Source organism: Haemaphysalis longicornis, unplaced genomic scaffold (genome assembly GCF_048455015.1).
Source record: "Haemaphysalis longicornis isolate Haplotype H1 unplaced genomic scaffold, Haemaphysalis longicornis Haplotype H1 scaffold_12, whole genome shotgun sequence".
In the NCBI taxonomy this organism is placed as follows: domain Eukaryota; kingdom Metazoa; phylum Arthropoda; class Arachnida; order Ixodida; family Ixodidae; genus Haemaphysalis; species Haemaphysalis longicornis.
In genome coordinates, this window is record NW_027526225.1 from 63,910,732 (window position 1) to 64,032,627 (window position 121,896).

Sequence of the window (121,896 nt, forward strand, 5' to 3'; positions counted from 1 at the left end):
AGAAATTTATGTAGTACAACAGACATATCTATCATGCGACCGACATTCTGCAGTCCCCACTAGAAAAACCTTTGTAATAGAACTACAAAATTTCTGTCGCATTAGACATTTCTCTTGTACTACAGTTATTGTGCAACACCCTGTAGGCACTACACAAACTTCTGTTGGCCTGCAGACTGTCCTTCAGCCACTACATTCAGCATTCCGTAATTACCATTATTATCTACCATGCGACAGATCATTTTGTAGTCCCTGCAGATTTTTTTATAGTGTGAAAGAGAAGTTTAGATCCATTGCGAAAGTGTCACATGACAGACCGTTCAGTATTGCTACAAAATCTCTTGCTTACCCTGTCGGAAAACCCCGCGTTTTCCGGCATTAGGAGAGCGATTGAATAGCCCGGAAAGAACGGAATACACAGGAAAACGCCGCGCTGAACGACAGCAACGCGGGGAGGTTACTGGAGAGCATCGAATAACATGGGGACATTGCCTTTGCGGACAGGGCTTCAGCCAACGCGAAGGGGATAGCACGAATGGGATAGTACGGGATGGTATGGTGCCGCTGCTTGGCTGGACACGGGAATGCCGCGCGCCGCGATCGACGCAGATGCTCCGAAACTTGGTGTTTGCGGCCCGTGCGGGGACGCAAAATCCCACTTTTTTAGCGTGCGCTGCACGGAAACAATGCTGCGTGCGAGTGACGGTCATCTCGTTCAATTGCATTGCAAGCGTCTGTTGTAATGAACGTTTGTTGCATTGCGGCCATTAGCATTCCGGCCGTGTTAGAAAAAACCTTCGCTACAAATTTGCAATTAACAACACAACTTAGCACAAATCACACTAATGTTGGAGCATCTAAGCATAGCCCCATAATAAAAAAATGGATACATAGAGAACTTCGGAAATTCCTTGGGTTCTTTGAGTGAATTGCAATTGCATATATTGTACTGTGGACAATGTTTGATAAAAGAATCAGGCAACAAGGGTAGCACGTCGGCAAAACGGACGCATAAAAAACAAGCAAGATGTGCTTTTTGAAGACGTGGTGTAATAATTGCAGTGCACATTCTGACATGTATTTATGGGTGTCTTTGAGAGCCCCATTGTTTCAATCTGCGTGCTGTTGTTTTATTTTTTTAGCGAGCAATTTGTTTATTTTAACGGGAAACATGTGTCCAATCAAGCCGAAATAGTTAAAATAAGATTTTAAAAACAGCGAACCAGTTGCTGCTACCTGTGTGAAAAAAAAAGAAAAAGAAACGGCGCCAGTGAACTCGCTGCATTACTGAGATGTGTTAAAAAAATAAATGTAGAAAGAAAGAAAACGCGCGCCTTCCCTCTAGCCCGGCCCTTCGGAAGAAGTTCGGGGAAGCATCGTCACCACTGAAGGCATGTCGCGGCGCGGCAGAACTCGCGGGACGGGGAGACCACAATACGAAGAATCGAGAGGGGTCAGGAGGGGTCGCGAAACAACTTCTCGTGATCGGCCGGTTCCCTCCTTACCCTTCCTTTGTTCCCTCCTGCTTTTCGTCTCCCGGTCAAAATTTGCGGTGGCTGCGTTGCCCAGTGGCTCGTTCACATTTCACATCCGCGCTTTGCTTAGTTGAAGTTAGGCTTAACTTTTTTGTAAAAACGTGCATCTTATGTCTGTCAGCAGCAACATTTCAAGCTTCGGAAGCTGTGGTAAAAGCAAGATCAGTGGTCCGGATTTCAAGCATCTCGATGTGAGGACTCCTCCAGCGACGACTAACCGGGGTGATTGGGATAATTGGCACTTTAATGTGAGTGAATGCGACGAATCTCGCAGGCAGCGTGATTTGGAATACGTGCGATGTGCTTCGACAGTCGACTGAACTTGCCACGATCCCTGCGTGACTCCGGCAGGTATCGTGCGTGCATACTCTTCAAGATAGTGTAGCACCACAGAGACGTGCGCTTTTCGCCACAGGATACCCTTCCACGCCTTGCTGTGCGAATGCAACGGAGCAAGGTTCACAAAGGCAAGCATTCCAGCTAAAGATTGACTTTCCATTTTAATTTTCTCACGTTCTCTCACGTTTTGCAGTGTAAAACAAATATTTGTTCACTTGTGTCTTAATGACCCCAACTAATATAAGGAACGAATTTTCGAACGGTTATTGTCGATGATCGTTTAATTTTTTTTTTCTATAGAATAAATTTGCTTTTATGAACAGGTTGAGCGTCATTGACGGAACGCGATGATGGGACGCGATTTGGCCCTGCTTCCGAAGCACGGCCAAATCAGCTGAAAAGTGCCCAAATGAGTCTGGCTAAATTTTGTAGCGCTACTGAGGTTTCCCTGAAGGAATGACTTCTGTATTTCTTGTTAACAGCTACGCGGGTTTGCAATTACACGGCTATTAAAGAAAAAAAGGCCGGGCGTGTTCCAGCGTTACGTTCCAGCGGCTGCTGGATCCACGAGTTTCCGCGACCGGCGTGTACCAGCGTCCAGGTTCCCGTGAATTTGCAGCAGGCGCAGTTTCGCATGACGTGCGGATGAAAGCTGTTCTGTACTAAAAGAAATTATAGTTCTGACCGTTTCCAAGTCAGCACGATTATGGAGCATACAAATAACGCGCCATATTTTGTTTTTATATTTGGCAATGAAATAAAAATTATTTGTTTGGTGTAACAGCAACATAAGAGGGCAGTAAAAGCCTCTCCATGACAAAAAGTGAAGCCACGGTAGTGCCCAGGAACAGTGTTGTAAAAAGAGGAAAATAAAATGGATAAGCACCACAAACTGCTTTTTTTTTTTCGGACTGTGATCAGGCATGTGCAGTCTGCGTAACATCAAACTTTTGTATTGCATGCATGAATGTACCACTAGTTGCATTGCTTAAATGCCTTTTGGTACAGCTTTCTGAAATCAGTTATTCACTGAAAACAATTTCAAGCTTGTACCAGAAAGGCAAGAATGACCCCAAATGCTTATGTTTGTTGGGCATATTTTTATTGAAACTGTTATTGAAATTTTGAAATTGAAATTGAAATGAAATTTTATTGAAATCCTGCATACTTCAGGTACTTAATAGAAAAAAACATCACGGGAAGTAAATTTCGTATGCCAAACAAGTTGAAATTGGAGACATGAGAGGACTTACTACGAAAACAGATGACAGGACTTACTACAGACTACAGAACAGGATTTACTACAGACTACAGGGCAGGATTTACTACAGACTACAGGACAGGATTTACGACAGACTACAGGACAGGATTAACTACAGACTACAGGACAGGATTTACTACAGAATACAGGACAGGATTTACTACAGACTACAGGACAGGATTTACTACAGACTACAGGATAGGGTTTACTACAGACTACAGGATGTCCCATTCCCTCACAGGATCATTCTGTCGTATTTTTCTGTTGTGTTTTTCGACTGGGCATTCCTGGCGGAGTCTGTTCATTGTGATTAACAGAAGTGGAGATAAACGGATGAGATGCTCTATATCAATAGCCGTAAGAGGGTCAATCCTGCGAAGTGGCGGAGCTCGTTACTTTACATGGGGTTACCCCCGCGGGATAAAAAAAAAGAGAAACAGAAAAACGCGCGCCAAAATAAGTTCTTTGATGAATAACGTAAAAAGAATGGCATTCGAACTTCGAAAAAGCTTCGAGTGCAGGAAGTGCAGAAATGAAGCGTTGTACCACTGCCAGACTAGTTTGACCGCAAAGACTGCTCGGGAGCGAATTGATTCAGTGCAATAATGTTGTGGTTCGATTACATCGTAACATGTGATATCTTAGCACCTTCTGGGAAGTATGTCTAATTCATGAACGTATAGATTTCTTAAAATATTCCAATGTAATTTTGCGCGTTACCTCTATAGGCCTTCACATTTCGCCAGAAAAGATAAAAAACCTATCACCATGCAGAAATTTGTTAAAGGGGTCATGAAGACAAAATGCCAGTTTGCTTCCCTAAAGAAACGCTGCAACATTTTTTGAACTTTCTTTGAAATATTAAGTGCTTGCAGAACGCAGTCCAGTATTTCGATTAGAAAATTACTGCTCTATGCCCATCAGATAACTTGAAAACTCGCTCGAAATAAATAAATAAATAAAATATTTTTCTCTCTTCCCCAGTGTGGCTTTCTTCGAATGGTGGAATAACGTCATTACAGCGGTCTAGTGGCTATGGGCGGGCTTTCCTTCAGTTGCAGCAACGAATGCTTTCGATATACACTCGAAAAAGAGCTCTACTAAAGCAAAGCAAAAACGAAAGGCGCGTCTGCTGCGACGAGCAAATCACGCAGTGCCGCTCCGTGCTGGCCGATAACTGTAGCTTGCACAGTGCTTCCAGACGCGGAGAAAAGAGTGAAAGCGTTTATCGAAGGTGTTGCAGGGTTCTTTTAAGAAGACTGCTCTGTCCCAGACATAGTTTCTTAGTAAGTATACCAGAGAGGAAACTGCGCCTGGGAATCTATGTCGGCGTGAGGGTGATGGCCTTATGGATGGAAAGACCACAGCTGAGGGCTTGGCATGTCTATTGGATTCTTACACGTCTTCTTGGGTTTGCTTTCTTCACCATGCATTGCTACGTTTACGAGGTAGCCGCTCCAGCCGAAATGGCCGAAACTCGCTTCGCTTAGAAGCCCAAAATTCGCTCCGTTAGCTCATGTTAGCACAGCTGTGCTTTATTATAAGTAAGTTGAAGGACTACTGCCGGCTTTACATACTCATCATCACCGTATCTTCTTTCTCTTCCAAGGATCATCATCAGGAACCGGGTCTGGTAGCCATCTTGCTGCCTACGGGCTCGGCCTTCGAATAAAGCGGTTTGATCGCAACCGTCTGCCGTCTCCTACCATCAGCCTTGCACAATTTATACGCACCAGGATAGGCCATCCAGATTCCGTATTCGGCCCCCATATCGGAAGAGACCTTGCGCTGCAGCTGACATAAAAAGGCTGCTGCTGCTGTTGCTGTTGCTACTGATGATGATGACGCGCAAGTATCTGATCGTATGATGTACTCAAAACGGTTTTTCATTGTCAAACTCTCTGAAAATTCTTTGCTTTTCATGCCATCAACTCATTCTTTGTACGTGGTCTCAGCAGCGTCCTAAATGCCGGCCATAGTGCACCCTAAGGATATGGCCGTGCACTTATTTCCCGCTAACGAATGCTGTGGTCATCGTCTCTGTGTCCAAGATCCGGGTTCGTCGTCTGCCTCCAGGACTTCCGCGAGCGTGAAAGCGACGTCATGGCCGTATCCCCAACGGCAGCGACAGCTCGCAGTGTGTTTGACGGCCAACGTAAGGAAGCGCTTCTACCCTGCTTTCTGCTACTTGTCCCCCGAACGGCCACGCGAATCTTTACGAGCAGTCTGAGGTGGCGTGTGGACGCGATTGCCACGAGCCGCATTTGTAGGTGTTTTATGCGCCAGATGTATGACCTCGGACCTCCTTCGCGCTCGTGTTCTGCCAAGTATCGCCTACGCACGCGCTCAGCCGTTACAAGCGTAACGACTGGCGCGGCGGCAAACAATGGTGTGCTTACGTGTGTGTTTCTCCATCCGAACGTATGTTTATACGGAAAATAAAAGATAGCTGTAATGCAGCGGATGACGGCCATGGACAACATTTGAGAGACATGCCACGAGCATGGGAGCGATCACCTAAACGCATCCATGCGCATCATTATCTTCAGCATTATCACCGTTTTCATTACCACTGTCACCATATTCTTCTGGCGTAGCAAGCTAGGTATTCTAGATAGGCTGAAATCTCCAGTCACATTAGAGGTCGTTTTTTTTCTCTCTCAGAGCGCACTGCAGTCTCGGTGGCCTTAATAACCTGGCGTCAGTAAGATTGTGTTGAATCCCCACTACTACAATTTCCGCCTCACCATTTCCATTAGCATTGACATCATCCTGCTAATTTCACCATTCTCATTACATCGTCATCATCCCGTTAATGTCCAGTCCAAAATGAAGGCATCTCCAACAGATTTTAAACTTCTGGAACTTTAAGTAAGCCTAATCTCTTTTTGGCCAGCAAGTTTTCTAATTTCTGTCATGCATGATGTTTTCCCTGTGCCCCTACGTGAGGCAGCGATTACCTCACCCCGGACGCCCACTTGGTGTCGGTCCACCGCAGGACATCTATGGCACAACACCACTTATCGTGGTGAGAGCCCTTGTACGCATCTAAACATGGTTTTCGAAATAAAGGTTAGTGCAGAAAAGACGCAACACAGGAGAGGCCAACGGGACTTGGTCTAAGCTGCAGTCCCGCCCTCCTCTCCTGTGTTTTGTCTGTAATTATGCGGTAACTTTTATTATTGTGAATACTATGAAACAACTAGCCCGGGAGCAAGTTGTCTAAACGTGGTTGCCCGGTTACCACAGAAAACGGCAGCTGCTGAGAGAGGCAGTACTGGTACAGGCGGTACAGGGTGTGGGCACAGGCTCAAAGGAGTTGTTGCTGAACACATTTGTTTCCCAATTTATGCCAATCGAAGACTATTGTGACAGAATAAAAAAGCGATTAAAATACAAAGAAGGTAAAGGTCTATAGTTAGATCAGTGGATTCGACCGCGACAGGCTGTAGCTCTGGTAGTGTGTCCGAGCTGAGGACCGGTGGCAGGAGCTTCCGCGTCACCCATAGACTAGTTTAATGTGGTACCCGGGTACACCATACCCACTGCTGTGGTATCCGGGTGTGGTATCACCCTGTTCCGAAGGGAATTCGGCCTTAACGCACTCGGGAATGAGTACAGGGCTTGAGCTCTGGGAGCCGAGTACAGCGTGCAGTGACTCTTGGCGCAGAGGCGGGGGGGGTGGGCGCAGAGGAGGAGTAAAATCATTATCGCGTGGTGCCAGGGCCCGTACGTGGTGGCGAAGTCATGTCATGAGGGCATGTGGGGTCAACTGTGGCAGAAGAACGGTGTCGCTGGGCTGGGTTGCCGAAACAGCTGCTCCACACGACTCTCGCTTTGGTAGCGTTCCCGCAACGAAGCTGCGTCGTTTGGAAAACCCTACAGAAGACGAACGCAAAACTGCCCTCAATGGCATGGGGAAGGCTTGGCGGAGTGGCACAGCATTTTCGCAAGAAATTTTTAGATACGTTTGACTGGATATTTTCAGTTAGTGAGTAGGTATTCTTTCCAGGGCCACATCTCCAAACATACACCTATACATGTTTGCTTTCAAGGCCGTAGGACCCAGGCTTTAAAGGGTAGGAAATTAATAACAGGCCGTAGGGCCCTTTATAAATACCACATATAGCCCATATATTTAGGTGATCGCCTCAAGCCTTACTGACACATAGAAGGACCGACAACCAAATTTTGGTGGGAGTCGCCTTGTAATACTTACGCATTAGTAACTAAAGGAGTGGTCACGGAAGTTTGCAATGAAAATGTGCATAATAGGCGCAGCATGGTGGGGGTCTCTACGGTTTGGCGATGAAATCTTTCTGAGGTGGGAAAATAAAGAGCTGCGATTTTTTAAATTTTAAATTGAACTGGACACCTTCTACATAAGTTTGTTCCATAATACATAAGAATAATTTCCTATCGCTGGGACTTACGTCTATCATAGTCTATTTCATGGTTCTTGAGCTGAACTACGTTACCTTTCTACGGCCTTAGCGCCCTTTAAAAGCATATAAATCGAGAAAAGCCAGCTTTAATAAAGCTGTGTTGATTGACTCAGCTATTTAATTTCTACACATTCTTTCCGTCGCTGCTACCATGATCGCTTCCCCTCTTTTTCAGTCACGTAATAGCGGGTGATCTGCCACATCGATTCCCTCTTGTACCCGGGTTCACTCGGTACCCTACTCTCGAGAAGCGTAGGCACTCCACCAAAGGTCAATGAATGCTGTCATATTTCAGTCGGAATTGAATTACCGGCGAGTTCAGCGAGTCCTTCCCTTCCGTACAGTTGATTCCCATTAATACGACGTTCCCAAGGGCTACAAAACACTTCGAGTTAACCGAAATTCCGATTCAGCAACGACCACAAGCAAATCGTGGTTATTAGTCCGCAACACGTCTCCCTTGATTTTGTTCAAAATCTCCGCTGCCGTCGCCACGTCGAGTAGACGACGCGAGTTGCCATGACAGTCGGGACTTGTTAAAAATCGAAGCGCCACGTGTCCACCACAAAAGCTGCTCACACGGCTCTGCACGTAACAAAGCAGGTTTATAGGACCTCAATAGAGAAAAGTGCATACGTTCGCTAGAGTCCTAACTGGTCTGCCGCTTTGTCAACTGTGCGCCGCCTCAGTTGCGATGACGCCGACAACAACACATAACGCGGTGGTGTTTTCGCGCTTGAAAATTTTCAATTTTATCGGGAAATGACCGCCAACTCTGTGCTTTTTGTTCGTAATAACTTTCAATTACCCGATATAACAGGTTTCCACTTCGAATTATACCTTCAAAATACCTTAAAGATCATTTGATTCGATCGATCATAATATTTAGCTAAACAAATGAGAGAGATAAGGTATGCGTGGCGTGGCGCGTAACCTTCTAAAAGCTATTTGACTCAGACAAAACAGTTTGTTCAACTAAATTCCATTGCATCAGACATTAGAGCTGAAACAAGGGGTCCCACAAGGCTCCAAGTTAGGTCCGTTACTGTTTATGATGTATGTAAACGACATCACGCACGCACGCACGCACGCATGCACGCACACACACACACGCACAGACACACACACACGCACGCACGCACGCACGCACACACGCACACGCGCGCGCGTGCGCGCAGTACGCAATAACTTGTAATTTAAGCGGATGACGCTAAGGCATTCTTCATATCTGGTAATATAATATAATAATGGTAAATGTTTACTTGGAAGAATTGTCAAATTGGATATTAGACAACAAATTGCAACTTAACGCTACAAAGACAACTTACATGATATTTAGGCGGTACAATTAAAGTGTCGAGAAAGAAATTCTAGTTGATTCAACGGAACCAAGTTAAACCGAGTGATAGAACAGAAGTTCTTAGGTGCTTGGTTTTAAGAACAACTTCCGTGGAATACGCATATTGCTCATCTGTCCTCCGAACTCTCTAAAAGTATAGGTCTCATATAGAATAGGCCCTATGGTACCACTATGGTTGAAACAAAATTTATACAATTCCCAAAAGAATTCAGAAATATGCTACGCGATTTCGGTGGGGGGACCACAATTAAGACAAATTATAACACGCTCATGTTAGAAAGAATTTTGCGCATATATTGAGATTATCTTATCTGTTACGCAAATATTAGGACAAGTCATTTATTTACTCAATATTCAATGCATCGATCTGACCAAAACTATTACATGAGCGTTCTACACAATTTATAAACAAAAGGCCCACAATCAAGTTACATTAAATCGGCTACCATCTCAGGCATACAATACGGCACACTCCACAAGTAAGAACGAACTAGGGTGAGCAATCCTTCTTGTACCAGTCAACCTAAATAATAAATAAATTTGATGAAAAATAAACTTCGACGCCAGTGAACCTAGGTTTAAAAAAAAAAACAGGTTAAAGAAATGTTACTTACGGAAAACGTCTGCGATTTTCATATATAATTGTTTGAAGTATATGTCGATGAAAAGGAAGAAGTTAATGACATTTACAAACTAAAATATATTGATACGTAATTGTGACGTAGTTGTGTAATTGTTCGAGGTTAATGCGTACGAATTACTGCATTTGCGTGCACACGCTGATCATTCTGTGTATTATAAACTTATCGTATAATGCATAGGAAATGTAATAATGACTGCGTTATTGTGCATTTTTCTTTTACGATTGTGCTATTATGTTTAAATTTTCGAACATTTTAGAACTTTCGAACTTTCATTGCCTACACTGGGAATCGGGCGGCTGAGGCCTCTGTCAGGTTACATCCACCGTTAGTCTCAGTCGTTCCTTGGTTCTGCCAAGAAATAACATTCAAAAGATCAAAATGATCGAGGAATCTCTTCCATTCGGTCGTATGTAAAATTTCTGGGACCAGCACGCCACTTCTAAGTAACCGAAAGTTCCAATTAAGCGACTTCGAATTATTGAGAATCGACTGAAGGACCATGACACGCCTTCTCGCAATAAACTCGGTCAAACGCCGTGGGCGTGATCGTCTGAGTTCTGGTCGAGATATCGCCGGTCGTGCTTATCGGTCAATTGAGCCAGTGCCTCCATGGAGGCATGTCCCCTCATTAGAGCTACGTCACTACAGAAGATTAGATTACCAATTTGAGCCCTCCCAACCTCCGTGGGGGCCGAGATAGAGAGGTCGCAAGTATAGGTGAGAGGGCACGAACCTCTTAAGTTAAGAATGCTCATCTATGAGATGCTATTATAGCATAGAGAGTCATGCGCTATGCTTGCCCTGAAATTGATTGCAATGTCTTTGTCACACTTGAAAATGCCTGTGCAGATAAGCTCCCAGTTGTAGTATGACCGCTTTAAGGGTGTATACCTCTTTCCGTATAGATACATGACGTTTCTCTTTGCCTTTGTTATCGGCGGCCTAACATGTTGCATTGCCTTGTGTTCCCATCTATTCCTCTTTTACAATTATCAGTTATGAAGATGCCGGTGATCGGTGTTTCCGATATTTTACTCCACAGTCACGAGAGAATCAAAAACAAGAGCCAAGTTTTAGTGAAGGAGCACCTCCCTTGCAGTAATGTTCCGTGCGCGGAATTTTCCCTTTTTCGGAGAATTTTCGGCTGTAATGCGGGCAGGCGAAGGGCCAGAGGGGAGTCCCTACTTAAACAAGTTCGCGACGACCGGCACTCCGCATGCTTCGTGGACGCCGCGCAGTGCGGCCGATCGGCAAACTTCTCGGCAGTCATGGTGGATCACAGTGGCACAGTTCTCAATTCTGCGTCTTTCAGGAATCCCACCCCGGCTAGAGCCGAGCAGGCCGCGGTGGCTCTTGCTTGACGACAACCGGCATCGAATCTACACCGATTCCCGCGCGGCCGTTAGGGCCGTTGCATTCGGTTCCATTTCGGCCGCGGTCGCTCGCATCCTAAGAAATAAGGTAATTTCCTCACACACCATCACCTGGTTTCCCGCTCACCTAGGGTCGCACTTGTCCTGTGTAACTAACCTCAACGAGGTCGCCCACACCCACGCGCGCTCGAGCTAACCCACCGCGCCGGGTCGGACGGAGGCGGTTCCTCGGGGATTGGTTGGGAGGTCTTCAGAGACACTTTATTCACGTTCGACGAGATTATTCAGACTATTAGCTGGGCAGGCGAACGTTTCCTCTTCCGCACGAAAAACTCTCCAGGCCGCAGGCATGCTGCCACGCTCCGAATGTTGCAGACCAGGTTTTATCCTAGTCTATCCACTCTCAACTCCTACACGGACACTTTTGAACCGGACTGCCCGGATTGTGGCGAACGTAGCAATTTAGGTCACATGCTCTGGCGGTGTCCCTCACTTCAGGGCCCTCAACGCACAACCGAGGAAGAATTAAGCCTTTCTGCTTCATTTCGAACGTGCCATTTCTTTCATGCGCGGCTGCTTTTTTCGCTTACTATCGTAAAAACCAACCCCACTAGCGTTCATAACTAAATGAACGCGGGGCTGCCTGTTATATACTTTGATTTTGCCTGAAATGTATACCTGCAGTTTTCTTTGCGCTAAATAACGGGGAGATGTATGACAAGCGCCTGCGGTTCACGAGGTTTGAACCTATTTAAACCGCGTGGTTTTCGAAGCCTCAGCGTGACTCCCTGGCGCCGGTACAGAAGGCTCTACTTGGGTTCGTTACCTCGCTGCGCCGCCTGAGTCCGGCAGTCACATGGACCGTTAGCGAGCTAAGACGACAAGACGAGCCCATAAAGTGCTCTGCACTTAAAAGGCAGTCGATATCACGCATTCATAACAATTAAAAAAGCGGGCTCACGTTGACATCCGCGTCCATCCTTAGGTGGAGTGATACCGTACATGAGCTATTGCTGTTCTTAACTTGTTCCTGAGTATAGTGGAGCGTGATATGGCGGCGGCTCAAGGGCTGAAGCCTGTTCGCATGTATGCCTGCGAAATATACAAAAAACGTATTTCGGGTGCGCCTTAGTCCGCGTGCTGTCAACAAGAGATGGCGCCAGCAGTCCCGGCGGTTAGGTAAAATTACCTCAGTTATGTCAATTACCCAACGATGTCTCGTTGTTTTTCTTTCGGGAAGCTTTAACTCGGAGATTTACATGCAAAGTAAGCGTGCTGTTTGGTACAAACCTTCATATGCACAGTGAAAGGCTGCTAGCGGCAGATGTAGTGGAATTGAGCTCACACTGAAACTCTGATTCTCTGAACGGCGTCGGAGTCCGGAAGGCTACGTAGAGCAGACATAAGTGACGCTGGTGAACGGCCGAATCTGGAAACTAGAAAAATAGAAACTAGAAACTACAAACTAGAAACCTACAAATTAGGAAATAAGGTTTCTATGGCAATACACGAAGCAGTGCATTGCTATGTGAAGCACGGGCGGGGTGTCTGAGAACACGGGCATACACGGGTATCTACAGGCGACAGGATGAAACCTGTATATGCTGCTGGAGGAACCGGGAAACCATAGAGCATATTGTTTTAGACTGCACAGGGATACGACCACCGCGTGGCGATGGGGAAACGACGTTGGAAAACGCTTTGGGATTTGGGGGGAGGGGGAGCCTCAACCTCAAGGCGATAGGGAGGACGACGAGGTGGCTAGAATGGTGGTGGAAGTATGGAAAAAATGAGTACGTAGGGGGAATAATCAAACGGATGGGAATTTAGAACAGCGGAGGGAGGGAAAAAACAAGTGTGCAAGCGCAGGAAGGGGGTGGGAGAGATGGAATTTAAAATAGGCACGGGTGAGGGGCTGAGGGGTAGATAGGGGTGTGGCGATTCCATTAGGTTAGTTAAGGGTAGGGTAAGTAAGTAGAACAAAACCGGCAAGTCCGATACGAAGGGAGGGTCTCTAATCATCATCATCATCATCATCATCATCAACAACAACAACAACAACCGAACAGGAATCCACGTAAAGATTTACCAGTTGAAAAAAGAGAATGCAGGGAAATTTTCAGGAAATTCGTGAGAAACCTTCGGAGGAAATGCTAAAAATAGGAAATTTCTGAGACCAGAAATGGGAATTTCTCTCCCCCGTACGGAACATCACTGCTCTGTTGCCGCAAATCGCTCCGTATGAGTATAAGATTGCGCCACACGAAAGGAGTGACGTTTTCTGACCGCGGCTAAAGACGTTGCGAATGTACCCAGGCAAATGAACTTTCGGTTAGCGGGAAAACTAAGGGAACCGGCAGGGAAATTGTTTTCTCGTTTCTGCGCGTATACGTAGGTGTATTTGCGAAAGTGGTGACAAACAAAAAAACAAATTGGTCTCGTATCTGCTCCTTTGGTTGCAAATGTCGTCAAATGACGATAGTCTTTGTGGACATTTGCCAAGGAAATACCCCCCTTTGCTTTCCCGCTCACCTCTCATGCTGTTCATGTACCGTCGCGCTCATCGCAAGGTAAACACACTAAAGGTTTGCTCAAGGCCATTTGAATTTACCGCGTTCCACTGCTACAGGCCGGGTTCCTCGATGCCAGCGCTGCAGTACGGCGGAGACGCGCGTGAATCGAGGCGGCCGACTACAATGTTTATACAACCGCGTGGCCGTGCTCCACGCGCGTTCCAAGCAGAACGTGGAACCTAGCTAGTGGAACCTGTCGTTGCTGTTGCCGCGTGAGTTCTCATATGCCGCCAGGAGGTGGCGCGGGCAACAGCAGGTGGCGGTTTTCTGCAGTAGATGTAGAAAATCATTTGCTATCGAAAAACCAAGCATCCATGAATTTTTAATAAAGGAACACTGTAAATATTCCTTGTTTGCTAATTTTCTGCCTTATATTTGAGTAATGTTTTGTTCTTGTTCTACAAAGTTGACAAGTAAGAACATATAAACCGGGCTTAGACATTTACCTTTGGCTGTGAGTATATAAGACTTGCGCAATACCTATTTTACTTTGGTCGGGTGGTTGAATCGAGTCACAGACAGACAGACCAAAATTTCTCGGTTTAAGTAGCCCAAGAAAGACTATCGTCTTTAAAACTATTCCTTCTTCAAACTTCCAATAAAACGGTTGTGCCAGTCGGCAGCCTAGTGAAGGTATGCGTATCTATAGCTGCAGCCTCTTCCTGGCGGAGCAGCCTGCCGCAGTTTGTTTAGGCGAACTAGTTGTGTGAGGACGAGAGTTGCCATAATATTCCTCAACGATGAAGCGCAGATGGAAACTTGTGTCCTGAATAAGGCCTCAAAAAAAGAGGGTAAAGGTGAGTCATTCGGGAAGCGATGCAGGAAAAAATTAAGCGAAGCAAATCCAGCCAAATTGCGGATGTTTTCCAAGCCAGGAATGCAAAATCACGGTAAAAAATGCAATAGAAAATGGTAGCCCTTTTGGACCAGTTACATGACATGCTCAGAGTTAAATCCAACCAGAGTCTCTAAGAGTATGTCATCATGATCTTCATCATCATCAGCAGCAGCATCATCCGTCTACTCAGGCCCACTGCAGGACGAAGGCCTCTCCCATTGACCTCCACAATGAAGAAATTTGGTTCGTTTGGGACCCACGGAGAAAATTCCCCGCATTTCCCCGAGGGGAAGAATGTGAAAGTGCGAATGCACGAGTTGAATTTGCGCGGTTCGGTAATGTTCGCGAAAGAGAGATCACACACACACACACACAACTACAAAGAAAGAAAGATGCATTTATTCACAGACACCTATTTGTGTTGTCGTTGTACTTGATTGCTAGAGCGGATCTCAGCTTTGAAATTTCGTGTTAAGCAGGTGCATTAGCCCTTCTCACGCCCGATTCTTGGCCAATCCCCCACGTGGGTATGTGCCATGTCAGCGGCCAGGCAGCGCGCGCCCATCTCCCCCCGTTGCCAAGGAAGACGAGGAGATTCCTGGCCAATCCCCCACGTGGGTATGTGCTATGTCAGCGGCCAGGCTGCGCGCGCCCATCTCCACGTGCGCGGACATCGCCGGTGGACGCAGGTTCAGGGTCGCTTAAGGAGTGCATTGCACTTAAAAGAACTATTTGAGGAGGGGAATCCACGTGGCTGGGACAGCGTGGGAGGGCGGCGCGTTAATGTCACTGTCTCGCGAGGAAGAAATGCAGCTTGCGGAGCAGCACAACAGATGACGCGTCAAGCGCGTTGCCTTAGTTTACATGTTCTCCTACTGACATGACGCACAAAAATCGTAATATCATCGAATTTATTGGGAAAATAGCCATATTTATTTCTGTAAAATAACTAAATAGAAGTGGTGGGCATTTTAGCATCAGATATTAATAATTACTGCCCTAGTTACAAGCCGTACCGCGCTTGAAACGGAGCACTAGAAGGAATCTCGGAGCAGACGACGTCTGCCGACGCCGCCTTCCCGTCAGGAGTGGTTCACTCTCGCCGCTCTCGTCTCTCGCGCGCATCTCAGACAGGCAGGGCGGCGAAGTTAGGACAGTCTAAATATGAACTAATGGAATACATGATAAGAACCATCATTCACTGGAACTAATTATACCTAGATTCTCAACTAGTTGTGTTTTTTTATTGTAGGTTTCGCGCTCTAAAAAAATCAAAGCCCGCTCGTCTTAAGACAACGATCTTTGAAACGCTTTCTTCCGCCGCAAACCGACTCCAATGAAAGTCCAGTCGCGCGAGGGACGTCTGCCCACGGCGGCAGCCGGCTATGCAGTGACTGACCTTGAACCGGCGAGCCTTTTCCCTTTGGCGCCTCGCGACAGAGGGCGCCGCCGGAGAAAGCCCTGTTGCGCCTCCTCAATAATTCTTGCTCCGTGGGCGGAACTATATTCTAGGCACTATAGCGGAACAGCGCCTACTGTGCTCTGCCACAGCTTTCGATTATCGTGTACAATTCTGCCATCCTGCCGCCTCCCTCCCCTTTCAATCGGGATATCGCTCGTACGCTATACTTCTATACGCTATACTATAGCGTACTACTACTATACTATACTATACTATACTATACTACTATACTATACTATACTATACTATACTATACTATACCATACGCTATACTATAGTCTTCGCTAGCGGCCTTCCGGGTTTTCCCGTAAACGTACGCCGGCGCCAGACAATCCCCCTCCATTTCTGCGGCTTTGTCTTTGACACTTATGGGAGCGTTTTGAGCCTATCCTAGAGACAGTCCGCTCTCATGCGCCTCCTTGACAGTGCTAATTTTCCCACTGGCTCCCATATCGGGCGCCCAGCCACAACGTGCGGCGGCGGCTACATATAGCTGCTTCAGCATCTTCATATAACACATTTTCACGATTCTAACGCGCCCCCGATTATAACGCGCAGTAGAATTCAACACCCGGAAACAGCAAAAAAAAAATCTTGGCGATGACTCCCCCACGCACACGAAATAATGCCCTTAACGTATGAGTCAAAATTGCACAAAACATTTATCGAACATAAATCGGCACACGCTGTAGGCAGCTAACGCCCTTCCGTGAAACTCCGCACTTTGAAATGTGGCCCTTCTGTTCTCGTAAATCGCAAATCGCGGGATAGCGGAGGGAGCATCCCGCCGCTGACATTTACCTGCCGATTCCTTTGCGCGAACCGTAGAATTTGCGCGTCGACGGCGCTGTCGTTCTCGGGCCAGCGCCCATTGACATTAGAGCCGGCACAAGAGAACCGCATCTTCGTTGTTTTAAACCGCATCTTCGTTGTATTAAAGAGAGACTCACGTGATCACATTCCTGCGGTACTCACTAATTCATGACCCACAAGCTACTAAAAAAGCCTCGTGCACCGATACAAAAAGTTGTAAAGATACACAAAAATGTTCTTAACGATTGATTAAGTACTGGTCAGCCTAAATTTAACTGGCGACGCAGACAATGATGAGAGACGAAGCACAAGCACTGACACTACCAACTGAATTTTTATTACGCCTCGCCTTGTACATTTATACCCTCTAGCCACGTCGTCCCGGAGCAACAGTGCGCAGTGGAGCAACTGCGCCGAACAGTTCTCTGTGCGCAGTGCCCAGACCGGCCGTGTATAAAAACAATGATTTGCTAGCGCGAAAACATCGAAGCTATGAAAATTGAAGAGGGCGCCGACGGTTGTGTCAGTACTGTGTCGGTTGCGCTAACCGATAAAGAAAAACTATTTCTGCGCACTGTTGCTCCGGGACCACGTGGCTAAAGGGTATAAATGTACAAGGCGAGGCGTAATAAAAATTCAGTTGGTAGTGTAAGTGCTTGTGCTTCGTCTGTCGTCATTGTCTGCGTCCGCAGTTATATTTAGGCTGACCAGTATTTAATGAGTTACGATCCAACTAGCTCAGATTCTGCCTATTCTAATGTTCTTTACGGCATAGTTTGTTTCATGTACAAATATATCGTTTCTTTGCCCGAATAAAAAGTAGAGAAGAAACAAATTTTGGTTTATCTTGTTTTCACTAGATGGTGCTAGCTGTCTAGCAAGCAACAGTTCTGTTACATTATTTCAGTACAGAAGTGTCATATTTCCAAAAGAAGCAAACTAGGCCAATTGTAGCATTTTCATAGACCTGCGAAATTTTGGTACGGGAGCACGGTGGTTTTGAAGCCCGCGGGTCATGAAGTAAGAAGTCGCATAGGAATGTTAACAGGCGACTCACCCTTAACCGAATTTGTAAAGCAGTTATTTATTAACGCGGTAGCGTTATTAGCTCATTTCTCGCTTTTGCCGTGCCCGCTAGCCGTCCGCTATCAGCCGTGCTCATCCATAGCCTCCTATAGAGGAGGCTATGGCTCATCAGGTGTCCACGAAAATACGTCACCACTGCCAACCGGAAACTACGATTGAGGCAGCCAAATGGCATGTTAACTGGAGGGTAGGGAGGAGGGCAATGATGTTACGGCGGATGCTATGACAGAAATGGCGCGTGATTCATGAAGCATCACGTCTGCGCAGTGAGTTCGTTCTTCCACCGTTGGTGCGTGCGCCGTTCAACCACTTTTGACGTCACACCATTTGGACTGATTCAGCCATAGAGTTTCATACTAATACATACTAGAGGGAAATCTGTCGCTGCAGTCGCGGGCCACCGTGGGCGGCGCCATTGCCGCTAGCGACGTTCCTCGCCTACTTGTCATAGCTAACCATATGGCTTCTTTTTGTCTCGAAACCAAAATCAACAAAAAAGGGTAACATTTTCTCTTGTTCATCGTGCATGAAGCTTCTGCATAATCACTGACAAATTAATAGCTTTAGAGGTTCAATTTAATAATAACAAAACAAATTTCATGAACCTTCTACAGTAATACTGTTGCTTTTTTGCAGCCAGAGCCAACTTTTCAGCATGTGCATGAGCCATGCCAAGGACACGTGGAACGTGCCTGCCCGGTGCATGACGGAACGCTCGCCGAAGCGCGGCTCCCCTGTAGTGTATAATAGTATGAAACGCTATGCATTCAGCGACATTTCGTAAAGGCTAACTGCCTGCTATCAGTCGTGCTCAGGAAACGACTACGGAAGACAACGTCCCCGTCAACCGGGAAGTACGCCTGCGCACATAAAGCGGATCTCGCGCCTGAAGCTGCAATCGGGCGTAGTTCCTTAAAAGCGAATCTAGAAAGGCAAAATGTGGGCCACTAGGCTTGCCGAAAATGATACTGCTATGCAGAAGACAAAGGATACGTGGTTTCGTCAACTTCCAATTCTGCCCGCTGAAGCTCCTTCTCTCACATAAAGCCGTTGTTCAGCGCTAAACTTCAGCGCTCGGAGAGCATGAATGGCGTATGCCGCAGCTCCGTTCGAAGCTCTTCCCTTGACGGCGAAGTAACGCTATCGCGTCTTACATCTTAAGACCAAAACGTACATGTCCCCTGGAACTTGTTTAATGGGAAATTACTGCTTTTTCGGCGCGAATAAAAGAGCCTAAGACAATCCTTAGAAATAGTGTATGACACGCACCAAACAAAATGGCCCTGGTCCACGGCCTGTGCTGTAGCGCAATAATTTTACCCCATGGATCGCCGCATAGGGAACATGTTGTAGGACGATTCCCCGCTCTTCGTGCTCTTGTACCATAATCACTAGGTCTAATTATTAAAGGAACCCTACAATACCGGCGATACACGCTTTCCCCCTTTTCTTTGTGCCTGCAAGCACTGCGTAAGTTATAGTTTTTGCCTGCTTTTAGCGGCACTTCGTGATTTGCTCATCGCAGCCGACACTTGTTCCAGGGTCTGCTTTGCTTTTGTTTCGATTGAGTATTAACTAAATGATGCACTTATTGCTGCAACTGAAAAGAAGTAGCAATAAATGGAAGGATGCCGACAAATAGGTACTACATAGATCGTCTATCAAGGACTCTAACAATAGACAAAACGCGAAAGAGAAAAATATTTTGACCGAGTTTCTACGGCATCTGGTGGGAGTGAAACAGAAATATTTCACTGCGGTACTTCGCGGCCTCCTAATCTCAAGTAGTGGACTCGCTTGTTGGCTACGCTCTGAAAGATTTCAGATTTTTAAGGTTGAGGAATTTATGGGCCTTCGTTCCACTCTGTTAAAGGGGATGAAAAGCGATGCTTGATTTGGCACAAGTCGCGGCGTCCCCAAAACGACGACAGAAGAGGAGGGAATTCAAAATGGAATTCTGAATTTTCCTCCTTGAATTTGAATTGAATTTGAATAGTTGAGTTTGAATTTGAATGAAAGGCAACCTGTATTGACGACGGCCCCGTCGCCCCCGTGAGCCGGAGGACACTCGACACGCAAGAGCTTGGAACGCCGACAAAGAGAGGGCGGTGTCAGCGTAGACAGGGACGACGAGAGTCGCGCAGCGGCAAACCTTGGGAAAGGATTATTGTCTACGTGCGACTCTACTGACCTTGGAAATGGGGCTTACGATTAACTAAGCTACTTAAAATGAACATCCAAGTAATGATATTTATTGGCTTGAGGTCCAAACCAATGTCTTGAACGGCGTGCTAATAGTGCATGCCCTGCGCAGCTCGTTTTCCAACACATCGTGCCACAAAAGTCCTCGTGCTTTAAAGACACATGCTTTTTTTGTTCGCGGGCATAAAATAAATACGTGAAACGCAGAGGATGTAAACTTCGCTCAAAAAATTCCCTCGCACTTCCCCGAGGGGGAGAGTGTGTAAGTGCGAATGCACGGTTGTTGATTGCGCGATTACGGTGGATATCATGATCTTGGAGTGGAGAGGAGGCGCCCAACACCCGCAGTCACTGAGCGGAGAGAGGAGGAGGAGAGTAGCGCCCGCCGTTACGGCGAGGGCTACACGAGCGCCCTCACGCGTCGGAATGCGGAGCGCCCGCTACGCGAGCGAGAGCTCTCCCGCCCGAAGTGGAGAGGAGGCGCCCAACACCCGCAGTCACTGAGCGGAGAGAGGAGGAGGAGAGTAGCGCGCGCCCATCTCCCCCCGTTGCTAGGGAAGACGAGGAGGAAGACGAGGAGCGCGCGCACCCGCAGCTGTTGCTATGCGGACAACGGCGGCGGACGATTCAGGCTCGCTTAAGAAGTGCATTCGCACTTAAAAATGGCCGCGTATCTCCTCCTTCCGTTGCGAATGTCGACGAAAGACGATAGTCGACTGGCGCCCCTCCCCTCTCTTTCCGCTCACCTCTCATGCTGTTCCTCCCCCATCTTGTTCCTCCCAAGATAACACGCTATAGGCTTGCTCAAGTCAATTTAAATTTACCGCGTTCTAGTGCTCCTAACCGGGTGCCTCGATGCCAGCAATGCCGTACGGCGGAGATGCGCGGGAATCGAGGCACCCAACTACAACGTTTACAGAACCACATTGCCCTACTCCACGAGCGTTCCAAGCGGAACGTGGAGTTTATGTAGTAAAACCTTTCATTACTGTTGCCTTTTGATTTCTTAAATGCCGCCAGGAGCGCGGACAAAAGCAGGCGACGGTTTTCTGTAGTTGATGTAGTATTTTATTTGCTACCGCAAAAAATACAAGCATGTATAAATTTTTAGTAAAGGGACGCAGCAAATATCACTGATGTATGTTTGCTGCCTTATATTAGCGTAATGTTTTGTTCTTATCCAACAATGTTGACAAGTATGAACACGGACACCGGACTTAGACGTTTAGAGTTGGCGGTGTGTATATAAGACTATTGCGCAGCTTTTGTTTAACTTTGGCCTTGTGGCTGAATTGAGTCACAGACAGACAGACAGACAGACAGACAGACAGACAGATGTACAGCCCAAAATTTCTGCGTTTAAGTAGCAAAAGAAAGACTCTCGTCTTTAATAATATTGAAGGGTCCTTTTAAAGCCACTGTCTATAGGGGGGGGGGGGGGGGGTGAGTGAAAGTTGGCTACTTTTCCAATTGGCATTAGCATTCATTTGCAAATCACGGGTGGATCTTCCGTGGGCCGAATTGTGAGCGCCTTTGCGTCGTCGCTGCTCACCGTGCTCGTATACGACGAGCCCGTGTTGCGGGGATGTTGAGCTACACACAACTCGTGCGTGGTTTTACGCGCTCGATCTTATCTTTACGCCCCTTGCAGGGCGACGTAAAGGCGTAAAAGTTCGCGACGCGCAACTTGACCCTCGCATGGTTCCGAACGCCCGAGGAGAGCCTCTCGAATTCGCGCCTCCACTTCCACATGTCTCAGCCATTTCGCTTAACGTTGTGCTCAAGGTGAATGGTTCCCGCGAATTTCTCCGGAAAGGTTGTCTTTACATCACCCCATTAAAATAACTGGATCTTCAATACCAAACTACGGTTTTAGGCCTTATTCAGACAGACAGCCGTCACCTTATCCGTCACGGCACCGTCACGTCAAACAACCGCGACGGAGACGTAACGGAGTCGTGTTCGTACTGGAGCTATCCGTCAGAGTACAGGGTCGTTTGCCTAGTGATCAGTTTAGCCTAGAATTGAGCGGGCTTAAACTGAAAAGTAAAAAAAAAAATGTCGTGATATATACGATACAAGACGACTAAAATTGCTGTGGCGCAAAATTAAGTAATGGCTTAGATTTTTTTACTTTGCAAACGCTGCGCTCACTTTCGCTTAATTTAGCCGTAAAAATTTAGGTTTTCTGATTCGCTGGTTTACCGTGGGCGTGGTACCATCCCGTTGACGGAAAGGAAACGCAGATCTCGGCTTCTCCGGGCTTCCCGTTGCCGTTGCACCGTCTTCGGCGGGAAATCGCCCGAGAAACCATCGTCCATGACGGAAGATGACGACGTGGCGGTGACATCACGGGGTAAAAAAAAAAAAAAAAAAAAAAACGGCTGCGTGAATGATGCCCTACACATGCGATTCGGAAGAGTACGAACTCATGATAAGGAAATATTTGAAGACGCTGGTCTTAAAGGTGCCCTGAAGACAAATTACAAGTGTGCTACATCGAAAACACTACTTTGTCCCGATAAACACGATAAACATTTTGTCGCAAACTCCAAACAAGGAGTGGAGATATTAAAGAAAACACGGGGAGCACTGGCGACTCCCTAACCACCTTCCGGCCATTTTTCTGTGGCGTCCCAAAACTTCGACTGCACGATTGGCGACCGCTGGTCTAAGCCGTGGAGTTTCTTAGCAAGTATACTAGACAGGAAACTGCATCTGAGATCCATGTCGTCGTGGGGGGTCATGGGAAAACTCCAGCTTCTGGCTTGAGCTGGCATGACAGTTGGATTCCTAAGCGCTTTTTGCGATTTGCTTTCTCCGCTATGCATTAAGGCGAGGTAGCCGAAATCCTGCCATTTCTGTGGTAGCCGTGAGCCATGGCAACGGCGTGTTCGGTGAAGAGCAGGCAAATCGTAATCGTGCCTAACTTTTGTTTGTCATGCCGGAGTCGAGGAACGTATGAAAGAACGGGTCATATGCCGCCGCGAAAGTTATAGCTGACGAAAAAAAAGAAACCAAGCGTACTTCGGCGAAAACATGATACGACATATACGAGCGCCCGTATCCGTCCTATCTTGTATTCGTCTACGACTGTTTAACGCAACGTTTTCTTTTTACTTCAAGTGTGAACCAACTCGCACCGGTTCTCCACAAAAGCGACGTTTTGATTGATTGATCGTGGGGTTTATCGCACCGACGCAACGCAGGCGATGAGGCACGCCGTAGTGGAGGGCTCCGGATTAATTTTGACCACCTGTGGATCTTTATCATGCGCCGAAATCTCGTACACACGGGCGTTTTTGCTTTTCGCCTACATCAGAAAAGCGGCCGAAAAGCGACGTTTTGATAGGCACGCTAAAAGACACTTCCAAGCTCTTCAAACAACCCATTGTTGGAAATAGTGATGAAATATTAAAATAAGAGTCTTTAATGAGTTTCCCGAAAATATGAACGTTTGTTCTTAACTACCTATTTGGACTGCAGAATAGTAGGCACAAGCGTTCCGGTAAAAATACACCTTACTTCCTTTTTCCTTAGCTTTATAACACCCTGTTTTATTTTCCGCTTATATATTAACACACCATTCTTTGCGTTTTTGTGGCACTGTGTTTGAATATACGGCCACTAAAGCGTTTCAATCCGAGCCAATGACGAAACTAAGGCGAGCGCATGATATAATGGCGACCCATGGAGACACAAGCGGCCTTAATATGAGCCGCATAGACATTGGCGCCAGATTTCTCTCTATAAGAAACACTATGGTCGAGGCCACCGCTACGACACATGCATACCGGGCGTTTGCAGTGCGGCCTCCAGTTACTTTGATAGTATAATTTGAATGCTAACGTGCTGTTTCCCCACTGATAAAAATGGTTTTAGTGCCCGCCGATATCACGTCCCTCCTGCTATCATTTTATTTATTTCATTTATTTTACCCTCAAGGCCAGATGCTTTACAGATGGGGGTCGGGTAAAGTTATACAGAGAATACATCAAAAGCAGCATGGTTAATGTTACCTATGATTACATGGCGCCTGCAAAAACAGTGTCAAGTGCGTCAGTGTAGAGGGAAATATGAAAGTGTTTACATTTTGCTTGGGGTTTTTTTCTTCTGTTAAACAACCATTTTTCGTGGCTGGAGCGGAAGTCAGGGAGTTTCCGAAGGCTATTTATTTTAAATAAATAAATAAATAAATAAATAAATAAATAAATAAATAAATAAATAAATAAATAAATAAATAAATAAATAAATAAATAAATAAATAAATAAATAAATAAATAAATAAATAAATAAATAAATAAATAAATAAATAAATAAATAAATAAATAAATAAATAAATAAATAAATAAATAAATAAATAAATAAATAAATAAATAAATAAATAAATAAATAAATAAATAAATAAATAAATAAATAAATAAATAAATAAATAAATAAATAAATAAATAAATAAATAAATAAATAAATAAATAAATAAATAAATAAATAAATAAATAAATAAATAAATAAATAAATAAATAAATAAATAAATAAATAAATAAATAAATAAATAAATAAATAAATAAATAAATAAATAAATAAATAAATAAATAAATAAATAAATAAATAAATAAATAAATAAATAAATAAATAAATAAATAAATAAATAAATAAATAAATAAATTGTGCCATCTTATGCGCTGAAAAGCAGGAACCGCTCAATTCGACAATGCAAGAACTGAGGTACAAGGAACGATTCAGAACCTCGCATGGCGTGTCTGGAGGATGGTCGACAAGCTGCCATTTTCCCTTGGCTTTGACGGCGTTAAGACGGGCTGCTAAATTGCTTCGGGGATCAACTCATTTCGGGCGACCCCTGCTCTGTCGAACGGCACGGACAGGTTGTCCGACGACTTCAATTTTAATCAGCGGAGCAGGCAACGTTTACTAAGTATTTGTTCAATCACTGGATCATTCAACAAGGAAAAAGGCCTGAACGAAGCAACGTTACTCACAGCTTCATGCCCAATCCTATTAACAAGATGACCGAACTACTGCATTGGAGGGCCCAGTAAAACGGGATGAATTAAAAAAAAACCCTCTATTTTATTGGTGTTAGAGGGCGTTGTGGCAACTACGCCCGCGGGCAACCATGAAGGGTATGCTTTACTTTTGTTATGCTTCTCTTTGTATTCACGGAGTTGAAAGGAATCCGGCCTTAGCAACGTTATTTGCCGTGATACCACAAGGTACCACACATCAGATGCCAGGAATTCAAGGAACGCAAAAAAAGGGGAAACAACACTTTGACCATAGACAAATATTTTTTTTTCATGTTTCGGCCAAATTTCTAAGCTATCTACAATGAGCAAGGTTCTTCGTAATTGGTCTCTCATCACATATTTAATGACTGAACACGTATATTCACCCTGTTCAGGAAGTGTTCTACATGTTTGAGAAAAATGTTCGGGCCTTCTAAAGCGAAGCCTTCTATGCCTGACTGATGCCGTGTACGTCCGAATGATACACATTGCAGGAAAGCCAACATTACACAACCTGTTTCACAGAGGGCACATGAATCATACACCACATAGCATAACACTGGGATGGCCTTGCACAGCTTACGGACCACTCGTAATACGCACAATATATTTCCGCGAACCATGCATTGGACTAGTTTATGTTTCTTGCTTTTACCGCCCGGCTGCGCCGGGCTGTGTTATCTGTGCACCAAGTGAAGCGCATGTTCCTTTCTTTCTTATGCCGCACCGCGCCAGACGCACAATTTTGGCAGTACGCACAATTAACTATGATGACGACGGCGACAATGATGTTGTCAATGATGTTGACAGTGATGTTGACAATGATGTTGATGTCTTAAAGGGAGCAGGGGCCCAGTCAAGTACTTATGTGTACCTTTTGTCTTCGTATACCCTTAGTCTTTCTTTGTGAAAATAAAGAGTTTTTTTTTGTGAAAAAAAAAAGAAATACAGTTTCTGAGTAGGATTGGACTTCAGCCTTGGACTTTGGGGGTTAGGGCGGGACGTTGGTTTTGGACTTTGGCTGAATTGAATTGAAATTTGGTTTTGGACTACGGAAGTTTGGATTTGGGACTTTTTCGTCCTTCCCCGTGCTCCTCGTTCGCTCGGTTGTGCGCAGAAGCGTGCGCAGAAGTACCGTCTGCCGCGTACTACTCTGGCGACGGCGAGAAACCCCACGGTAGGGCAGGGGCAGTCATGTTCTAGCACTGACCGTGACTGTCATTGAACGTGACACTGACCATGACGCGTTATTGCGTAGCACTGATGCCAGTGGACCGGTTTGGACCAAAGCTTGCCTTCCCCATTTTTTATCATGAAATTGCATCCTGGCGAATTGCATCCAGGGAAAAGCATGAAATTTCATCCGAAATTGCATCCTTTTTTTCGATATGACAACTCATTTTCAGCGCAGAAAGAAGCGCATAGCGATAATACATCGTACTCCGTTCTCGGTACGCGGATCGGCTAGCCGTCGAGTGGACGGTCGCGCGGAGATAGATATCGTGCACAAGCAGTGCGCAGATATTCGTGCAGACTTTGCCGCAGCACGCGCCTGCCAATGTATTTGTCGTGTTCAGGGGAGCGCCCATCTAAGCGCGCTAGGCCGAACTGGTACGTCGATGAACAATGTACGCCGATATTTCGAGTCCATCTGATTGGGCCTTAAAGCAGTGCTAGCACAAAAGTTTTGTGTGACGTTTTTCTCCCTGCTATAGAAGCCTGCCATCCAAGTAATCATGTAATTTTACATTAGATTGTCGACCTAAGAGTAAATAATCATTGTCAGCCACGTTTATTCGAATCAGTTTCGGTTTCGACGAAACGAACACCGAGGCGATCGCCATGAGAGGACGGCGTTCTTTACATAACTTTTCTCATCGCACCACGGCCGTTTCGGTACCGCTCGCTTAGATGGACACGCTCGCACATTCTAGCGTTCACATCCAGACCGGCTTCAGTCACACGCGCCCGGTACACATGGCGTTAGTGCGAAACCTGATAAATACGGTTGAGATGCGCGCACCAACAGCAGCCAGCGCTTTGGCTACGTCACGGGAACTCTGACGTCAATAGTTTGGGGCGAGATGCCGCACGCGCAGTGCTGATTCTGATGTTGAAAGGGTATCCGTTCGGATCTTTCCTGTGCGCGCGAACATTAAAATTTAAATGAAGACATGTTATACGGAACAGTTACCGTTGAAATTTCCTGGGTGAAGCATATACAAAGGAAGGTTTTTGCATAGTTATCGCAGCTTTCAAATTTTGTGTCAGTACTTATTCAAGAGCTACGCTACAAAAGGCGTACAGACCATGTACAGTCATGACACGGGGGTCACGGGAAGGCGCATTGCGTTTAGCATGGCGTCTATGTAAAGTGCACTCGACAACTACGTTGCGGATACACCTACGGATATGACGAAGATGCATGCCATTGGGGGGTCAAGACGACTGGAGAGCGCGAGTGGAGAGCACGAGTGGCGTGGTACCGAGGCCAGCGTCCGCCGTCCCTGGACGATATATGCACTGAAACTGCTTTAAATGTTGATTATTGAGGACATTGAACCGTTGAAATAATGGGAAGCGACACAGTGGGGTTTCAATCGGACTACCAAAGTCCGAAAATAATTGCTGCGCGGTTTCATACGCAATTTCCTTAAGAAACTTCGATTCTTTATATTTTTTTATGAATGGCTCGAAAGATCGCAGTCGGCATCTAACGGCGTCGGTGTGAGAAGAAGAGAAAAAAATTATTTTGCCGTTGCACTCTTTGAGGGTAGATGTGCAGTCAAGCTTGAGCCCAGGCTATACACGGCGTGTCCATTACAACGAGAGGGCTAAGGCGTTGTGCTGCCGAGCACGAAGACGCTGGTTCGATTCCCGGCCGCGGCGGCCGCTTTTCTGGTGGAGGGGAAAAGCAAAAACGCCTGTGTGTACGAGATTTCGGCGCACCTTAAAGATCCCCAGGTGGTCAAAATAATCTGGAGCCGTCCACTACGGTGCGCCTCATCGCCTGCATTGCGTCGGCGCGTTAAACCCTATGCAATGAATCAATCAATCAAGGGAAATTCATAACGGAGAACGGCAAATTCCCCCGACGACGAGACCGGCTTCCCGATGCGCCGGTGTCGACACTGCACACAAGAACTTCGAACGCGGCCAAGGAGAAGGCGGTGGGAACGTACACACGGCCCAGCGACAATGTGTGTGTGAGAAAAGGCTCGTTATTTGAAGAGAATGCCGAAATGTTTGCAGGAATTTGAACACCGACATGCTACTCGGCGGGGGAAGGGGGAAAAGGGGAAAGAAAAGGCCCGGTAGATTTTAGGGAAGAAGAAAGAGGAAGAAAGAGGAAGAAAGAGAAGAAATAAAAGAAGTGATCAAATGTAGCCCAGAAGAAATACACGTGACGGAAAGAATACACATGGCCGTAGCGCTCGTCCGTGTGTATTCTTTTTGTCCCGTGTGTTTCTTCTGCGCTACATTTGATCACTATTAATTACCAACTAGCCCAGTCGACAGCTTTACTTAAATAAAAGAAGTGATAAAAATAACAAAAAATTGACGTTCAGTTTGTGTCAGTAGTGTCATTAAAAAGGCTGTTTTCTGAACTCTAAATCACTGCAATGACGCCAATCTCGTCCGGATAGTCGAACAACGCCGCCAGTACTTTGCGTTGAGCTGGTGGAGATTTCCATGGACTAAGAAGTACTTTCAAGGTCCCTGGTGCTGGGCTGAGTCACTCGTGCACAAGACTGCACCTTGCGTGTATATATGCGATCACTCCAACAGCAAACGCTCAACGGTTTCCATCGATCCGCAGTTGTCGCAGCAAGGGTTTGTGATGGCACCAAGTCGAAAAGCGTATGGCTTCGTAAGGGCTGCGTTGAAAGAAAGTCGGGGGTATAACCTCTCTAATCGGCGCGGAAGTACATCTGGCAGCCTCATCCTGAGTTCAGGTTCTATGCAGCGTAGGAAGGCATGGTGGAGGACCAGAGACGGTTCCGTTTCGTTAAAACGAGCGCCATCGCCATAGTTGTGGGGTCACGCTTATTGAAAAATAATCTTCCTCATATTGCGCATTTCGAGGCCCCTGCGAGCAGCATCATCCGCCTTCTCATTTCCTAAAACACCACAGTGACCGGGAAGCCACTGAAACGTTATACAGTGTCCTGCGTCGATGGAAAGGTGGTACAGGTATGTGATGTCACGAGAGGCATGTTCATGAATGGTGAAGCAGTATGCGCTGCAAGCTTTGGAGATCCGCCTTTGAGTCCCTGAAAACACTCCATTGCTTCGGCCGCTGGCGTAAAATGTAGTGTATATCTTCCTTGAGGGTATGAAGCTCGGCGGACATAGGTGATGTCTCACGCTTGAGGCGATAGGGGGAGGTCGGGCCAGTACAGGGAAGAAATATTTCGGAGGAAATGCGCTTAGATGTGCATGAGCCATCTGTAAAGATGTGGTTTGCGTCAGAATACAGTCGGCTGATATGGGGAACTGGGTATTGTAGTAATCCACATTGAGGCATGCTCTTTTCGGAGTCAATTCCGGGGATGCTGCATCTAATTTGTAGGGGAGAAAGGGTACAGGGGGGAATTAGATGGAATTGCTTTTGGTGGATGGGAGAGAACAAATATTTGATGTGCTGAGTATTTGCCCGAAAGTGGAATTACCATTTTTACCCACGCGTGTTAGTATATGGCTTTTGGCGTGCCGCCAATGTAGCGAATGTATTCGCAGTTTCTTGGTGTCAAATCACGTCCGAAGGCAGACAGCCAGCTTCAGCGATCGTACCCAAGCACGACGACCCTTTTGGAGGCCGAGGCAGATGCGGAGGCTGTAGGTTTGGCCGCATCTAGCTGCTTCCTAGTTCTGGGCGGAAGCTTTTCGAAGACAGGGAAGCTGTAACGCAGTAAACCATCGACATAGGCTTTGCAGAGCAGTGCTATAGAGCGACAGTCATCACCCCAGAAACTGCCAGCGAGATACCCAACGATTTTTGACATTGCAGTTGTTTTTGTACGGAGTTTTTTCACTTCAGGGGCCCAGGAAAGATTGAGCTTTAATTAGATTGCGAAGAATCTTTGGGTTCGCACATAAAGTAGGGTGCGGCGTCCGAGTGCTAGTAGATGTCGTTTCAAGTGCTTGCGAGTAAAAGCAATGGCGATGGTTTTCTCGGAAAATGGGTGCAGTCCTCGGGGTGAAAGGTACGCAGATATTTTTGTGAGAGCTAATTCTGCAGCCTTTTCGGCGTAATACGACGCGATCATGACGCACTCCAAATGCAGATATCGTCCGCATACTGTGTGACGTGGGCGTCAGGTGGGAGTACTCACTTTAGGTGGATAAGAGTAAGGTTGAATAGCAGAGGGCTCAAAACTGCTCCCTGAGGTGCCCCTTTTTGCTTACTATAGCAGGAAGGTGGTCTTTCCTATGTGGACAGGAAACGTTGTCACCCTTGTCGGTAACTCGAAATACAAGTGTAAAGGTTTCCACCGAACCCAAGAGCAGCAAGGGATGACAGAATGTCATCATAAAAGACTGAATCAAATGCCGATTTAATGTATAAAAATATGGCTATAGGAGCATATGTATTGTGTAATTCTTCTTCCAGAGATGAAACTCATGCAATCACGTTGGCAATGGAGGATCGATTTTTGCGAAAGTGGTTCATCTGATGCCGATAGTTTTTTGCTCTTAAGGTACCAAGCCATTCTTTTGAGTGTCATTTTCTCCATAATTTTGCCAGCACAATTTAGCAAAGCTATCAATCAAAAAGAGTCATGCGTCGTTGGTGGTTTAGCAGGTTTTAGGATGGTCACTAGCTTAGCTTGTTTCCATTGGGAAGGTACTGGGCCACAGAGCCAGATTGAATTATAATATTCTAGGAGACGCAATCGAGAGTGCTGGGACAGGTGAGAAATGGCTTGCAAGGGTTAAGGCTTGGGCGAGTTGGTGCATGATTATAAAAGGGGAGGAGGTGTTTGTCACCTCCTTCTTCTTGTGTCTTGTCTGAGTTTGCGCTGTTTCCCCTTTTATGAGAAATGGCCTCGTAGGTTATTTCGTCTTGAACCGGTGAAGAATGTTTGTTGGCACGAGAAATTGCTTCGTTGAGTTCGTTTATGAAAAAAGGAAGGCCGATGGCGGGGCAAGCTGCAAGCGCGACTTCGGGTGGGACTCTTGTGGAGCGTGTCGGCTGTACTGATCTTGTAGACAGTAACCTACAATACTCTTCAGCCGCCTCTTTAAGTGAAATGCCGTCGTGCAATGATAGTGCTCGGAATGGGTACAGGCGCTGAACATAGCTGCGCATTTTCTTAACGAAGCGCCAAATCGGCACATTTCAGGAACCATCGCTATCTACCTGAGACTGCGCATCTTGCAGTCACCTCGCACACATGCTCGAGGCAAAGCAGTCCCTGCAACGGCGATGGAGGGCCCAGAAGCACAACCGTAAGCTACGCAAACGCATCGCCCTACTCAACATCGCCATCGACCGCCACAGCGCCGCTCTCTCACGCCAGCAGTGGAATGCAGTGTGCCAACAGGCGGACGGGCAGCTACACAAAGGCCGCACCTGGAACCTCTTACGCCACCTACTAGACGAGTCCAAGAGCAAGGGGACGCAGCGACACTCGCTCCACAGAACACTGCACAAAGCAATCAAAGATCAGGGTGAGGCCGAGTTGCGTAAAAGCCTTGACGCCAGATACCTGCCGTCCACGCCACGGACCCCACTCCCTGACTACACCGGTGCGGACAACCCCCAACTCGACGCCGACATCGAGGAATGGGAAATCAGATCCGTATTACAAACGCTCAACTGCAGCTCTGCAGCCGGCCCAGACCGCGTCACCAACAAGGAACTCCGCAACCTGCCGGACACGACAATCGCAGCCCTCGCCAAGCACTACAATGCCTGCTGGCGCGCAGGCACCTTACCTAAGGCCTGGAAGACAGCGAAAACAGTCCTCATACCTAAGCCCGGCAAGCCCCCACACACCGACAACCTCCGACCCATCTCGCTCACGTCATGCGTCGGCAAAGTACTCGAGCACGTGCTGATGAACCGATGGAAGAGATACCTAGAGGACAACGAGCTCTATCCCCACACCATGATCGGATTCCGGGAAAAGCTGAGTACACAAGACGCCATGCTCCTCCTGAAGCGAGACATTTTGGATCGCCCGCCGGGGTGCCGGGACACCTGCGCTGTGCTGGGCCTAGATCTCCAAAGCGCATTCGACAAGATACACCACAAGGCCATCCTGGAGCAAGTATCGGCACTCCACATGGGAACGCGAGCATTCGCCTACATAAAGGACTTCCTAACAGAACGCACCGTTACCATCCACGCCGGCGACATCGAGCTCGCCCCCAAGACCCTCGGCTCTGAAGGCACTCCCCAAGGCTCGGTTATCTCGCCGCTCTTGTTCAACTTGGTCATGATACGGGTAGCCACGGCCCTGCACACTGTTCCCGACATCCGACACACCATATATGCCGATGACATCACCATTTGGACAAGAGGCGGCAGCGACGGTCAGACCGAAAATGCACTTCAGCAAGCAATAGAGGCGGTCGAGTTCAGCCTCGAGGGCACAGGACTCAAGTGCTCTCCTGCGAAGTCTGAGCTGCTTATCCTACCACCAGGACCAAACCGGAAAGATGGCAACGCCGCAGCCAACATAGCACTACATACACGCGACGGCGGAAGCATACCCCAAGTCCCTAAAATCCGCGTCCTCGGCATGCACATCGAAGCGCACAGACGCAACGGATTCACAGTCAACAAGCTCCTCACCAAGATCACCGCGGCCACGCAGCTGATCCGCCGGGTCTCATCGAGACACGCCGGCATGAAAGAAGCACATGTACTGAGACTCCTGCAGTCTTTCGCTATCAGCCACGTCGCCTACATAGCCCCGTACCACAACTGGAGCAAGGCCGAGCGTGAGAAAATTGACGCGACAAAACGCAAAGCCTACCGAACAGCGTTCGGCCTCTACCAGCACTCACGCACAGACCGGCTTCTCGACCTCGGCGTCCACAACACTCTGGCAGAAATAGCAGAAGCCCAAAACACGTCCCAGATAGCCCGGCTGTCGACCACACGCTCTGGACGACACATCCTGCAACAAGTGAATATCAGGCCCCGCAACCAGCCCGCCGAGGGCACGACCACCCTATCCGAACCCATGCTCAGACTCCTCCGAGTCCGCCCACTTCCCAAGAATACGAACCCGGAACACCATCCAGAACGCCGGCTGGCTAGAGCCCGATCGCTAGCCTCCACGTACGCCGCGGATAACACCGCATACTACGTCGACGCGGCGGAAGACCGCGCCCGGCCCAACTACTACACGGCAGTCGCAATCGCAGCATCCGATGGAACAATCCGCACGGCCGGCAGCTTCAAGGCCACGGACTCGCATCACGCAGAAGAGCTCGCGATCGCCCTCGCCGCGACCGACCCTCGATGTACAACGATACTTAGCGACTCACGAACAGCGATCCTCCGCTTTGCGAACAACACAACAAGCACCAGTACGGCCCGCTTCCTCCACAGGACGGGCCAAATGCGCCAGCACCCGATCTTTATCACTTGGTATCCTGCACACGTGGGACCGCTCGACCCGGAGGGGCGGATCCGTAACCGGAACGAGGAGGCTGACCGCGCAGCGCGAGGACTTATACGTACCGTGCGACGCACACCAGCCAACACTCGGACCGCAATCGGAACAGCCAACTGCGAGCCGAAGAGAGCGAACCAGTACCACTGGAGACGTACGGAGACATCCTGAGATGGTACCGCCACAACAGGCAGCGACTCCCTGCCCCACACCCGCAACTAACGCGCCGCGAAGGCGTGCTATACCGCCAGCTACAGACGGACTCAATCCTGACACCCGTGCTCGCCAGATACATCTGCCCAACGCTATACAACACCGACCGTTGCATCATCTGCAAGACCGCCCCCGCTACGACAGCGCACATCCTCAACGATTGCACTCGCCTACAAACACACTCTGAAGCACAAGAATTGCCACCAAAAGTGCGTGAAGCCATCACCTCCTCAGACTACAACACACAACTCCAGGCCGTCCGGCAGGTGGAGGAAGCCCTGACCCGACAGCGGGAAGGACCTGCGGTGGCGCAAACCATTACGGGCTCGACCCGCCCGGGATCGGGGCCGACCCCCACGGCCTAATTCACTCTGCCGGACACGCAATAAAGTTTCTCTCTCTCTCTCTCTCTCTCTCTCTCTCTCTTGCAGCTGGTGCTTATTGTTGACTAATTTATTTAAAATGTATATCAAGGGGACTAGACTTATAGGTTTTGGCGTTTGAAGAGGTATAGCTTTGAATAAATGTTTCGAATGGCGTGCGACTTTGATGCTGACCGCGTTTTTAATAGCACACATGCCAAGGTGTTCGTTTTGCAAACACTTGCGCTACAGAACGTCTCTGGACTTAAATACACATAAGTTCTTCAAAGCCTGAAAAATACACAGAGCCGTAGCTGCGCGAGCTTCGCTTAAAAAAAGAAAGTTCACTCCCCAGAGTGATATATCTTCTCGAATTAGGTGCATCCATGCAACGGCTGCGTTATGCTGCGTATAAATCCCTGGCCGAAAATACTTTGATAGTGGGTGACGCATTAATTGATGAGGTGTTAATTGAATGACAACACTTGTGTTGATGAATTGAAATTCTTGCGAGTTCCCCAGGTCGAGTCCTGCATATATTGTCGTTATTACCGCAACAAGAAACCGCATTTCCTCCAGTTTAAAACGACGTGCACGCCTAATGCTGGGAAACGTTCGTCTTCGTAGTGTGGCAAAACTAACGTGGGGTAAACTTCATTTCCATCCCCCTATCCCCCTAAGAATACCCCAGTGATTCTGTTTCATTATTATGTGGTTCTACGCGTACGCACTGAGAACGTCACTGCAAGCTAGAACTGCCGTGGTTCAAGGGTAAGTGTATTGCTGAAACCAGGAGCACAAAAACAACTAGCAGAAGATGCAAATAATAAAACAGTTTGACATCCGTAAGACCAGTACTAACGGACAAATGCCCGAGAGGACAAAGGACGCAAGCACAGCACTGCATGTGTCATCTTTTCCGCTGTGCTTCGCTGTTTCAAGTGCAGAGCACTCTCGCCTTGTCATAGCCCGCTATAACGGTCGATGTGAAGCGACTGCCGGAAGCCGGCGGTGCCGCGAGATAATGGATCCAAGTAGAGCCCGGCGTTCCGTCGCAGGGCGTCCCGCAGAGCGGTTTAAAAATCCGCTCGAAACTCGCGAAGCGTTGGCACCTGTCATACATCTCCCCGTTGTTTAGCCCCCCCCCCCCCCCCCCCCCCCCCGCCCCCCCCTCCCCCCCCCCCCCCCAAAAAAAAAAAGTTACACTTGACGCAAAATATCCGTAATTAAATCAGCACCACCCGCGTTCATTTAGTTCGGAACGCTCGTTGGGTTGGTTTTTGCGATAGTAACAGAAACAAAAGGTGCTAGTGCAACGCCGGCACGCCGGCACGTGCGGGAGGAAAAGCGAGCACAAAAAAGAACAGAACTCTACGGAGCCTTAATGATTGGCTTTATCCAAGTCGTTCCAATCAGAGCAAAGAACGGCGCCGGCCTGCTCGCCGCCCTACGAAACTTCGTTGAGAACTCTGGCCCTCACCATTTCCTTTAGTTTCATACCCGATTGGATGTAACATACTTTTTCCCCAACCCCCATGACCTAATCCCTCTGCCCTAGACACCGACCTAGACACCGACAAAGACATGGCGTCTTTGTATCCGTTATACATAAAAGCGTGTCACCACCACCACCACCACCACCACCACCACCATTATTCACGGGCACTATTTCACGCACGGGGCGCGCGATCACTACGGAGGCGGGAAATTAGAATTGTTTTGGGTGGTAGCAGTGAGCGGATAACCGCGCTGCAGCCCATTATGGCGAATAACTTTCTCTGCACTTCCGTCAGCTTTCACGTTGAGTGGAACGGCTTTAATTTCTGATTGACATGGCGCTGTTTTCATGTTATGGCATACCAACTCGTCCAGGAATCCACCCCTACCTAATTCACAACGTAGCTTCGCGCATGCGCGCCGTGTGCTAGCGCAGCCTAGCAACACTGAGCTAGAAGCGATAGATTAATAGAAACATAACGAGCCACTCCGGGATCGACATTGTGACGGTTTGTTTACCAAGGTTCCATAGAGAACCCGTTGTTGCAACCACGTAAAAAAAAAAAACGAACTGTCAAACTGCGTATCTGCCAGTCCGGCTGGAACAGCAAAAAAAAAAAAAAGTGGGAAACAGGCTCCTTGCACACGTCCAGCAGCTGCTTATCTGGGTGGCCCGTATACGACTGCGGTAAATGACAGCAAAGGCCGCGCCTGCGGCGGTTAGGGCGCCGTGGTTTACGGGACGTGAGCGCCGGCTGCGTACGGCGCGAAATGTGCGCCTGACGTAAGACGATAGCGGGACCGGACACGACCGGTGCTTTACCGCCGTTCCAGGTTCCACGTGTGCGAGGCTGTCTCTCCCCGGGGTGCCGTCCCGCCAACGTCTGCTTGTTAAAGCGCGTTCGGGGCACATTTTGAGTGGCTATTGTTTACCTGCCAGCATTTATCGTGTCTGTTTGAGAAACTCCTCTAAAGAGGGCAGGCGTTTACACATAAAGCGTGTTTTCGTGTCTCTCTTTGGGCTGCAAAAACGGATCCTAACGGAAGGGGTTCCGTAAAAATTCAATTTGCTCCTTAGCCGAATCCGGCCTCTTGCCCGAAAAGAAAAACAGTTTCGGAAAGCACGGAACCTGTTCCCTAAAAACCAGGGTGTCGAACCGGAACCGAACCGAACCGAAAACCGGAAATGAACGGGTATTTTTTCGGAACTGAACCCGGGCCCGAACCGTTATTTTTTGAGCACGCTGAACCCGAACCGGAATTGAACCGAAAAAAGAAATAATCGCTACCGGTTCACGCCGGAACTGTTCGACCCTCCGATGTTGATATTGTACAGTCAATGTAATTCAGGCCTTTTTTTCTTTCACGTACGGTCAACTTTGTACCCGCTCGCGCACTTCCCCCTCCAGGCAATTGAACATTGTCACGCTCTATGTAACAACAGGGCAAATGAATGAGCACCAATGTAGCAATGGTCTGTTGCTGCTGGAAGCGCGAGCGTATTGCAAGCTGGCCATACGAAATGTCATTCTCGGCAGCTGGCAGGGGATATAAAATGACTTTGCCCTTCCCTAGCTGCGAGTTTATTGGACCAATCAGGCTGCAGGAGTGCTCCAGTGCGCAACAGTGAAAGCCCACACCCGATGTGTGCAAACTTTTTGCATTTCATAATTTGTTTAAAAGGTCCAACACCTACAAATTGTTAATACTTGACAAGTGTGACCGCAGGAGCTACTCAGTGGCTAAGCCATTTGCTGCGGACCACAAGTGTCCTCGATCTCCCTTCCCCGCGACCGTTTTTCTGCAGTAGATAGAAATCGAGAATGTCCGTGTATCGAGATTTCGATCCACGTCTAATATCACCAGCTGGTTAAAATAAGTCTACCGGGCTGCAACATGAGCTGCGCCTCGGAGCAGACATATAGCACGGGGCATCAAATGCCCCGTTTATTTAAATTTATTATTATTAAATTTAAAATCAAATTTAATAAAAAAGCAGATGTGTTTACACGAAAAACAAAAACAAAAAGAAAAGGTGAATCACGTTGTTCTAAAATATTACACAAAAAAGTAAGTAAATCGAATAATTAAAAAAAAAACACCTAAACGTGGATATTGCTCTATACTTTTCTTTGCCCGCCCTTTCACAACCAAACGTATCATCAGTGCAAAGCAAGTGAGTTCCGTGGTCAGTTTTTGAGGACAGTACAGTAGACAAGTTCCGTTTTTTACGGATACGAATAACAACAGATATGTCAGGAAAACTGTCAAGGTGCGCACTTAATCCCTTGGCAAGAAACTGCAGCCCTCGACCTTGTGTTGGAAGCAGAAACAGTAATACAGCGGATGACACGTGCAGAAAGGCAGGCCGGTACCTCACACTGTCCCATTCGCCCAGCGATCATCTTTTCTGCTTGTTCTGCAGTTTTGTGTATTGGTTGGAGAACGTTTATTCAGAAAAAAGGGTGAGAGGAGGGGGAGAAAATGAGTTAGGAGTGGTGGGTGGCCATCCTATTCCGATTAGGCCGCGCAGGGTCGCCGCCGCCTTCGCCCAAGAGATCGGGGCTTCCTGTTCCTCGAGCTGGCAACTGCGCAACGCGCTCTCCCAATCGCTCTACAGAAGGTGGGGGTTCAGTGGGCACATCCAGACAAGGTTCAGGGTTGTGTTGGGAGTGTCGCAGCGTGGGCAGTTGGGTGCACAGCAGGTGGGGGAGATGCGGTGGAGGGCGACGTGGTTGTGGTATGTGTGAGTTTGAAGTCTTCGCCAGTTGCGGGCGTCGGAGATCTGCTTTTTTTCGAAGTTGCACTTGTACTGACTGCTCAACTGGCTACATTACTTCTACTGCTACTCGTTCCGGAGGGGAGTACTGCTGTGGACGAATTAAAGAGCGTCTACCCAAAAAAAGTCCCATCTCATGCTCCGCGCGTCAAATTTCCCTTTCATTTTGTAACAGGATAATCTGTTATAAGATTGCGCAATGTAGCACAAGGAACGATGGCCGGGGGTCAGGCGGTACGATGTATACTGATTGTAATGCACACATCCGGTATAGCTACCGCAAAATGAATTGCAGTGGTCAGAGCAATCATGCAGTGACTGAAGGTTAACTAAAGCTTACTTTTAACATTCGATAATGTGAAAGCTAACAAATTATTCAGGGTGACCGAATAATCTAATTCATTGGTAGTATTTATATGGCTGTTGCAGGATTTTTCTGTTTTTTTTTTACAAATATAAAAAAAAATGTTCGCCATTGGTATTAAGCGCTGGTATTTGAACGCGCCAGTACGCAGGCCTAAATTTAAAGCTTCAAGGTTAGCGTGATGAGCAATTCCGTAGCGACGATTGCGATTTCAACAACAAAGGAAAGGGCAGAAAATATATCCCACCGTAATATCTCTTGGCGGTGGCTTTATCAATAGTCGCTAGGACAACGGAAAGTCTGGGCGAGAAAGTAGGTGGTAAATCGTCGCCACTTCATCTGTTTTTCTAATATCTCGTAATTGTTTAAAGTTTGCTTTGCAATTGCGCCACTGCCCATGGGGAACAGCACCATTTTCAATTTTTGTTTGTATTTTGATTTGACTGTCGTTTTAAACTACTAAATGTTTTTTTTTTTCTAATTTCAGTGATAATTCAACTCATCGAACCGGTTCACGAACCGGTTCAAGCTTCCGAATCGGTTCGCGAACCAGTTCGGTACGTGATTTTGTCGAACCAGAACTGAATCGGAACGAAATGATTTCGCCTGAACCAGAACCGCAACCGAACCGGTAATTTGTTTCAGTTCGACACACTGCTAAAAACATCACTTGCTTCTCGACTGTCTCTTACGTATAACAGCTTTTTTGTGGGGAGTGCGGAACCTCTTCTGTAAAAATTCAATTCGCTCCTCGACTGAATTCATCCTGTTGTCCGTACCTTACAACCGGTTTTTGGGAGCGCGGAAACTCTTTCGTAAAAAATTCAATTCGCTCCTAGACTGGACCCGCCCTCTCGTCCGTACCGTATAACCACCTTTTCGGGGTACGGAACCTCTTCCGTAAATATTCAATTCGCTCCTGGACTGAGTTCAACATTTGGTCCGTACAGCATAACCGGTTTTTGAACGGGCGGAACCCAACGCGGGATTTTACGTCTCCGTTCCGCAAAAAAATGGGCCGAAACGGACAGGCTTCCGTTGTCCCAAAAACTGGTAATAAGGAAGGCAGGCAGAATTGGAGCGATATTTTGCGGAACCTCTTACGCTGAGACCCGTTTTCGCCCTACGGGGGGAAAAAAGACGCGGATTCATAGTGCGACGTTGCCGTAAAGGAATCTATATAAATTCTTTCGAATTGTTTTATTAAATCACAGTGGATAGCCCACAAGGCCAGTGTAGCTTTGTACCCGCCATGTCCCCCTGGAATATCCGAGCGGAACTTTCGAATTGAAAAAATTCGGAAGTAAACTGTGGACTCGAGCAGCGCAGGACAAGAGCGGTTGGAGATTAATGGGAGAGGCATTCGTTCTACAGTGGACCTGAGTAGAGTGATGACGAAACTGCAAATTGCGAGTTCGCAACTCGATAAATCAACGACTACCGGAAATCTTGGCTCAGATCTGCGCTTTGTACAGTCTCCCAAACCCTGCAATTAATTTTATTCCTACTTAATCTGAAGTTAGTCTCGCTTTGACGCTTCGGAGCTGAGAAGTAGCCTGTAATTTAGAACTCCGCGGACACATTACATTTTATTTCATTTTATTTCAGTTTATCATAGCCCTAACTTTCTCGTAAACCATGTAGTTAGCTCTAACCCCTCCAAAATATCTCATCGTGCACTGACACTCCATAGGTCGCGGCTTCAATTCCCGGCCACGGCGGCCGCTTTTCTGATCGAGGCGAATAGCAAAAACGCCCGTGTGTTCGAGATTTCGGCGCACGTTAAAGATCCCCAGGTGGTGAAAATTAATCCGGAGCCCTCCACTACGGCGCGCCTCATCGTCTGCGTTGCGTCGGCGCGTTAAACCCTACAATCAATCAATCAACTTGCACTCCACGGAAGTTTAAGCAGTATTGAATGCCCAGAAACTGTTCTTCTCCACGGCCGAGATAGCACGATCATCACATGATTAGGCTCAAAGGAAAATGATTTCAACAACAGCAGTCGCTGCGAACATGTCAGTTGGTTCTCTCCTTTATCGTCCGCGACTAGTGATCTTGACGGGCGAAACAAGCCGTTACTAAGATAGTTTAACTTTCACAGAGCCTCGCGAAAACGCATCTTGATCCTTGCACGAATATTTTAAAAGAGTACGTTATAGAAGAGTTCCTAAATGTTGTATATTTACGAGAACCATGTCTATGCACCGGGCAAACGCATGCGTTTTCGCATACAAAAACCATGCATAGATAGCGCCTCCCGTAAAGGGCGCCTTTTCGATTTTTACACATGATAGCACCTGTGAAGTGCAGATTGCTTAGCGCTGGTTTTACGGTGAAGTTCTGATCCAAGACCTTTCAGGTTTCGTTCATGACCCCACCGTCAATATGGACAGGATAGGCTTTACGGAACCGTCAACTTCACATCGAGAGCTTCGCAACTTGCACTGCAATGCACATGGGCTTTAAAAATTGCAGCATATTTCTCCGCTAAAACTACTGAATAACTGTGCTGAGTTCTACGTACTCACAGGTAGTTCACATTTAAAGTTTTTTTTAAATACACATCTACATGAGGTCCCATTTTCAAAAGCGACCCGTGCACGCGGAAGGCTGTTTGCAGCGTATTTCCATGCCGGGACCGAAAAGACTTACTGGATATCAGAGAATACCTCCAAATTATGATCCAACCTTAGCTGGTTCCAATATCATTACTGTATCCTACTCAAGTCACTGCGTTATTTTGTTCAACCTGTCTCGATTGAAAACATCAGTGGATGGTTTAGTTCGAAAGCACAATATAAATCATACTGCGATATTGTGCCGGCGTGCTGTCTAGAGTGGGCCTCCTCGATTATCAGTCACGGATTGTCCGCGGACTGCCCGAAACGCGATCCGGCGCTCGATTTTCCCATGTATTCTTATGGGGCTTCCGGTCCGAATGCAGTCCCCGGTCTGCCCGCGGATAATCCAGGACTGGTGAATCGAGGATACCCAGTATGGTACGCAAAACCAGTAGTACCCAAACGCCCGCTCACTGCGAATGTGGTTATGCGCCGGCTTGACATGCCCAATGGCTCCGACGTGTCTTGAGGCTGCGAACGCAGCTATGTGATGTCATTACATAGTAATTGAGTTTGCGATGACCAACGTTAGGCCTAACGTTATCGTTTTAGGTCTACCGTCTTCAGCAGGCTGCTATTGGCGGTGAGATCTTTGAGTGGCGCCCCCTAGCTCTGATGTCGGCTTAGGGATTCGCGCCGCTGTCGTCTGCTACACTCCGCTTGTGAGGGGCAACAGTGCCTGGGCTAGAAATCGCCCGCTTCGTTGCTGTAGTGCGTTAAAAAGCGTATTTCTAGCGACTCAGTTATTTTGCCAGCTTCTGACGCATCTGAATAATTTGAAGCTGTATCCCCCACAAGTTTGCAACACACGAAGAGATAGAGAACAACTTTCTTCAGAGTATCGGTCAGAAGATCGTGTGTAACTCGTCCTTTCTTGCTTATTCGCGAGGATCAGCGATCAGAGCTTCTCAATAAGTATTCAAAATGCGTAGGCTTACCTGCAGTATTTTTGAGATGCTCCTATGAAGACTCAACAGTCTAATACTACGTACCAAGCAGCGGCCTCTACACGCTCATCGCACAGAAGGAAATAAAGCGGCTTTCTTCTGTTTATTTCGTTGTTGTCTTGTATCGGATTAATTTTTCTTGCTTTTTTTTTCTGCCCAACGCATTAATTTTTCTGCGCCGTCACCAACTTCTTATTAGGAGGTTTCGGGATGTTTGGGAGCCTCACAAAGGTCGTGTGGATATTTCCTTCATTTTGTATGGCATACATTCCCTTCTTCACAAATTGGCTTTCATTACGGCTGCGTGCAAGAAGGTGCATATCCGCAGCGTGCTTTGTTTATTCACATGCAAATACAATGAGAAGGTTTGTGCTACGCCACCGCGATCGCGCCCTGAACAACGTGGTCCACAGTACTCGAAGGCGGCTTTTTTGCTCCGAATTTCTATCGTAATTATATCGTTATCATAACGAACTGACTCAACTCGAACAAGGATGACATGATTACGGTGTTGAAGGCATGATATACTCGCTAACTAACGTAATAAATAGTATACCTGCATATATTACAAGACTCGAAACCGAAGAAGAATTCGAAGTAGCTCTTTATTGCTTTTCAACCCTTCCAGGCGCGAAGAACAAATCCTATTCTACTCGGGATGGCGTTCTATGATTACTTTTACTCTCTTGTCCTGGACTGAGGACCCGGCCCACTAACCAGATCGATTTAATTGTTAAACAAAGTTTTCCCCTCCACCCCTTACTCCTCCTCCTCATCTTGAGTGCAGTTTTCCTATAACACATATCCGAATATCGGGAAGATATGGCTGTGCAAAATGTTCCGAAATATCCCTCCAGGTCTTAAAAAACATATATGTGTTACTATAAATTTAACGAAGACGTGACTCGTTTTGCTCAATAAACCTCCATACTGGTTAGATGCCTGGTATAGAATCAGCACGCGCGTATATACACACTGGGTTATTTGGAACTCAACCTACAGTTTTTCAGTCTATAGTGCATGTCGGCAAACTTTCATGCCTTGACAACGTAAAGTGATGTGACAAAACGCGTTCGAGCGTTCGGCAAGGTTGCAAAAACTGTTTTACCTCACATATGATTACCGGGAATCGTGATGCCTTCTGCCAAAGCCGACAGCCCTGAAGGCCTGGAATTGGTTTTGGTCTTCCATTTTCGCTGTTGTCGGTTATTAGCAGCTGACTGTTCCTTTTGTTCGAATGCTTACATGAGAAGCTGACGCCTAACTCCGACTCTTCGCGTTCCGCAAAGGACCGGCTTCGCAAGGAATGGGGTGGCGCCGGCAATCTTACTCACGTAGCGGTATCCAAAACTATGCTTTAACTGACACCATGAGCTAGTGTATGCAATTCTAAGCCTATTATTATGATAAAAAGTTACCCACATGCCAATTCTGGTGAGGACAAGCATCAGACGTTGAACGAGCGCAAAGAAACAGCAGGGAGAGCGATCCTGAGTGAAGCAGACGACAAATGCGAGAATCCCTAAGCTGACGTCACGGAGGCGCGCTTCGCAGCGCCGCCTGTGTTCGCGCTCACCGCCAATAGCTTATCGTGCAATGCGCTTGACGATGCTTGGGACGTAGTTGGGCTAACAATTAAAGCACACGAAGACAAAATACATTTGGTTTAGACTCCTATGTTGCGACTAATGCTACCAAGTTTGTAGCGTGAGCTACACTGGCCGAGGCTGAGCGGTTTCGCGTGGCTCCTGGAGAGCCGTGCTGCGCATGCGCGAGGAACAGTGACGTCTCACGGCGCACAGCTGGCGCGCCGGAGCCGCCACCGCCCCACCGCGACTGGATTGGATGGGATTTAACTGTATTAAATTGGGTTGGATTGGATTGTAATGGATTGGAAATCGTTTTAGCAGCAGTAAGCATGATAATCAGCTAATCCTAGACAACCAGGAAACCTAAGAATAACCAGCTGAACCTTAGTTCACGCTACGGATATCCTGGCATAGCCGAGCTAAGCCACTGCTAATTTTTATCACAAAGTTCAAATAATGGAGATGTTCAAGAAAATGCATGAAGCAGTGGAGTCTCCCCACCACCTTCTGGTGATCTTTTTTATCCCGACACAGAACCTACTTTGTACGATTGTCTGCGGATGACCAAATACACCTCCAAGAAACATCATGTGACTGGGAGTTTGTAGCAGGCCCTCTATTCCCGTCCGATCACACCACTTGAATGCTAACGTGCAGTTAACGCACTGAGGACTATGTTTTTAGTGCTTACATATATTACGCCATTCCTGCCCACATTACGTCAGAGCAGCGCGAAATTTAAAGATTTTGTTGGTATTTTTCGCGATAAAATAAAACGTCGTTCGTGCATGGCTTGAACGGCTCGGAGCGAGTTACCAAAAGATTGTTCTTTCAGATTAAGGGAAGTATAGGGTGTCATGACGATAATTGGAATACTTTAAATATTTTTCCTGAGCGAACCGCTGCTCGGTTCGCGCTCAAACTTCACACGAACGTCGAATTTTGTAGTCTATTTTGCTTGACACAAGGAACAATGGCGGTACTTACCTTTGTATTCTAAAAATAAATAAAAACGATTTTCGCCTATGGAAAAATGGTTGCCGATATGGATGCGCTAGCCAGTGGAAGCCGATCTTGGAATGATGGCGCCACCTAGGGTGTGCAGAGCGACACGGACGATGGGCATTCACGCTCCTTCCACGGCAGGAATAAGCCAAATGGGCTAGCAGACGATCTGAAAATGTGAAGGAGGGTTTTCTGATAGTCTGTTTTCTAATTTTGCTCCTCCCAAAGTAGAAAGGAGCCAAATGAGGTAGCAGACGATTAGAAAATGTCAAGCAGGTGAGGAAACAAATCCAACGTTTATTGGCAACGATTAACCGGGGGAATATTTTATTATGATTGGTTTCAGCTGTTATGCAACCATTTGTGATCATCGTAAACTAGGGCGAAAGAGATTTTCTGATCGTCTGCTACCTGATTTGACTCCTTCCTACCGTGAATCCCCACCGTCGGTTTCGCTCTGCACACCCTAGGTAGCGCCATCGTTCCATGATCAGCTTGCACCGGCTCGCATGTCGAAATTGGCCGCCATCTTCCAATAGGCGAAAATCGCTTTTATTTGTTTTCAGAATACACAGGTAAGTACCATCGTTGTTCCCGTGTCAAACAAAATAAACCAGAAAATGCGGCCTTCGTGTGAAGTTTCAGCGCGAATCGAGCAGCGGTTCGCTCAGGAAATTGTTTTAAAGGGTTCCAATTATCGACGTAACACCTCGTATTTGTCCTCATGGCCATTTTAATGTTCCTTAATGTTAAGGCTCCGCACAGACCTAACAACATTCTGACATAACAATTCAAAGGAATCGACCAGTGACGGATACAGGGACGGATTCCCCAATCCCATTCTGCTTCGACGTGAACATAGCCACCCGCCATTTTCCCGTGCCCACAGGGGGTGCACTAACGTCAACATTCTCACGCACACATGCTTTCCGCACATAACACACGCGAGGAGACTTCGACGGCCTCCTGCATTTTGTCGCCTGTGAGTCCTTGATACAGGGAGGAAAATAACACGTGCATCGATAAGAAAGAAAGCAGCTCACTCTAAGGGTTTCTGTAGTTTATCTCTCCACGACCAGCGGTCGTAACGTACGAGGCGACAACTCCCAACCACAAATCACAAAAACACGGGGAAGACAAGAGATGAAACGAACTTAGCAGTTTTCGTTTCGAGCGTACAACGCAAAGCGAAACGATGGTGTGCACGGCACTGAACTGGCTTGAATAGTCCTGTATTTTTGAAGCGATAATGATGCAAGCATCAGGTCAGATAAAATTTATTGCCAGCTGCCGACTATAACGGGTTGATTCGTGGTAGAGTGCACGTGTCAACCCCTTCGTGTCGGACGGTAGCCGGGAGTCAGTTGGCCCTGGCGGCGTCCTCCGCGACTTGATGACTTGTCCTTGTAGTGGTGCTTGGTGGCTGTGCGAAACAGCCTACTGAGCCTACTGAGTCTACTCAGCCTACTAAGCTTACTCAGACTAGACAGCCTACTCAGTGCTACTTATGGCTGTTTGCATGCTTAATGTTGAGGGTCTTTGAGGGCAAGCCCACAAAATGTGTAGAGAAAAATAGGAAATTCCGCTCCATTTACATGCTACGAAGTATACGCGGGGAAAGTTGCGGTAAAACAGGGCTGGGCGTGGGAAAGTGTTATATTGGAGCCTCTTCCGCGCAACAGATTGTCATCGGTTTAGGGGTGAGTATATATTTACTTAACGTTTTTAATGTTCGGAATAGCTTTGAAGGTTACCAGCCTGTTCTTTCTTCTCCCGTGTTGACTGGCACAAGATCTTCACCAAGGTCAGTCCGGTTGCAAAAATTTCGGGCTGCCTCGTTAGTCAGTTCATTTGCCGCGATTAGAAGAGTCGGCCTTCACTTGGACATGATATAAGCTTTTACTGCAGCCGTAATGAATCCGTTAGTCACGGATTCACTTCACTTCTTAACTTTATTACCTTAAAGACCCCCATGTCGCGGTTGTTAGATAATAAGTCAGGTTACTGCTGAAAAATACTGAAAGAGTGCTTTGTGACGGTCTCTGCAAAGGTTGATGGGCACGTGATGGCCGCAACATCTCAGGGAAGGCCATTCAAGTTCAGTGTTGTGCGAGGGAGAAATTATGCAGTAAACGTGGTTGTGCGGGCGTGTGGGTGGGCAATCTGATACGAATGGGCAGTGCAGTGAGATATTCGCATCGATAGGGTAATGCAGGATGCTTGATTAAGGAAGCTGGGGAAAAATTTGAGAAGCAAGCAAAGGCTGGTCCTGCGGCGACACAGCGAAAATTTTGTAAGATTGATTGATTGATTGATTGATTGATTGATTGATTGATTGATTGATTGATTGATTGATTGATTGATTGATTGATTGATTGATTGATTGTAGGGTTTAACACGCCGACGCAATGCAGGAGATGAAGCGCGCCATAGTGGATGGCTCCGGATTCATTTTGACCACCTGGGAATCTTTAACGTGCGCCGAAATCTCGTACACACGGGAGTTTTTTTCCTTGTCGCCTTCACAAGAAAAGCGGAAAGATTTCTAAGAACAGTTTCGCGTTTGAGGGATGATATTCTAACGTCATACAGGAAGAATGAATGAACCTACAGTGGCATGGCTTTGCAGAGGTTCTAATAGACCAGTATACCTGATGCAGACTCCAGAAGGGAGTCGCATATTCACGTTGATACCTGATGAAAATTTATACGCGAGGCGCTTTATGTCCTGTGGCGCATGGCGTAAATTACCCTTCATAAACCCACAAATTTGTTCGCTGCTGATGTAACATTCGTTATATGCTTAAAAAACTCACAGATTAGTTTGTTGGTGATATGACGATCGCTATATGTGCACGCCATGAAAGGTGACGCCTTGTCATAAGCTCTCAGACGACTTTATTTCGTAGCTAGGCCCGTAGAGGAAAGAACCCAAAACACAAATATCTCTGGCATGTTTTAGCCGGGTATGCTACACACAGAACGCGGTCAAGCCAGGTTTTGGCGGCATTCATGCACTGAGAAAAAAGCACCTAAATATGGTGTGATTGACCATAGCCAAGACAAGTTTACCATAACTTGACACCTTAAGGGCACCCTGCAACACTTTTTCCAACTTTTTTTAGAATCTTAAATGCTTGTAGAACGAAGTCACCCAACACACCCAATACTTAGATTAGGGGGTCGCAAAGTACCTCAGCCAATAATTACTGCTCTATGCCCATCAGTTAACTTGGAAACTCGCACAAAGGATTTTTCTGTCTTTCCCGATCCTGACGTTTTTCGACGGCCCGAAGTACGTCACTGAGGCCATGTAGCAGCTGTTGGCCGGTCTTCCTTCAGTTGCAGCAATGAATGCTTTTCGATAAGCAACTTTAAAAATACAGCTATTCAAAAAAGCCGAACCGGAAGGCGTATCTGGTGCGACGAGCAAATCACCCAGTGCCGCTCCGTACTGGAGATAACTGTAGCTTTCGCAGTGCTTCCAGACGAGAAGGAAGGAGTGAAAGCGTTTATCAAAAGTGTTGCAGGGTCCCTTTAAGGTAAAAAAAGCTTGTGATTGGGTAACCATTTGTACAAACGCAACTCCTTAGGTAAAATTTCCGGAGTAAGGTCGATTGTGAAAAGAGACTTCAGCCATGCATCTGCAGTGAAACTGGCACCTCTGAAAGGCTTGGTCCACCATACTGGTGCATCAATCCTATGAGATATTTCGGAAATTACACTACCTGTTTTTGACCTTATATCATTTAACTCTGATAGTTTCGTTAAATTTGCCATCGATTCCGCCTGCTTACACGAACTGCCCTTTTCGAATTTGACCAAGCTAACGGAGAAGTACGAAGGAGAGATGATGTCAAGATCCATGACGCTGCTGAAACATGTGGCTTTTGTTCCAGAGTGTCAGCTCTAAGGACACGAACATTGCTCCGCGTTTACATATCCTTCTACTCTTCTTGTTCGCTAGAATTGACGAAACATTTCTGCGCCAACCTGACGTCGCGTGCAAGCGTGGTAGAACACACGGCCTATTTTGACCGCAAAAAAGAAATGTCCACGAAGATAATCAGAAAGGTGTATCCTCTACAAAAGGCGGCGGCGGTGGTAAATGGTCGTCCTGAAAACATTTCTCGGCCATTGGCGGGTGCGGAAGGGTCTCTCTTTGAAGACAAGCGTACGTAGCAGCGTTGCCTGTTGGTGTCCATGGCAAGGAGTGTGTCTGAACATGTTGTGGTTCTGCGACACCACTTGATGGCGGAGGCAGTGGGTCTTCTTCACCATATGGTACTGTTTCGTAGTCATGTAGTTCTTGTGGTGGTGGTGGCAGTGGCAGGTCGACTTCAAGGTGTTGTGCTGCAGTTGATGCCAGGCGCACATTTGAACTGGTAGTGTGCTCCACTGTGGTGTCACTGAAGACTGGCGGTGGCGGCAGGTATTCCTCGAAGTGTTCTAGGCTCTCTGGCAAGTCTACAGTTGTTCCGGCTGGAGGACCGACTTCTCCCTTGGCTGCAGATTTTCCTGCAATCCTCTGGGCCGTCATAGTGGCAGTGGCCAGGAATGTGCTGAGCGAGGGTCGAGTGTGCCCGAGGCGCCTTGAAGGGGGATTGGGCACTGGCACCTCCTCTGAACATGGCTGGGCCTCGGCGGCAGGCTGGCTGTTGTCCGTGTAGCCCCAGGAGGTGCATCTTTGTGGCGCATCTTTGTGGCACATTAGCACCCATGACTTCGCTCGCGCTGTATCGCTTGTTTCACTCCGTTTCCTTGATTCTTCTCTCTAGATTGAGATTAAAACAAGGAGGAAATAAATTTAAGGGGCAGATGAGTGCACCAATGGAGCTGCATGGCACCGCACATAAAACCAGTTTTTTAACTGGCTTTATGGGCAAGTTGCTACAGGTTCATTACAAGAAAACAATGCGGGTGGACGATGACGTGACAAAAATCACTGGCACACCTAAGCACTCTATATATGATGTCGTAAATGCGAAAGCATTAGCGGCGAATAGTTGAACCTATCGTTTCATAATAATCAACACCCGCCGCGGTGGCTCTGTGGCTAAGGCGTTGCCCTGCTAAGCACGAGGTCGCGGGTTCGATTCCCGGCCGCGGCGGCCGCTTTTCTGATGGAGACGAAAAGCAAAAACGCCCGTGTGTACGAGATTTCGGCGCTCATTAAAGATCCCCAGGTGGTCGAAATTAACCCGGAGCCCTCCACTACGGCGCACCTTATGGCCTGCGTTGCGTCGGCGCGTTGCACCCTACAATCAGTCAATCATTGTAATCAACATTTTCATTTGCCTCATTGTTTTCTTTCCATTAGTATGCTCACTTATGGAGACACCTATGCACACAATATGATGTAGTGAACGCGAAAGCATTCGCGTGCGATTGCCGAAAACGCCCTCTCCTTATCCCCATTCTTTTTCCTTTGCCTCTTTTCTTTTTCTTCAATTCTTGGCCAATCGCCTTTGTCAGGCCCACGTCAAGGCTCACCGTTCCGTAGCCTTAACACTGAACCGTACGACAAGCTAGGAAACGCCAACTTCATTGTACGTCAACCTGTGGGCACCTACTGAAGACGTTAGAGCTTAAAGCATAAAGTTAGGCCATCTCGGCTTGTGCGCCAGAGTTAAGTGACTTGCTGTTCGCCCGTGAAAACCGGCGCGAGGTGAGTGCCGAATTTACGACGGGCAGGAGGAGGCAATCCATCGTCTATCAATCGCGGTTCAGACTTACAACGCATGTGCGACGTTGTGTTCGTTGGAAACGCATCTCTGGATTGTTTTGAAGTTGAATAAAATGTATGCGTCAAACCCCGGGCATTCGGCTCAGGGCGTTCTCTACGATTGCACGAAAGAAGTGCCACGGGGCTTCAACGCTTTCTTTATAGAACGTACTCAGGTAAGAGAATATCCATGACGTGTTATGGCCGTGTTACATTCAATACAAACGGCTAAGCGTTTGTTTACAGTTGTTTTGTTTGTCGTAAAATGTCCAAGCACTCCGGCACTCCGCTGGCAGATCAGCCGGCGAGCCGACGCTGGGCAGACGACTCATCTCTTTGCCGGAAGTGCGTGAAAAAGCCGCCCAATAGCAGGATGTCTAGCTCATGACGAACATCTGGGAATCGATGACGTAGACATGTGAAGATGGCGGCGTCCAAAAACACGAAGGGAAGGGTGAGAAAAAAACGACAAACTTTGCAACAAAAGTGTGAGCTTTCCGCTGCACGTAAAAGAGTAATACTTAGCACAGCTGACGTTGACGACCCAATCTAACGATTGCACTAGTTCATTTAGTGTGCTCAAAATGCCTTTCAGGGCCCCTTTAAATAATGTTATGCATTGCTCCGGAAGTTACGGACTTGTACCTATCTCGGAAGCGACTATCACCCCCTCACAGCGGTTTTGGCGCCATCTACATGAAAAGTATGAAAGGCAATTTTACTTGCCGCGAGTTATTCGTGGCAACACGGCCATCTCGTCCTAAATAACCACCTTCTATTTTTAAATTTGTTTTTGGCTCAATTACAGTATCCCACCTTTCGTCGACGGCCCTGGCTGTTTCTATCGTAATAATTACGAGCAAAAGCAGACACATCACGATGTCCACTTCAGGACAAAGCGTTCTTATAATTACCCATACGCATCCTCTCGTCGTGCTAATTAAACTCACTTGTCCACAGTACCAAAATTTATTTTCATTTCCTCAGCTAATCTTGCACGGTGCAGTTTTTGTCGAAATTATTGTACTTCAGGCAGCAACCTAGTTGCCCGAATTCTCTAAGCAGCCGCGTTTCCCTTATCCACGCGACAAGCTCTGAATCCGTGCTGATGAACTCCCTCTGTTAAGTTCAGTATTTTCTCGCACAAGTTATCATTCCCCAACTTTTATCCATTGCCATCGTATACATCCCCGTTGAACTTCGAACGCGCATAACGTCCGACGAAAGAAGACAGTGGCTCGCCGCTCCCATTGATCAGAGTGATCGTTCTAATAATCAAGCCTGGCGATCATGAGAATTTTACTCATTTGATTCGTTCGGATTTCTAACGAGGAAGCGAATTCCTGCGAAAAAATTCCGGGCCATCTCCAGTAACGTGAAACCTGGGGAGGGGCGAATCATGCAGTGTATAAGTGTATTCTTGGCGCCTTGGCACTTTTGCCAACGGAAATGAAAACGTTGGGGGCAGAGGTAATTAGCTTTGCTGTAAAAGTCTCACGTCCTTGAAGCACGAAGCTCTGTAGAGCGAGGCGTAAACGAGTGTCCCGGTGTTTTTTTAGTACGAGTTACGCTCAAGCACGAGGCGTAAGCGAGTGCCGCGGTGCTTAGTAGCGTGCCTACATCAGACGACGGTTACGACGACGACATTAGTCGCCGACAGGCCGAGCCCCTACGGGGCTCCGCCCCTAAAGGTTCTGCAAAAGGAGTGGTATTCCGCTCCCCACTTCTGATTTCTCGACATAGAGCATGTTATGTGCTTAGTTCCTGCGGAAACTTACTCATGCCAAGCATATTGTGCACAGGCAAAATACGTTGCAGAGCAAGAAAAATTATGCGTTAATTTTAGGGATACGTTCTGCCCTAAAGTTCCTCCGCCACGCCCAATGTCCTCTTTAGGAGAAGCAAAGGGACTGGCCCGCCCCCCTTTATTTCGTGAAAACACCTGTACTTTCAACTTCCATGGGCGTAAAACAGGGAACTTTTAGAAAAATTTTAAAGCTCCTAGCTGCGACCTTGCGACGGTCTGTGCGGCGAAGTGCACACGCTTTCAGAGCTCTATTAGGGGCTGGGGCTGTCGGCGTCTCATGTCGTCGTCGTAACTGTCGTCTCATGTAGCCACGGCATTAAAACACCGGGAACCTCATTTACGCATCGCGCTTACGTAACGCTTACTAAAAAAACTCACCGGGACACTCGCTTTCCAACGCCTCGCGCTGGAACGCTTCGTGTTTGAAAGGCACGAGACTTTTATAGCAAAGTTGTGTACCTCTACCCCCCAGCGGTTTCGCCTCCTTTGGCAAAAATGCCAGCGTGCCAAGAGTACACTTATACACTGCATGCTTCGCTCCTCCCCAGGTTTCAAGTTAGTGGAGATGGCCCGGGATTTTTAATGTGCAGTATTACGGTACCTGATCAAGTTCATTTGTGATATTTGTGTTTTTTTGGTGGCAAATCTAGGTGTGATTGTGACGAAGTGAAGTTTGCGATGTATCTATACAAATGTAACAGGTGTGGTACTTCACGAGAATGACGTGTTATTATAGAATTGCAAACTTTTTTTCGAATTGTTCAGTTATTGACATCTATTTAACTTGCCCAAACCCAAATTTGTGGCCATTATTTGCCAATATTAACTCTTTTCTTTGGCATTCAAGCTGCAGCGTTTTTGCCGTTTCAGTGAGTTAAATAGTTTTCAAAAATCTTTGTTTGGTCTGCAATGTGTTTGCTATACTGTAGACGAGTTTGGCTTAAAGGGAAGCTAACCTTGGCTCATTGAAAGGTCTTTAATGGGGGTCTTTTAATGACACTTTGATGACCATTTGAACTCACCTTCTTCTTAATAGCGCGTGCCACCGCTCCCATGGTAAGCCCCACCAAGATCGCTCCTAGTAGCGCCCCCAGGGACCCATAGATGATGTACCTGTGCACGTACACGCCTGAAACGTCGTCATCCGAGGCCACGCCTTCAACACGTGCACTTGGGCCTGAAAGATGGGAGATTATGCTTGGCGTATTTATTGCAGCATTCAGAAAGTAAACTACGTCATCTGACGTAGTTTGACACGAAAAAGATGACATGAACCATAAAACTAGGCAGGATGACACGACAGCAAGGGATACGTACATAATGGTAACACCGATTGGTGTATGCACTGGTGCAAACCAAATTTACTGACGCTGATTCTCCGCGATGTAATCAACCGATTAAAAGACCTACGAGATAAAAGAAAGATCGCTTTTAGAAGATCATCTGATGGAAGTATGCGGTTCTTTTTTTACTAAGTACGCAGCTTTTTTTTATTTTTCTACGGGTACCAAGGGATGCTGACAGATTCTGGGACTGAGTCCTCAGCTTCTCACACAACGAGACTGGACGACTTATATTCCTGCTACACTAGCGTCCGAATGTCATTTGAACCAAATGTCATTTGACTCAAATGCCAAGTTGTGCTGCTACACTTGGTTTTGAAATGTCTTTCGGCTCAAATGACATTCGAGCCAAATGAGCACCGAGAGAGACATTTTGGATTTCAAATGCCATTTCCAGCACTATCGCACGCAGCGTCTTCGATCGGCAATAAAAAATATAATACTTCCGTACGTAAAACAAACAAAATATTTTTGTTTGTGGAACTTTCTTCACTGTTCATTTACTTAAAATACGAAATCAACATATTTAATTTTCATACTCTCAAAACCAGTGGGTCAGTTGCAAAAAAAAAAAAAAAAAAAACCTACGCAAACCGCCACTACATTAGAGTCAAAACTGGTCTCTTCTAATTTGATATCATTTTACTCCTTAGGTGGCTCATAAATGTGGTTGCATGTATTATTGCACGAATACAGAACGAGGCTACAACAGCGCCACTACTGCACGGGGAGCAATTATGAAAGGTTTCAAATTTCATCGAAATTGTAGTGTATCACAACGGATTCTGAATGGCATTCGAAGCACCCCGTTTAAGTCAAATGACTTACTAAGGCTTGACGTTGGGCTAGTTGGGTACACATTATTGACACTAAAAACAGCGCAGGGACGACGATGGAAGAAGTGACAAACTACAGCGCTGTCGAACAACTCGACAGTTCTTCGACAACGCTCTAGTTTTCACTTCTTCCATCCTCGTACCTGAGCTGTTTTAGTGTGAATAAAGTCAAATGACATTTGGCTCAAATGGCATTCGGACCCTAGTGTAGCCGGGGTGTTACTCATAAATCGCTCTAAAAGCCCCTCTTCGTATTTAATTCGGTATGCCCTGCGTTACTTAAAACCTAAACGGCACTGTTGTTGCGTGTTTTGTAAACTGAGATTAGCTGTTACGCGCTACACCTTTTTTTGGTAGTTTTGGGACTACTTACAGATTCTACCACAGATTTACCTCGGAGGATCGGTGGCTCGAAAGTCCACGAAAGCAGTACTCGGAATGCGTTCGCATGGGCGCACTGGAATTGGGTTAAGCACTAAGGACACGTACTAGACATACGAAAAGTCCGCAGCACTCGACTAAGAACTAAAGACACGAGGGTACCGTATATTTAGTGGGCATGTCGTTTGCGTTTCGATCATAGCTGCCACTTTCCCTGACGCTTGATTCTTCGCTATCATAACCATGTTCATTGTTGTTTCACACTTGGTCTCTCGAAATTTTGAGTCCCGAATTCCCATCACTTGTTTCAGTGATTCCGCTTAGATTACGGATCTACGCTTTTTAGTGGCGACTTTCACGCAGACATTAAAAATTTCCGAGGGGCGACACAAAACCAAGAAATGCTGCGTAATTTAGATTAACCAGATGTACCGAGCAACGCGATGAAGCACGGAGGGTTTTATAACAAAGTTTAAAAAATCCCGGTCCATCTTCACTAACGTGAAACTTGGGGAGGGGCGAAGCATGCAGTGTACAAGTGTATTCTTGGCGCCTTGGCGTTTTTGCCAACGGAGGTGAAACCGTTGGGGGTACAGGTATTCAGCTTTGCTGTAAAAGTATCTTGTATTTGAAGCGTGAAGCTCTCTAGCGCAAAGCGTAAACGAGTGTCCCGGTGTTTTTTTAGTACGCGTTAGGTTCTAGCGCGAGGCGTAAGCGAGTTTCCCGGTATTTTATTACCGTGACTACATGAGACGACCGACGATTACGACGACGACGACGACAGGAGACGCCAACAGCCCCAGCCCCTAAAGGACTTTGTCCCAAATATGGGTCTGTAGTACTGCGCCTTGTGGGGAACCAGCGAGTGGGCATTTTGGATTCGTGGCTGTGGAAAAGGTGTTACAAGTGAACCTAACTGCACGGGTATTTAATCCCTACCTAAAAATAGGGAGGTACGGCAATGGTACTAACTGTGCCGGTGACATCATTTTTAGTGAGATGGTCAGCAATGATAGAAAAGAGAGAGAGGAGAGAGAGTAGAGAGAGAGAGAAGGGGAGAGGCAGAAGAGCTCTTGATGACAGGAAAACGCCGAGTCGGAAATAGAATAAGTCGTTCTAGAAAAAGAAATGCCATGAGTGTTTGCGGTCGTTAAGGATGTAAGTCAGCGGGATGCGACTGGCGTTAGCGGGTTGTTTCGCGTTGCCCTTCTATGTCCTTCGTGGGTTCGTGCTGACTCCCACCAAAAGCAAAACGCTTCCCGAATGCCAATCTTCATTCGTTGACGTAAATTTCAATTCAAATAACATAACATCTTTTAGAACGTGTCACATCCCAAAAACGATTTTAGTAAAAGGTCATTGAATCGCGTCACACTGTGGTCTTGTACGTCGTATTTTAGACTAAGCAGACTAATAAGCAAAGTGATAAGTCTACATTTGTTCCGCGGTACGGCGATTTTGATTTCGCGGTACCGCGCTACCGCGACCGTTATACCGCCGCTGATCGAGGTGCCTACGCTCGCACTCTGGTCTCCGGTGTCGTAGCTTGTGTTAAAGGGTCCAAACAGGGTACCGTAATTACCCGATTCTAACGCGCACCTTTTTTCCGGAAAAATAGGCCGAAAAATCGCATGCGCGTTAGAATCGGATACGAAACCGAAACTGCCGAAACAGCGGAAATTTCGTCCCACCCATCGCCATCACCATCTCAAAATGGCGCCAAAGCCTTTAGCAACAATTTTTCCATGGAGGAAAGAAAAAGTTAGGAGAGGCCCTGACGTCACATTTGTGAAGCCGAGTCCCGCCATGACTTGAGCCCACGGAGCCCAGCACTCTATCCCATCATCCTTTGCTATCTCCGGTTTGATTTGACTAACATGGCGTCGCCCTGCCCTCCCGCTTCGAAACGAAACGAGCTTCGTCGCTAATTCGTCGGTGAGATGTCATGTTCTAAGCTGTTGATTTCGCCTTCAATTTGCCAATTCTAACCCTCACCCAAAGTTTCAATCGAAAAACGGCCTTCGTTTTTGAGATAGAAGGACGATTTTTCAGCTATTAAGCCTGGCAAAGTAGCGTTTGTCGTCGTCATAGCAACAGGCTCGCGGGGTGGCGAACGCAGACGACGGGAGCATTGTTTGGGGTCGTACAGCACTGCGGTCTTTGCGCGCTACGTCACAGCAGCGATAAATTTCACTTCACTTCACAACAAAGAAACACAAAGTGAGCAAAGAACGAACTGTGGCTCCCGCCATCGCTGAGCGAAGGGGGATTTTCTCGGCAGGTCGCCGGCGGCGGCAGCGGCTCGCTCCGCCGATCTCGACGCGGCGTAAGCGCCGCTGCGGCCTGGGTACGAGTTAAGGCCGCCTCCGACGGCGGAGTTTTCAAACTGGCCTAATCTAAAAACGTTTTTCGTAGCGACTGCGGTGGTTTGCAAGCGTAGCGAGGAAGCCACATACCAAGCGCCTTAAAAATTTGTCCGTTTTATTCTCCCAAATCTGGCCGCCGCTGTAGTAAAAAAGTAAGCAACGTGTCCATGGGTTCAAGAAAAATCACGTGACTTCCTCCACACTTTTTCGCAATGCATTGGGATGCTAGGGGCCTCTCCTGAGTATTCTTTCCTCCATGAATTTTTCGAACGCAGGAAGCATAGGCGCCTAGGCTTTTCTATCGGCGTTCACACAAATCGTCAAATCGCTCCACTTGCGCGCTTGATAACAGCAATGGCAGCAGCGGCTCTCACGCGTTCAAAACGAGCGGTCAGCTGAAGCGTGCGCCTGTGGAGAAGCTCGCGAAATGGGCGTGCGAGGCGTGGGCCACGATCGTTCAGAAGTTCGTTCGTTCAGAAGTGTGGCATCACGAACGCTCTTGACGGCACCGAGGACGAGATGTTGTGGTCAGCGGAGAGCGACGAGGAGTGAGATGAGTGAGATTATTTCGAGAAATAAATCGCCGGTTTCTCTCGCATTCGTTTGTCTGGCTCACAAAGTTCCGTGCGCGTTACAATCAGAGGTGCAAGTTTTTTCGTTTTTTTGCCAGGAAAATCGGGTGCGCGTTAGAATCGGGGGCGCGTTAGAATCGGGTAAGTACGGTATAATTTTTTTTTATTGAGGGGGGGGGGGGGGGGGGGCGTTGTTTACGCGCCGGTGCTACATCTAACCTATGAGGGCTTTGGATTAATTTTGACCATATGGGCATCTTTAACGTGCACCTAAATCTCGAAACAGACGTTTTCGCTTTTCTTCTCCTTCTGAAAAGCGACCACCGCAGCTGGGAACGAACAGTGCCCTTGAGCTCAGCAGCACAACGCCTTAGCAACTGAGTCACCACGGCGGATGTAACAGAGTCCCTCGAAGCCACGGTACCTTACTACAAGGCCAAAAATAGGCTGCGTATTGCTTACCGTTCGTTGTCCCATTCACTAATGACTCCGAAACTTGCGTAGCGCTCGAATTGTGCATGCCTTCGGCAGAGTAGCATGAATCCCTTGTGAGTGGGGCTGGGTGAACGCTCAGCTCTGAATGAATCAAGCTGCGCCTAGATCGACTGCGACTGACACATCTGGCTAACTTTTTAATTGCCCTTTGTTTGTTTCTACCGGGGCCCGCGTAATCGCAGGCCTTTATCTAATCGCGTGTAATTATGTGCCGTATCCGGCGCTAATGCAAGGACAGCGTGATAAAAGTGACGTGGACGCGTTAACAAATATCCGCAGTCGATTCCGGCATCGAAGACAGGGAACGGAAAGGGTCTCTACGCTTTAGCCCGTTTGATAAACAAGTTAACGCAAACCAATTGAACCTTTCGTACAACGACGCTGAAAATGCCGCACAGAGAGTTCCCCCGCCGTATCTTTGTATAGCGCCCGGAGATACGTGAAAAAGAGAAGAAAAAGAACCTATACCGACTAACCCCTACCATCAATTTTGAGCCTAACACAGTAGCACTGGACCACCACTGCAGTTTATTCAACGTAATTCCCTGTTGTCACTAGCTGACGTAAGTTTTTCCGTATAGCGGCCGAAAATATAAAAATATACAAGGTGCAGTGGCGGAACTTCCTGTTTACTGTTCAAATAGGGGCACACACTGAATGTAAACAAGATTATAGTGTTCTATAAAGGGCACGGAAAGCAGAAACCGGAAGTGACGTCGCAGTGGGGAGTGTGTACATGGAACCGATCCACGTTGCTTCTGCAGCTGCTGTGAATGTACCGTGCATACCTGCGGATTGGCCACGCTCAGTCAAATATTGCCACGAACTGAAGGGATATAAGAAGAATCGCCTAGAATGATAGCGGCATCGAGCCAATCGCGAATAGGCAGCCGAAGAAGCCGAGGTGTAATACATCAGTATTCCACTGCGGTCGCAACCGCCTCGTGGCCGATCATTCAATCTCTGATGCAAATGTTTTAGCTTATTGAAATGAAAGTGTATTTGTTCGTTTATCCGCAGTGCTACTTTATTATGGTTATGAACCATCTTTCCGGCGCAACACCCGTCTAGTCTCCTGCCCAACCCACGCGGACCGTAACCCCGACTCCCTGGACTAGGTCTCTCTCTCTCTCTACCCGCCGCAGTGGCTCAGTGGCTAAGGCGTTGCGCTGCTGAGCACGAGCTCGCGGGCTCGATTCCCGGCCGTGGCGGCCGATTTTCTGATGGAGGCGAAAAGCAAAAACGCCCGCGTGTGCAAGATTTGGGCGCACGTTAAAGATCCCGAGGTGGCCAAAATTAATCTGGAGCCCTCCACTACGGCGCGCCTCATCGCCTGCGTTGCGTCGGCGCGTTAAACCCAACAATCAAATCAAATCTCTCTCTCTCTCTCTCTCTCTCTCTCTCTCTCTCTCTCTCTCTCTCTCTCTCTCTCTCTCTCTCTCTCTCTCACTCTCTCTCTCTCTCTCTCTCTCTCTCTCTCTCTCTCTCTCTCTCTCTCTCTCTCTCTCTCTCTCTCTCTTGAGCAAGCACGCCAGCATGCAGAAAAAGAAATGGTGCGTATCACGCAGCCGCTGCCAGGTTATGAGGACTCTGAGGCGACTAATTAAGGGTTCGAAGTATACGTCTACATGTTCCCCTAAAGGTAGAAATTAAAAAGAATTACAAACAAAATATATTGATACGTAATTGTGACATAGTAGTGCAATTGATGAAGGTTCATGCGTACGAATTACTGCGTTTATGTGTACATCGTGATCCCTTTGTGAATTTGAGACATATGCTTTGTATAATACATAAGAAATGTAGTAATGACTTTGCTTTGTGCTATTTCTCTATTACGATTGTGCTATCATGCTTAAATTTGTGAACAGATGTGTTGTTATGTACGCTGTAAATAGGGTAGCTGAGGCCTCTGTCAGGCCACGTTCGCCTTTAGTCTCAGCCTCCCCTTGGTTTTTGCCAAGAAATAAAAAAAAAAATAGATGTGCGAGAGTAATCCCGTCGACGGCTACTGTAAAACAACGCCACCAAGATATAGACGTAGAGGGCGTGGTTTGCGCATGTTGAGCGCTGACATTGTGTAAACCAGGGAAAGGAAAAGAGAAAGTCCGTGCTAACAGGGAGGGACAAAGGCGCAGGGGGGAGAGCAAGTTAATTAAGGCTAAAAATCTATATGCCTCATGCCGTATATGCCTCATCGGAAGGTGACCTTGAATGTCCTTGACGTCGATACAAGCGGTACAAAGTCTGTTACGGAAAATATCAAGAGATCCAAGACAAGGAAAGTCAAATGCCTCCCGTCCATAAAAGAGGAGTAATATTCTTACGGTTAATTATTGATTGATTAGTAACTGACGCTGCCCATTAGTAAGGTAATTTAAGTGGAATTAAGGTGAAATCGCTTGAGATAAGCTGAGTTTGGATGACTTAATTATTGATTAGTCATTGATTCGTCACTAACAGTATTGGTCATTAAAGTGAAATAAGATTAAATAAAAACACTAAGGAATTCATCGTACTAGCGAACATTAAGACAGGGACACAGCTAAAGAGAAGACGAAACACACGCTAGAACTTCAACTCAGTTTATGCCACATAAACAGGTCTTCTCTTTAGCTGTGTCCCTGTCTTAATGTTCGCTAGTACAATGAATTCCTTAGTATACAGTAACCAACTCGCCAAACGTAGCGCTTTAGTAAATAAAAACATCACGATGGATTTATGTGAAGTAAGGTGGATTAAGGTCGTTAAAAAAGAGTGGGTGCGTTTCGACGGGTGGGCTTCTATATAGAATGTTACCGTCACAATAGTGCACCAGGCTTTCTCCTTCAACGCACGTAAGCAGGCTTGGATGCTTGAGAAATTTTCTGACCAGAGGCCATGTAGAACGTCTGCTTGTATGTCGCCAGGTCTTAGTAAAGTCCTGTCTCGTACCTACCTACAGACCGCGGCGTAGACTGCAAGGCGCTGCCACCATATAGGCCTAGTTGAGAACGACATAATTTTTCCGGGTAAAGTTGAAAGGGCGAGGGGGGGGGGGCGGAGTGAGGGGGAAGACGTACATATATACAACCACACTCACCTGGGAGTAGTCGGTAAAACGTCGAAACAAGCTACTGTAACAAAGCGACTGATCGAAAAGGGAAAAAAAAATGTTGTCCGTAAACTACGCCATGACAAGTTTGACGGGCTGGAGTACATTTATAGGGGCCCTGCATGAATGCCGCTAAGCAGTTTCACTTTTTCCTTCTTTCTTGAAGCACTGCGAAAACTATAGTTATCGCCAGCGCTTGCAGCTTTGCGTGATTTTCTCGCCGCAGCAGACACGTCATTCAGTTTTTGTTTTGCTTGCGGTTATCTTTAAATTGTTTAAACGTTTTCTTTAAACATTTCGTTCATTGATGCAACTGAGAGCAAGGGCCCTATTCTCGAATGCATAAATTGCCAGCAATTCTGGCAATTTGCCGGAAGTCCTTTCCGATTGGCTTTCAGTTTTGGTCACTCGCTTACGGTTGACAAAGCGGTTGTGTGTGCGGTCGTCATTTTGACGTTTAATGACGTTTACGGGCACCAGTTCCAAAGTTTGCCTTATTTCTATTTACTGGAAGCGCATAATTCTTGGCCGGCAATGAAAAACCAGACTAAAAGCACTAGACATGACAATGTAGGCCTGTCTGCTATTCAACAACAACAATAATGCCTGTAATACACGCCTTCTCTGTGATTGGCTGAGAAGGCATGTCGTAATTTAAACAGTTGGCGGGAACGATCACGTCATGCACTGGTAACCTCAGCCTGCGTAAAAGTGACGTAATGTTACGTAACAGCTTGGAAAAGACAGCTGATTTTGTCGCAAAAGAGGGCAAAAAATTTCCCCGGCTTTCGGCGCCGCGAAATGTCCGCGAATTTTCAGCAAGCGCCGTTTCGCATGACACGTGGTTTAAAGCATGTTTTCTACCGAAAGAATTAATAGTTTCGACTGTTTCCAAGTCAGCGATCAGGGAGCATACAAATAACGTGCCGTAGTTTGCTTTTATGTTTGGCAATAAAATAAAAATTATTTGTTTGGCGTAACTACAACATAAGAGGGAAGTACAAGTCTCTCCATGACAAAGAGAACCCAATGCATGGTATTTGTCCACGCACCTCCTAGTAAGCTGCTGGGTCAATGATCGAACTCAAGAGAGAAATAACAAAGAAAAGTGACTCGTTTGTTCATTACAGCGCAGATTGAAGTCGAGCTTGACGAATGAGTGAATCGGCAACATCGGTGCGCTCCGCGGTTATGAGGCGTAGCGCTTCACTGCTCTTATGTGTCATAGAAGCGATGGTCGCCGCCGTCTTTTTCTGTGATCACGCCATAAACTTCTGACATAACAGCAGACGATAGCGTGGCGGAGTGGAAAGGTGATAACGTAACAAAGCTTGCATTGAAGCAGAGAGCCCAGCTATGTTACTAAAAGCGATTCAAAGAAATAAATAGATACGGTAAAAAAAAATTGTGTGATGTTCTTTAGCTCGACATCCGCCTTTCGCTCGCTTTTGGATCAACGTTACTCGATCGCCTTGTGGTGTTGACGCCAATTTTGACCTCCATAAATGTGTTTTTCTTGCCAGCTTCAGCTACCGTCTTAATTTTTATAGTACATGCCAAGGGTTTTTATATCTTTCTTGCGCAATATTTGATACCTTGGTTGCGATCTTTATGAGTGAATCGTCAAATTACACTGCATGTCTTCATAGCTATAGGTGCAGCTCGTCACACATTGCTTACGTCGTGCTTACGCAAGAAAACATGGTGAATTTCCTGGGAATTTGTACAGTCGAGAATAGGGGCCCAAGGCTCCGAATAGTCGTGGTATACCTCGAGTGACGTCACTCAAGCGTGCAAACAATGCCCAGACTAAGAAACAGAGAAAAATATTTCGAGCGGATTTCCAACTTCTCTGATGCGCGCAGAACAGCAATAATTCGCTTTGGCATTCTGCGTCCCCTTAATTAAAGTACTTGATGCCGTCGTCGACTACGTTGTGAAAGCACTTCATATTTGTAAAAACCTGAAAAAAAGAAAGGTTGCTGGATTACTTCAAACGCTTAAAATGCTGCTGTTTCTGGACGAATAGCTGGGTGGTTTTCCGTGGGGCAACGGAATCATGGAGACATTTATTTGGATTACTCTAATTAAGACCGTTTACGTTTAAAGTAGCGGAGTGCGCGCGAGAAAAAGGCCCCACTCTTCTCCCCGAACTGATGCACAGAACTGTGTGACAAATTTTGCTTCAGCGACGTTGCAACAGCTGTTTTCCTGTCGGTAAAGCAACGCCCGTATCAAATGTCTTCCGGTGGGTGGAGAAACAGCGCCGTTGGCGTTATAATAAATGTCACCGATAGTGAGCCCGCATCACCCTGTAAAGTGAGGGCCCCGTCTACCTGATAACAATTGAACCTTCCGGTCACCGCTTCTCGATCGTTATCGTAGCGCCTTTGCTAACGCTGCTGGGCGTTGGAAAAACATTGGCGCAGCTCGCACTAAAGGCTGGAGTAACAGCAGAGCTGGCGGCCCGTATCCCTTCCTCGGAGACCTGGCTGTTGCACCTAAGATGGATTTCAGAACTTGAATCTGAAAGTTTTCCATGACTGGCAGGTCCAGGATCGTTTTGTCGGTAGCCTTTCACAGCTCTCCTTAAGTGGACCCCGTTTGCACGCGCTAGAACCCGCGACAACTGGCTTTGCTAACTCGGCGTCTGCCTGAACTCGGCGTCCGTGCTTACCACTTCCAGCGCGAACAGACGTGAATTCACTGGACCAAAGAACATCACGCCGCAAAAGCTAGGCAGAGTGCTCTCGAAGGCCGAGCTGGCCTACAATGGGCGCTCCTCACTACGCGCACGCTCACGTGCGCTCAGTATTTTTTGGTATTGTTGGCGAGCTCCTCACGAGGCGCAGGATTACGTGCGCTCGGCTGAGCGGAGTTTTGTGGTGACGTTCGACGGCGGACCTGAAAGTTTAAACAGCTCTGCTGTTAAAATGTTCGCGAGCTTCCAGCGAACATTATTAGAACTGGCAGCCCAAACACCTTTTCGGAGTTTAGCGCTGTTTTAGTTTACTGCTTTTTAGCTGCGTGATCTGAAGCAGCATTATGGGGGGAGGGGGGTTGGAATGACGAAAACAATAACGAGACAAGCGTTACAAGGACACCGAAGAGCTTATCATGTAGTCAGTGTGAAAGCATTAGCGTCTAATTCCCTAACTTGTCTAATCTTCATCATTCCGTTTGCGTCTTTTAGGGCGCAGCGCTTTGGCGGCCACTACTGTGGGTTGACACCACCGTCGTCGGCGTAACCGAGTGAAGGAAGACAGAAAGAAAATGGTGAGGAAAGTGTGGCGATAGTGTGAGGGAGAGGGCAGTAAGCACAGCCCGAACGAGGCGCTTCTCTGCGGCGAAGCATGTTGAAAAAGTGTGTGAGGGGGAGGCGGTGAGACAAGCTGGGCGGTGGCGACGCACTGAGAGATGATGCCACAGCAGCGCGTGCCGTCGTGCGCTCCACGCTGATGTGAGTTCACTTCTTAAGACCCAGTTCGCGGTTTTTTCCTGAGATGCAGTTCGCGCCGCTGACGCTGAGGCTTACCATCGCGGCCGTCGAGAGAACTCACGAGTGAGTGCTGTCTCATTGCACTGCTGCACTCAGGGGTGAGTGCTGAACAACGAGTGAGGCAACCGCTGGATGTGCTTCGCATCCAATTGTGTGGCTCCTCCGAACCACATGACATTTGCACGGGAGGTTCAAACACGATTTACAACAGCATGCTCGGCGGTGGCGATGCGCTGCGCGAGGACGGCAGATTTTCGTTTGCTCATCATTTGCGTTTGCTCATCATGCGATCACATTCTGAGACGCAGCAGCTATGCGCCGTGACCGGGAAGACTGCAGTTCGCGCTGCGCACAAATTTCGCATCATAGTAATCGTCAGCCATTTTTTCTTCTCTCTGTTACTTTGACTGAGATCATTGGCTGATCGCTCTTGTTATGCCTGTAGTAGTAGTAATGAACATTTATTCACGTGAAACAAATGTTAAGGTTTCCGCCGATTACTCAAACGACTTCAGGCGAACAGTTCGTCGAACATTCCAAGTCCTTGGGAGATCCCTACGATTAGCCTTGCGTCCCAAGGGGACTTACGAGATCGGAGGCAACATTGCTGTACCGCATCCGAACTGGCTGAGCGAAGACCTCAGCGTGACTATTCAAGGTGGGCCTCGGGCCATCGCCTCTGTGTTCCTCACGTGCAGTGATAGGGGATGTACACCATTATGTAATGTGTTTCCCAGAGCATGATGTCGAGCGGACTGAAATGCTCTCAGCGATTCGAAAGTTGGCAGCCCCACACAACACTCTGGAACACATCGTCTTCTCAAGGGGTCATTGGATGCTGCTCAGAGACGTGTCGCGCCTTCTACTAAGCTTTCTTCAGGAGACGGGACTGGCGAACTCTTGGTGAAAGGGCCCTGACATAGAGTATTTAGGAGGAGCTTGGGCGGAGCAATTGCCGGCATATCCAGCCAGGCTAACCCTGCCTGATCCCACACAACCACCACCACCACCATGAAAAGTAGGGGGGGGGGGGGGGGGGGGGGGTGAGTTAAGCCTCCTCGGTCCAGGAAGGAGCGAGCCCGCGCTGCTTCTAATGCTCTCAACACGACGGCTTGCTGCTTCTCCAGTGATGACTGGGTCAGTGCGGGGTTTGGCGGAGGGTGTGGGTTGTGCGAGCAAAAGAAGATTGAGTGGTACGTGGCGAGGGGCAAGTCACAGTTGTGGCATCACGGGTTGTAGAAGAAGGAGGATATGTGGGAAGGTAGTGGGGTTATAACACGGCTCAGCAGCACAACGCCTTAGCCACTGAGCCACCGCGGCGGCTTCAGGAGAAGTGGCAAAGGAAGCTTCTGAGGACTTTCTAAATAAGCGAAGGCGAAAGTCCGGTTGGACTTTCTGTTGATCTGTTCTTGAACTTTGGACTGAATTTTCATATTGCTCTCGTCGGGCTGGTGCCACAGGCTTACGCATAGCCATTTTTTGCCCGAGGGCGCTCACGACAAGCGTCATTTCGAGGTTTTCTAGCTTCTTTCTCGCAGCGTACTTTTTCGGCCTGATGCGTCACCGTTTCTTCCCGACGGCGGCTATACCAAGGTTGCCCCCGCTCTTCCTCAGAACCCTCCTCCGGCGCTGGGGTTTCCCTTTCTCGGTGCGCGCTTTGATTTTCCGTGCTATCCCGTATTTCTTACAATTTCTGTGGCTCACGCATTCCATGAAACGCGGAGACCTAGGGCTTTCGCTTTGAAAAAGAAAATTAGCCGCGCATCGGCTGACTTCGATGCAAACGTCGTTTCAAGATTATATCCGTCTGGCGGCTCTGCCCCGTAAATCGATTAAAGTTTACCGCGTTCCACTGCTCCACTATGAGGCCCTTCTCCACGCAAGGGTGCCCGGATGCTACGGCTCCCTGCCGTTCCCCGCGCTACCCAGCGGGGGTAAGCGCGTGCATCGAGGCATGCTACTGCGCATTCGGTCCATGCGAAATCTACTAGAATCTTTCATTATGGTTGAACAACTTGGAATGCCGCCAGGAGCTATAGTGGCGCGGGCGACAGCAGGCAAGGGCCTAATACAGCGGATATAGTATTTCATTTGCTATCGCAAAAATCGAGCATCCATGCATTTTTTAAATAACGAAACACTGCAAATATCCCTTATGTATTGATTCTAAGCGGAAGATCGGCGTAATGTAGTGTTTTTGTCCAACAATGCGGACAAGTAGGAACGCTGCAACTAAATCTAGATGTTTACGAATGGTTGTGGGTATATAAACATCTTGTTCAAAATGTCTCACTTTGGCCGGGAGGCTGTATCGAGGTACAGATATCATGAAGTCGTGCGTGTCAGCGGCGTTGTTTTACGTGGCGAGGGTGGCTCGGTAACCGCGTGACATGACCCGTCGGCTGGCCACAAAATTCGGGTCCTTTTTCTGGGCTGTCAAGACCAAGTCGGTTACACGCTCTCTGGTGCGTCTGCCCCACAGCATGAGAGGGTACTGCTCGCTTGTTGTTTTATGATGAGCCCCTTACCGGAACTACAGCCCTGCAGCCGCCGGCTTTCTATAGGTACGTTGCTAAAACAATCAGAGGCTTTCTGTCGGCCAACCCATATTTGGATATTAGAAGTTTATCTGCGACTGATATATGTGAGAAATTGGCTATCGGGCAATTGGATGATCGGCAAAAAGAGAAGTCTCGCGGGGCCTGCTGGTAACAGTTACCGTCAGCGGTGCTTTCTGCAGACGTTCGGGATTTCAGGTGGCTGAGGGGCTGGATAGCCCTGCCGACGTACGTGTGACCGCCTTGCAGCATTTCGTGTGGTTCGCTCTGCCCGGCGCCCGCAATTCGGACTCACTGAGACTCTAGAGCATGCTCTTTTTGAGTGTCGTGTGACCGCCACATTCTGGGTTTCACTCAGCAGAATGTTTTACCTAAGGCTGGGAGCTCACACGAAATAGAAATATCAATTCTTTAGCTTTCTGCCGTGCGTGGGTGCCTTTGTTGTGTGGCGCAGGCACCACCGCAGTGTGCCATGTATCCCCTGTCGTGGCGCGTAGGTAGAATGGCCATAAAGCACCTGCAGCATGAGCTGGTGGCGCTGGGTGAAGAATCTTTCCTCATGTGTTAGTCGACTCACTTCATCAAGGTCGCCAATAACACCGTGCAATGGTGTATTGTGCCTTATTAATAAGGCGTAAAACTTGTGTGCTGTCTAGGGAAGGGAGTTGTATGTTTAGAGGCCAAGGCGAAGTTTTGGCAGCCTGGCTGAGCATGCCACTATGTACGGACATAGGCATGAGTACAGAGTAGAAATGATGTGTTTGAACTGCTGTGGCTTTTATGTTGACTCCCACGCGTGAATTCTGCTGTCTGGGCCTTGTGCCGTGGACATTAATGTAAAGAGCCTTCGGTGCGGTGGACCTTGTTTTTTTTGTGAACTTGTGGGATGTTTACTTCGTTTCCTCCGCAGCACATTCCGCATATTCTCTGCCCTGTCGACTCTTGTAGTAGCTAACTACAGCGGGTCCTAGCTGCAACTAGTTTTAATAAATTCTCTTTTCGACAGACAGAGATACACAGAGACCGAAATTTCTGCGTCTTACTTCCCCGGTGGAGGTAGTTTCTCTCAGCAGTCTTAGGGCTGGGGTGACCCTCCCACCTTCAGTCCCTTGGACTTGTGGATCCTAACCAGATCCAGGAACATGTCCCGAGTGTCCGGCTCCAGCAGCTGGAGCTGATGGCAAACATCTTTTGTGGACGTGCGCGGGAACAAGGACAGCTCAAGACGACGCGCTCAGAAATGTTGGCCTCTGATGGGATAAACCGGATGACTACAACCGCTGGGGGCATGAAAATAATACTGCCGGTCGCTGATGGACTTTCTGCACGTAACTGGACTTCATGTATGCATACGTGTAGACTCGAAAACGTACCGGTTTCACGACTCTGTGCTTTTTGCATTTGCAGCCGTTCTCTCTCGCTTTCCTACTTTCCTCTCTTTCTCTGGCCTTCCTACTTTCTTCTCTCTTCCTTTCTTTTAACCACCTCTCATATGCCGCGTGTCAAAAACAGGAAGAGAAAAAAAAAGTAGCCCGAGAAAGACTATCGTCTTTAAAAAATTCCGGACAAGGTAAGTTTTATAGCAGTTACGGGGCTTCAGAAATGGGGGAACCTATAGAAAAAGAAACGTAAAAAAATCAGTGTCACTCCGTGAAGGAGGACAACCAGCGAGGCTGGATGCAGTCCAAAGAGGGCACTCAACAAAACGCATTTGTTTGTAATTTGCGATTGAGCATGCTTCCTAGCTAATTAGCTGAAAGAAATGTGGAAGAACTCGACCTTCATTCCAGCGGACAAACGCGGGCTGCCCTTTTCCAACTTACGACGTAGGAATCTTAGTGCCTGTGCAACTCCTTATCCCAAACACTGGACCGCAGAGGATAGCAGACTGATGACATTGGTGAGGGCATGAAGCCTAGCGGCGGGTGCACGTCCCCACCACCTCCCTACAGTCCCCACCCGTGCACGCGTACACCGGCCACTGGTGGTGTGCTTGAGCTTACACGTGAAAGGCACCGGCAAAAATGGGGCTCCGGAAGCCCTTAAAGGAGCCATGAAGAGAAAATACAACTTAGTTTAATTTGAAAGAACTAGGATTCAGTATCTCACCCAGTTTTCTTACAGCCACAAAAGATGCCTTTTAACGAAAAAAAAGCAAGAAGTATTTAAAAACTTTGAAATTTTGCGCCACAGTGACGTGTTATGAGCAAGAATGACGTCATATGGGCCAACAATAAAACATGATTTTCAGTGCGTTAACTGCACGTTAGCATTCAAGTGATGTAGTCAAATGGAACTAGAAGCCCCATTACAGACGTCCAGTCATGTGTCGTCGCGACAGGTCAGTTAGGCGGCCGCCAATCGCACAAACAAGGTTCCGTGACGTCATAGAAAAGTTGCGGGAAATTGGCTAGGGGGTCACGACTGCTTCACACGTTTTATTTAATATCTCCGTTATTTGTTCGAAGATTGCGATGATATTGATATCATTGCTATCGGAACTAAGCAGTCTTTCTAATAAACCCAACTTGTATTTTGTCTTCATGGCTCCTTTAAAGCTGAAGAAAAGATATAGACTCCCATCGGCGTTCCAAGTGGGCAAGTTGCGCTTCATCCGGGAGGAACTCGCAGCTACTTGACCAAGTACAACTTGAGGCGGCGATGGTGGAAGCTCCACGTTTTGTGGCGGCGGCTTCCCGAAGTTTTTGCGGCCCCTGCGGTTCCCGCTATTCCTTCTCAGAGCGAAAGACACGCATTTGTCCCATGGCGAGTTTGAAGTGCAACTGCTGATAAAAGCACTGGCGCCGCTATAAACCAATTTTGCAACTTATAGGCATTGCAGAACTTACACAACTAACAGTTTTGCAACCGGCTTATTGAGCAAACTGTAAAAGAGGCATCGGTGGTGGCGAGAGGTATCAAACTTGTGAAAGAGGGTTTTGTGCTGGTGAGGAGAAGCGGAGGAGCTTTGCCGATAAAGCGGCTTCACCGGAATGAAAAATGGGGTGAGCCATATACAACTTCGCTGTAAAATGGTTAATACAATTCGGCACTCCACTTAACAGGCCATGAAGACAAAATACAACGTTTTTTCACTGAAAGAACAAGCCTTTGGTAACTCACTTCATTACAGCCCCAAAAGAACCACAAAACAACCAGAAATAATGAAATACACTCACATTTCGCGTTCCACGACATCAGCAGTGATGTAAAAGGGAGAATACTGAAAGCAGACATATTTGCGTGCTCGTTAACTGCGCGTTAGCTTTCATGCGATAAGATAAAAGCAAACCGTGGCACTAATACAATCGCAAAGCCAGGTTTCCTAATGATGGCTCTCTTTGGGGGCCTCCAATCGCCAAAACAAGTCCTTTTTACCTCACAAACACCCAGCCAGAAAGCAGCTGGTGAGCCGCCACCTCTCCGTCTGTTTTCCTTAATAATATCTCGGTTGATGAAACTTTGCGTTAGAACGGGTGTCTTTGTTATTTGAACAACGCAGTCTCCCAAATAAACCAAACTTCCGAATGGCCCCGAAGGCAGTTTTAGTAGATGTACGATGAGGAATTTCTGGCTTGTCACTGGCGTTGCGCTGGTACTGCTAAAAGCGTATATAACACGAGTAGAACGCTACGACACACACTCAGTCATTTGCAGTGCTTGTCGTTAATATCGTGCTTATCTATTACATCACCAGTAAGCGATATTATCAGTAGCAGCCTCGAATTACACAGCCGTAAATACTTTTCCAATGTAAACGGCTCAGTCATCTCTGAATAATTGTGTGCACTGGAGAAGTTATTCAGGCAATAAAGTCCTTGCTACAGACAAATAAAGTAAGGGGTGTGGTTAGAGATGATGGTTTTCGGTATAATTTATATCAACAGGACCAGAATGTAGTGAACGTAATTTGCAAATGAGAAATTCTGAGATTTTCAGCATGAGCTTCTCAACTACGCTGACTGTTATTATAAACTCGCGGTAAATTTTTCAAAGGTTGGAAGCTGTCGGAAAATAATTTTATCCAAGATCCTCTCCGACGTATTGTGTTATAGGAATACGTAAATGAAACTATCACACTAGAAAACATACCTTAAATTCACGCTGCACTGTAGTGATAAAAGATATTCCAGAAGAAGGCTATTGAGATTTCTTCTGCAGTTGTGGAGTCTTTGCCGAATACTGTAGCGGAAGTCAGTTCGATTCCTTGATGGTCTAGGGTTGCTATTTCGAATGCTGTTATAGTGTTGTATTCGGCTGCGTCAACGTAGCGGATGCCTCGGGGCTTGACTCGACTATACATTTCAAGACATTCTCCCCATAGTCACAGATTCTCGAGCTGCCTGTCGCCGTTAAGCCGCCGGTCGAACTGCTCCCTTAACACTACGCATCCTACCATTCATGCCGAACCACCCTGACCTCTACTATCTCTGGACCCCGGTACATGAGCCTCTGGAGGGGAATGAGACGGCTCATGCTGCCGCCCGCGCGCATATCTACCGGGCGTTCCCATCCAACACTCCAGCGCCACCGTTGGAACTGTAACATTCTGTGCTTCAGAAATACAAAGATATTCTCGAACACTACCGCCTCGAACGCCGCACCTTACCCCCGCCCCAGGAAAAGTTGACTAGGGAAAAAGCCACCACCTAACACCGCCTTCAAACGAACACATATCCGCACGACACCCTCCTCCACGCCATCCACCCCACCTCCTACTCCGCCACGTGCAAGTACTATCGCCAACCCTACACACTCTGACATATGAACTGGGCGTGCTCCCACACACCATCTCCACCCCCCTCCCCCATTCACTCCTCCAACCATGAGCAGTGGGAAGGCATGCTAGCCAGCCCGGATCCCGGCGATCAGCTTCGGCTGGTTGAAAGGGCCCGCCTGGCAGCGACCGCCCAGGGACTTCTGAACTGAGAAGATCCCATCGCCATGGATATATAATTGCGATACAAATAAAGCTTATTCCTCCTCCACAAAAGGGCTAACCCTTCCCGGATTTGTTATGATATTTTACATGTGATGTTTGTTAGTGCTAAGTGCTCTTAAGTAAAGAGGAAATATCTTAGAGGAGATATACGAGTCAAACATTCAAAAGACCTCAGCCCTTCTCAAAAATTTGTCACATCTTCGTGGGGTGCTTTATTGGCGTGTTGCGTCGGTCCGCAGCCGGCTGAACCCCTAAAAAAATCAACTTGTGTGCTGCCCAGCCTACTCAAGACAGCATTCCAAAGTTATTTATTGACATATAAATGAGGTGTGAACAAACAAGTCAAGACCATGGTGCCTACCCAAGGCCTTATGTCACTTAAAACAGGTAAACAGAAGAAATAGTCCTAACTATTCGTGCCGACAACATTGTGGTGCTTTAATGCGCTCGTAGGCTTTGCGTTCCTCTATTTGAGCAGTCCGCATATTCAGGAAGAATTTGCACGGCTAGAACAAGGCACGAAATGAAGACACGACTAATCAGCAACTGAAAGAAACAGAGTTTAGAACCCAAAACATTCAATAGCTTTTATGGCCTTCCGAGGCTAATATGATCGTGGGCAACCTATAAGTGCGTTTTTATTGTTTAACATTTACAAAAAGAACGCCCTAGAAGAATATGGAGCTTTATTACGTACATTGAGAAGAACTGCGAGCTGGGCGTGTTGGTACATGTTCATGGTGGGAAAAGCGCTACAGCGACAAGGACAAGTGAGTACAAGGGACAAAGCGCTACGCTTTGTCCCGTGTACTCACTTCTCCTTGTCGCTGTAGCGCTTTTCCCACCTATTACGTACATTAATTTTTAGTTATAACAAAATCGCTTTATTCAACCTGTTTCATGGCTCCCCCTTCAGTGTAAAGAGAACACATTTTTTACGAATTATATAAAGAACTGAAGCTCTTGTTACGATAATTTTAATATATAGCATAAGCTTGCGCTATATTGTTGTTCATTCTTGTTGCACGGCTCAAAATAAAACTTCAAAGGCAGCAGTCGAAGCTAAGCTTTAGCGGTGTGCCCAGATTGTAAGGTTTCCATGCATGTCTGTGGAGCAGCCGAGGAGCGTTAAAGCTCCAACCGAATTAACGATCAGACCAGCTGTCACCACGTGGGCTGGTGAACGCCGCCTGTAGGCTTACCGGCACACCACTAAATTAGCTACAATTTAGAAAAAGAAACAATATCGCCCACTGTAGAGTTTCAAAACCTCAAAACAAACGTTTATTCCTGGTTTAAGCAAAAGTTCGTACGTCGAAGGTTGAAATGTGGTTGCCATCGATGATTCATGGAGATGATGGCGCGCCTATATTTCCTGTTTCGGCATTGGGGTGAATGGACGAGACAGCAGAGTGATACGAGGGTGGTTCATCTTCGGGTGCAGCCGCCATTGGGCGCGGCCTTCCGGGAACGGCTTTGGGAGATACGACGACGTGGAGGGAGGGCAGATCGTAGGGCGGCGGAAGATCTGTGGACTGAGGCGTCGAAGCTGGACAAGCTTCCGAAGGAGGAGCTTTGCCCTGGCGAGGCATAGGTGGTTGGAAGGAGCTGTAGGAAGCTGTTTGGGCCTCAATCTGTATGGAAAGGGAAAAAAAAGAACGAGAAACGTATATCCAAAGTCAGAGGGAAGAGGGACGCTGTAAGCGCGAATAGTGTCCGTCTTTTCTTTTTTACGATGAGAGTTGGCCTAAAAACTTCAGAATGCTAAATGAACAATATTACTTCAGTGAAACATATTGCTGGGCATGTTTGTGCGCAGAATAAACACAACGACGCAGAAGAAACAGGATGGGACAACCGCTTGCGCGATCCTGTTTCTTCTATGTCGTTGTGTTCATCGCACTTTCATGTTAAAGCAAAGGTCTCTTTACCTGTACCATCCAGCGGCTTCGTCGTGGTGCGCGCCACAAGAAACTCCCAAACAGGCTAAATAAGACTACTGGCACCACTAGGAATCGAACCCGGGCCTGAAGAGAGGCTGAGCGAGAGCCCGTCGTCTTAGCGACTAAGCTACGCCAGCGCGTGGAGACGGGGGAGACACACGGTGTAGACAGAGAATAGAGGAGGGAAAAATTTGTCAAGCCCTAAAGGCATATTGAAGCCCCCTCAGGGGGACCCATTTCAAGTGGATAAGTGGCATTGTTTAGGGTTCGAAGTGGGCGTGGCGAGAGTCAATCTGAGCACTGGGCTTATTTCCCCTCAAATGGTTTCGTAGGATGGTGGTAGAGGCTTAAATAGACGCATAGTCTACGGGCGATGACCAAATAGACGGCGCCCCTATTAGGTTATCGTTTCCTGTTCGTTTAGCCCCCAACTCGTCTTCAAGGACATCAAGTGCGACCAGGTGCATTGCCATAGGGCTTTAACCACTGAGTTACTCAGACATTTCGACTTACTTTTTCTATTTTTGCTTCGAATAGCTGCAAATAAGCCGGAAATTCCCGTGATCACTGGTCGAAACTAGAAAACTCTTAAGCTTTGCACCGTAGGAAAACTTCCGTAAAGGACGGTCAGAAAAGCGATTGCTCTCGTAACAAAGGCAGTTATAAAAGCTGGAGAGCTTAAATCGTATAGAAAAAACTGAATTGTAAGCGAGAAAACGATTCTGGTGATTTTCAATAGAAACACACTAGAGGACTGAACTGAACAACTAAACACGGCACTAACATCCGGACTTTCCTTATTTTGATGATAAATTAACAATTGACATGTCACAAATTAAACGAACGTGTTGTATTTAAACAAAGCACATTCACAAAATAGACGATTGTTCCTAAAACCCTAATGATATCATCTATTAATATTTGAACAGAAGGCCGTTTTTGTCTTTCATTTGCGTATCCTTATCACACTTCCGCAACCGGACGAGTGCGCATGGACTGCTAGCTTCCTAAATACTCGCTACAGATACGGAAACTAAATTTCCATGCACAGAGAAAGTACCCATAAATTTTAGACAGGCTGGCTGATGTGCTTGAAAAGAATCGCAGCCAGTTTTTTTTACCTATAAGATTCCTTCAAACGAGATATATACTCACCGTCACAAATCAGCTTTCTTTTTTGTGCGGTATCAACGATATAATTTCGAAGTAACACTGACTTAGAGCTTAAACACTTTTTGGGTGCATGAGGTCAGCCCGAAGTAAACTACAGGACGTTATCAAGAAAGCTGCGGCCCAGTGTAAATCGCCAGATACGCAAAAACTGGCGCAAGCAAAACCGTAATTTGGGAACGCAATGGTGGAGATTTGATCCAAGCACATAATTGAGTCAAATTAAAGCAATGTCTTAACGTGGTGCGACAGAAACAGTTCTCGTGCAAAATATGAGAGTATTTTAGCGCAATTATCGGAAATCTTTTGCATAGCCTCGTCGCGCTGGGCGGAGCCGTTTTCATACCGCACGGCAAGGCAGAACGATTACCACAACCAGAGTCATTCAATGCTTTACTGGTCACGAATCTGCTCCGTAACTCAATGAGAGAGCTTCATATGCTGCATTTGGCCGCCGTGCGGTGGCGCCACCCTCTCACTGAGGTCACTCCTCGGGCGGCGTTGCGCTGGCTCGAACGGCGGAGCCGCGGCGAGTTGTGTTTGTTTTGTGCGGAAAAAAAAAATGTAACGTGAATCTCGCGCTCTTGTGATGCGACTTAAGTAGTACAACGACGATGCCTAACATGTGTTGCGTCCCGGGATGTCGATCCTTGTACAACGATACCACAAAAAATGTTTGCTTGTTATGTTGACCGAGCGACGGGGAGCTGCGAGAGAAATGGAGGCGCGCCATTCCAAGGCAAGAAACGGGAGATTTCAGCTTCGATTATGAATGTGTGACAGTGTGTGGAAATGCACTGTGTGAGAATGGAAAAAGCAATGTACCCTTTTGAGAGCATCGTGGACCTAGAATTGTGCAAGGCTAACTTCAAGCCGGATTTTTGTCATATCAGTCAGGTTGTAGCGGTGCTTCATTACCTGTTTGCAAACTTGTATTACCTTGCGCTCAGGCTCGCGTGTAAAAAAGGGCCCATCTCCCCGCGAGGGGGACTCGAGTAAATGCGTCGCATAGGGGGTGGGTGTATTGCGTTAAAGTTTAGTGTTTGGGGAGTTGGTGGTAGTGAATGCGTTGTATCAGCAGCTTCTTGACGTAGTTTGAATGAGTCAAGGATATAAGGCGCGTTCGTAGCATTTCATTCTGTGTCGGTTTTGTGGCGCAGTGGGAAGAGCACCATGTACCTCGCGTTCCGCCCACAGGTAGTGAATGCGTTGTATCAGCAGCTTCTTGACGTAGTTTGAATGAGTCAAGGATATAAGGCGCGTTGGTAGCCTTTCATTATGTGTCGGTTTTGTGGCGCAGTGGGTAGAGCACCACGTACCTTGCGTTCCGCCCGCAGGGTCGTGGGATCGAAACCAGGCGCCGGTAAGTATTATTTTTTTATATAGTGTAGGGGGAGGGGTGCGGACCTGTTGTTGAGAGCGAGGAGGGTAGCGTGATGCGGGAGAGGAGGAGTGGGGGAGAGGGCGCGCCTGCGCGCTGAGCTGTTGCGGACGCATGGCGGACGCTACATGTGAGTTAAAGAAATGCTCTGCATTTAAAAGCTTTGGGACGTCTTTGTGCTTTTACTTTTAATATTTCCGCGAATTATCCCTTAGGGTTCGTCTTGTTTGTTTTGTAACCGCGCGTGGCCGATTCCGGTTTCTTATCTGGCGTATCAAACGGAGCGCCCGTTTGCACTTTTTGTCGTACGTCACGTCGGGCAATATTGTTTGATATGAAAAGGGTGCCACCCTGTCGCCAACTTGATTTTTTGTTTCTTCGACAATGTTCTCGATCCCATTTTTATGGATCTGAAATTAATAACGTTCCGAGAGTAATGCATGCATAGCAATCGCCGCGCAACTCACTTTATCGACGTTCATCTGTGCGCGTCACACTGCGGACTGCTTCTTCGACGTTTGCGTTTCATTCTAGTCTTTTGCAGTGCAGGAGATCGCTAGCTCGCTGCGTTCAGAGAAGCTTTGCGTCGTTTTTGGCTACGTGGCAATTTTCTGTTTCCTCCGTGGGCTGCACATCGCAGCGCGAAGAAATAATTTTTTGTACGCTGGACCCCCTTTTGTCTGCCTTCGTAACATTGAATTTTTGTTGCGTGTGATAAAATCAGTTTTATTGTTCTTTTTTCGCTTCCTGTTTTTGCAAGGATTGCAAAGCGTGGAAGCGGAAAGACACATGGTGCAACATATATCTCTTCGTGTTTTGATCCTTCGCGTTTCTGCAGCGTTTTTAGATGTTCTCAAGTATGTACACACTCATCGAAACGACAATACTATTGGACTATCTCTTTTAGTGTTCTGTGTTTTCCAGAGCAATCAACGGATTCATTAAGCGTAGTCTGAACGACGCGTACTTGGTTTCTTTGTTTTTTTTTTATTGTATTATCGATAGGCCCGCAGCAGTCCGTGACTACGCAGCTACCGTATGTGTGGTATTTACAACTTTTGCTTTAAGACAAGAAGAAATAGAGATTTAAAAATCCGAAAACACGACGGCGCAGCGCTTGTGCCAGAGCACGCAGAAGCTGTTGCCGTTCGCGGCCGAAGTCTACGGTAATTTACTACGAAAAATAAAACCCCATTGAAAGCAGGTGATGACTGGACTAGTCATCGCTAACTACTACGAAAAAAACACACACTTAATCAGCGCGCAGACACCAAAAGCAGCGAGCGTTTGCACGCCATGAGCAGGCCAATACGCCGCGAACGCGGCGGCTGGATGCCCTTCGTGCGGCGGTGGCGCCTGTAGTGGCGCGCGCGGTCCCTATATGAAACGAGCGCCGAAGTTTCGTGACCAGTAAAGCATTGCCACAACGAAGCGTTTAGACAGAATATCAAGGCGACACTTTTTTTGCTGTGATAATGTTGGTTTCACTTGGTTACCCTTTGATTTGGCTGTAATGGTTATGCTATCCCTCCAAAGACTCCCTTTTGCTACGGTTGTGGTCCGGCTTCAGGCATTTCCCGAGCCGAACGGCTCGTCAGCCGATATCCGCGGGGTGGTCAGACGCCGCTTACCGCCGACGGCTCAAATCCAACCGTACAACGCTAGGAGAACCCGTTCCTGCTATCATTCATGGCAAAGCTCGCATGCACGCGGCGAGTCACATGGCCAGGAGCTTGCCAGCTGTGGAGAGCGCATGCGCCAAGCCGGCAGCGGCGCCGGAAGCGGCGAACGCCCCCTCTGCGAAGCTCGGCCGAGCCAGTCACGTGATGCGCTGCTGCGGTCAAATGAAGGTCAAATCCATCGCGACGGCGAAACCGCTCAACGAGATTAGTGAAGCTTTGGCTTAAAAAAAGAAACAGGCGTTCAGTACGCCAACAACACCAGAATGGACGCGGTACAGTAGGAAGAAATTCAGGATAGCATTTCATCGGCGTTATATCTGGGCAATAGGTTCTGTGATTAATTGAAGCGATTAACCTCCATCTCAGGTTTATACTTGCCTGTACTTCTACAAATCGAGTTTAAATGAACTATTAACGTTTCAGTCAAACAGCTGGGGCAACAAGGTCCCAGTGCTTCTTCCTATTTTTACAGAGTACGGCCGGAATAGTGTGAGCGGTGCTTTCCGCACAACTTTATTACTACTCACAACCTGACAATTGTCTTCCGCGTCTTTTTGAGGTTTTCAACTTTGAGCTGAGGCAGCTGAGAAACAAAACTATAAGTATTCATTCAACACATGCGTAACCGTATTTCTTAACAATACACAAAGGTTGTCGGCTAATGCAGAATGCTTGTAAACATAAAGACGCTATGAACAGCTCAGATCTCGCTAGTTATTCATAGGTTTAGTTTTAAGGTAAAATGTAGTACAGTTTTAAGATTAGAAAGCATTGATATTTTTCTTATTTGTATTCCTATTTTCAAAGAAGTTTTACACTAAGCTGCCCGTACATGTAAAATAATTGTATTATGGGCCAAATAAAAAAGCGTACCAAAATAAATACGCGTGTTCGAATAACGCAAGTTTTGAATCGGGTATAATAATTCTAAATAAATGGCCGCTTATACGAAGTCAAATACGGAATATTTCTTTGGCTATAATATTGAATATTTTTAATATACCAGCGCTTTTTAAATGGTAGGTTATATATAGCTGCATTGAATTGTATCGAGAAATAAACTGCAATAACGTGAGTTCCCGTTTCCGCATTCGGCTATGCGTGACACTGATTGATTTTATAATACATGATTGCTAAATATTAGCAAATATTTGAAAAAAAAACGAAATATTTGACTATATCTGATGTCAAAAATTGCATACCCATGCAAATAAGATTCGGAAATTTTCAATATTCGAACATCCCGGCGAATGAGCACTTCATAGTTTACAGAAGATGATTGCCGCACAATGCGGAACCACGGGGGAGGTGAGTGGTGGAAGGGAATGTACCTGCCCGTCGTAGCCGCGGCCATTGTCGCACCGGCAGCAGCACCAGATGCAGGTAAACATGGCGACGGCAATGATCAGGCTGATTGCAATGAAGACGGCACCAACCACGGCTCTGCTCACGGCAGACGCACGGGCTCGGAAAGCCTTTCCTGTCAGAAACCCTGCGTGTCACAAGACGCAGAACAACATGAATGGTTCCAACGCTTATAAAAAAAAAAGCTGTTCACACAACTACAAATAGTAGAGTAGTGGTTGGAACAAAAGCGGTGGGTTTAGGCTTCACAACTCCGCAACAGTTTTTTTTTTTCAATTCCTTTTCGGACAACCCAGACTAAGGCTGGAGTGACGAAAGCTGTGTTATAGAAGAGTGTGTTGGCCTCCCTACAGCCGGCTTCAAGCCAAAAGTGGCTCGTTCCTACATCCGTCCCTACGGACAGCCAGGCTCATAAACCCGAATTCCTCGTACAGAACCATTCGGTTTTTGTGCGGACTAAGTGCGCGTCTGCTTGGGAGGGAAAACAGACAGGTGTTCAGTTAACATGTACATGTAAACAGGTGCGCAGCTAAGAAGGTCCACGCTCATTTGGTAGGAATGCGCGGTGCTTCAAATGTGTCCCTTGTGGAATCCAGACTTTTGCCTCCGGCAACACATACCGGCCTTCCAATCGTCATCGCGATCATTACTATGAACTCCTCATGGCTAACTACAAATCGTGCTCGTTAGCATGTGGAGCGAAACCGAAAAGAGGGTCAATCCGAATAAGCGCCCGTGTTCCTTGGGTGGACAGCAAGGTAGATTGACAAATCCCCATCGCCTGTTTTCAAGAAGGAATCTCAAGAAGTCCCTCTCTCTCCCTCACTCCAAATGAGGGCGATGGAAGTTCTTCTGCTTCTTAAAAGGGTCATGAAGACAAAACACAGCTTTGTTTCTTCCAAAACAATCAGACTTGGATAACTCCCCCAGCTCCATTCCAGTTACGAACAACGTTTCTTTGACAAACAAAATGTGCGCGATATATAAAAAAAATCCCTCGCCATCTCCACTAACGTGAAACCTGGGGAGGGGCGAAGCATGCAGTGTATAAGTGTATTCTTGGCGCACTGGCGTTTTTGCAAACGGAGATGAAACCGTTGGGGGGTGCAGGTATACAGCTTTGCTGTAAAAGTGTGGTGTCTTTGAAGCAGGAAGCGTTCTAGCGGAAGGCGTAGACGAGTGTCCCGGTGTTTTTTTTTTTTTAGTACGCGTTACGAAGCGTCCCAGCGTGAAGCGTAAACGAGTGGCTCGGTGGTTTAGTACCAAGACTACATGAGACGACGGTTACGGCGACGACGCGAGACACCAACAGCCCGAGTGCCGGAGGGGCTTCGCCTTTAAAACTTTCAAACTTCGCGCTACAGTGACGCAATATGAGACGAGTGACGCAATAGAGCCCATCACTGGCCATCCTCGATTTACCAGTCCTGGACGGTCCGCGGGCAGTCCGAGGACTCTGTTCGGACCCAAAGTTCCATAGGAATATATGGGGTAATCGAGCGCCGGATCGCGTCTCGGGCAGTCCGCGGACGATCCGGGACTGGTAATCGAGGAGGCCCACTAAGGATACAGTCATCACTGTGTTAGCGGTACATTGGTGTTCAAGTGATGTGACCAAGTGAAACTACAAGACTTGCTACAATCGCCCCGTCATGTTTCTTGGCGGTTACTTCTGCCGCCAATCGCACAAACAAGATTCTGCGACACCTTAGAGACGTCGTTGGAAATTGGCCAGGGGATATGTTTTCCTTAATACACTTTTAAACGTTGAATAACGAAGTTTACAAACGTTCGCAATTTTTCGTTACATGCACGTTTCGAGTTAAGGTTCGCGTGAATGAAGCAGAAACGAAACCAGAATGCTAGGCATCAGTGAAGGTGAGCTCACCTTTCAAGGATTTATTTCATACTGAAAAACAGCGTGCATCATTCCACCTCGTATACTCCTGTCCCCACTCCCCTAACCCACCCCCCTTCCCCACCCCGGAGCAGTTAGGGACTGAGCCGACCAGCACGGACCCGGCCGGCCAGAAGAGGGTCGTGGTTTCTCGGGCCATTGAGTCGGCCCGGTCAAGAGGCGTCCTGGACTAGGGACGCTTCACCACCACCCTTTTCCTTTTCCCTTTTGCTCCAATAAACGTTTACAACTACTACTACCTGCTGCTTTCGCACGAGCTTAGGCACTACACAGTGATCCAAAAAATCAAGGTCGCTTACCCCTGTACTCACATAGGGAACTTCAACATCACTTTCGCCTTTTGACATTTTACGGCGCCTCAACGCGTTTCAAGAACCAAACTTCTGCGGGAAGAGCTCATTTTCGCGAACTTGATTCTCTTTAACGCTCTCGAAATTGTTGAGAGGGTGCTGGCTACGATACTGCACCTCATTTGCTTTACCGTGACAAGTTTTGTTTTTAGGCTCTTTTGCACGTTTTTATAGCTGCTTGCTCCTCAAAGTTTGCTACTATTCGCACTTCTACCGCCGAGTTTTTACTAAAAGTGCAAAAAAGAATTACTTTTCAGCTGAGTGAGTTTGTCACATCAAGGTTCACCGCCGGAACGCTTTCGCTACATAGTGGTCGCAAACACATGGGCTTCAACGGCGGTGGCAACGGAGAATTGAGAAACTTCGTTGAATCCAGGAAGTCGTTACATCCAGGTTCACCGCTATGTTCAAAATTTTTTAACGACGATGGTCTTTTTTTTTTGGGGGAAATTTAAACGTGAAAGTTTTTGGTCGGTCTGTCTGGCTATCTGTCACTCGATTCACACCCGGCCAACCGATAAAAAATTCTTGAATGAAATGTTATATAGGCCACATTTTTTGGAACCTATAAATCTGGATGTACACTTCACACTTGCACAATTGTTTATTGATTTAAAATACCTTACAGGCCCCTTTACAGGGCATTCAGTAAGGGGGGTATAAAGGTACGGTGGTAAAGATCATACAGAATTAATTCACGCGTTACAAACATAGCAGAACAACTGATGGCGACGAGGTTTGTAATGAAAGTTTAAGTCGGAAGACGATAACAATAAAAAAGAAAAGTCGATTGCATAGTGAACACATGAAAGCTACGCAAAAGAATGACAAAGTGAACCCAATACAATTTGGCTAGTAGATGAAGAAGACAGCAACCAAAGAAGCCGACTATACGGACGCGATGCGCGCCAATGAGTTGCCATACTTTGCAATACGCACTAAAGAAAATCACAAGAAAAAAACGCAGAACCTATTCGCATTATCTATGTTCAGCATAAAGGAACCGCTAGGCATATTTGATGCAAATCATGAATACGCCAGTGGTATTGGCAAATTTTTTTTAAATTAAAAATAACGTATTTACTCGTATTATGATTACAATCGCGTAATGATCGCACCCCTGAAGTTTGTCGTCAAAATTAGATTTTTTAATTTACCGCGCAATGAACGCACCCTGAACTTGCCGCGCAGTATGTCATGTGTGTGCCAATTCTCGCTGATGATGATCGCGCTTACCCCTGTTTCCTTCCCTTTCAAAGCGGACATGGCTGCGTTATTGCCGCAGACTTGCCTATATTAGCTATATCGGCAAGCATGCGTTCAATATTGATGAGGAAGAAACTCTCACTAAATGCACATAAAGTACTCACAGAACAAAGAAAAAAATGCGCTCAGCTGGCTGCGTCGGCCCCCGTGTCTGTTTTGATGTCCCGCACTGTGACAGCGGCATCCACTTACATGGTTAACCTGTTGTCACCTCGCAGCAAACTCGTTCCGCCGCGTACCGTAATAAATGAAAACACTGCAAAAACACTGCATTTTGCGTCGCTTTGCAAAGCGGCTGGTGGTGGTGTGCGGAAGTTTATTATGTCTTTGTTTATTTTTATTATACTCATAAGGCCCACCGTAAAAATGTTGACCTGCAACTTGCTTGCCTTTTCTGTGCTCAAAAGTTTCTCGAGAAAAATTTACCCCGCGTAATGAACGCACCCCCGAATTTGCATCAATTTTTTGGGGAAAAGAAGTGTGATCATTATGCAAGTAAATACGTTACGGTACATGGTCGCTTCATTTTTGTGATAGCAAATAAAACACACGGGTTGAAAGCAATGTTTTGACCCTAAAATACGAAAAGCGCTCACGCCCGACCCACGAACTCATGGCAGCTTTCGAAAAGGTTCAACAGCAAGGAAAGATTACAGTATACGGAGCGCGAGCGTGGAACGCGGTTTATATTGAACCGACTTGAGCCAAACTCCACTGTGTTTATCATGAGAGGAGCGAGACAGTAGGGGAGGAGCGCGAGAGGTGGTGGAGAAAGCAAAGAGAGGCGTTTACATGGCAGGGGTGACAGACGACTATCGTCATTCGATGACATCTGCAACAAAGTGCGGAGATATGCGGCCAATTTTGCAATAAAATTGTTGCAACAGTTATCGAGAGACAGCAGTATTTTAATGCACCAAACGAATTTTGTCTTGATAGCTCCTTTAAATTAGTTTGAGGCGTGTGGAGAAACAGCGTGCACGCGTCTGCTTGTGCATGTGTAGACAGGTCACTAGTCGTCGCATTCCTGATACGCTCTTGCCAAACCTCTCGAAAGAGTTTTAAGGTGAAAACATTATACCTCTATGGTTCATGGTACGCGTGAGGTACAAAAAGCGGCTTCCCTCCGTCTAACGACTGGGATGGTTGAACGCAAAGCTTTCTCGAAAGATTCGTTCGTTCAAAGCTTCGCTTTAAAAAAAACGGAAACCTCAAGCAGGGTTCACTTGCGATAGAGCATATTTGAGGCAGAGTACGCCTTACAAGTGGAAGTTCGCTTTCATGCAGTGAGTTTTGAGATGGACTACAGATGTCATCAGTGAACACAGAAAGCTTCGCTTTAAGTTCCGACCGCGTCGGACTGGCGCATCAGATAAAACTCGGCTCCATAAAGCGAGGGACACAGGTTCGATTCAGATCACAGGAATCGTTTTTTTTCTTCTTTCCCTTCACTCAAGATCATTTTCATAGTGCGAAAAGGCGGATTTCCTGCAGTGGGTTTTGAAGTGGACTACAGACGCCATCAGGGAGATATAGGAAGCTCCGCTTTAAAAATCAGGTGCACATAATCGCACAAGAAATCGCAGCACTAGCCGTGGATCGCGTGCCGGAGAAGGGTCGGAGGAGAGCTTCCAGAAAAGGCGGTGCAGCGCGCGCCGGGAAACGGGAACAGCAGCCCCAAAGGAGGTGAGGACGCTGTCTCACGTAGAATTCAAGCACCGGAAGTGAACAGGTGGTTTTAGGCGGTTGTGTGCGAGTGGAAGGAGCTTCGTAGTTTCATCCAAGGGACTAATGAACTGGTGACAGACACCGCCAGAAAATTCAACAAAAAATTCAACAGCAAATCAACAGATGATCCGACTACACTTTCCCCTTCACATTTTAACAGCGATTGTGGTTGGGCCGGCGTACGTGCTCTGGAAAACATCGCGGAGTGATGACGTACGTCATCATGCGCGTGGCACCAGCGCACGACTGCAGCTTTTCCTCGCCGCGTTCGAACGGGACTCGTGTCGCCACCTCCCGGAGGAGCGATACAACTGGTACAAACGCGTCTTTTGTTGCGACGACTGGTGCAGTTTTGGCGGTGCGAAGAGAAGAATTGATGCCAAAAAGACAGAAGCCAAAGGGCCGAGAAGCGCTAACGTGAATCAACTTATTTATTAGCGTCCCACACGCCAGACCGCACAGGTAAAACGACGGCCAGCGAACGAATTAAAAAAACAAAATGAGCAAGCGCTCGCCCCGCTGCGCCCTTGAACAAGTCTCTTAACCGAGACTCCAAGAATAACCACGCATAAACTTAGCCGGACCATGAAAAAGCTATGTTGGGCCGCCCGCTTAACTGTTTGCGCAGTCATCCCGTCACTAGTGCGAAGCTGCCCCAATTTTTTAGGAAGCGCTGATTTCCCTAATTTTTCCCCTAACTCCATAATTTTTGTTAATCTGCTGTTGTGAATGTTTCGGAAACCTTAATAAAGAAATGAATGATGACGCGAAATAATGTCAGATTGTAGGAGCAGGCAGAAAGAAGATAATTCGGTGTAGGAAAGATGCGGACAGAGAATTCGGAGGTGGCGGAATTGGCTGACGGTAGACCGTAATTCTGGCGGTGCTGTTGATATGATAATGGGTATGACAGCTATGATGATGATTGAACCGCTGGCACTGCGGGTGATAGTAGTATAGCGGATGAGAATGAGACAGAAGTGGCAACAATTAAATGCTGGCACCGACCAAGAATGTTCACAAAATTAAAAAAAAAAAAAAAAAAAAACGGCTCCCGTACGGCAGGCACCCATGCGGGAGCCGATACGCTTTGTTTGGATTTTTTTAACCTTCTTGGTCGGTGATGCATTTTCCCGAAGAGACGGGCTTCCATCCGATCCTTGGTTTCAAGACAGAAGGAGGTGGTGGTGGTGGTGGTGGAGAAACATTTATTCAAGCGAAAGAGGTTCGCGCTTGAAAGCGGGAGAAGCCCTCAGTCCAGGGCCCCTGCGGCGGCTGCGGTTCTGCGAATCATTGGGAGGAGCCTTGGTCTTTCATTCGCTATCACCTTCAAGTGCAGCTGTTCTTAGTGATGATGATTGAGATGAGGACAACGATGTTTATGATCATGGTAGTGATAGCGACTGTGGAGAATCACTAAACAAGAGAGGTGAATCATTAGACTACACTGTGTTTGTTAGTCAAGTCGCAAATAAAGCGGGAACGGCTCCCACGTAATTAGGGTACTGGTTTTTGTTTTCCCTTAATCAACTCTTTGCATACTTGCAGATATGTAGGTGAAGTGCCACTTGCTCGTCTGGCCCCCCTCGGGAACCTTCGGATGGCTTGCGTGCGGCTCATCATGCTGCTCCGTTGAGTTTTGTCGATGCACCAGCCATGACGGTTCGACGGGAGGTATTGAGGCCGATGTAGGGAAAAGCAGCAGATCGTTGGGATTGCGGCTGTACTCTAGCGGGGCGCCAACTTTGTCTCCGAGAATTCGTTCCCCGGTGTCCGAGGCAGTGCTCCGCGGGGCTCCGCTCGCCACCAGCCAGAGTATCGACGTGGCACACGTGACCTGTACCAACAGCGACCACCTTTCATGGCGTCGCCTGATCCTGCGCCAGAGTAATGAAAAGAAATCAACGAGTGAAAATTTAAAAATAACGTTGCTCTGACTTCAGAGATTACAAATTTGCATCAATCGCGCTGACAGGGTTGGAATTATGAAAGACGCACCTTCGACATAAACTAACGGAAAGTCTGCGTGAGAATTTAATAGTCGCAGTGTCTGGAGTGCCGTCCGACGTCGCTGTCGCTCAGAGCTGCAGGATGGCTAGAGCGCCGTCCGACGACATTCGAAATTTTAGGACTAGGCTGGCAGAGCGCAGATTTTATGTGGTTGTGGTGCAGAGGTGCCGGCTTAGCTTCCCAATACATGGGATGATTGGAGTTCAGCTCTTGCCTGGTGTTTTATTTTCATATTTTATTTGAAATTGTGTTTACATTATTTATTTTAGTTTCTTGGTGTTTTAAGTGACTATCCTCGGTTAGCTATGTTAGGTTACGCTACTTTATGGAGAGGGAAGGAGCACCAGCCGCGGATTTTTTTTTTTGAAACGCCGGAGGACGTCTCTTTAGTGGAGTGATTTTTGTACTATCGCACGGCAATCTAACACCGCCTTTAATATTTTAGGGGGATTTTGGCGAGTCATGCTTTTGTTGCGAAAGCTGCAATGGCCGTATTCTCACTGTTTCGCTGTCACCGGTGGCCGCACCGCGAGCTGAGCGGTTGCTTAGCAACCACTGTAGCTGGCAGCGCCGCTCGCCGCGCCATCTGGCATGACGTCAGAGAAGTAGCCGGCGAAACCGCATTGCGACAACAGAGAGAGCTCGGTTGGATTCGTCGTCAGATTTGGAAACACTTAGACGTATGAAGCTAAACGATAAAGTAACCGTACAGAGAACGGAACTAAACATTAACCGTATTATCAGTACCTATTATTAACCGTACCTATCGCTACGCACACCCAGGCATAACTGAGTTAAGCCACAGCCAATTTTTAAAAATTGTTATAGGAAGCATAACATCAAAACTAAGATAGACACTTACGAAGCGCAGAGCCTCGCTCGGGCAAACTGTATTTACGTTGCGATGGTTTTATTCTCCGTTTACCCGTATGAAAACGAAATGTACCCTATTCATGATAGTGCTCCATATGACTGACAGCGAGCAAGGACCGGGAAAACTTGAACTGCTGATGGTAAAAACTAAAGGTTCATTCATTCATTCATTCATTCATTCATTCATTCATTCATTCATTCATTCAATGTTTGCGGTTCATCTGCTTTCCACATTTAAAACTCTTCTATTTTCTTTGTGCTTATTAGCTTTGTAGTATGAGACAACTAGTCGGCCGTTAGTGTTACTACGGACAAAAAATTGTTTTATACTTAGGTTTAGTAATAAACATTCGTTCATATATTGTAAGTCATTCACAAATACCGAAAAATCTGTACAGAAATTCAGCAGCGTTTTGCGACATTTCTAGCATGGCTAGCACTGTCACGGTGCCCTTCACAAGCTATTCCTACCTTCGCCATACTTTCTGGAAATTTTCGGCGAACCTAAAGAACGTTTACAAGTCCTTGGCACGCCGGAAGGCCGCTGCAAGCAGCCAAGCCGGCGAGTGGGCTTTCAGCAGAGTGGGCATGGTCGTAAAAGTAATAACCAGTCCCCAGTGGCGGCGGTCGATGGCCATTTAAAGACCACAAGGAAAAAAAGAAGTTGAGTGGTTATACACGCGAATAATGTTGTTCGTGTAAACCCACTGGGAATGTTCATCTGCTCTCTTTCTTTTTCACCTTTCCTCTTTATTCGTATGGGAATTTAAGCACAGCGCTCCTCTTAATTCCAGACAGGGTTGCCAGGTAATCAGAACCAAAAGTCGCCGCAAAATCGCCAAAACCAGCCAGGAATAGTCGCCCCCTTCAATTCAACGTTTTAAAAGTTGCCAGAAGAATCACCATTTTGAGAAAAGCAATGCTAGCGATTTCCTTTCCGTATGTTGCCACCTGCCTGGTTTTCTGACCTGTTAGAACGGTTTTTTTTCGACAGCGGGCGGGTTGCCGGTCCGCACTTAAAACCGGCCGTCATTGGCCTGTTTTTTGGCCATCGTGCGGCGAATATATTTTTTACATTTTATAAGCGTCAAGTCAGAATCCACGACCATAAATATGTGTCAACCACCTGCGCGCAGACACGCGAGCAGGGAAAATACGTGGACGAGCGTTGTCCTTGGGATGGAGGGGGATCAAGGGGAAGAACAACACAACGAAATGCCGCCGCCGCGATCAGATTGCATAGTATTGCGAGTATTGCATAGAATTACGCGTGTACGTACATATGAATATCGAATACATTATGACGTATACATTGCATGCTTTTTGATGCTCGTTTGGTGGATTCGGGTGCAAAGAACAACTTTTAATCGTTGAAGTATTTGCAGTAACTTTTCAGTGCGGCGCATTCAGAGTAATAACGGAAAGCTCAATCACTTGCAGTACAAACGTTGTGTTGATTTCTCTATAGGAAAACACTACAATAAATTGTTGATGTCAAGAAAACATAGCGTCCTTATTTTTCAGCACAAACTTAACCTTCTATATACCACGCCCCTCTCCTCCCCCTCCCCTGATGGGCTGGTCTTTTTGGTGGAAAGGTGGCAACCCTGTTTAGATGGCCTGCGTAGATAAAAAAGGCAGAAAGTTTGAGGAGTAGCGCAACTGGATAACAAACATAATTGATTTCCTACGGATCGCGAAAATAAGAGTTGTTCTCCGTTGTCTCCTAAAAAAGCTAAAATATGTTACTTTACGTAAACGGTCTCTTGCAGGAGTAGAGCCCGAACGGGGAGACCTCCGATAAGCATGCGGTAGCGAAGCTCCCCAGCCTTATCGAGAGTCCTCGGCAGTTCCACTGAAGCAGGCACTTGTGGTTCGTTTGGATCACTGCAACGATGACAAATGGGTCAGAAACACGGACGAGAGCTGTTGCAGTTGCTGCGCCACAAAATGGATGAGCTCAACCGGAGATAGCTTCCCAGCAAGCAATGACCCAGGTGGGACAGGTGCAGCAGGGGCAGAGGACCGAGTGCAAATTGTTGCTGAGCGTTGAGAAGAGCGGTTCAGTAGAGTCCTTCGGTGGCGAAGACGTCGGACCTCTTCCTGAAGCATAGCAATCCGCTTTTCAAGTTCCACTACCTACCCGGGAGCTTCCAGAGTTGACTCATACGGTGGATCCTGACGTTTGCGCCATACCTTGCCCTGCTTGACTACGTCCTTGTACGCAAAAATATCTTCGCGCTCACCATCATGCTTAATAGAGGAAACTCCTATTCGGTGGGAGTCAGGACGGCGTACCTGTTAGAAGTCGTGACCGCTCCGTTGGAACCGTCTTGCAGTGGCGCTTTGCGGTCGCGAGTGTTCTTGCGACGAGTTTCATAAGATTTACGCTTAAGGGGGCAGTTCTTGAATGCGACGTCGTGGTTGTCTTTTTTGCATATTCCACACTTAAATTTGGCAGTTTCTTGGCAGTTCATTGAGGCATATCCAGGATGTGGACGGGAGGAACGCATATGGCCAGGCCGAAACCACCTGTAGCAATATGACACGCCTGACTTGTACGGGCGTAATTGAAGTATGCATCCCTAATATGTAATCTGAGCGGGGGGAGACGTCGGGCCCTGAATGGTGTCAAGGCATGTTCGGCTGCGGGCCATGTACCGGGCTTCCAAGATCTTGTGAGTAGGGCATGCAAACGTAGCCGCAAGTACCTCTGGGGATTTGTCTGGGTCGAAGCCGGAAACTACATACCTACGAAGATCTGAGCCCGAACTCAGTTACGCTTGAACGGGCAGTGCGGTGCGACCAGGAAGAGGAGTTTCCTTCAGGCCATAGAGATGATAAACATCAGTGAGCAAACGCATCCAAACAGAGACGCTGTTAGTGGGGCGGTAAATCGCGAAGTCCTGGAACCCCATGGTTTGGAGGCATGAATCCAGTATAGCTTGGGGGTCACGGTTCGCAGTGTCGTAATATTTAAGCACTCACGTGGTTTTATCGCCACTTTGTATAGCGGCGATAACCCGGTGGTCACCGTATCCACTGCAGAGGCACGGCCAGAGAGAGAGAGAGAATAAACTTTTATTGAGCCCTTACTAAAGGTCAGTTCACGCAGGAACGAGACGGGGTGGAACCTTCTTCTCAGGTCCCATATGTGACCAGCAGCTCCTTTTCCCTAGCCGCCAGCGCGAGCTGTATCGGTAGGTAGGGGCTGGACAACAAAGTCTCCCATCGCTCTAGGGGGTTAGGGTTGGGGAGTGTGGGGGGTTCTTGAGCTTAGTGCACTCGGCAAGGATGTGTGCAAGAGTGCCTTCGCATCGTCTGCAAAACGAGCATGAAGTGTCAGGCTCTGTTGGGAACATCTTGTGCAAGAGCACGGGATGCGCTAGCGACCCTGCTTGCGTGCGTCGTGCGATCGTTTGCTGCCTTTGGGTAAGTTGCGGATGCGGACCGGGAAGCCAACATCTGTCGCTTCTGCACATTTGGGAGATGTCCTTGTAACTCGTCACGGGGCGTGGCAGCTCTGGCTCGTCCTAGAACCGGATTGACAGTTCTCGGGCAAAGTGGTTGGCGAGTGCGTTGCCTTCCACCTGCAAGTGAGCCGGGACCCACACGAGCTCGACGGCCCGACCCGGTGATTTGCGTTTGCCGAGAATCGTTAGGGCCGCGGGAGAAATCTTACCCATGAGGTAGCTTGCGTAGGCGGTCTTGGAGTCTGTGACCACGGTCCTTAGTTCCGGTTGTGCGAGTGCGAGGGCCAAGGCCACTCCTTGTGCTTCGGCTGGATTCATCGTCCGTATCGACGCGCCGGTGACTAGCTTATCGATGGTGGTGTCGCCCGCCGTTTCTCTGGTGCCATGCTTGGGAAGCGAGACGTCCGCGTAGAGAACCTCGGGGTCCTCTTCGAGCTGTCGAGCCAGTGCCTTGGCTCGTGCAAAGCGTCTCTCGTCGCTCTTCCTTTGCTGCATGGTCCGGGGGAGGGACTTCGTCTTAACGATGTCTCTCCACGTTGTGGTGAGCGTTTCCATTGTCCGTTGCTGTTCAGTTTCCCATCCTCTCTCGCGTAGGACGTCCCGGCCGTGCTCTGTCCGGCTAAGCCTCATTCTCTGGTTGGATAGGTGTGCTTCCTCCACCTCTTCCGCCGTGTTGTGGGCACCCATGTCCAGCAGTTTCTATGTGGACGAGTAGATTGGCATGTCCACGGCGAGCTTGACTTCTTTCCTTATCGCCGGGTTCAGTGCCACATAGTTCGCCTTCGTAAGCTGGAGGTACGGAGCGGAGTACATTACGCTTCACACGACGAACACCTGCACCAGGCGCAGTGCGTCTTCTTCTTTGATTCCTTTGTTCACGTTTGTGCGCAGACGTGTTCTGAGTAGATGTAGCAGGCGAGTTCGATGGCTGATCACATGACCGCTTCTTGGTCTTAGTCAAGCCACAATTTGCTGTCGCAGCAATTGGCTCGTCCTCCATCGGATCCGGGGCAGCAGGATTCGCTTCAGCGTCCATACTGTCCGTTGCAGCGTCGTATCCATGCACAGCAAGTGTAGCGCTGGCGTTGCTATGGCAACCGCGGCGCGCCTAGCTCTAGTGCCAGCGCTGCTGGCAGACGCTAGGCCTGCTCGGCGATGATGATGCTGCGCTCGCCCGATGGCCCAATCAGCGCCTCGGGCGTCGTCACTGAACGGTCCGGGAGGTGCCAGGGGTCACTGGACAAGGTGACAGCACTGTCGGTAACAGGTCCAAGGTTTAAGCCCGTAAAAACGCCTCTAAAACACCGAAGAGCCGAACAACGACGTGTCACACTCTTGGCTTGGCTTGTTGACTGTGCCAACTTTCACACGTGCTCCTCGAGAGAGAGAGAGAGAGAGAGAGAGAGAGAGAGAGAGAGAGAGAGAGAGAGAGAGAGAGAGAGAGAGAGAGAGAGAGAGAGAGAGAGAGAGAGAGAGAGAGAGAGAGAGAGAGAGAGAGAGAGAGAGAGAGAGAGAGAGAGAGAGAGAGAGAGAGAGAGAGAGAGAGAGAGAGAGAGAGAGAGAAGCTTTTAATAAAAAAATGAAGCAGGCCTGCTTAGTCCTCACATTCCAGAGGACCTCTAGTAATTCTTCAAGCCGCTGCCTGATGTACGCCGCCAGTTGCATTTGCTCTTCGGTGGTGCTTGTTGCAGTCATTCATCATTTGTTGGGTTTGTTTGTAGTGTTGCGTATGGTTGTGTAGTTCCAGAGGATGTGATCTTGGTCGAGTAGGACGTTACAGGTGGAGCAAGTAGGGGGTGGTGTGTCAGATCTCCCCATATCTTGCGTAGTCTAGCTGGAGTCTTATTAGGGTTGCTTGGTGTCCTGTGAGCGTGTCAGAGAGCTGTGGCAGTGCCCTCCTTCCCGTGGAGTATTCCTTCAATTTAGGTGCTCTTGGGACCATGAGCGTTTGATTTGGTTCGAAGTTGGCAGGAGCCCTGGCTGCGGCTTATCGGGTCAGCTGATGAGCTTTTTCGTTGCCTGCCATTCCTTTGTGCCCAGGTATCCAGTACACTGTTACAGCTCCCTTGATGCTGTTGTTGATGGCCGTAGCTATTGGTTGTGGCAGTTCCATGCTTAGCAGTTGGTGACAGGCGGTTTTTGAGCCCGTGTATATGTACGTGTGCTTCGTGGGGCTGAATGTGTGGTGGGCAATGGCAGTGGCGATGGCTGTGAGTTCAGCCCCGATGGGTTTCATAGAGGCGATGCACTGCTGGTACTCCAATTTTCCTTTGAGGTCAGCATACGCTATACTTGCTGTTGTGTCTGTTATTGCTGCATCTGTGTGTACGTGGTTGTTGAATGGGTCCGCAGCTGCTCGTTTATCGAGGTATCTGGCTCGAATGCTCCTTCTGACCTTGTTGCGTTGGCAATGCATGTGTCTTGGTATGGGTGCAACTTTGAGTAGGTTGGCCGTGCGTGGGTTGAGATGTTCCATTCGTAAAATAGGCTGCTGGGGTGCGTACCCTAGGCACTGAAGTACCTGTTGCCCTGGAACTGTTGCTTGGAGTCTGAGGTGTTGGTTGTACCTGTGGACAGCTACGATCTCCTCCAGCGCATTGCGCGTTTCTGTCTCAAGAAGTCGCTTGGTGCTGGCTTTAATCGGAACGCGTAGCGCAATCTTCGTCGCCATTCTAATCAGAGCGTTGATTCTTACTTCTTGGGTTTTAGTAAAGTTGGTGTATGCTGCATGGTGCGAAATAAGAAGTGCATGCCGTAGTCGTAGGAGGTCTTGTTCCCTGAGTCCATTTTGTCTGTTCGTGATTCTGCGCATCATCTTCAGGACTTGTTCTCCTCGCCGACGTATGTGCTGAGTTGTGGCATGTCCTCCCTGTCGCTTTGAACGTAGCGTCCAAGTACCCTGATTAACTTATTGCAAGGAATTGAGACGTCTCCGTTTTTAATCACAATGGGTGGGGGTTTCCATCTTGGGTTATGTATGAGAAGAAGCTCCGACTTTTCCGGTGAACACTGTAGTCCAATTTCTTCTGCTGCCTTACTGATGTTATCGACTGCCTGTTGTAACGTAGCCTGTATGTCACCTGGTGAGCCTGTTTTAACCCACAATGTAATGTCATCGGCGTATATCATGTGTCCGATATTTCCAATTATCTGTAAGGCTCTATGTATTCTGAGCATAGCAAGGTAGAAGGGTGTTGGTGAAAGCACGGAGCCTTGTGGAATTCCCTGTTGTGGGTGTTGCAATTGGTGTGATTTGATATCTCCCAGGTACAATGTGTACATTCAACCCTCCAGGAAACTTCTGGCATGACTGTACATGCGTTGCCCACCACCAGTCTCGCCGTTCACCGCTCGCCGTTCACAGATTGCATTGACGCACGCACACGCAGAAATTTCACGCTATATCCCGCCGCAATGGCAGTCAATCAAAGTCGTCGCTCGAATCCCACCCCATCGCAGGTGTGGTCTAATGCTCTCGTCTGGCAGTTGACCTTCTAGTGCGGCGCGGGTAGACCGCGCCTGGTTCGCCCTGGCGACGATCCGGCATCCAGCCGTTGAACAACGCAGACGTTCCCGATAATCGCATTTGCGTTCCGGTAAAGCTTGGTGAAATGAAAGGGCTTCGTTTTATTCGATCGATGGTCGTGCGTTTTCATAACGGTCATTGCCTTTTGATTTTGGCAAAGGTGTTTTTGTTTTCGTTTTGCGGTCATTACCGGTCAATTTTGCGAATGAAACTGCTTGCTTCACCTGACAAAAAAGTGCTTCAAATATTTATTCTTTCAAGAATAGCTTACCCGCACATTTTGTTTGTCTTTTTCCCCTATTTTTGTTTGCTTTTTTACTGTAATTGTGCAATCCCAGTTTTGTAATATCTCCGCTTTTTCTGTTTCAACATAATACTGTAACGTTAAAACAGCCACTTGTTGATGCTTGTGTTATAGGAGGTCCCCTTGCAGTCTTTGACTTCGGCCCTTCCTCCTGTATATACACCCTGTATGTTTTTCTCTTTTGAGATCAATAATGCACCATGGAATCGAATTCTGGTCGTTTTCGTTTTCACTGAGATCCAACTTCACGTGCACCCCTGTTTTTGGGGAGGAGGGGTACACGAATTTTATCAGGGGAGCTCTCTAATCGGCCGGAAGTTGTCCAACACGAAAATAAAATCTCGGACAGACAAAATGCTTCCCATGGAGGGAATCGAACCTTGGTCACTCGCGCTGTGATACCGGCATCTATGCAATTGAGCTATCATTCTCTTTTTTCTTTTTTTTCATGGTATTTAATTAAAGCATAAAGCATTCCTGCCGCACAGCATTTCCTTTGGGTTAATTCGTAGCGTTGGCATTGGGCTTGGCCGCCGGTTCTAGCGAATGCTAACACGGACAAATTTGGGAGAGATGTGAAAGCCACTGCACATGCGCTCCTCCGTTCCATATAAAGCCGGCTGTTTAAACACTTCTGCTGTTTCTCCAGCCATGCACCGCTGGTGCAAGCTTCGCCAATTTTTAATATTTAGTTTTAGTACAGTTTTTAATGGTCTAGCTTAGTTTTCGGTGGTTTAAATTATTGCATTTTGTTCGTTATGTATAGGCCAGGTTACGCTAGGTTAGGTTACGTTACGTTAGGGAAAGCGAAGGAGCGGCAGACGGCATTTTTTTTATGAAACACCGGTGGACGTCGCTTTAGTGGGGGCTAATAGTACAGTCGGGCGCCACTCTATAGACACCGAAAGAAAACCGTTACGCCGCAATGCGTCGCCCATACCCACGTGGAGGATTGGCCAAGGATTGGATTTCGGTGCACCATGCCTGGAAGGGTGGTTTGCTAGCTCTTTGTGCCGGCTCGCTCAGATTCTTCGTATTCGTATTTTATCCACAAGTCGGTGTTTGCAAAGAAATGACAGCTGTAAACCCGTCACTGTGGCTGAAGTGGGGCAAGGGGTTGTGTTACTGAGGCCAAGGGAGCAGAGGACTTCTTTTCTTTAATGCGGACGAAGAACAAGAAAGCTCCGAGTACACTTAATGACTTATTACTAGTTGTGTAGGCTAAATCATGACTGTATAACGGAATCCCGCAGAATACTCCTTCCAGTTTTAACTGCTGCCCCACTGGGTGAGGTCAGCGGGGCGCGTTCTTTACATCACGTCGCTTCCGCCGAACACCGCCCTCACAGCCACAGCTGCACTTTTCGCGTTAAATCACGGTTCTGTGTATGCCCAGGCGTTCCTTATACGAGCGCGGTCATTTGCTCGCGCTTTTATTACAACGGATCTATTGCAATGGAACTCTTCGCAGTTGAGTGAAACACGTACGCTTCCGATGCCAATGTCAACGCTGACGCTGGCTTTTTTTGTTCAATGGGCTCTTGAGTGCTTTCGCATTAAAGCGGCCATATGTCGCGATTGTTTCCGCTTAGGTTTATCGCGCCGACGCTACACAGGCGTCGCTACACAGGGCTCCCGATTAATTTTGAACACCTGGGGACCTTTAACGTGCACCGAAATCTGAACCCACGGGCGTTTTTGATAGTCACCTCCATCACAAAAGCGGCCGCCGCGCCGGAGATACGAACCTGCGTCCTCTATATGTCGCGGGGCCGGTGGAGGGTAATTAAAGATATCAGGGTGATCTAAATTAATCCATAGACCTCCGCTATGGAGGGCTTTAAACCCAAGTGCAGCTTCCACGCAAGGTAATAGCCAGCTGCGGTGCAGGTTTACGTTTGAAATTGCAATTTGAAGCACCAGCTGGGAACTAAGACGCCTCAATCATGTTTGGCCGTGAGGTTCTTGTACAACCTGGATATACCGTATCTACTCGCATAATGATCGCACAAGCGTAATGATCGCACCCCTGAAGTTCGTCGTGAAAATATGACTTTTTTTATTTCCCGCGCAATGATCGCACCCTGAACTTGCGCAGCCATATGTCGTATGGGTGCCAAGTCTAGACGACGATGGTCGTGCTTACGTTAGTTTCCTCCTCTTTCAAAGCGGACATGGCTACGTTATTGCCGCGGACATGATGATATTAACGATATCGGCAAGCGTGAGTTCATTATTGGTGCGGAAGAAACTCACTAAAACCACATACTGTACTGATAAAACATACTGCACAAATAAAACATACTGTAATCATAAAAAAAAGCCGCGTCTTGATGTGCCACACTGTGACAGCAGCAGCAACTTATTGGTTGACCTGTTCTCACCTCACAGCAAACTCGTTCTGGTGCGTTCCGTAATTCTGTAATTACGGCGCGTCCCGTAATGAAAACACAGCATTTTGCATCACTCAGTGGTCATTCGGTGGTCAGTCGAGTTTTTATTGTTTTTATTTATTATTAGTTATTATTATTATTTATTTTTCATTTATTATGTTCATGAGACTTATCGTAAACATTCTGACCTGCATTTTGCATTTCTGCGCTGAAACGTTTTCCCGAAAAATTACCTCGCATAATGATTGCACCCGTAAATTTCCATGATATTTTCGGAAAAAAAGTGCGATCATTACGCGAGCAAATACGGTATATAGTAAAAGCTTGTTAATTTGAACTCGAACGGGACGATAAAATTGTTCTCAATTAAAAGGAGTTCGAATTATCGGGCGGGCGCTAGAATGAATAGACATCGCGGACACCGCCCGCGCAGAACGCAAAGCCACCTACGGACTCGTTATACCCTACTATAGGTGCTACTGCACGTACGCGGCAGGTGATTTCGTAAATAATGTTCACGGAGCTCGAACAGCGAGCGAAATTAATTGATCATTCAGTGGTTTTTTTCTGTTTTGTGGTTTTGCATCTCCAGAAATTGGGTTTGGTTTGTATTTGCAACACATTGTAATCACTCTGGGCCGACTTCTTCTGCGAGGAGCAATAGAAACCAAATGATTCCAGTTCGAATTAATCGGTCGGGATGCCGACACGTCCGAATTATCGGGAGTTTTCCCCCATTGAGATATACAGGGCTGTGCAGTAACCAGGGAGCCAGTTCGAATTGCCTGTAAGTTCGAATTAACCGAATTAGAATTAACGAGATTTACTGCATTTACATTACGATCAGCCATTGAGGCCAATCGCTTCCTTTCAAGGCTGTTAATGTACAACTGTGTCAAGGCTGTTACGATAATGTACGATAATGTGTCAATAATCCAAGCCCTGTTAATTGGCAATGAAGATAGCAGGCTTTTGGAGTGATCTGGGTATTCTACGACTTCGTAGCAAATGTACAGCGTTACTAACTCAATGGCGGAACGAGAAGTAAAGACAGGGGGTGACATCCATACACACAAAAACAAAGATATAAGCATGCACTGTTTCAGAAACGAAGTGGCCACGTGTTTTCGTTGTTGTGGAGGCTGCGCTGATTTAATTACAGGTCACTTCATTATCCAGCCCCGACGTCCAGTTTCCGTGGTGTAGACGGCTTGGATAATCCCTGTATCACTTTTATCACGCCCCACTTGACTAACTTTGTTTTGACGTTGTGACCTCCATGTCTGCTATCTGCTGCCAACAGTCCCCATTATCGCGTGTTCTCCGCAGTAATTTCCGGTGCTTTCAGAACGACGAGTAGATGGAAGTCGCGCGGAACGCTTGCGTTGCTGTTTTCGTACTCACAAACACACACAGGTTAATAGGTACGTAACAGAGTAGGGCAAGCTTGCTGTCAATTCGCTTCTTAACAGCGAAGTTGTTTTTGCAAATCGTACTTTTTCGCGCCCGCAGTTAAAAAAAAATTACACCATCGTCCCGTGTGGAACCCTAACGACGATGCGAAGCATCACGGGGGTTCCGTGTGGTTCCATTATGTTGCAGTTATGTTGAGTGATCTGGTTTTTACTAGCGCCAGAGGGAATCCCGCGTCCGGGTCCACACCGGTGGCAAAGGCACGCAAGTACTGTTGCGTTACGGTGAGTAGACGGTGGTTCTCGAACCGCCGAAACTGTCCATCATGTTCTTGTCAATGTTGTCGTCTCTGTGGTAGAATCGGTAGTCTCCGTCAGCGTTGGTGAGGTAAAGGTTGTTGACGTTGGTGCACCGGCTGAGAGCAACGTACACGCCCTCCTCTTCGCAGCTTTGTCTCCTTCTCTTTCTTCTTCTTCAGCGGTCCCCCTAAGATGACGATGGTGGTTGAACGCGAAGCTATCTCGTGATGGATTCTTTTGTTTGCCAATTCCTAGTGGCATCCTGTCACAATAATCACCAGAGGCGCTGCGGACGGGGCACGGACGCGGGACATCCCCCCGAGCAAGAGATGCAAGAGATCTAATACAAAGAAATAGCCCAGCGTGCGCCCGTGAGCGCGGGCCTTGTGGCGACCGCCGGGCAGTTCACAAAACCAAGCAAATGCCTTGCGCTCATGTGTACGTGCCTCGCGACGACCGCTCAGCGTCCCCTGTGCACGTTTGTCAAGCCAAGCATATCCACATAGGAAGATTGGCCAAGATTGGCAAAAAAAAAAAAAAGAACTCCAGTGGTCGCCGTAATCGTGGCAACACTAGCTCAGAACGAGAAAGACAATTCATAGCAGACGCCCCTCCAAGTTGATGTGCAATGATTATCACTTCAAAAAAAAAAAAAATGAAAGCTCACACTTATAACAACAATGATGGAGTGAAGGTCGTGGTGGTGGTTTAACTGGTTTATTGAGTGGAGAGGTTGGAAGCGGATCTGCTCCCGGCTACTCCATTTCACCAATACAGGGTCATAGACCCGGCTATACTATTCCACTGTGCACCACACTTTCGTGAGTACTAAAAGTTGTCTGTAAAATGTCCTCCTGGGTTGGTGGTCACTGAGTCACGACAAAAATCTAATATGTCACCTAATACTTTGTCACTATTCCTGTTGAGGTAAAAAACACATTCAGGGCACGAACAACCTTATTTTGAAGCCAGGCATCAGGCCATGGTCCTAGTAAAGATTCTAAACACACCACACGACGGTTGAAGGTCGTTGCGGCAGAGCAAATCGTCTACAATCATGGACTTAAACCTTCGTGATGGTCGTGAAGGTTTGCATACAGCTTCGCTACTTTCAAGTCTTACGGCTGAGTGTAAGCCTCCTTCATTTTTGAAAGCAGAAGCTTTCTTTGTGGGATTGATAGCATTCTGTCAGAAATAATTCATTTGCCCATAGACCAGTTTATTGACCGAAAGGCTCTGATAAAGTCTATGGACACATGGCGTGTGCGTGAAAGCGTGCTTCGATTGTGTCAAAACAGTTGTCTCGAGGCTTCAAAATCGCGAAAAAGGAACAATTACAGATTCGACAATACTCGAATCGATCATGAAGAGTACAATAGTATACTTTAATCTCACAAAGGACGTATCGGTATACATTTAGATTGTTCGTACATGTGTTAACTTAGTGGGCGAAAAATCGCCGCATGGGTTCGATCTTCGTTAACGATTTGGGTCTTTGAAGGTTAGGCGACCAATAGTGTGCACTTAGAGGGAAGATTGGACGCACTCTATTGAAGGTTTCGACGCACTTTCGATGTTATAAAGGTTTCGTGCTTCTCGAAATTTTCTTTCGGGAGAAATGGTAAAATGTTTCTACGGAACGATAGCTTAGTAAAACTTGTTGCTGGGCTAGTTGGTTCATGATCATAAAAACTGGGATTAGCGCTTTAAAGAACAGGACACACGTAAGAGAAAATGGACAGGACTGGCGCTACGCCAGTCCTGTCCATTTTCTCTTACGTAGCGCCAGTCCTGTCCATTTTCTCTTACGTGTGTCCTGTTCTTTAAAGCGCTAATCCCAGTTTTTATGATTTCTACGGAACGCATGGCTGCGGCGCGCCTCTTGTCTGCACCATTCCCTCTGGGTTCTCCGAATGAATTAACGGATGCTTACGCAGGCCTTGCGCTGTTAGGCGCAAAGCTCATCGTACAGATTGATTGATTGATTGATTGCGGGGTTTAGCGCGCCGACGCAACGCAGGCGATGAGGCGCGGCGTAGTGAAGGGCTCCGGATCAATTCTGACCACCTTGGGGATCTTTAAAGTGCGCCGAAACCTCTTACACGCGGGCGTTTTTGCTTTTCGCCTCCATCAGAAAAGCAGCCACCGCGGCCGGGAATCGAACCCGTGAGCTCGCGCTCAGGAGCACAACGCCTTAGCCACTGAGCCACCGCGGCGGGTGCGTATCGTACAGACGGGTTCACTGCGATAAAGGCGCGGACGCAACAACCGGCATACCGATAAGCTCGGACAGCTACCAGGACTATATAAACAGCCGTGCAGTAGATGCTGTGTGTTTTAAAGCAAAATATTTCTTAGTGAGAGCGGCGGCGTGCTGTCAAACAACTAAGGCATTTCCTCATACGCAGGTTGATAGACCCAAGAGCTCTGATAAGATTCCTGTCCACACGGCGTGTGTGTGAAAGCGTGCTTCCATTGTGACAAAACGGTTGTATCACAACTCCAAAATCTCGAAAAAGGAGGAAGAGGCAGTACAATACTACACCTTTATCTCATAGATAGATCTGCATGCGTTTACTTAGTGTGGTGAAAATATTCATATGGGTTCGTTCTTCGTTTGCGATTTGGGTCTTTGAAGGTTTGATGATCGATTGGACGCACTTTTAGCGAAGGTTTTGGCGCACTTTTGACGCAGTTTTGAGGTGCGAAAGCTTTCACACTTCTTTTTACTTTCTTAAGGAAGAGACCGTAATTTTTTTCTTTTTGTACAGCTGCCTGTCATTATTATTTACCTAATTGGTTGATTATTTGACCTATTTATGCCCGCTGCAGGAACGAAGGCATCTTTCGATTTGAGAGGTTTCGTCGGAGTGCTACGCTACGGTGGGCAACGTTAATATGGTGTGGGGTTTTGGGCGTTTATTTGCATATGAAATTTTCATGTGATGGGCATTGATAAGCCCCGTCCCTGGTTCTTCGCCAACAATAGTCTAATCACTTTTTACTATTATTCATTGCGAAGCAGGAAATCTCCGCTTAAGGAAGACTCAACTGATCACATTCTCATGGGACTTACCAAGTTTAAAAAGCATTGTCTACAGATACACATTTTTTTACAGATACTAGGTCCCAAGGGCCTAGTCTGCTTATTTCAGAAATGTATCATTTTTTTTTTACTGAAATAAAAATTAAACAAGACACACAATTTGGTTTATCCAGCTTTCACTAGATGGCACTAGCTGTCTAGCAAGTGAGAGAGTTCTTTATTTATTTCAGTAAAGAAGTGGCGTACTTCCAAAATAAGTGAACTACGCCGTCTAAAGCATTTTCATGGATCTACTGGTGCGTGATGGTTTTTAAGACCGTGGGCCATGAAGTAGGAAGTACCATAGGAATGTTAACAGCTGAGTCCCCTTAAAGGGACACTGCAGTGAATTCGTAAAACATCTGTTTGCGTTTACATTGCATAGACGGGCTCATATACACGTACATTGTATCGTTTATCGGGTCGATGAAGCAGTATTTAATTTAAGAGGCTTAAAAGAAGGAGGAATACTATGTGAAGTCTGGCGTTGGACGCTGCAACCACAGCAGGGGCGCAAAATAATGCAAACTGTTCTGGTCATCTCATTGGACGGTGTCGAGGCTTTTAAAACTCATGGATGCGCACTTGCGCCTGTGCCAATTATTTTTTCTTTTTGAAGAAACTTTTGTGCTATTGGGAACAAGTTTATGTGCCCGAATGTCCTTGGTGTTTTTGTTAACAATTGTCGACGTCAGTTTCGGTTTCGGTTACCTGCAACAACAGGCTTGGCATCGGACGTTATCGTTGGTCGCGCATTCTCGATATCCCAGGAATCGGCATACTGCGCGTCTGCCAAGCTTTCGGCTGCAAAATTGGTCAGATAAGCCTGCCAGCACCGCTTAGTATCATTATGGCCACCATAGCATCGTACCATTTAGCAGCCCAGACGTACGCAGTGGCTGCACGTCGTCCATTCATCGGAGACGTTCGACGGCGAGCTACTTCGCCCCCACCTTTCGAGCTTGCCCGGATTGTCCGTGTGTCGTAATAGGCGTGTTTACACCAGACCGACTGCCGGCTAATTCGGCACTGTGCCCTCAAGCTGTCGGTGCTTATGGCAATACCACGCCAACGAGAACTCGCCAGCGGGCCAGTGTCTGTCTGCACGCAATCTGCCAACTTGATTGTGCAGCAACGAAGGTTCCAGTGCAGAATCGTTAATGCGGTGTGATAACATTATACGACAAATTAACAAAAAATCGCATCGGATTTCGACCTCCATAATGAGGCGTGCTACATACAGCGCTCTAGACCACTCAACCAAACACTATAATTGCCGTTGAGAAAATAGTACGTATACGAATCTTGTGACTAAACCTGCATTTCGTACAGGCTTTTTATTGGTCCAACCACACAATTACGTGCAGCTTTACTGAGTATTTCTTCAATAACGATCCTGCGGCCAGTTTCCCCGAGCCCCCACAATTAGCAAATCACTAGCGACTGCGTTCTTTATACAGTAGAAGTGATCGCGAATTTATGATCGTGCTTCTGACTTGGCTGATGGTTCTCCTTCAGCTAACAGTCTTTCTGATACTGTGTTTATAGTATAAGGAAGGAAGGAAGGAAGAAAAACTTTGTTGAGTGCCTGCAACAGACACAGTGCGTACACAGCGCCCGGACGTAGCCACTCGTCGATCCCGACGTCACCCCTACTCGGACCACACCTTCGCTACTCCCTACGGGGTTGGACGCAGCTGCCCCATAAGGGAGGGCGTCGCCCCGCAGCTTTCTCTCCGGTGCTGCTTTTCGAGGGCCGCCAGGACCTGCTGGACGGCTGATAGTTGGGTGTCCTTGTCACAACTGCGCACTGCTTCCTGGATCCACGGCGGTAGGTCTGTCCTTGTTGCCGCCTCGTTAGGTCACATTTCACAGTCCCAGAGTAAGTGGGCGGTCGAGGCCCTAGCATTGCTACATAACACGCACGTGTCGTCCGTATAGCATAAGCACTTTCCTCACACTTCGGGCTGATCAGATACTTTGGCATTCCATTACAATGTGCTTGATTTGTTGTGTTTCTGCAGAGCATACTCATGCCCGACCGTGTCGCCAGTATTCGCTCACATCACTCCTTGTCGGGAAGCAGCCAGCTTTGGCCCCAATAAGCAACGCACTCCCTATAGTGTTATCCTAAAGATTATTTTGGTTGCCTGTTTTTTACGTTCTAAACGAAATTTTTATTACCTTCTTTTATGCCGACGTAACCTTCGCTGCTTCGTTTATTTTCTTTTCTAACGGCCTTTCGTTGTATGCTTTCCCCTGTAATATTCTATTTTGTCGTCACCTTTTGCGTCCTCTTCCCTGATTGAGTGTCCACGTTAAAGTACAGGTATACCTCCGCCTCTGTTGCGTCAGCAATGATTACTTGGAAGTGTAGGAGTGCGACACGTCCAACTGCTCGCCTACAACCACCCGCCGGTTGGATATACGTGCTATTCACTGAAAAGTAGCTGTAAAGTTCTTCGCTTGGCAACACAGGGAACGGCCACTGACGTGGCGCGGCTTGTGCCATTACACCCACACGCCGCACGTCGTCTGCTCCATTTCAGCTCGATTCTGAACGGGAGTGTCAACAGCGATGTTATTAATTGCACTCACATCGGCGCCGAGGCATTACTTTGCGTTCGGTAAGGTAGAGTTTAGAAGACGCCCAACACACATCGTGCGCTCAGTACGGACAAGTACCGCCATGCCGCGGAGCCCGACGTAACCAGCGACGGCACACTCATATGGTTGCCTGCATGCGTGCCTCTTCAGTGAATAGAACTTATACGTAGTTATTGTCGTAATTCGCTGTTTTCCACTCATTTTATCAACGCTTACATCAGCACTCGGCTACAAAGCTGAACTTCTACACAGACAAAAATTCCCCCGCATTTCCCCGAGGGGGAGAATGTGAAAGTGCGAATGCACGGTTGTCGGCCCGCTTGCGGCGCTTGCGCTCGGCCCCCGCAGCCCACCGCCTTCTCTTCCATCTCTTCCATCGGGTTTGTAGTATCACGTGTACACCACGCAGTTATCAAGCCGCTATAACGCCGCTGAGTCGCCAACGCACGCCGCTGACGACGTAGTTTGAATGCGTTAAAGATATAAGGCGCGTTACTCACTCTGATATCAGCGTGGCTTCCGTGGCTTAGTCGGTAGCGCGTCGCGCTGCGGCCGCAAAGTCCTCGGATCGAAACCTGGCGCCGGATGCTGTTTCTTTTTTAAATGTAGAGGAGCACTGCGGACGCCAACGCCGCCGACGCCGCCGCCGCCGCCGCCGCCGGCGGTGGATGGTTTGGGGTCGCTTATAAAGAGCATTCGCTCTTAAAAAAAGTTAAATCGTACACAGTCAAGTTCTTGACGACGCCTTCGGGGCCATTGATTGAGTGGTTTATCGACGAAAATAAATTTCTTGAAATTAGTTATACATTGACTACAGGGATAAGCGTTACCGCGATAAACTTTTTTGGTAAAAGGTTGATTGTAATGTATTTGGAACTAAACAATTTCATCTAGTTGTGGCATATAGCGCTACCAAATATTTCCCGGAAATATGGTTTTTATGTCGAGTTAGAGAGTAAACGAGCGAATTGAAGGTTGATTGAGAGATCTGGTAATACACGAGATTGTCTCGAAGTTAAATAACTCAAAGTAGCTCCTATAAAATATTCATCAAATATGTTTACATTTACGTTTTCTTACACCTGCAGGGCTGTTTACATTATTGCGGTAACATTAAAAATGCTTACCTAGCGTCTGCACACGAGCATAAAGAAGTAAGTTAGCATTACGAACGGCGATCAATGACGCGTTGAAAGTGTCCTAGACTATTTACGAGACCGATCGCCACCGCGGTGGTTCTTTGACTAAGGCGCAGGTTGGAATGCCAGCCGCTGCAACCGTTCTTATGGAGGCGAATAATAAAAACGCATTGGGACGTGACATCTGCCCACGGTAAAGCTCATCAGGTGGTCTAACTCAATGTACAGACTTTCATAGAGCACGCTTCAGAGCCCAGCCGCATTCCTTTGGCGCAAAAGCAAAACCAGAAAACCTCAACTAGGCAGACTCAAACGCTTGTAATCGTTACGTTGGACTGGTTAATACAGTTAAGCAAGTATACGACGCAACCGCGCATTTAGGCAGTCTCCAAAGCTTGCAATTGCTCCTTTCTTTTGATGAAGGCAAAATACTAAGACACTTGTGGCACGTGACTTCGGTGCACGTTTAAGGTCACCAGGTGGTTCATAAACCTCTACACAGCACGCTTTATAGCACCAGCGTAGCCTCGGTATAATGACCAAACCTTGAAAACTTGAACGTGACAGATAGAAAGCTCATTCTCCTTGTATTCGACCTATAAGTGCAAGTGAAACACTTATAAGGCGCAACCGTGCAGTAAGGCGGCTTCCAAAACTTACATTTCTTCGCCTGCGAACCGTTGTGCGTTCCCAGCTGGCGCCTCTCTTGCGGTAGATGCACGTATCGTATCGTGACCCCAGCGCCCGTGTTTGTCGCCAGTAAAGAAGTCGGTAGTCTTATCAGGCCATGTACGATACGCTGAAAACAACGCACGTGAACGTGCTGGCGACCCGACGGGTGGTATGCTCCAACATCGTTTCCTGTGCGGCTTGCGAGAGCTATTACTAGCACTTATACGATGCCGTTGCCCGAACACATGTAAGGACAAAGGCGCTGGCGCCCGCATTGAGGCATGGTTTATCAGAACTTGCCTGCGCTGGGGCCAAAACAATATAGCTCATTTATTGCCGGAAGTGGCAGCAACAAAGCCAGCATTTCCAGAAATAAGTTAGCCGAACGCAATAATGCAGTGCTTGAACTTAGGTTCGATTCAGGGACGATAATTATGCTTTTATAACAGAGGCGAAACATTGGATTATCGGTGCAGCCGCGCCTAACCTTTCTACGGTAACAGCGGGAGCGACAATTAAAAATCGTCCTCTCCCTTACGCCCCTGCATCCGACATACTTATCATTATTCTTCCAACCTGAGTGCCTCTCTTGCGACAGGGGCCAGGGTAGCAAACATGGCTCTACCACCGATTATACTGCCTACCTCTCCATTAGTTAATTTCTCCTCCTCCTCCTCCTCCTCCTCCTCCAACTTCTCCTTATCCTCCTCCATCCTTCTCGACGTCATCCTCCTCCTCGTACCCGTCATCATCACAATTGTAGTGGCGGCAGCTTCACCCGCTAACAGCGCCACTATCATCATCACGTCCGGGTCACCAATTAATGTGGGCGCCGATGTGGTCGTGCGGCTGACCCTACATTTATTTCCAGAGGAGAATTCGGTGGCAGCAGAAGCCCCGCGAGTCGGGGAGCGCCCGTGGAATGCGGCCGAGCAGCGCTGAAGCCGGGGTGTTCTTTGACTCGCGGGGCTTCTGCTGGCATCGAATTCTCCTCTGCAAATGAATGTAGGGTCAGCCGCACGACCACATCGGCGCCCACATTAATTGGTGACCCGGATGTGATGATGACAGTGGCGCTGTTAGCGGGTGAAGCCGCCGCCACTACACAATCATCGTCATTGTCGTCTTCATCGTCGACCCGCCGTGGTGGCTCAGTGGCTAAGGCGTTGCGCTGCTGAGCACGAGGTCGCGGGTTCGATTCCCGGCCGCTTTTCTGATGGAGGCGAAAAGCAAAAACCTTCGTGTGTTCGAGATTTCGGCGCACGTTAAAGATCCCCAGGTGGTCAAAATTAATCTGGAGCCCTCCACCACGGCGCGCGTCATCGCCTGCTTTGCGTCGGCGCGTTAAACCCCACAATCAATCAATCAAATCAATCATCGTCGACACCACCACCATCACCATCGTCTTTCGAGTAGCGACGTAAAAGTGAGTGAGTGTTCAGCATGATGACGCTTCTCAACGTATTTTCGGAGCCTTTCAGATTCAAAAGTCCCGACTAACGATTCAACTTGGATGTTACAAACGGACGATCACAACGACTTTTCTAATCCAAGTATCCGTCCGCTTCGCAATTAGGATATGGCAGCATAGAAATGGGATACTTCAATACACGCCTTTCAGTTCGGGCGACAGGAGGAAATGTTGGTCTCGCTTCAACGCTGCATGTGTTTTCGCTCCCGTACGGAGAATTTTAAATGGTGGCTACAACAGAAGATCCGCTGTGTCTTAATAAAATTGCTCGGCCGACTTAACGTGCCTTAAAGGCGAAAGCTGGCGGTACTTTCTAACTTTTTTTTTTTTACTGCTTCATCGTATTTGCGTCTCTTTTTTAGCTTTCATTTCGTAGTTCTTTACCGTGAATTGCTTGGACCGGATCCTTTCCTCCTGCACCGTATTTGTCGCTCTTTCTTCGTTTTCGTTTCTTCCCCTTACGGCGCAAATTACGTCACCAATCACGTTCGAACACGCTACAACTTCCGTAAAATCAGGTTTCTGCGCGGCTTCTGTGCACCTGGTCTACTCACGTGCCATCACGACGAGGTGTTACGCTGCACGCACTATTCTACAGCTTTTCCGTTTCCAATTCATAGTTTTGTGAATTTTGTGAAGCGAGATTACTCCCTCCCCGAATCCCCGAAGTGGTTAAGTGCCTCGAAGAGAGGAACAGCAACGACAACAACTTTTGCAACACCGCTTGCAGCGTGTGAGTAACGCCACTCGGAAGATCCGGATTGCGACACTGTATGTAATGTTTTCTCGTGTTGAAATGTGTTTCCTCTCGCTATTGTGCAGAAGCCCACCAATAAAAGTATCTGCTCCTTTCGGTGCAAATGTCGACAAATGACTATAGTCTTTCGTCGACATTTGCCAAGTTAATGCCCCCCCCCCCATTTGCTTTCCCGTTCACCTCTCATGCTGTTCTTCTCCCGTCCCACGCCTCCCAAGGTAAACACGCCGGAGGTTTGCTGAAGTCAATTTAAATTCACCGCGTTCAACCGCTCCAGGCCGGGTGTCTCGATGCCAGCGCTGCCGTACGGCGGAGACGCGCGTAAATCGAGGCACCCTACTTCAACCTTTACAGGGCCACGTTGCCCTTCTCCACGTGCGTTCGAAACGGAACGTGGAACCTATCTAGTGGAACCTTTCGTAACTGTTGCCGTTTGAGTTCTTCAAATGCCGCCAGAAGCTATAGTGGCTCGGGCGACAGCAGGCGACGGAGTGATTTTTTCTCTGCAGTGGAAGTGGTATTTCATTTGATCAAGCATCCATTTTATAAAGGAACACTACAAATATCACTTATGTATTGAATTTCTGCCTCATATTTGAGTAATGTCTTGTTCTGTTTCAACAGTGTTGACAAGTATGAACATTTCCACCGCATTGGACGTTTAAATTTGGCTGTGGGTATATAAACCTATTGTGCATCTTCTATATCACTTTGGCCGGGCGGCTGAATCGAGTTACTGACAGACATACGGGCAGACATACAGGGAGACCACAATTTCCGCGTTTAAGTAACCAAGAAAGACTATCGTCTTTAAAATATAGCGCAGGTAGAGCATTGGGCTAGTCAAAGTCAAAGTCAAAGTGAGTTTTATTTACATCGTCAAAAAGAACGATGTGGAGACCGGAGTACGAGTCCCACCGGTCACACGTGTGTTTTTCTTTTACTCGTTACACCGGCAGCCATTTTCTTGACGGGACGACGACGACGACGACGACGACGACAGACAGACAGACAGACAGACAGGCAGGCGGGCAGGCGGGCGGGCGGGCGGGCGGGCGGCGGCGGCGGTTTTTCGCAGAATAAGGCACCTAAGGCTGCCGCCTTAAACTTTCGTTAGGCCGAGTGAGCTTGTACTCATTCAGGGTTTAAAAATGCCCTTTACAAAGCAGACATTCGTTTTACGTGAACGTTTTGCACCTTTCCGTTATTGAAAAAAAAAAAAAAAAACTAATGATTTGGCCACACATCTGTGTTTACGCAATTGTTTCTGTTGGTGAAATTGCTGGTGCACCCAAATAATGAGTCTCCGGTGAACTTATAAATTAATGCGGAGCTAACGATCTGAACGGGAGCACCGACAAGTTGGCAAGTTGGTATAAAGACATTGTTACTGAAACCGCAGAAAAACGCAGGACAAAGAGAGGAACTACACAGGTTGAATGGGGATAAAATCGGCGCCCCGACCTAAATAATGCAGCCAATGATTAAGACGCGGTATAAATGAACAAACGACCATCTAGGAATACGTTGCGTAAGTTCTCGGAATGCTGAAGTTCAAGGGCGTCGAGACAATTTTAACGGAGGGGAAGATGAGAGCGTGTAACTTGTAACTTGTAAATGAACCATTGCAACATACCGAACGTCGCGAGTTCACTTCTTAGGTAATCAAAGTGTCGGGCGAAAGTTTGGAAAATTCTGTTAATGAGGTTTCGAATTACGCGGGCGGTTGTATTTTTACGCGGAGCCGGTTTTTGTTGAGATGACTTTTATTAAAGCGTTGTTGCTATGAAGGCGTGCTCCATGAAACGTATACCACGATTACACGCAACTGACACTGTGAGTCATCGCTGCCTTTGACATGGAAGCCAAAATGAGGGTGTCGAATTTTGTTATATTTCTTGAGCGTTTTGTATTTGAGAGACAGAATAACGTGGTGAAGTGCTATTTGTTTTGTGTCGTCTCCGGGGGAAGTTTTTCATGGTACCTATAAACATCAGATTAAAGCGGTCTTGAGGGAAGGCGATTATCACACACGCCGTTCGGCCCTCCTGCAATGGGGTAAGTGCGTCGAAATATTATATCTCAAATTCAAAGTGCGGACCCGTGTACACAGAAAGCAGTTTAAACAGTGGGCACACTTATCAGCTTCCATTAAATTGTTAGTGTAAGGTAATTCCGTGTACACACTAAACATTTTTGCACGCTTAAGGGTGCGGAAAGGGTGCATTTAACATTTTACACCCTTTTTGCACCTTTTAAGGACCATAATTTAGCTCTGGCACCCTAACATGAGGGTACTTCAAAATAAAGGGTGTAAACAGTCGTTTAAAAGGGTGCAACAGCAGCCGAAAAGGGTGCTGATTGGTATTTATGGACGATTAGGGTGTTCACCACAGCACCCTATGTTTTGGGTATTAAAACAAAGGGTGCGAATATGCTGGTAGAAGGTGCAAAATTGCACAAAACATGCTTAATGTTTAGATCCCACTGTGCACTACATCACAAGGTTTATTTGCATCACAAAGTTTATTTCGATATTTGGGTATACGGGAGGAGAACGCTACTAAATGACTCTTGTAGTCCCATAAATAAAATTTTTACGCCAGGCATCGATGTCTTCAACGAAATTGAATTTACCTAAGAATTAGTTCTCGTATAATTATGCAGTAACACTGCTGACGCGAATCTGCGCAGTCTCTGAATGATGGGTTCGCATTTTATGATAAACAAACAAGCATTGAATCATTTTTTAACTGTTCATTAAAATCTTGTTTCACTAACGAAAAATAAAAAAAACAAATGGAACAGTATACAACCAAAAATGAAGGCGTTTACGATAAGATCTCTCTTTGCCAAATTCAATAAAAAGCAGCAACGGCACCGACGTTCAAACAGGAAAACATATCAGCCCTCGCTTATTACGAACATCGACACAATAACACTCCCCCTTGCACAGCCTTGCACTGAGCACAGCACAACCTTGAACTGTGGCATCTGTATCATCATTCCGTCGTTCCCTGTTCCTCTCCTATCCTACCAGCACAATCATAGCCCCTCTGACAACAGTCATTATCGTCGCTCAGTGGAGTTATAACGTACTAGCAATCATAATTTTATTCCATTATTATTGTTAGCGACCGTCAATAATGTGTACAAATGCAATAAACAGACAACCTAGTTTCTCCTGCACAAACAACGCTGGAGTACAAAGCAGATATCAAAAGAAAACAAAAGTTGGGGAGGGAGGGGCATGAAATCGGGCGCTAAATCAACAGACGCCAAATATTAATACGACTACTTGCACTACAACACTGCCAAATTTCATTGCGCAGTGTTATCTTACCATCTGCTGCTTTTTTTAAACGTTCAAATCGAGCGCCAAAAGCTTCAGTTCGCGTTTCATGTTTGTAAACTTTAAATATCTAAGTTTCTTTATTATAATACAGACAATAAATAATAAACTTAAAGATTGTTATATTCAGTAAAAGAGGCAATTATCTATTGTTGTCGTTTTAATTTGTTTACGCAACTCCCTGCCAATGGCCGGAACGCTGAGTACGGCGCGCGGCGGCGTTGCCGGATTCCGGAACAGATACCCCGTGACCCGTCTTTCGGCGATTGTTTACTGTGGTGTGCCGTTAAAGAAGCTCAGTTATTATGATTAATTGGGCCCCTCGTCGTCTTCGGTTATGTCTGTCGTATTCGACTTCGCGGTGAAGTACCGTAAAAACCCGCGTATAATACGAGATTTTTTTCCAAATTTTACTATGTAAAATTTGTGCCTCGTATTATATGTGGATCCCAAAGTTTTCAGCCGAAAATTTGCACTTTCGGTTTCAGCGGACGGTGCGCCATCTTGCGGTGCCGTTAGCTGGCTGCTGCTTCTCTCAGCCGGCGCCATTTTGATTGTTTTGATGGATCGGCACGTTCACCGCAAGTCTATCACGATGTCGGGTGCACGACGGCAGTATTCGGCTGCAATTAACAGAAAAGTTATTTTATGTGCCGAGACCATCAGGAATTGCGCCGCAGAACGGCAGTTCGGCGTCACCGAAGGCAGCATTCGCGGGTGGAGAAAGCAACTGGTGCTTGACGGGATAAAATCTGTATGGTGTCGGCGGCCTGGAGCACTGTTTGGGGTTCCCGTCAGTGCTCGTGTTGGACGCCTTTCGCTGCCGGCTGGCCGATTCCGTGAAGAAGTTGTTGCGCGAACCCCGCACCGAACTCATTGTCATTCCAGGAGGACTGACATCCCAGCTGCAACCGCTAGACGTTTGCATCAACAAGCCTTTCAAAGACTGCATCAGGTCCTGCTACCAACAGTGGATGAGGTCAGGAGACCCGTAAGTGACAGCTACCGGATGGCGGACGCGGGCTTCTCCAGCGGTGCTTTGTGGCTGGATCGCGGATGCGTGGGCCAGCATCCCTGAGGAGCTCGTCAGTCACTTTTTTAAGAAATGCGGCATCCCGAACGCCCTTGATGGCACTGAGGACCACTTTCTGTGGGAAGACATTTCCAACAAGGCGACTTCAGGAGACAGCGGCAGCGAACCTGACGATGACTGAACAGACGTCGGGAGACAGTGCCAGCGAAAACTGACAATGACTTAAAGGTAACTGCAGTGCAAATAAACGTTTTCTGTGCTCTTTACCTCGCATTATATGGGGATGAATTTTTTTTTCTGATTTTGATGTCCCCGAATTACACCTCGTATTATACGCGGGTCCGTATTATACGCGGGTTTTTACGGTATTTGAGAACAACTTTGCCACCTGAAGACGGCTAATTTCGTTTGGCGCTTGCCCCTGAACGTCGCTCGCTCGTCTGCGTCGTTTCCTCTCAGGTAAGCTGTCTCGTCACATTTGCCGCCTTTCTTGTCACTGGATGTCGTTTGTAGCTGTCATCGCCGCTTTAAGGATTACCCCAACTCTCTAAAACCAAATTTGACAACCCAGCGAGTGGTGTTCTTGCTTCGCTGTTGTGGCCATTGAAAAAACAACAAAGAAGCGTGGTTACTTGTCATGGTGGCGAGTCCCACGGCATTCGCTATTCACAACATAAAACAAAACGTAGACCGATCTCCTTACGTTGTGTTTATTCCATTTGGAAGAACAAGATAATAGCGTTACTAAAATCAAAGGCTGAGCGTAGAAGATCGTGGATAGGGAGGGACGGGTTTTGTAAATTTGAGTCGCAGTGACGTCCGGACGAGAAGAGTCGATAATCATTTTTGCTAGGTAATATCGAATGGATGGATTTGAGTATTGTTATCGAAGCGTACGGATGTGAGGACGCGTGTGAAGACAGAATTTCAGTATCCCGCCTGGATGTACGTTAATCACAACCAATCCCCCCTTACTTTTAGTTTTAGTCGCCGACGGTGCCTTAACACATGAGTCTTTGAAAGATAGTCTTCTGCTCTCTCTATGCGTGGTTAGAGATGCAACGTTCAGCAATAAAGGAAGACTCCAGGACTCTAAGGAAGACCCCAGGGATACCAACACTGGGTTCGAAGGAGCCACATCTTCTTGTTCAGTGCTGGTATCCCTGGTATGGGTAAGGTGGCGGCGGTGATCGAGGAATGCTTGGCATGGCCTCCTGCGATGACCTCCGTGGCCGGTTCATGGGCACGGCGTCGCCGACAGCGCTGTATCCCGGCATTCCACCCACGTAATACGCCTGCAGCCTCTGGCTCTGGTATCCGTGATCTTCCTCCTCGGGGTGTGGCGCCAGGGCCGGTGACCAAGAGTGGAACACCGCGGCACCTTGGGGAACGCCCGGATGGGCAGCGCCGCCCCGGACTCCGCCAGAGGGGTAGGACGGTGGGTAGACAATGGCGTACGTTCCTGGGGCCTGGGTTACGTTAGTGGTCTCCGCAGGAGACGGGTTCCTGGTTTGCGTGGATGCCGGCCGGCTTATGCTTTGTCGCTCTCGGCGGCTCAGGATGCTGGGAGGCGGTAACAGTGGCTCCCTCTGCGAGGCATACGGGAAGAGCACGCAGTGAATATAGACCGTTTACAGCGAGCAGTTAGTCCCACGTATACCAGATAGCAATAGCGCTACACTCGCTACTAGTGGCCTAAACGTACTTCCATTTCAGTTTCTGCCATGAACCGCCATGGTCAGCAGTGTGCGAGTTGTTAGGAAAATATAGAAGGCAATTAGAAACGCCATACTGCTATGCTGTCGACGCAGTCGGAGCTCATGTTGGTCGTTGCGACGTGAAATAGAGCGTTCGCGGAAGCCCTCGAATGTGCGGAACCATGCGAAAGCCCTAGAGCGCCGCCGCCACAAGCATGATTCTACCATTCCCTCCCCACTTACCGTTCCCTCTGTAGACCTTGCGTGTAGAGTTAATTACGAATGTTATTCCAGACGAAGCGTGGAAAAGCAGCGAGAACACGCTTGCATTTACCGATCATAACTGCGGCTCAGAATGTATGGTTGTCCTCATTTTTCACCCTCTGGGAGCATAACGTACCTTGAAAGCCACCCTAGATCTAGGACTCCATTATCTGTGAAATCGTCAGCCGTAAATTTTGTAGCGATAGTTTTGTTAACGTAGAAGCGGAATAGCCTCTCACAGTTGACAGTCAAACCGGATCACTGCAGCTTTTTCATCTCACGTCGAAACATTAAAAAACGAGCATGGGAAACACGTAACTTTCACACCCGAATACCCAAGCACGGTTATTAGAGCTCTTCATATTCATAAAATCGTGCCGCCACAGCCAACCATTTTAGCGTACACTGCAAGGGAAACCTTTCCAAAAAGCTTACATATTCCATGATGTTACAGCCATAGGCATTGCTTCTGTTAAAAAGTACGTAGAAAAGAAAACACTGAAGCTTTCAGGTAGCTTTATGTTGGACGACCCGCGCGAACAAGGAAACGGGCGACGGACGCCAACGAAGACATCGGTCATACAGCATTTCTGGGTGATTTTTCGTGGCTAAGTCACCTCCGAAGGTTTACAAACACTACCTAGTCGGAAGCTAAGTCGCCATTTTCAGAACAGCTTGAAAGGAATGGTTAAATTCGCCATCAAACCGGGCCAGCGCTCGCCGATGCGCACGGGAACCAACAAAGGCCACGACGAGAAACGCGTTCTATAGAAGGCCAGCTATGGAGAATGACGTCACATCATCCAACATGGCCGCGCTCGGGGAACCAGCCTGTAAACCGTCTATAGGCTTCGACAACCTTTTGTAGGGTGTAGTGTAAGGGAACTGACAAACAGATGCGCGACAAAGCGCGCGGCTCAGAATCCCAGGGAGATTGAAAAGTAGCAGGGGTTTTTCTCACACCCTTCGGTAATTCCGTTTTTTAAAGCTGTTGCGTCAATCGCACGAGGGTGGCAGATTGGATAAAAAAAGTTTATCCTATTAGGTCAGTCTTTATTTTTTTTATTTTTTTTTGAAAAAATGTCCATTTATGTTGTTACAAATGAGCGATTGAATGTGTTAACATTGCCAATCACGCATTTTTGTGCGAAAAGAAGACGTAACATGGTTACTACTCTGGAGCACTAAAACTACTCTGAAGCATTAAAATGTAGATTCCTGGAGTTTTACGCCTCGAGCTCACACCTCACCTGGGCTGACAGGCAGGCCTAGGTGTAGTACTGCGGATTAATTTATTCCACCTAACGGTCTTTATTACACGAGAAATCATGATACGCAAGGGTTGTCCATCACGTTGGTTTTTCATTGAAGCTTTATACTTGATTCAAACCTCAACGCATCCACTCCAGGTAGGCTAAAAGGGCTAAAAGTAAGGGACGCTAAGTAACACCGGTGGGCCTGCGTTGCCTATTTCGGAAAGTAAATACAGACTGGGGGCAAAAGAATCGGAATCACCTGGTAACAAGGCTATAATCGTGGTGGGGAGACGGTTAGCGACTGAATAACGCAATGGGTGAGGTTGTAGAGATAAAAATTAGCAGTGGCTTAGCTCGGCTATGCCAGGATATACGCAGCGTGAGCTGAGGCTCAGCTGGTTATTCTTAGGTTTCCTGGCAGTCTAGGATTAGCCTATTACCATGCTTACTGCCGCTAAAACGATTTCCAATCCAGTCTAATCCAATCCAATTCAATCCAATCCAGTCCATTCCAGTCATAGCTCCTCGCGTATGCGCTGCACGGCTCACCAGGAGCCACGCGAAACGGCTATCAAGCGGCTCCGGCGCAGCGTCAGACTTGGCTGCTGCGCAACAGAGGCACACAGCTAGGCACGCGCCGGCGCCAGTGCGTCTGCCGTGGCTATGATGTCACTCCTCTGGAATGCGCAGACCGGCGATTGTGCAGACCCAATACTCTACACACCCGTACTCCAATTGGATTGGATTTCAATCCAACACAATCCAATTTAACCCAAGCCAATACAAGCCAAGCCAATCCGATCCAAACCTATCCACTGCTCCTCGCGCTTGCGCAGAGCGGCCCTTGACGGCACACGCGAAACTGCTCAACCTCGGCCAGTCTAGCTTACGCTAGAAAAAAATTGGGCCCATCTCCCCGCGAGGGAACTGGAGTAAATGCTTCGCATAGGGGGTGGGTGTATCGCGTTAACGTTTAGTGTTTGGGGAGTTTGTGGTAGTTAATGCGTTGTATCAGCAGCTTCTTTACGTAGTTTGAATGAGTCAAGGATATAAGGCGCGTTCGTAGCCTTTCATTCTGTGTCGGTTTTGTGGCGCAGTGGGAAGAGCACCATGTACGTCGCGTTCCACCCACAGGTAGTGAATGCGTTGTATCAGCAGCTTCTTGACGTAGTTTGAATGAGTCAAGGATATAAGGCGCGTTCGTAGCCCTCCATTCTGTGTCGGCTTTGTGGCGCAGTGGGTAGAGCACCATGTACCTTGCGTTCCGCCCGCAGGGTCGTGGGATCGAAACCAGGCGCCGCTAAGTATTATTTTTTTATATAGTGTAGGGGGAGGGGTGCGGACTACTACGGACAACTAGAACGGGTGACATCGTGAGTTAAAGAAATGCTCTGCATTTAAAAGGAAGAGGAAGAAGGAGAACAGTGACTCGCCGATGAGGAGGACGATGATCGCTGATGCTGCTCTCCTCTGTGGCTCTCGGCAGGGGAGCATGCGCAACAGCATATGTACGCGGCTCCACCCAAGCCGGTCAACAGCAGACCCGCCATGCCGAACCAGAAGATGAGCTGGGTCAGCAGCGTCGTGTCGCCCATGAAAGTCCAGGCTACAAGCGTTGTCAGGAGAGGCGAGAGAACAGTACACATGAGGGGAAGCAAAACAACTAGAAAATACGCACGCAGAAAAATTCCGCTTAACTACAGAACAGCGCATATACAGTAGATCCGGGCATGGGAGTACAGTCGATTCCCGTTAATAGACAGACAGGCAGACAGAAAAACTTCATTTGGCTACAGCTGGGGCGATTAGGCCGGCTATGTCTCCTCCGTCGTCCGCCGGGCAGCAGGGCCCCTTCTGAACAGGGGTTCGTGCGGTCGGCCAAGCGGGCCAGGTCTTGTTGGACTTGGGGTTTAGGTGACGCAGGGTGGCCTCCCAGCACTCCTGGCTGGTGATGGTAAGGAGAATGAGGTGGGATCGGTGCCTGTATAGTGGGATGCTATCACAGAGAATTTTAGCATTTCGTGTGTTCCGTCCTTTTTGTGGGTACCGCCAGTACCGAGACCGGAAGCAATGCGCAAGTGCCCAGTCGAGTCCCCGTCAACACGGTACGAACGGAAAGGACGAAAGATACGGAATGCAAAAACTCCCTAATACGAAGTCCACGGGGACCGCAAAACACTTCGAGTTAACAAAACTTTGAATTAAACAAAAACACAAAAAGGGCCCATCTCCCCGCGAGGGGGACTCGAGTAAATGCGTCGCATAGGGGGTGGGTGTATTGCGTTAACATTTAGTGTTTGGGGAGTTGGTGGTAGTGAATGCGTTATATCAGCAGCTTCTTGACGTAGTTCGAATGAGTCAAGGATATAAGGCGCGTTCGTAGCCTTTCATTCTGTGTCGGTTTTGTGGCGCAGTGGGAAGGGCACCATGTACCTCGCGTTCCGCCCACAGGCAGTGAATGCGTTGTATCAGCAGCTTCTTGACGTAGTTTGAATGAGTCAAGGATATAAGGCGCGTTCGTAGCCTTCCATTCTGTGTCGGCTTTGTGGCGCAGTGGGTAGAGCACCATGTACCTTGCGTTCCGCCCGCAGGGTCGTGGGATCGAAACCAGGCGCCGGTAAGTATTATTTTTTTATATAGTGTAGGGGGAGGGGTGCGGACCTGTTGTTGAGAGCGAGGAGGGTAGCGTGATGCGGGAGAGGAGGAGTGGGGGAGAGGGCGCACCTGGAACGGCTGTTGCGGACGCCGAGGCACGCCAACGCCGACAACGCCGGGTGACATCGTGAGTTAAAGAAATGCTCTGCATTTAAAAAAACAGCATTGTTACTGGCTTCATCAACATGTCTCCCTCCTTAAATTCGTTCGAAATCTCGACCTTCGTCGCCAAGTCGAGCATACAACACGGGTTGCCGTGATAGTTGAGACTTACGGTTAAAATCGAAGCCTGGAGCGTTCGTTATACAGACTGCTTACGCGGTGCTGTGCGCAACAGAAGGTTGAGGACCTGACAAGAGGGAGAGGCATACGCTGACGCGAGTCTCAACTGGCCTCGCGCTGGCTGAGTTGCGATGGCAACCGACATCAGTACAGAATACAGCGCTGTTTTTGCGCTTGAAACATTTCAATTTTATAAAGGATTCATGGGGAACTGGTGAAACGGAAGCTATTCAAATAGCTTCCAATTAACTTATGGAACGGGTATTAGCTTTGAATTATCTAGCACTTTCTTCTATAGAATTGCATGTAAAATTGCCGGGACCAGCAAATCCTTCCAATTACCCGTTCAACCCAAATAAGAGACTTCGAATTAACGAGAGTCTACTGTAGTTGAAATTACTCCTCCTCTCCACGTCCTCTCTTCCTCTAGCCCCTCCGTACACCATACCCTGTTCGAAGGTCAAATTCTCCCTCCTCTTCTTTCCGCTGTGCTTATTGTTTTCCTTTTCTTTTAGGTAACTCCGACTTCTATTCCGCCCTTCTACTTCTATCCTGTTCGGTTTGAATTCAAGTCGTATCTTTCCCTGGAGGAGAAAGAAAGAGCGAGAGAGATTGAAGGAAGGACACAGAGGCATAGATAGGCATATGGGCGGTCCGGCCGCCGACTGATCGGTCAAGGGAGACGGTTTGATCGACGAGCCGCGTGCCGCACAGCACACTACGTCTTTTCTCACTGGAATGTTTAAGGTGAGAGGAAGGTCGGTGTTTTAGTTGACAACCGCAGACTACGTGGTAGAGTGGGCCGAGACTGCTGCAGGGCCTATACTCCCGGGAGTACTGAGTTAATCGTACGGGGTCGGGAAAGTGTTTGTCTGCAGCCAACTTGGCGTGTTTTCCCGCCTTTTTGAGAGGTTGAGTTGGACAGGGGTGATTTCTTCGCAAATTACGACCTGTCTTGGGTAAATCGCATCTTCCTGAGCCCACAGGGCAGCGGCGTGGGATAGTTGTTGCAGTGGCGAGTGGAAGGAGCGCAGTCCATGGACAATTCTAACTACTCGATGGGAAATTTTCAGGAAGAGCAGTCTCGCCGGGGTGACCGTTCCCTGCCGCGTATCTTCTGCAAGGTTCCCGGGAGTCAGTGATGACTGTGACGACTGTGGTTTGGACGATGACATGGAAGATAGCTTTCTTTTGCTTCCAGAATGGTAGCAGCCTTCAGTGTCACACTGCTTAGATGCTGATTCTTAGATGAGAACACCGCAACTATAGCTCCCCGTTACCCAAAGTTTGAGGCTCCAGCCGCATAGGCAGCCTAGAATATGTAAAGGGCTTCAGCCCTGGCTGTTTTCCTCTCCTCGTTGTGCATGGGGTGAATGTTTCTCCAGATAATGGATAGACGAATACCTTGGCCGCAGATAGAGAGGAAAGATGCATCATCTTCTATCGTTGGTAGAAACGGGGCCTTTTAGGCTGCATCGATTTGATCGAGGACTCGGGTTCGATTGCCGGTCGCGGCGGCCGCTTTTCTGACGGAGGCGAAAAGCAAAAACGCCCGTGTGCACGAGATTTCGGTGCACGTTAAAAACCCCCATGCGGTCAAAATTACTCCGGAGCCTTCCACTACGGCGCGCGTCATTGCCTGCGTTGCGTCGGCGCGTAAAGCCCTATACAATCAATCAATTAGGCTGCATCTGGCGATTGGCTCGTCAAAATGTAGCTTTCACCTGATGTGCTAGCATGCGCGGATGCGGTGCTCTCTTGGCTCGACCTGAGGTTCTCAGCAAGGTAACCTGGTAGGCAATACCGCAAGTTGGGCTAGTTGGTACATGATTGAAAACTTCAAAGAGCACAAATACAGGAACGACACACACGAGCGCTTATTCGCAACTACCGATTTATTGGAAAAACACAAAATTTATACACGAACACAAATCATAGATTACAGA

The 121,896-nt window shown here is 47.5% G+C and overlaps 2 protein-coding genes across 2 annotated transcripts; both read right to left on the reverse strand.

Moving 5' to 3' along the window:
* Positions 1-47,849: 47,849 nt before the first annotated feature.
* Positions 47,850-58,615, reverse strand: LOC144162760 (uncharacterized). The gene is made up of 3 exons (XM_077693407.1): positions 58,461-58,615; positions 53,523-53,677; positions 47,850-49,742 (listed from the first exon to the last, which is right to left on the reverse strand). The coding sequence occupies exons 1-3, from the start codon at positions 58,516-58,518 to the stop codon at positions 49,035-49,037; spliced, it is 921 nt and encodes a 306-aa protein (XP_077549533.1). The 5' UTR covers positions 58,519-58,615; the 3' UTR covers positions 47,850-49,034.
* Positions 58,616-73,445: 14,830 nt separating this feature from the next.
* On the reverse strand, positions 73,446-107,414 carry LOC144161990 (uncharacterized). Its single transcript, XM_077692528.1, has 4 exons — positions 107,172-107,414; positions 86,932-87,266; positions 80,094-80,254; positions 73,446-74,220 (listed from the first exon to the last, which is right to left on the reverse strand). Coding segments are annotated over exons 1-4 (786 nt in total). The 5' UTR covers positions 107,174-107,414; the 3' UTR covers positions 73,446-73,932.
* Positions 107,415-121,896: the final 14,482 nt, after the last annotated feature.

Bases quoted from the DNA above. Each gene is read 5' to 3' on its own strand.
- LOC144162760 (XM_077693407.1), bottom strand. From the start codon at position 58,518: ATGCACAATTCGAGCGCTACGCAAGTTTCGGAGTCATTAGTGAATGGG. The intron at 53,678-58,460 runs GTAAGCAATACG...CCCATCTTTCAG, and splicing joins AGTGAATGGGACAACGAACG to GCCCAAGTGCACGTGTTGAA. The intron at 49,743-53,522 runs GTGAGTTCAAAT...ATCTCAATCTAG, and splicing joins CACGCGCTATTAAGAAGAAG to AGAGAAGAATCAAGGAAACG.
- LOC144161990 (XM_077692528.1), bottom strand. The intron at 80,255-86,931 runs GTATGCAAAGAG...TGTGACACGCAG, and splicing joins CTTCACCTACATATCTGCAA to GGTTTCTGACAGGAAAGGCT. The intron at 74,221-80,093 runs GTACATTCCCTT...CTTTCCATACAG, and splicing joins GCCGCGGCTACGACGGGCAG to ATTGAGGCCCAAACAGCTTC.